This window comes from Scyliorhinus canicula, chromosome 18, assembly GCF_902713615.1.
Source record: "Scyliorhinus canicula chromosome 18, sScyCan1.1, whole genome shotgun sequence".
NCBI classification, from domain to species: Eukaryota; Metazoa; Chordata; class Chondrichthyes; order Carcharhiniformes; family Scyliorhinidae; genus Scyliorhinus; species Scyliorhinus canicula.
The window spans coordinates 113,049,429-113,159,019 of NC_052163.1; the positions used below are offsets into that span (position 1 = coordinate 113,049,429).

A 109,591-nucleotide genomic window follows, 5' to 3' on the forward strand; every position below is an offset into this window, starting at 1 on the left:
CTCCATCAAATACTCCCTGCACAGGTACAGCACAGGGTTAGATACAGGGTAAAGCTCCCTCTACACTGTCCCCATCAAACACTCCCAGGACAGGTATAACACAGGGTTAGATACAGGGTAAAGCTCCCTCTACACTCTCTCCATCAAACACTCCCAGGACAGGTACAGCACGGGGTTAGATACAGAGTAAAGCTCCCTCTACACTGTCCCCATCAAACACTCCCAGGGTAGGTACAGCACGGGGTTAGATACAGGGTAAAGCTCCCTCTACACTGTCCCCATCAAACACTCCCAGGGTAGGTACAGCACGGGGTTAGATACAGGGTAAAGCTCCCTCTACACTGTCCCCTTCAAACACTCCCAGGGCAGGTACAGCACAGGGTTAGATACAGAGTAAAGCTCCCTCTACACTCTCTCCAACAAATACTCCCTGCACAGGTACAGCATGGGTTTAGATACAGAATAAAGCTCCCTCTACACTGTCCCCTTCAAACACTCCCAGGACAGGTACAGCACGGGGTTAGATACAGAGTAAAGCTCCCTCTCCATTGTCTCCATCAAACACTCCCAGGACAGGTAAAGCACGGGGTTAGATACAGAGTAAAGCTCCCTCTACACTGTCGCCATCAACACTCCCAGGACAGGTACAGCATGGGGTTAGATACAGAGTAAAGCTCCCTCTCCAGTGTCCCCATCAAACACTCCCAGGACAGGTACAGCACGGGGTTAGATACAGAGTAAAGCTCCCTCTACACTGTCTCATCAAACACTCCCAGGACAGGTGCAACACGGGGTTAGATCCAGAGTAAAGTTCCCTTTACACTGTCCCATCAAACACTCCCAGGACAGGTACAGCACAGGGTTAGATACAGAATAAAGCTCCCTCTACACTGTCCCCATCAAACACTCCCAGGATATGTACAGCATGGGGTTAGATACAGAGTAAAGCTCCCGCTACACTGTCCCCACTAAACACTCCCAGGATAGGTACAGCACGGGGTTAGATACAGAATAATACTCTCTCTACGCTGTCCCATCAACACTCCCAGGACAGGTACAGCACGGGGTTAGATACAGAGTAAAGCTCCCCCTATGCACAGTCCCTATCAACAATTCTTGAGATAGGTAAAACATGGTTTTAATCCCCGTCTGGGATTTGAAATCTGTAATCTAATAGGACTTGTGGTACCTCTGGTGTTGCTTCCCTGGGTCAGACCATCACACTCTGAACGGGAAGGGGGTGATTCTAATTAGTTCAATCCCACTTTGCAAAGAGGGGCAAAGTTAACCCTCATAGTTCAACTGTTGCAATTGACTTGAGCCTTGCTGTCATACCATGAAGTTATTAACCAGTTGTACCTTTTGACTAACTGTTCTAACTAACCAGCTGAAGACACACACCCCTCACGTCAGAGGATAAAATGAGAGTTCGGGAAATGTACACTGTCAAATCGTTTCCTCTTTAATTAATTGGATGAACCCATAATTCAACAGCAAGTTGTTTTTGATTCCTTTGCATGTTTTGCTCAGCGTGACAGGCGCTAAATGATCTCCTCTGTATTTAACTCTATTAATGAAAGGAAAATTTCCACCTTCGATGAAATGAAGCAGAAGCAGATTCTTACAAAGAAAATAGATCAGAGGTCAAGGCAACCTCTATTGCACACCATCACTGCATAGCTACTGAGAGTTGCAGAGAGGTTAAAATGAGGAAATTCATTCCCTTTCAAAGAAATCCATACCCCCGATCCCAATCTATCCTGAAAAAAGGATGAACTAACACTTCTACCATATTATCTTTCACCAGCTCAGGCCATCACTAAATACTTTACAAAGCTAGAGTACGTTTTGTAGAATAATTTTGAAGAGGGTTAACTATTGGCCAGGGCACTTGGGAGAACTTGCCCAATCTCCACAACAGTGCCAGAAGTTATTTTGAAAGGACAGACAGGGCCTTGATTCAGTATCATATCCAGAAGGTTGGCACCTCCGAAGGTGCAATACTCCCTCGGCACTGACCCACTGAAAGGGCAGCACTCCCTCAGTACTGATACTGACACTCCCTCAGTACTGACACTCCAACACTGCATCACTCCCTCAGCACTGACACTCCGACACTGCACCACTCCCTCAGTACTGACCCTCTGACAGTACAGCACTCCCTCAGTACTGACACTCCGACACTGCAGCAGTCCCTCAGCACTGACACTCCCTCAGCAGATACTCCGACAGTGCAGCAGTCCCTCAGTACTGACACTCCGACACTGCAGCATTCCCTCAGTACTGAGACTCCGACACTGCAGCACTCCCTCAGCACTGACACTCCAACAGTGCAGCACTCCCTCAAACTGACCCTCCGACAGTGCAGCACTCCCGCAGTACTGACCCTCTGACGCTGCAGCCCTCCCTTGGCACTGACCGTCTGACAGTGCAGCACTCCCTCAGTACTGACCCTCTGACAGTACAGCACTCCCTCAGTACTGACCCTCCGACAGTCCAGCACTCCCTCAGTACTGACCCTCTGACAGTGCAGCACTCCCTCAGTACTGACCCTCTGACAGTGCAGCACCCCCTCAGTACTGACCCTCTGACAGTGCAGCGCTCCCTCAGTACTGACCCTCTGACAGTACAGCACTTCCTCAGTACTGACCGTCTGACAGTGCAGCACTCCCTCAGTACTGACACTCTGACACTGCAGCACTCCCTCAGCACTGACACTCCAACAGTGCAGCACTCCCTCAGACTGACACTCCGACACTGCAGCACTCCCTCAGCACTGACACTCCCTCAGCAGATACTCCGACAGTGCAGCACTCCCTCAGTACTGACACTCCGACACTGCAGCACTCCCTCAGCACTGCCCCTCCGACAGTGCAGCACACCCTCAGTACTGACACTCCGACAGTGCAGCACTCCCTCCGTACTGACCCTCTGACAGTGCAGTGCTACCTTAATACTGACCCTCTGACAGTGCAACACTTCCTCAGTACAAATCCTCTGACAGTGCAGCACTCCCTCGGTACTGACCCTCTGACAGTGCAGCACTTTCTCAGTACTGACCCTCTGACAGAGCAGCACTCCCTCAGTACTGACTTTCTGGCACTGCAGCACTCCCTCAGCACTGACACTCCAACAGTGCAGCACTCCCTCAGTACTGACCCTCTGACAATGCAGCACTCCCTCAGTACTGACCCTCTGACAGTGCGGCACTCCCTCAGTACTGACCCTCTGACAGTGCAGCACTCCCTCAGTACTGACCCTCTGACAGTGCAGCACAGCCTCAGTACTGACCTTCTGACAGCACAGCACTCCCTCAGTACTGACCCTCTGACAATGCAGCACTCCCTCAGTACTGACCCTCTGACAGTGCAGCACTGTCTCAGTACTGACCCTCTGAAAGTGCAGCACTGTCTCAGTACTGACCCTCTGACAGTGCAGCACTCCCTCAGTACTGACCTTGTGGCACTGCAGCACAGCCTCAGTACTGCACTGGGAAGTACTGTGCTCATGTCTTCTTTCTCCGAGCCAAGAGTACTGCCCAGTGAGCCAAGCTGGCAGTGTCACCATGTGGTACACAAAATCTCCATCCTTCCACCCACTTGCCCAGAGCCAGCTTTCTGTTTGCAATCAGTGCTCCAACATGCCATCTGACACTTATATTGTACATAAATTCTATCACAGATAACATTAATGGAGTTCAGAGTTACGTATTCACATTTTATTAATTAAAAGCAAACTTCACATAATTAAAAATGAAAACCACAATGAAGAAATGAATTATAGTTAGTGCTTTGAATCTCTACCCCTCTTGTTCTTAAATTTATCTTTAGTTTATTTATTACTATTAACGTTTCCAAAGTGAGGAAAACCATTGCTTTTCTTCAGAGTTCTGCACCAGTGACTACTTTTGCTGTGACATGGAGAGGGTGCATTCTGACAGTGAGAGGTTGGACTGCCTCCTTCGACTTCTGTTCCCTTCAATGTTGTAAACACGGTGCTCCCTGCTCGATATCGTCCTAGCTCGGTTCAGGATGGTGAAAGGAACAGGGCCCCTGTATCAACACGGTATTCGATCAAGCCAGCAACCTCCATTTCGACATCCGTCGTAACGTCAGGATACCCACCCCAGTGCTTCATAGCCAAATAAATATTCCTGAAATGCAGTCACTGTTTCAGCGTGGGAAATACGGCAGCCAATTTACGCAAAACAAGATCCCATAATCGGCAAAGTGGCAATTTACCGGATAATCCATTCGAGTTTATTTTTAATCGTTCGATTGCCCTTGAGCTGAGTGGCTTGTTCAGCCATTGCAAGAGACTGGAGTCACATGTAGGCCAGTCATTCCTTCCCAACAATTGTTTCATCGTCATTATTATACCACCGACAATATTATACTTTTAATGGCAGATTTGATTTTAAAAATTCAAATTTCAGTGTCTGCCATAGTGGGATTCGAACTGGTCCCTTGAGAATTATCCTGGGTCTCTGGGCCACTAGTCCAGTGACGATATCACAAAACCAACGCCTCCCCAGGGTTGAGGGATAAATATTGGTCAACACCACTGCGGACAAGAATGTTACCAACTGAGTCAAGCTAAGAGCTAATGGATTGAAATTGTGCGCCAATGTATTTAATAAATGCTGGGATGAGGTGCAAAGGGCTATCTCACACATTGATCAGCTTGGTGCCTTCTCTGGCCGAGTCTGGAGTCAAGGGTATCGACTCACCACACTGGCCAAGCCCAATTTTCAACCCGAGTGCAAGACTATTTGGCTAAGGGTGGCATCATAGCAGAACCCAATCCTGTCCTCATCCAACACCCCTGCACAAGCACAGCAGGGGTCAGTAGCGAGCGCTCAGGTTCCAGCCGACCTGAGTTGCTATTTTTCCCCTTCCGTACTACAGGGGCACCATTGCCAACTGAGACACCCATATTGTTGCCCAAGCTGAGCTCTTTATCGAGGGAACCCAGCTCATAATCTTCCAGATACCAGAGTGCAAAAGAGCAAGATCCATGTTTCTGGCAACCCCAGGAGGCACAGAGATGAAACCTGCAAAACCGTACCTGTGAATAAGAGTCAGATTTCTATAGTGTCTCTCATGACCGCACAACAAAGCTGTTTACCACCAATGAAGTACTTTTTTTGTAAGCTTGACATTGTTGTAATGAAGGGAATGCAACAGCCAATTTGTGCCGAGCAAGATCCCACAATCAGCAATGCGATAATAATCAGAAAATCTCTTTAGCGAAAGTGGTTGAGGGTCAATACTTGACCCCAGGGAGAACCACTCTGCAATTCGTCCAAACAGCACGCCACTGTAGTTGGTTTAAAGCTAGACAGCAGTTCAGCAAGGCCCATTACTGCCTTCTCAGGCAACCAGAGAAGAGTAATACATTCTGGCCTTATCAGTGAGACACACATCCTGAGAATTAATCTCTCAACTGCAAGTTACGAAGAAGGACAAGGGCAGCACATACATGGGAACACCACCACCTGCAAGTTCATCTCCAAGTCACTCACCACCCTGACTTGGAAGTATATTGCCATTCCTTCACTGTTCCTTCACTGGAAAGACAACAGCAGATGACACAAAGCCACGACGTCTATGGCAGGGTTGACACGAGATCACAGGCTACAAAGCAAGGCCAGGCGGAATCTCTGGGGCTAGAGCATCCTTCCGCGATGAACTGAACAAGTTCTATGCCCGCTTTGAACAGTGAGCCAATACATCGGTGCCGCCTGTCCCAACAGCCCTGGGCACATCCATACCCACTATTAAGCCTCAGAGGTAAGTGCTGCCTTCTTGAAAGTGAACCCATGGAAAGCGACAGCCCCCTACGGAGTCCCTGGGCGAGCACTCAGAGCCTGCGCTGACCGGCTGCTGAATGTATTCGCAGATATCTTCAACACCTCACTTCTCCACTCTGAGGTCCCCACCTGCTTCAAGAGTACCAAAGAAGAACAAGGTAGCGTGCCTCAACGACTAACGACCGGTGACTCTGATGTCTGTTATCTGAAATGCTTCGAGCGGCTAGTCATGAGACGGATCACTGCCAGCCTCCCAGACGGTTTCGATCCACTGGAGTTCCCCGATCGCTGCAACCGGTCCACAGCAGAAGGTATCTCCCAGGCCCTACATTCAACACTCGAACACCACGACAACAAGGACACCTACATCAGACTGCTGTTCATAGACTACAGCTCCGCCCTTCACACCATTATCCCGGCAACAGTAATATTCTGCAATTTTGGACTTGACCCCTCCCTGTGCAGCTGGATCCTCGACTTCCTCACCAACAGCAATCTGTCAGGATAGGCAACAGCACCTCCTCCACAATAGTTCTCAACACCGGGGCCCCGCAAGGAAGTGAGCTCAGTCCTATACTGTACTCCCTATAAACACACAACTGTGTGGCATGATTTAACTCCAATTCGATCTATAAGTTTGGGGACGATACGACTGTGGTGGGTCGTATCTCAAACAATGATGAATCAGACTACAGAAGGGAGAGAGATCACTTGGTTGCATAGTGTACCGAAAACAACGTCTATCTAAATGTTGGAAAGACCAAGGAACTGATCATCGACCTCAGGAAGCGTAGCACGACAACTTTCCTCCCCTTTACATCAATGGCTCCGAAGTGGAGGTGGTCGATAGCTTTAAGTTCCTGGGGGTAACCATCGACAACAGTCTGTCCTGGCCCACTCACGTTGATGCAACAGTCAAGTGAACCCCACAAGGCCTCTACTTCCTATGGAAGCTAAAGAAATTTGGCATGTCTGCATCGACTCTCACAAACTTCTACAGATGTGCCACAGAGAGCATCCTATCCGGTTGCATCACAGCTTGTTATGACAACCAAGATTGCAAGAAACTGCAGAGTGTGGTGAACTCAGCCCAACGCATCACTCAAACCTGCCACCCTCCTATTGATTCTGTCTACACCTCCCACTGCCTGAGGAAGGCAGACAGCATTGTCAGAGACCCCTCACATCCAGGCTTTGTCTTCTCCCAGACCCTTCCATCAGGCAGAAGGTACAGAAGTCTGAAGACCCGCACATCCAGACATAGGAACAGCTTCTTCCCCACAGCTACAAGACTCCTCAACGACTCCCCCTCGGGCTGATCTGTTCCCTGTTAGAACACTATTCACAATGCCCTATGCTACTCTTGCTCATGTATTTGCTTTGCTTGGCCCCTTGTTCCGCACTGTAACCAATCACTGTTATGTCGATGTACCATTTGTCAATGTACACTTCGATTATTCTTTTTGTCTACTGGGTACATACTGTGTACATTCCCTTGGCCGCAGAAAAATACTTTTCACTATACTTCGGTACAATCAATCTGTCGCTGGGTCAAATTCCTGGAACTCCCTCCCTACCAGCAGTGTGGTTGTACCAATACCACATGGACTGCAGCGGTTCAAGGAGACAACTCTCCATCATCTTCTCATGGGCAATTAGGGATGGGGAATAAATGCTGGCCGAGCCAGCGAAGCCCATATCCTAGTAAAAGAATAAGAAAAGTTAGAGCTAAATATCCCTCCTCTCCACCAACCCCAAACAGGTCAGAAGTGTAATGGGATACTCTCCACTTGCCTGAATAAATGAAGCTCCGACAACACTCATGAAGATCGATACCTTCCAGGACAAAGCAGCCCGCTTGATTGCTCCTCCTTCCACAAACATTCAAACCCACCACTGGCGAATAGTAGCAGCCATGTGGACCATCCTCAAGGTGCACTGCAGGAACTCATCAAGGTGGCTGAGAAAGAGCCTTCCAAACCATGACCACTACCATCTAGAAGGACAAGGGCAGCAGATACCTAGGAACCCCACCACCTGGAGGTTCCCCTCCAAGTCACTCACCATCCTGACTTGGAAATATATCGTCGTTCCTTCACTGTCACGAGGGCAACATCCTGGAACTCACTCCCTAGCAGCACAGTGGGTGTACTTACACCTCAAGAGCTGCAGCAGTTCAAGGAGGCAGCTCACCCCCACCTTCTTAAGGGCAATTAGGGATGGGGAATAAATGCTGGCCGAGCCAGCGAAGCCCACATCCCATTTATTCATTTTTAAGAATGGGGAGTGCAGATGTGAACTGGGGCACTTCAGCTGAAACTGGACTTTGCGGCATTTTTCCAATCATTGGGGGAGGTTGTAGTGAAGAGAGAGGATGTCGGCCAAGTATCTCATAGCAGGTCTGTCACTTTGCATTCTGCTTTGATGCTCAGTGGTTCATTTATAACTCACAACGCCCAGTAAATCATGTCACGTTTCATATAATATATATTTATTTATATATAGATATAGTTGAGACCTCAGGCAATGTCCTGACATATATATCCAGGAATGAATGGAGATATTTTCAGCCTCTTTCTTCTTCACCGTCTCATTCACAGCCAGCTCGTTCCAGGCGATAAAACAGGAAAACAGCAACAAGGGCAAAAGGACTCTCACGTGAACCGAATGGCAGCTATTCTGTATTTAGATCAGGAAATCAGTTCCATTACTTCACTGATTAGTTTACAATAATTCCGCAGAACAGTTCCGACATTCTTTCCCACTTTTCTACCCCATACTCTGCAGACTGCAATTTTACTCTGTATCTAACCCCGTGCTGTAGCTGTCCTGGGAGTGTTTGATGGGGAGTGTAGGGGGAACTTTACTCTGGATCTAACCCCATGCTGTACCTGTCCTGGGAGTGTTTGATGGGGACAGTGTAGAGGGAGCTTTACTCTGTATCTAATCCCGTGCTGTACCTGTCCTAGGAGTGTTTGATGGGGACAGTGTAGAGGGAGCTTTACTCTGTATCTAACCCTGTGCTGTACCTGTCCTGGGAGTGTTTTTGGGGACAATGGGTTCCTGAAATAAGGACAGGCTTTCATTCTGCTTCTGCAGCATGCCTCGTTTTGATCATTTACCAGAAAATTCCTGGATTTGAACGGAAGATTGTATTTCAGTTTTGTTTCAGCCCGATTTCAGTGCCTCTTCATTTGGTGTCCACATAATGACATAATCACACACAAAGATCAGTTTGTCCTCTTTCGTATTTAATTTCATTTTGGATCTATACACACCAAACATCCTCCGAGCTCTCCACTTCCACCTCCCCCACCCAGGGAGATGTTCCACAATTTGGACCAAAGCAATCACCTTATCCTTTGCAAACCAGTTGCATTCTGAATTTTGGCAACACTGACGAATTTGTGGCCATGTTTCTGACCACTGCCCACTCCATAGGTGGAATTTTCCGCACCCATCCTGTTTTCCGGTGGCTGAGGCGGCTGACCCCCCCCCCCCCCCCCCCCCCCCTCCCCCCCCGGCCGCCGGTGACCCCGCCACAGGAGGTCACCTTCGGCAGGAGTGGACGGTCCCTCTGGCGGGGAGGGCCAGATGAGCTCGCCCGTCAATGTATCCGTGGTTTTCCATTCGCTGCTCTTCAACCACATTGTTATACATATTCAAATCAAGTGTCAAAAAAGATCCAGCACTCTTCGGGACTAACACAGCAAATTTTTATTTTTTTTAAACACCCAATTTAGAGTCAGTCACCACACAACTGCCCAGGTTTTGGGGGCGGCAGAGCGAGGAGCAGGTCTGAACAACAGTAAATGCTGACAGGGTGCTGGGGGAATTTGCGAGGCGCGGGTGACAGCCCGAAGAGATCTGGGCAGGCGCAGGTTTTATTTTGGACTGGCCTCACCTAGAATCTAGAGGCCCCGGTGCACCGGCGATTTAGGATGCCCAATAGATTCCCAGCAAAGTTCCAATCACAACTCAAAACCTTCCACCCTGACTTGTCATCACCCCCCCACCCCTTCTCAGACACAGCCAATGATAGCAGATCTCCAAAAACGCAGCCACCCCTTGACACACACCCCCCCCCCCCCCCCCCCCAAAATCCAAAATGTCAAAATCTATAATTGCCCCATGCGTTGATTTGCAGAGTCCCGGGGAAATATCTGGGAAGGAATTGCAAAGGAGCTCATTAACCAACTTTATTGAAGCTTGAGGGAGAGGTTTCCCCTCACACATTCATGCTGCAAACAATAGAACAGAAAGTCGATGGTGCATCCTCTCCACAATACCCTTCAAATAAAATCAAACTTCAGCAGCTGTAACCCTGAAAACCCCAACACGAACCAGCAGCTGATGTCGGAACTCCTTCAACTCCCCTGACCTTCCCCAGCACTGACCACCCACTGACCCCTGAACTCTCCATATATTAACCATCCGCTGACCCCTGAACTCCCACACCAGCCACCCACTGACTCCCCCAAACGAACCACCAGCTTACGTCAGAACCTCAATCATCTGCCCAAGTTTATCTTTAAATTGGGAAATAAAACACAAGTTTGGATTGGCAACGCAAACTCCCCAGACACTGGTCAGATCCTTTAACTTGCCACATATGTGTCAGCTGTAAATCAGGGCCAAACCTCCCTCTTTTACCCCTCCCCACCCAGGCTTAAATCCCAATTCCCTCCCCATAATCCCCATGTCAAGTGCAGGCGATCTCCTAGCCGGGGATACATGCTTTACCCAGGGAATCAACACTGATCTTGAAACCAGTGCTGATGTTTATGGCGTGGGGGAATGAGGGTGGGGATGGATGGAGGGTGTTTGCAGTGGGAGGGATGTTTTGGCAGCTACAAATATACCGGTCACAGCTTGGCAGCAAAGGCTATCTGGGCTGTAAACGGATGGTTGATAGGGAAGCTGGACCACTGGGATAGCCAGGCAAGTTTCTTTTATTTGATGCTGTATCTTTTTTGAATGACGATACCCAATTGATAACACGTTCACACTACTGGGTCAAAGTTCACACTTAGGTTAAAGTTCAAAAGAGACGTTTTCTCTTGGGCTTTGCTACTTGGTGCTGTAGGCTCCGTGGAGCTGGTTCATCGGGTTCTCGGGCGATTTCATCCACTCCTTCTTCAGCATCTGCTTAAGCTGAGACAAGCGCATGTTGGGATTCTCCCTTTTCAATCGCGCCATGTTTGCTTCTTCGAAGGTGGCGAAGGCAGCTCGTAATCGTCGTTCAGGGTGATGATCCAGACTCTGACCCGTGCTAGAGACAGAGCGGTGACAATTAATGAGTGCACATTTTGCTCTGAGAACACATGAATACAAGCATTTGTAAGTATGCATGTGTGTACACATGTATGTGAATGCATGTGTAAATGTGATGTGTGTGCATGAATGCATTGTCAGTGTACCAATGTGGTGTGTGTGTGTGTGAATGTGTGCATGGGGTGTAATCATGAGTCTGGGTGCTGGTGCATATGAGTGCAAGTTTGTGCAAGGGTGCAAGTGAGTAAATTTATGACTGCTTGAGCGTATGTTTGCGTGAATGTCTTGTGTATGCCAGTGTGCGAGTAAGTGCAAGATTTCTGCTCTTAATAAGCCACAGAGATATCAGTCAACGTTGTGTTGCTACAGACTGTGTTTGGCTCTTGTTATTCGCTGTTTTTACCACCAGTCATTTAGCGCACTTAAAAATCAGAGACTCGAGAGTGCGGAATCAGGAAACCTGATCTCCAAGTCCACAGTGAAGTCACTAGGATTACAGCAGAATAAAAGTGATAGACTTCGGGGGGGGACGGGGGGGGGGGGGGGGGGACGGACGACAGATTAGTGAAATCAACAGAATTTAACACAGAGGTGTGCTTGAAGGAAGAATGAGGAGCAACATAAATGAAATATAATTTAACAGAGAGTCCCGGGGTGCGTGTAACAAATCTTTTGAGGCTGGCAGGGTCATTTGAGAAAGCTACTTAAAAAGAAATTGGATCTTTGGTTTCATTATTGGAGGAAAAGGGCACTAAACGCAAAACTTTCATAAAAACATTGCCTCGGTCTCAGTTGGAGTATTGTGCTCAGTTCTGGGCACTTCAGGAGGAAGGTCAAGGCCTCAGAGAGAATGCAGTGGAGATTTACCAGAGTGAAGTCCCTCATCCCTGGTACCAGTTATGTAGAGACTGAAGAAGCTGGGATTCTTCTCTTTAGAAAGTGAATACTAAGGGGAGATTTAATTAAGGTTTTTGATAAGAGTAAATAAGCAACTTTTCCACTGGCAGGAGGATCAGTAGCCAGAGAACACATGTAAAATAACTGGCAAAATCTCCATGAGGGGTATCAATCCACACAGTGACTTATTGGGATCTGGAATGTGCTGCCTGATTCAGTAGCTTTCAAATGCTTGAGGGGGAAACATTTGCAGCGCTGTGGGGGAAGAGCGTGGAGTGGAATTAATTGAATCTGTTTCAAAGAGCCAACAAAGGCTTAACCTTCAGAATCCAGGTATCGTTCTGGTAAAGTTACACTGCACTCCCTCCAAGGCCAGAATATCCTTCCTGAGGTGCAGTGCCCAGAACTGTTCACAGTGACTCTGGGTGTGGTCTAACCAGGGTTTTATGTAGCCGAAACAAGACTTCCACAGCCTTGTACTCTAGAACTGGGTAGATGGGGTTGAGAAATATGGGGATGAAAGGTGGTCGAAAGGGTTAATCTGTGAGGGCGAGGCAGGTTGGTTGGGAGGGAATACAGGCCTCTTCCAACCCCAAAACCTCCGAGCTTTTTGTCTGACTGCCAAAACAGTTTGGGGCTACTTCTGACCTGTGCTGCGTCCCTCACTTGCACGACGTATGACGTTTGAAGCCAGGAAGGATATTGCCGATCCTGCTGTAATTCAGCCGACAAAACAGAACTCACCTCAATGCAGCAATGGCATCCTCGATGGTCCTGGCATCTACATCATCTTCGTCGGGTACAATGCGATTAATGTTCTCTTCCAATGGCATCTCTAGGTGGCTCAACGGTTTCACTGCAATTCAAAAATCAGTAACTACCAACAATCAGACCCTGTTTATGACAGGTCACTTTAACGGGAAAACAAAAAGACATAAAATTCCCTTACTCGCTTCACTGTAAGAGTTAATATTGTGCCGATCATAGTGAGGGATGTTAGTGTTGGGAAAATGTTCCCTGGGCAGGTAATGCACGATTTAAGAACAGAATAAAGCTCTCGCTATTCGCCTCACACTGGGTCATCTATCTTATTTTGCCTGATGCTTTCAGAAATATGCTGAGGTGAATCAGCCGAGGAATCCCAGGAACTATGTTCCTGTTGAGTTTCTGCAGACACATGAGTAAATGCATTCTGTCATCAGAAAGTTGAGGCAGCTCGATAAATCATTCAATGTGAAGGAAGCAATGGTCCCTATATCAGGCCAGACAGAGGAGGTGACGCACCCTCTGATGAGTGTCAGGTGGAGTTACTTAGTGCACACTGATGCTTTTCTTTAAATTTACAGTACCCAATTATTTTCTTTTCCAATTAAGGGGCAATTTAGTGTGGCCAATCAACCTAACCTGCATATCTTTGGGTTGTGAGGATGAGACCCACACAGACGCGGGGAGAATGTGCAAACTCCACACAGACAGTGACCCGGAGCCGGGAGGCAGCAGTGCCAACCACTGCACCACCGTGCCGTCCTGGTACACACTGATGCTTCACCTTTGGCATCTGAACTCAAATCCACCCAGACTAAGTCCTGCATTGAGAAACCAGCGCTGAACCCTGCCGCTAAACAACTTGCATGTATTTGGCGCTATTAATTTACTAAAGTTTCCAACGGAGTTTCACAGGTGGCTAGTCTGTTTGACAGCGAGCCGAAGGAGACAGTGCGACAGGTGATTGAAAGCTTGAGGCAGTGAGATTTCCTTCTTAAAAAGGAGGAGACTCCAGGGCTTAGCCCCAGGTAGCTGTAGGCACAACTGCCAATGGTGCGGCAATGGAAATCTGTCTGACACAAGAGGCCAGAGCTCGAGAGGCGCAGAGGTATTGGGGATGTAGAGCTGGAAAAGGACAAAACCACAGCGGGAATTTGAACACACAATAGAGGTGTTTGTGGATCCAAGGCCAGTGGAGGCTTGGGGGGGGGGGGGGGGGGGGGGGGGGGGGGGGGGGGGGTGGGGGGCTTAAATTTTTTCAGGCCATGTCATACCTGTCCCAGAAAGGGACTGCCAAGCTCATTTGAGTGTGCAGCAAGAGATCTATCCCAGGCACTACCACAATACCTTTTACTTCCTCTGTGCTTTGCTCTACATTTTCCTTTTTAATAGTCTCCTCGATCTGGGCCCGTGTTATCTTCACTGGTGTTACTAGTTTGGAGGCCTTTAGGTTCGCGCTGCCTCCCTCCTCTTCCAGGAGTCGTTGGGTCTCTTTCTTGCGCTCCAGCAGGTCCACTCGCTTCTTCTCCTTTTCGACCTGCAAACAGAGGCCAAAGGGGGAAAGGTCAAAATGTCAATCGGCTAACAAGACAAAGGTGCAACAGAGGTCTCGAGGTCAACATGCACCGCAAAGGTCATTGGACATGTGGCTCACTTGACTTTGGGGCTTGGGGGGCGGGGGAATAAGGTAGTCTTAAACTCCAAACAGTACCAAGTGATAAAGGCAGAAATAAAGAATCCAAATGATCAGGACCTGCATCTTGTTTAAGATAAACGTAGAGAAGGTGCTTCCGACTTGTGCGAAAGCCCAGAATATAAAAAGCGACATCAATTAATCCAATCGGGAATTCTGGAGAAACTACTTTACCCAGAGAGTGGTGTGAATGTGGGACTCGCTGCCATAGGGAGTGATTTGGGTGACTAGTATAGATACATTGAAGGGAAAACTGGATAAACACATGAGGGAGAAAGGGTTAGAAGCACATGCTGATGGTGATGCTGAAGTGATGGGCAGGAAGGAAATCATGTGAAAGATAAATACCTGCATAGACCACTTGGGAAGAATGGCCCGTTTCTATGCTGTAAATTTAACTGTTTTTACAAAGTACCTAAGGGCCTCTCCTACATAAAGTTCCTCTGGTCTCCCCTGGTCTTTGGCATCTTCATCATGTTGAGTATAAACAATGCATGGAATGGAAGATCTTCAACCACAAGATATAGAAGCAGAATTGGGCCATTTGGCCCATTGAGTCTGTTCCGCATTCTTCCACCTTCTATCTCAGGCATACAGTCTCCCATCAAACACTCCCAGGACAGGTACAGAATGGGGTTAGATACAGAGTAAAGCTCCCTCTACACTGTCCCCATCAAACACTCCCAGGACAGGTACAAAATGGGGTTAGACACGGAGCTAAGATCCTCTACACTGTCCCCATCGAACACTCCCAGGACAGGTACAGCACGGGGTTAGATACAGAGTAAAGCTCCCTCTGCACTGTCCCCATCAAACACTCCCAGGACAGGTACAGCATGGGGTTAGATACAGAGTAAAGCTCCCTCTACACTGTCCCCATCAAACACTCCCAGGACAGGTACAGCACGGGGTTAGACACAGAGTAAAGCTCCCTCTACACTGTCCCCATCAAACACTCCCAGGGCAGGTACAGCACGGGGTTAGATACAGAGTAAAGCCCCCTCTACACTGTCCCCATCAAACACTCCCAGGACAAGTACAGCACGGGGTTAGATTCAGAGTAAAGCTCCCTCTACACTGTCCCCATCAAACACCCCCAGGACAGGTACAGCACGGGGTTAGATACAGAGTGAAGCTCCCTCCAATTAATCTCAATGTGCCCTCGTGCCTTTCTGGAAGGAGCTGCTCCCACTTGACTCGGAGATATTTTACATACTGCCTCACCTCAGTCCCTCAGGCAAAGTGATGATTTGGTGCTAAATTAATGATTATTCATACGTGGGAACCAATGAAAAAGGTTGAAACTGTTCAAACTTATTTCACGTTCTCCCGCGTCTCCTGGGGCCAATATTTATCCCTCAAAATTGCTGCTGAAAAAGATTAACAGGATATTATTGCTTCATTGTGAGTGGGAGCTAGCTGTGTGCAGGATGACTGCTGTGCTTTCCACATTACAACAGGGACTACACTTCAAAGAAGTACTTCATTGGCTGGAAAGCACTTTCGGACATCCTGAGATCTGTAAGGCGCTATAGAAATTCATGTTGTTCTTTGTATGAAAACAAATTGGGGCTGGAACATTCCTGGGTGAATTTTAACTTGGTGATGAAAGCAACAAGCAGAGACGTAGTGCCGGAGGATGGGTTAGCGATTCTAGAAGGGCAGAGTGCCCAGTCTAGGTTAGATTGCACCTTTTTAATTTGGTGAAGAGGAAATGTGGAGAGGGTTTGTTGGAATCTGCATTGTATATTCATGAAGGGAAGGATCAGTTGCACAAAAGGTTGGACGTAATACGAGACTCCTCTCCAGGATTCACTGCTTCTTAAAACCCAAGACTATGGAGTGATTAAGGAAAAGCACCGGTCAAAGCTCGTTAGTACAACAAGGAGCACAAGGGGCAGCTTCCTGAAAGATTAAAGAGCGACATGGTTAGAGGATCAGTATTAGTTGTTTACTGTAACATGGAGCCAGCTCCTGCTGCACCTTGTGATATCTGAACTTGATGGGACAGCCACTCTACTCTTAGCTTCCAGCCTGAGAGCGGGCAGAATAAGTGGATTGCTCACTCCATTCCAGGGAATGGGTCCACTTTGTGGATCAGAGCTTCATCCACTCTGAACCGGCTAAAGCTAAATGCAATTCTCCAGGTGGGAGTCAGACCAACGAGAGGGGGTAATCTGCAAGGGTTCCTGCTCCCGATCACTATCCTGTGACCTCCCCCCCCCGGGGTTAGAGTGGGAGGGGAAATCAGTGACCAGTCTGTCTTTCACAGTCAATCTCGCCTCCCCCGACTCCGCCACGGTTGCTAAATTATCAGTAAGAAGTCTCACAATACCAGGTTAAAGTCCAACAGGTTTATTTGAAATCACAAGCTTTCGGAGCACTGCTCCTTCATCAGATTTCAAATAAACATGTTGGGACTTTAACCTGGTGTTGTGAGACTTCTTACTGTGCCCACCCCACTCCAGTGCCGGCATCTCCACATCATGGCTAAATTATCAGACTGTACATCCGACATCCAGCACTGGATTAGCAGGAAGTTCTTTCAATCAAAAACTAGGAAGACTGGGGGCGGCATGGTGCTGCAGTGGTTAGCACTGCTACCTTGCTGCGCCGAGGACCCGGGTTTGATCCAGCCCGGGTCACTGTCCGTGTGGAGATTGCACATTCTCCCCGTGTCTGTGTGGGTCTCACCCCCACAACCCAGAGATGTGCAGGGTAGGTGAATTGGCCACACTAAATTGGCCCTGATACTTTAATTTTTTTTTTAAAACTAGGAAGACCAAAGCCATTGGGCGAAATTCTCCGACCCCCACGACGGGTCGGAGAATAGCGGGAGGGCCTTCCCGACATTTTTCCCGCCCTCCCGCTATTCTCCCCCACCCCCCGCCCAACTCCCGACCCGAATCGCTGCCGCCGTTTTTTTACGGCCGGCAGCGATTCACAGCTGTTCGATGGGCCGAAGTCCCAGCCCTTTACGCCGTTTTTACAAACGGCAAACACACCTGGTCTGGCCGTTCGTAAAAACGGCGTTACAAACTCGCTTTTCATAACCATGGCACCGATTGGCACGGCAGTACCACGGCCGTGCCAAGGGTGCCATGGGCCCGCGATCGGTGGGCACCGATCGCGGGCAGCGGGCCCGATGCCCGCGCACTCTTTCTCCTTCCGCCGCCCCGCAGTATCCATTCGCGGGGCGGCTGAGGGGCAACCCGGCCCGCGCATGCGCGGGTTTCGCGCAAATACACGATGACGTCATCCGCGCATGCGCGGGTTGGAGTCTTCCAATCCGCGCGTGCGCGGCTGACGTCATATGACGCGTCAGCCGGCGCTAACTCCGGCAAGCGGGCTTAACGATATTACCACCATTACACGTGGTAACACCACCCACCAGGTACGCGGCACATACTTGTGCGACTCAACCAATGTAGTCTACCTCTTACGCAGGAAAGGATGTCCCGAAGCGTGGTACATTGGCGAGACCATGCAGACACTGCGACAACGAATGAACGGGCATCGTGCAACAATCACCAGGCAGGAATGTTCCCTTCCAGTCGGGGAACACTTCAGCAGTCAAGGGCATTCAGCCTCTGATCTCCGGGTAAGCGTTCTCCAAGGCGGTCTTCAGGACACGCGACAACACAGAATTGCCGAGCAAAATCTTATAGCTAAGTTCCGCACGCATGAGTGCGGCCTCAACCGGGATCTTGGATTCATGTCCCATTACATCCACCCCCCACCATCAGGCTTGGACTTGCAAAATCCTACCAACTGTTCTGGCTTGAGACAATTCCCACCTCTTTAACCTGTGATTATCCCTCTCCCTGGATCTGTAATGATTTGATTACCTGCAAATGCCTGCATTCCAAGCATTGTCCAGCATCTCTGACTTTGTCTATACTGTATAAATGTTTCTGGAACATACCTCGCCATTCACCTGAGGAAGGAGCTGCGCTCCGAAAGCTCGTGTTTGAATCAAACCTGTTGGACTTTAACCTGGTGTTGTAAGACTTCTTACTGTGCTCACCCCAGTCCAACGCCGGCATCTCCACATCCAATAGTTGAAACAGCTCTGCCACCCAGTGGCCATTGCCTACAGCTGCAACTTTGCACAATCTGACATGCAGTTAATGATACTGCAAACCCAATATCTGCAGCAGTGGGTTTTCTTAACCGCCTCTGGTGTTTCAGATGTGCTGCCTCTTGGGTGTTTGTTTGTCATAGGCAGCCTGAGCTAAAAATACTCTGCAGCTGACAAGAACGGGCTTACATTTATATAGAATTGCGCCTTTCATAGCTTCAAAGCAGTTCTGAGACAACAGGTTTTTTAAAGTCCACCAGTTATGCAACGCAATCATGGGAGCCAAACAGTGCACGGTAAGAGCAGCTAAATAATGATGTAGATATTGGAGGAGGATGGTGTGGGTCAACGGTGTCACAGACAGAAAATGAGAGTATTTTAGTGTTCCTGGTTGAGAATAAATAGAACACTGCGTGGGGTTGGGGGGGGGGGGATTTCCCCTTCTCTTCTTTCTTTGAAATAAAGTCTTCTGGTCTTTCACTTCTATCCAAGAGCTCAGATACAGCTTTGGTATAACGTCTCATCCAAAAGAGGGTGCTTCCTGCAGTGCTGCGCCCTCTCTGGATTTCTAACCGTCCTGGGAGTGTTTGATGGGGACAGTGTAGAGGGAGCTTTACTCTGTATCTAACCCCATGCTGTACCTGTCCTGGGAGTGTTTGATGGGGACAGTGAAGAGGGAGCTTAGACTTCCGGTGGCGGCAATGAGCAGTTAAGCCGCACATTCGGCGGCTCCCGCGGAGAACGGACTTTGGGGCTCTTTTCAGGGCCCCCAACGGAGCTACAGCGGCGAATCCCAACGGGGGAAGAGGACGGGAGTCGACCCCAACGGTCCCATGGTCCGGACCAGGAGCGGGGCAGAGAAAAAACCGAGGAAAGCGCCTCTGACAAAACGGGGGCAGGAAGAAAAAATGGTGGCCGGCGAAGGCCTCGAGGAGCTGAGGCAGTGGGCCCAGGAGCAGCAGGCGATTCTGCTGCGCTGATTCCAGGAGCTGAAGTTGGAGCTGCTGGAGTCCCTGAAGGTAACCAACAGGGAACTGATGGAGACCCAGACAGCCCAGGGGGCTGCGATCCGGGAGCTGCAGAAGCAGGCCTCCGAAAGGGAGGATGAGGCCGTGGCCGTCGCGGGGAAGGTGGAGATGCACGAGGCGCTCCATAAAAGATGACAGGAGCGGTTCGAGGAGCTGGACAACCGGTCGAGGAGGAAGAAATTGCGGATCCTGGGCCTCACGGAGGGGTCGGACCTAGCGGCCTATGTGGTGATTATGTTAAACTCGCTGATGGGGGCTGGGTCCTTCCAGGGGCCCCTGGAGTTAGAGGGGGCCCACAGAATTCTGGCTAGGAGGCCCAAGCCGGTGTTGGTGAGGTTTCATCGGTTCGTGGATCGTGAGTGTGTGCTCCGGTGGGCCAAGAAGGAGCGGAGCAGCAAGTGGGAGAACACGGAGGTGCGGATCTTCCAGGACTGGAGTGCGGAGGTGGCGAGGCGGAGGGCCGGGTTTAACCGGACGAAGGCGGTGCTCCACAGACGGAGTGTGAAGTTCAGCATGTTGCAGCCGGCGCGTCTGTGGGTCACCTATAAGGATCGGCACCACTATTTTGAGTTCCCGGAGGAAGCGTGGGCCTTTGTGCAAGCCAAGAAATTGGACTCAAACTGAGGGTCTAGGATGGAGGATGTTGTATAATATTGTATTTGCATTTGCTTGGTTTAGTGTAAGAATGTCGTACTGTTTTTTCTATAGGGGTTTTTAAGCAGGGGTCGGGTGGACGGGTTCGGGCAGAGGGGTAAACGGAGAGTTCGGGGAGCTGGTGGGGGGGACTGACAATGGGAGTGGCCCTGGAGGAGGCGGGGCCCGGCAGGGCGAAAGCGCGGGCTTTCTGCGGGTTTCCCGCGCTGGGAGATGGTGGGGGCGGGGCCGGGGCTGAGAAGCACGGGTCGTTGCTGGCTGTTTTCTTTTCCCGCGCAAGAGCGGGGTGAGGGTGGACCCGTTGACGGGCACAATGCAGGTGGGGCAGTCCCACGTGGGGAGGAGCCAAAGGTAGGGCGGGAGTCGCCGGGGTCAGCAGAGGTTAGCTGGCTCACGGGAGTGCTGTGGAGGGAGGGGCGCGGCTAGGAGGAGGGGGGGGGGGGGGAGCGGTTGCTGCTGAAACGGTCAGGAAGGAGCTGGAGGACGCAGGGGGTGCTGGAGGGGGGGGGGGGGGGAGTTGCCGCCGTGGGAAACTGGCAGAGCGGGGGACGCTGGCCAGAGGTGGGCAAGGGATGGGGTATGGCTAATCGGCAGGGGAGGGGGGCAGGGAGCCCTCGGATCCGGGTGATAACCTGGAATGTGAGGGGGCTGAATGGGCCGGTCAAACGGGCCCGGGTATTTGCGCACCTGAAGGGACTGAAGGCGGATGTGGCCATGCTCTAGGAGACACACCTGAGAGTGGTGGACCAGGTTCGGCTGAGGAAGGGATGGGTGGGCCAAGTATTCCACTCAGGGCTGGATGAGAAGAGTAAGGGGGTGGCGATCCTGGTGGGGAAGAAGGTGTCGTTTGAGGCATTAAATGTGATGGCTGACAGTGGCGGGAGGTATGTGATGGTGAGTGGTAAGCTGCAGGGGGAGCGGGTGGTGTTGGTGAATGTTTATGCCCCAAATTGGGACGATGCGGGGTTTATGCGGCGTATGTTGGGCCGCATTCCGGACCTGGAGGTGGGGGGCCTGATCATTGGGGGGGGGGGGGGGGGGGGGGGACACTTCAACACAGTACTGATCCCCCATTGGATTGATCGAAGTCCCGGACGGATAGGAGCCCGGCGGCGGCTAAGGTGCTGAGGGGATTCATGGACCAGATTGGGGGGGGTGGGGGCGCGGGTGGACCCCTGGAGGTTTGCGAGGCCGAGGGCCAGGGAATACTCGTTTTTCTCCCACGTACATAAGGCCTACTCGAGGATTGATTTTTTTGTCCTGAGCAGGGGGTTGGTGTCGAGGGTGGAGGATGTGGAATACTCCGCCATTGCCGTTTCAGATCATGCCCCGCACTGGATGGACCTTGGGCTAGGGGAAGAGAGGGACCAACGTCCGCTCTGGCGCATGGAGGTGGGGCTGTTGGCAGATGAGGTGGTGGCCGGGAGGGTTCGGGGGTGTATCGAGAGGTACCTTGAGGCCAATGATAACGGGGAGGTCCGAGTGGGGACGGTCTGTGAGGCATTGAAGGCGGTGATGAGGGGGGAATTGATCTCCATCCGAACCCATAGGGAGAGGGGGGAGCAGAGGGAGAGGGAGAGACTGATAGGGGAAATGGTGCAGGTGGATAGGAGATATGCGGAGGCCCCGGAGGAGGGATTGCTGGGGGAGAGGCGTAGCCTTCAGGCCAGATTTGACCTATTGACTACCAGAAAGGCGGAAGCTCAGTGGAGGAAAGCACAGGGGGCGGTGTATGAATACGGGGAGAAGGCGAGCAGGATGCTGGCGCGCCAGCTCCGGAAGAGAGATGAGGCCAGGGAGATTGGGGGAGTGATGGATAGAGCTGGGAAGGTGGTGCGGAGGGGGGTAGATGTTAATGGGGTCTTCAGGGACTTCTATGGGGAACTGTACCGGTCTGAACGCCCGGTGGAGGGGGGTGGAATGGGGCGCTTCTTGGACAAGCTGCGATTCCCAAGGGTGGAGGAGGAGCAGGTGGAGGGACTGGGGGCGCCGATCGAGCTGGAGGAGGTGGTCAAGGGGATAGGGAGCATGCAGTCGGGGAAGGCGCCGGGGCCGGACGGGTTTCCGGCGGAATTTTATAAAAGGTATTTGGACCTGTTGGGCCCCCTGTTGGTCCGGACCTTTAACGAGGCAAGGGAGGGGGGGGGCTTTGCCCCCAACTATGTCACGGGCGCTGATTTCCCTGATCCTGAAGCGGGACAAGGACCCTCTGCAGTGCGGATCATATAGGCCGATTTCGCTGCTGAACACCGACGCTAAGCTGCTGGCAAAGATCCTGGCCACTAGAATAGAGGATTGCGTGCCCGGGGTCATTCATGAGGACCAGACGGGGTTTGTGAAGGGAAGGCAGCTGAATACAAACGTACGAAGGCTCCTCAACGTTATTATGATGCCGGCTATGGAAGGGGAGGCGGAGATAGTGGTGGCATTAGATGCGGAGAAGGCCTTCGATAGGGTTGAGTGGGAGTATTTGTGGGAGGTGTTGGAAAGGTTTGGGTTTGGGGAGGGGTTTATCCGGTGGGTGAGGCTGCTCTACGAGGCCCCGATGGCGAGTGTAGCCACAAATAGGAGGAGGTCGGAGTACTTTCGGCTGTACCGGGGGACGAGACAGGGGTGCCCCCTGTCCCCCTTGCTCTTCGCGTTGGCAATTGAGCCCCTGGCCATGGCACTGAGGGAGTCAGGGAACTGGAGGGGCCTAGTGCGGGGTGGGGAGGAGCATCGAGTGTCGCTGTACGCGGATGACCTGTTGCTGTATGTGGCGGACCAGGTGGGGGGGATGCCGGAGGTGATGAGGATTCTTAGTGAATTCGGGGGTTTCTCGGGGTACAAGTTGAACCTGGGCAAGAGTGAGTTGTTCGTGGTGCATCCGGGGGATCAAGAGGAGGGGATTGGTAGGCTCCCATTGAAGCAGGCAGGGAAGAGCTTCAGGTACCTAGGGGTCCAGGTGGCGGGGAGTTGGGAGGCCCTGCACAAGCTCAGCCTCACAAGGTTGGTGGAGCAGATGGAGGAGGAGTTTAAGAGGTGGGATATGTTACCGCTGTCACTGGCGGGGAGGGTGCAGTCCGTTAAGATGACGGTGCTCCCGAGGTTTTTGTTCCTGTTCCAGTGCCTTCCCATCCTTATCCCGAAGGCCTTTTTTAGGAGGGTCAACAGGAGTATCACAGGATTTGTGTGGGCGCATGGGACTCCAAGGGTTAGAAGAGTGTTCCTGGAACGAGGCAGGGATAGGGGGGGGGGGCTGGCGTTGCCCAACCTCTGTGGGTACTATTGGGCTGCCAACGCAGCGATGGTGCGTAAGTGGGTAATGGACGAGGAGGGGGCAGCATGGAAGAGGATGGAGGCGGCGTCCTGTGTGGGCACGAGCTTGGAGGCGCTAGTAACGGCGCCGTTGCCGCTCCCTCCAACGAGGTATACCACGAGCCCGGTGGTGGCGGCTACCCTCAAAATTTGGGGGCAATGGAGACGGCACAGGGGAGAAATGGGGAGCTCGATGGAGGCCCCGATACGGGGGAACCATCGGTTTGTTCCAGGGAGCATTGCTGGCGGATTTCTGGGCTGGCACAGGGCAGGGGTTAGGAGGTTGAGGGACCTGTTTGTGGAGGGGAGGTTCGCGAGCTTGGGGGAGTTAGAGGGGAAGTTTGGGCTCCCCCGGGGAACATGTTTCGGTACATGCAGGTTAGGGCGTTTGCCAGGCGGCAGATGGAGGGGTTCCCCTTGTTGCCCCCACGTGGGTTACGGGACAGGGTGCTCTCGGGGGTGTGGGTTGGAGGAGGGAGGATTTCGGACATATACCGGGTAATGCAGGAGGTAGACGAGGCCTCGGTGGAGGAACTGAAGGGTAAATGGGAAGAGGAGCTGGGTGAGGAGATTGAGGACGGGACGTGGGCGGATGCCCTGGAGAGAGTAAATTCCTCCTCTTCCTGTGCGAGGCTTAGCCTCATACAGTTCAAGGTGCTGCATAGGGCCCACATGACTGGGACGAGGATGAGTAGGTTTTTCGGGGGCGAGGACAGGTGTGCTAGGTGCTCGGTGAGCCCAGCGAACCACGCCCATATGTTTTGGGCGTGCCCAGCGTTGGGGGAGTTTTGGAAGGGGATAGCAAGGACGGTGTCGAGGGTGGTGGGATCCAGGGTCGAGCCAGGCCGGGGACTTGCAATTTTTGGGGTGGCAGTGGAGCCAGGAGTGCAGGAGGCGATAGAGGCCGGTGTTCTGACCTTTGCGTCCCTAGTAGCCCGGCGGAGGATCTTGCTCCAGTGGAAGGATGCGAAGCCCCCAAGCGTGGAGTCCTGGATCAATGATATGGCAGGGTTCATTAAATTGGAGAGGGTGAAATTTGCCCTGAGGGGATCAGTATAAGGGTTTTTCAGGCGGTGGCAGCCTTTCCTGGACTTCCTGGCGGAACGGTAGGGAAATAGGCCGACAGCAGCAGCAACCCGGAGAGAGAGAGAGGGGGGGGGGTCTGGATTGTGGGGAGGAAGAACTGTGTACATGGGTCTGTGGGATGTGGCGGGTGCTATCTCTTTCCCTTTTGTTGTTTGGGTGCTCTTTTGGTTTTTTTCTTTTTCCTTTTGTTTGAAGTTGGGGAGTATTGTTCTTGGGGTGTTACCGCGGTTGTTGGTTAATAGAGTTAAGATGTTTATATTTTGTAAAAATTTCAATAAAAATTATTTTTTTTTAAAAGTGTAGAGGGAGCTTTACTCTGTATCTAACCCAGTGTTGTACCTGTCCTGGGAGTGTTTGATGGGGACAGTGTAGAGGGAGCTTTACTCTGTATCTAACCCTGTGCTGTGCCTGTGCTGGGAGTGTTTGATGGGGACAGTGTAGAGGGAGCTTTACTCTGTATCTAACCCAGTGTTGTACCTGTCCTGGGAGTGTTTGATGGGACAGTGTAGAGGGAGCTTTGCTCTGTATGTAACCCCGTGCTGTACCTGTCCTGGGAGTGTTTGTTGGGGACAGTGTAGAGGGAGCTTTACTCTGTATCTAACCCCTTGCTGTACCTGCCCTGGGAGTGTTTGATGGGGACAGTGTAGATGGAGTTTACTCTGTATCTAACCCCGTGCTGTACCTGCCCTGGGAGTGTTTGGTGGGACAGTGTAGAGGGAGTTTTGCTCTGTATCTAACCCTGTGCTGCACCTGTCCTGGGAGTGTTTGGTGGGACAATACCACACTGGGTGAGAATAGTTAATTTTACAGAGACTGGAAATTAGTGTGGGGCTCAGCCTGGAACAAAAAGTGTGAGATTGATGGAGATTTGAGACCAGATCAGGCACCTTTCGCTGCTCTTTCCTCGCCACGTGTTTGTCATCATCCTTCCAATAAGCGTCTTCAAGCTCTTGCTGCCGCTTTGCGTCCGCTGCTGCCTTCTGCTCTGCTTTCCGAGCCCGGGCAGCTGCTGATTTACTGTTTTCTCCCTGAAACTTCTTGGGCATCCCTCCGCTGCCACCTGCCAAAAGAAAGGGAACAGGATTCAGACCAGAAATACTGGGGCTGGCAAGATAACAGGGTTATCTTTTGTTGGGTTGGGCACAAAATCAGAGTCATGACCACACAGCATATGCTTAGAAAAGAAAGACCTGCACTTTTATAGCGTTTGTCATAGGGGGCGGCACGGTTGCATTGTTGCTTCACAGTGCCAAGGACTCCGTTCGATTCCCCGCTGGGTCACCCCTCTGTGCGGAGTCTGCACATTCTCCCCGGGTCTGCGTGGGTTTCCTCCGGGTGCTCCAGTTTCCTCCCACAAGTCGCGAAAGATGTGCTTAAGTGAATTGGACGTTCTGTATTCTGCGTCCGTGTACCCAAACAGATGACTAGGGGATTTTCACAGTAACTTTATTGCAGTGTTAATGTAAGCCTACTTGTGACAATAAAGATTATTATTATTTTCCATCAACCACTAAATGTCTCAAAGCGCTCTGCAGCCAATGAATGCTTTTGAAGTGTACTCGCAGTTGTAAGAATCATGGCAGCAAATTTGGAGACTGCAAACCCCCACAGCAACGTGTTAATGACCAGATGATCTGATTGTACAATGTTGATCAAGGGATAAATGTTAGCCTGAACATTGGGGAAGAACCTCCCCTGCTCTTCTTCAACATTGAGAACTTTTACTTTCTGTATCAGTGGACAGACAGGGTCTTGGTTTTAATGTCTAATCTGAAATACCACCTCCAACAGACAGGCTCAAGCCACACAGCAGGATTTGAGCACAGCATTTAAGACTTACACTGCCTCATTACTGCGATGGAATATCAGCCCTGGATTCAGTGCTCAAGTCACGAAATGGAGCCCGGACCTGGAAACTCATGTGTCGAGAGGCAAAAGTGATACCAATTGAACAACAGTCGGTATAAAACAGCCAAAATTAAAGCAACCCCACAGATGGGAAGTCACAAAGAACAGCTCCTCACAGTCACAAATATTGCCCACATTTTCTCAAACCCCTCTGCAGAGCCCCTTAACTCGGACTTTATCTTCACCGCAGGAAGTCGCACAGGTCACCCAACCAAGCCGCTACCCCCGGTGGCGATGTCGATCACCCATCCAGCAAAATTCGCTGCCATGCAATCAGAGAGGCCAAGGCCAAGACATCCGGCTTCTCTGAAACCTCAAATATCGCCAAAGGGTCTGGGTCCACCTCCTCCTCCACTATCCTGGCTAAGACTGCGAACATGCCCGCCCTGAATCTTCTCAATGTGCGTGTGATTCGCTGGCCCCCACCCACACCTCTCACACTCATCTGCTACCCCCTGGAAGAACCCACTCATTCTCGCCAAAGTCATATGCACCCTGTGCACCACCTTAAACTGTATCAGGCTCATCTTTGCACAAGAGGATGCTTACCCTATGCAGTGCCTCACTTCATACTTCCCAATTGATCTCCCCTCCCAACTCCCCTTCTCCTTGATTTTGATCGATTGTAACTTTTATTTTTGGTTTAGCAAGGTTGACGAGTTGCAGGACTGCCGATTAACTTTTAACAAAAGAATAAAACATTTATTAAACAAGAAAAGGTTAACTCGAATGCACTGCTCCTTTGCCCCAGCTATATCTTTATAAGGATAACACTCAATACAAAATATGTCTTATCCTCTAATGTTCTAAGTACACAGTCCACGTGAACCAATAGGTGAAATGTGGTCGGACACACCACCCTCTGAAACCAAGTGACAGACACCAACCAAAAAACTATTTCTCATCAAATTCCAGCCCCCTCCCCATCCGCCGAAATGCTTGTCGCACTGTGATTCAACTGGTCTCACTGGAACTCTGGCATTCGCATGAGGATTTCTAAACTCCACTCTCGAAGAACACACTTTGGAGTTTTTCCCACACAAGGTTCTTCTGTGAGAGTTGATTTCTTCTGGGTTATTTGGTTCCAACTGAACTCAAATGCTTCTGCTTTGCAGTCTCTTTTTTTACCCCCGTGATTGCTTTTATGTCATAAACCCTTAATTACAATGCAGGCAAACTTTAAAGTGAAAGTAAAACCTATGGGTATGCAAGCATTTTTGTTTAAACTGAAGTTAACGGAAGTTTTAACCCTTTCTTAGCACACAAATTAAGCTAAACTTATACCGTATTTCCAATACTCACAATACAAACTACTTAAACCAGCTCTATTTCCAAACATTGTAAACCTTTTTTTAAACCACAAGGTTTGATCCCCGCTGGATTATGTCCAGATCTTGGCTTTAAGAAGGCAAAGGGCTTGGGGAATATGCAGAGGAGATTTACTAAAACAGCACTAGGGATGGGGAACCTCAATTATAGATTTAGATTTGTCACGTGTACCGAGGTACAGTAAAAGGTATAGTTCTGCGTACAGTCCAGGCAGATTGTTCCATTAATGAAAAACATAGGACATAAATACACAATATAAATACATAGACATTGGGTCAAGCATTCCCCCCGCCCACCCCCGAGTTCAAATCTGGAATGCATTACCTGAAACTTTGGCGAAATCAGATTCTATTGGAACTTTGAAAAGGTGCTTTAATATGAAACATTGAAAATAAGAGCAATTTAGCCCTCCCAAGCCTGCGCCACCATTCACTATCATCATGGCTGATACTCTATCTCAACACCGTACCTCCATGCTTTCTCCATAGCCCTTGATGCCTTTGAAGAGGATTAATTTGCAGGATTACGTGGAATGGTTTGGGCTGAGGGACTAAATTTGACATCACAGATGATGTTGTATTTATGTGCTACCGTTAAGATAGTGAAATAATCAATGGCAGACTGATGATGAGTTATTTATTTGAATATAAATTTAGAGTACCCAATTATTTTTTTCCAAATTGAGGGGCAATTTAGCGTGGCTAATACACCTACCCTGTACACCTTTGGGTTCTGGGGGTGAAACCCACGCAGACACGGGGAGAATATGGGAACTCCACACGTAGAGTGACCCAGGGCCGGAATCGAACCCAGGTGCTCAGCGCCGTAGACAGCAGTGCTAACTACTGCGCCACCGTGCCGCCCGACTGATGATTAGTTAGAAGAAATATTGAGAAAAACAGTATAAAAGTGCAAGTCATACCCCTACCTACTGCCGGAGAAGAAACTCCAGGAAACCGAGCACAGCCGGAGGTCAGACAGCACAGAATGAGTTGGCACTATTGACAAATTAGAGACTGAAAGGAGAAAGGGTGGGTCCAGATGAGGAAAACTTTACTGTGCTGTGCAAACAATATAGAGCGAACATTGTGAAAGAAATGGAAAGTATAGAGGAAATGAATACAACAAAGTTTACGGGGCATGAGGCCATTCGGTCCTTTGTGTCTGTGCTGGTCCCATTACTTTATCCCAGTGTTATACAGTGACAGACCCATCCCCACCAGTGCTGTATCCCAGTGTTATACAGTGACAGACCAATCCCCACCAGTCCTGTACCCAGTGTTATACAGTGACAGACCCGTCCCCACCAGTCCTGTACCCAGTGTTATACAGCGACAGACCCGTCCCCACCAGTCCTGTACCCCAGTGTTATACAGCGACAGACCCCTCCCCAGCAGTACTTTACCCAGTGCTAGACCCATCGTTATACAGCGACAGACCCGTCCCCAACAGTACTGCAACCCAATGTTATACAGTGACAGACCCACCCCCACCAGTCCTGTACCCAGTGTTATACAGTGACAGACCCATCCCACCAGTACTGTACCCCAGTGTTATACAGCGACAGACCCGTCCCCAACAGTACTGCAACCCAGTGTTATACAGCGACAGACCCCTCCCCAGCAGTACTGTACCCCAGTTTTATACAGTGAGAACTGTTCCCACCAGTACTGCGCCCCAGTGTTATACAATGACAGACCTATCCCCACCAGTACTGTACCCCAGTGTTATACAGTGACAGACCCCTCCCCACTAGTACTGTACCCGTGTTAAACAGTGACAGACCCATTCCCACCAGTACTGTACCCCAGTGTTATACAGTGACAGCGCCATCCCCACCAGTACTGTACCCCAGTGTTATACAGTGACTGAAGGGCTGCGCTTAAATGAAAGTTTGCTTTTTGTTTGAACGTAAAAAGACTGAACAGGGGAGAGAGCGAGAGAGAGAGAGAGAGAGAGAGATTCTGATCTGAAGCTTAATTGGCCCTCCAATTATCTCCATCTTTGTCTATTTCTGTCTGATTATGTGGAACGCCAGAAAGCGTTTTCTATTTTACAGGCACAAAACAAAGGCTAGCTCTAGTTTTGGAAATTTGCTGCAGAACCTGTTCCTTACAAAACAATGTGCTGTGGAATCCCAGAATTACCCAAGGTCTAAGATACAGCACTGAGAGAGCAGGAAGAAAGATTTGCATTTTTATAATGCCTATTGTAATTTCACAATATCCCAAAGAGTTTTACAGCCTCCCATATGAAGCGTAGACTCTGTTGGAATGTAGGAAACACTGCAGCCAATTTTTACACAGAAAGCTCCCACAAATATCTAGTAATAGATTTTTTTACAGCACAGAAAGCGGCCCTTCAGCCCATCATGTCTATGCCAGCCATCCAGCTGGGGCGTTTTATACAGCTCCATCATAACCTCCCTGTTCTGATATTCAATGCCTCATCTAATAAAGGCAAGAATCCCATATGCCTTCTTAACCACCTTATCTACCTGTTCTGCTGTTTTCAGGAATCTATGGACATGCACCCCAAGGCCGTTCTGGTCCTTTGTACTTCCTAAGGTCCTACCATTATTGTATATTCCCCTGCCTTATTAGTGATCCCAAAATGCATCACCACACACTCTTCAGGGTTAAATTCCATTTGCCACTGTCTGCCCAGCTAAACAGCCCATCTATGTTGTCTGTAATCTCAGACTTTTCTCCTCGATATTTAGCACAACATCAATTTTTGTGTCATCTGTAAACCTACTGATCATACCTTCTACATTCACATCCAGATCGTTAATATGCACTACAATCAGCAAGGGACACAGCACCGATCCCTGCAGAACACCACTGGACATAGGCTTCCAGTCACAAAAACAAAAATTGACCATCAACCTGTCTCCTGTCACTAAACAAAATTTGGATCCAATTTGCCAGGGATCCCATGGGATCTTAACTCCCTGACCAGTCTCCCATGCAAGACCTTGTCAAAAGCCTTACTGAAGTCCATGTAAACCAAATAAACTGCACCAATCTCATCTACACACCTAATCAACTCCTCAAAAACGTCAATCAAATTTTGAGGACATAATTTCCCTTTGGCAAAGCCACGCTGACTATCCTTGATTAATCCGTGCCTCCCAAGTGGAGATTCGGTTGCTCAGAATTTTTTCCAATAGTTTCTCTTTCCCTGAACATAGACTCACTGGCATGTAATTTCATGATGTGGAGGTGCCGGCGTTGGACGAGGGCGAGCACAGTAAGAAATCTTACAACACCAGGTTAAAGTCCAACAGGTTTGTTTCGAATCACTAGCTTTCGCTCCTTTCACCCGAGGATGTAATTTCATGGTTTATCCCTACCACCCTTCTTGAATAATGGTACCACATTAGCTGTCCATCAGTACTCTGGCACCTCTCCTGTGGCCAGGGAAGATTTGAAAATTGTCCGAACCTCTCCAAATCTTCTCCTTTGCAACCCACCACAGCCAAGTTTACATATCATATGGGCCATGGGATTTATCCACTTTTAAGCATACTAAAGCCATTAATAACTCCTCCCTCACAATGTTAATTTGCTCAAGTACATCACAGTCCCCCTCCCCAATTTCTTTACCTCCACCATCTATGCAAAATACTCATTTAAAACCTCCCCCATTTCTTCAGGCTTCACACAGATTGCCACGTTAGTGCCTAATGGGCCCGACTCCTTTCCTTGCATTTGTCTTGCCCTTATGCTTATAAAACACCTTTGGATATTCATTTAATTATTATTTTTTTATTTTTACAATTAAGGGGCAATTTAGAGTGGCCAATCCACCTACCCTGAAAATCTTTGGGTTGTGAGGGCAAATTCCAGTACTGGACCCGAACCCTCGGCACCATTTACCAGCAGCACTAACCACTGCGCACCCTTGCTGCGCTAATATTCTTTTGTTTTACCTGCCAATAATGAAATATGTGTAATCAGTGTTAGTGATGTTGATTGAGGGAGATTGGGGACAACTCCCCTGCACTTTGAAATAGTAACCATGGGATCTTTAACTTTACCCGAGATGGCAGACAGGACCTCAGTTTAACACCTCATCTGAAAAAGGCACTTCCAACAGTGCAGCGTTCCCAACACCGCTTGGGAGTGTCAGCCTGGACTATGAGCTCAAGTCTCCAGAATGGTGCTGCAACCCACAGCCGATTGACTCTTGAGGCGTGGCAGCGACCCGGTGAGTAATGCTGAGCAAGTCTGAGCTGCAAGCTTACTGGTGGGCAGACATGGAGGAAGAGGCAGGAAGACTCCTCGCCTCACTGCACCACCTTTGGCATCTTGTAAAAACGGATGGGGGTCAGACAGGAAGCTCCCATGCCAACCAGTGCCAGGGCAGTGATGAAGCAAAGAGAGATCTGAGCTGAGCCCACCTGATAACCATGGCAACAACTTGCCCTCCAGAGTGAGGAGGAGGAGGAGGGGCATTAGAGCTAAATCTGATGGTACAGCAAATTATCCCAAAAGAGTGAAGTTAAAGGTTAGAATTTGGACGTAATGACAGGTTTGATTACTCACTGACTCAAGGCACCTCAGCATCCGGCACCTGACCTCCTGTCACTGGCGCCTGTTGATGACGACGCGATGCTGTCTATTCTGCTGCCGGCGCGCGCAATAACCATAGCTCAATCAATCAAGGCTTTTGTTCTCAAGCCCGTCTTCAGCTGATCAAAGCAATAAAAAGAGACTGTTTTATACCTGGATGTTTGTTATAAATGTCTGCTTAGTCCTCCTGAAGGTAACGAGGTGGCGCGCAATTTTGGGTCCTCAGGAGGGAATCCGCGGCTTCGCCGGTGTGGTCATCTTTGTGAGGGGCACGGGGCCTGAGGGAAACGGCAGTGTTCAGGTTGGGGGTTGGATCGGCCATCTTTGTAAGGGGCAGGTCTGAAAGAAGCCGCCATGTTGGGGAATAGGCGGCCATCCTTCTGAGAGGCGGGGCCTCCGAGGGAAGTCGTTGTGCCATAGCATATGCAGCCATCTTGGTGGGGGGCATCCCGGGAAGCCGCAATCCTGGGGACTGGCGCCCAGCTTTGTGAGGGGCCAAGTTGTGAGGAAATCGCCATGTTTATGAGGGGCAGTGTATCGTCTCTTACCATATGTTTAAAGTATATCTCTGAATCACTTATTCACAACTTCAAATGAAATATATTGCCCATCAACTGAACCTTTATTAATTCTACGATTTTCTAATTGCTGGTGACATAAGATGAACAACTTCCTATTGTAAAAATTAAATCAAAAGTTTACTTTTTCTGAATAAATGAAAAAAAAATCTCGAGAAGAATGATTAACATGGGTCATATTTTGCTTCCCTCGCAACAAATAGATGTTTCTGTTCCCTTGGAAGTTTTATTTGAGCACTTCCGGTCGTTTCGCCCCGCACAGAGATGGCGCCCATTTCAACAAACTTTATTGACAGCGGCACTGGCCTCGCCCTGGCTGGAAATGGAGAGGACAATGGAGGAAGACATGAGCAAGGGTGACGCACAAGAGGGCTCCAGGCCTCCCAGCAGCAATGACGCCAAGAGACACAAGGAGATGGAAAATGTAGCCCTTCAAACAAGCCTCAACCTGGGCCACAGGAAGGCTGGGGACGAAGAGCAGAGGCCAACCGAAGGAGAGCCAGAGGAGAGCAGACATGGGCCAGAGGGGGAACTGGAGCTCACTCAAACAGACCACCTCAACAAACGCCTGCTCACCTCCTTCCTGGAGAAGATCAACCAGCCCAACTTCAACTTCCCCAATCTGCAGCAGCTCAGTAATCAGCCCGAGGACTCCAACAAGATGCAGGAGGATTGGTGAGCATCAAGAGGGAGATCTGGACATCTGGCTCCCAAATTAAGCTCTTGTGGGTCATTTAAAAAATCTTTATTCCGGGGGGGGGGGGGGGGGCTCCTGATGTTCCTTTGGACTGAGCAAGACAACAACTGCTGCCCATGTCCGAAGTGAACTGCTTAAACTTATCAACTGTTGTGTACAGATGCTCAAGAATCCCACAGCAAAGTGACTAGAGCCAACGGATAACTTTCACCACAGTTCACAGATGGGTATCAGAAGACTTATGGGATTCCTTTTCATCTTGAATGTCTTGCCCCTCGATCTGTTTCCATCCACTTTATAGTTTGGGTCACTGGATCCAATTGTTGAATGCTGTTCCAAGGGGTAGTTTTAAAGTTTTGCCTGTGTTTTTTTAAATATGATTTTAATATTGTATTTTCATAAGCAAAGCTCCTGAAAGTTTGATCATTTTTGCGGAAAGTCACAATAATAAATGTTTTATCTAGTATTTGAAGCTCTCCATTTTATCAAATGAATTATTAGTTTGATCTCATGAACACTTTGTTTTTAAGGTGTTTTGAGAGAGTACGTGGGGGTAAAATGTTTCCGAGGTGTCTGCTGTGGCTCAGTTGATGGTGTACTCATCTTTTGAGTCAGAAGGTTGTGGATTCAAGACCCATTCGAGGCCTTGAACACACAACTCCAGACTGACACTAGTGCAGTACAAGTCCCTAGTATGTTTCGGATGAGATGTTAAATCAAGATCCTGGATGTAACTTATTTTGAAGAAGAACAGGAGAGGTATCTGAGGGCCAGTATCTACCCCTCAATCAAGACCTTAAACAGGTGATTGGTCATTATCACACTATGGTTTGTGGGAGCTTGCTGTGCACAGTTGTACATCACTTCAATGTTCTTGTGATGGTGTTTGAGGAATATATGTTGGTCTGAGGACACCCTGCTCTGCTCTGCCCTGATCTTTAAAATCGTGCAATGCAACTTTTTGCATCCACCCCAGTAGGCAGACTAGGCCTTTGCTAAACATCTCGTTGGAAAGACAGCATCTCTGACAGTGCAGCACTCCCTCAGCACAGTGTCAACCTAGCATTTTAGTTTTGGAAGATTTTGTTTCCCTTATTATTAAATTAAACCTTGGGTTATAAAATTTTTATAATTACAAAAATATAAAAATGGTCCTGGGAGTGAGGATTTAACTGGAACATGTGCCATGGGCTCACGGTTTAGATCGCGAGGTGGTTCTTGATGGAATGTGTGAGTAGGCGGCATGGCAGCACAGTGGTTCGATTCGCGGCTTGCGTCACTGTCTGCGGAGTCTGCATGTTCTCACGTGTCTGCATGAGGTGCTCAGGTTTCCTCCCACAAGTCCTGAAAGATGGCTTGTTAGGTGAATTGGACATTTTAAATTCTCCCCTCCGTGTACCCGAATAGGCGCCGTAGTGTGGCGACACGGGGCTTTTCACTTAACTTCATTGCAGTGTTAACGTAAGTCTACTTGTGACAATAATAAAGATTATTGTTATTATTGGAGAGGAAGCTGCAGCTGAAATCCCTAGAGAGCCCCTCTCCCTCCAAATCACTCAATTATTCTGACCATGAGACAGCTCGCCTAATCCAACACTCAACGCCCCTACAGCACGGCTGCTACCTCACTGGCGCCCAGACCATCTTTCTTTATCAACTTACTCCAATTAACCTAGCGGTAGCTTCGATGTAGAGAGGAGTACGCATCTTTGGATAATTTTCCTTCGAGCAGAGGAGAGATGTTCTAAGTCATCAGGAGAATAAATAAGGAGTAGGTGTTTCCAGTGGCAGCGGGCTCCGGAGCCTGTGGGGAGATGGTATAGCGGTAGTATGATCCAGAGAATGCTGGAATGACACCACAGATCTGGCAGCATCTGTGTAGAGTTTCTCTCTTCCCAGATCCTGCCAGACCTGCTGGGTTTATGATTCCAGCATTCTCTGTTCTAGAACATAGAACAGTACAGCACAGAACAGGCCCTTCGGCCCTCGATGTTGTGCCGAACAATGATCACGTTACCCAAACCCACGCATCCACCCTATACCCGTAACCCAACAACCCTCCCCCCCCCCTAACCTTACTATTAGGACACTACGGGCAATTTAGCATGGCCAATCCACCTAACCCGCACATCTTTGGACTGTGGGAGGAAACCGGAGCACCCGGAGGAAACCCACGCGCACACGGGGAGGACGTACAGACTCCGCACAGACAGTGACCCAGCCGGGAATCGAACCTGGGACCCTGGAGCTGTGAAGCATTTATGCTAACCACCATGCTACCCTGCTGCCCTACCACCCTGCTGCCCTACCACCATGCTACCCTGCTGCCCGAAGGACAGATTTCATTTCAGATTTCCAGCATCCACAGTATTTTGTTTTTGTTTCATTGATCTGGGGACTGGTGGAATTTAAATTCAATTAATAAAATCTGGCACTGAAAGCTAATCTCAGTAATGGTCATCAAAGGGCAGCCACGGCGGCCGAGGTCCCAGGTTCGATCCTGGCTCTGGGTCACTGTCCGTGTGGAGTTTGCACATTGTCCCCGTGTCTGCGTGGGTTTCACCCCCACAACCGAAAGATGTGCAGGGTAGGTGGACTGGCCACGCTAAATTGCCCTTAATTCGAAACAATGTATTGGGTACATCCGGTTCACGAATGTCCTTTTAGGGAAGCAAATCTGCCGTTTTTGCATGGTCTGGCCACCTGTGACATGCAGACCCACGGCAACTGCCCTCTTAAAATGGCGTGGCAAATCACTCGTTTATATTTATTTTTTTAATGAATTTAGAGTAGCCAATTATTATTTTTTTCTAATTAAGGGGCAATCCACCTAACCTGCACATCTTTGGGCTGTGGGGGAGAAACCCACGCAGGCAGGGGGAGAATGTGCAAACTGCACACAGATTGGCCCGGGGCCGGGATCGAACCCGGGTCCTCGGTGCCGTTGGCAGCAGCGCTAACCACTGCGCCACCGTGTCGTCCCCCCCAAATCACTTGTTTCGAGGGCAATTAGGAATGGCATCAAATGCTGGCCTCGCCCAGTGACGCCCACATCTCATGAAGGAAAAAAACAGAGAGGGACACAGATTTAAGATTCATTTCCAAAAGCACCAGAGGGAGGAGGGAATGCGGGTGGGAGGAAAAATGTATCAACCCAGCAGGTTGTGATGTGGAATGTCTGAAAGAGAAGCCGATTCAATAATAACTTCTGAGGATCAATGCTGAAAAAGGGAACATTTATTGGGAGAGTGTGACTAATTCAATAGTTTTTTCCAGAGTTAACACAGACACGATAAGCCGAATGTCGGCCTTCAATTCGATTGTGTAAATACAAAAGAAAATAGAGAAAAGAACTTTGGAGGGAATCCATTATTTTAAAAAATAAATTTAGAGTACCCAATTCATTTTTCTATTCCAATTAAGGGGCAATTTAGCGTGGCCAATCCACCGACCCTGCACATCTTTGGGTTGTGGGGGCGAAACCCACGCAAACACGGGGAGAATGTGCAAACTCCACACTGACAGTGACCCAGAGCCAGGATCAAACCTGGGACCTCGGCGCCGTGAGGCAGCAGGGCTAACCCACTCCGCTGCCGTGCTGCCCTGGGAATCTATTATTTGTTTGTGCACATTCTCCCTCACTGTCCACTGAATCCTCTAACATCACTTTCGTTGTGTACCTGAATTTGGGGTTTTATTTTGCACTTGGATTTACAATGGAAATTTGCACACTCCCAAAAGTTTAAGGATTAACTTTCCTGATAAATTGCGAGCATTTAAATTCTTCCACAGGTTGTGGGATTTGATGCGATGAGATGCCCCCTCTGAAAAGTTACCCAACCACATCATAAACCCCTTGTAATATTTATATAATTTACCTGAATTATACGAAGCCTTAAAAGAGTATCTCATGCCTATGGCGACTGAAGAAGTTCGGTAAAACAGTCGTAGTATAAAATCACTTTCGTGCAAGACTGAAATAGACCGAATAGAGATCTCATTGGAAAGTGAGAACTGGGAAACCGATTTACCCTAGATTCACAATGAGCTTTGGGAAAAGCACTGAATGAAAAGAGACCATTCAGGCCATTAAATCCAATCCTTACCAAGTTAGGATATGCTCTGCCCTGCTGTCATGGATTCTGCTCTGCCATGGATTCCACCCAACCATGTGATCTCCTCCCACAGCCCACGTACACTCTTTTCCCCTAGCGTGGAATCTACCCATCCATTTCACCCCCTCGTGGGTAAGTTCTGTATAAATGCTCTCTCGACGCCAAAGATTTTCATAAACGTTTGTGGAAATGCAGAAGGCCGGGGGATTGTCCTGATTCTGAGATCTCTGTTACAATGGTGTGCCGTTGGCATTGTCCAGCTCCTCTTGAAGCCTCCTCGCTCTCCCCTCCAGAGATTGTATCTGCGCAGCGTGTCGCTCCGACATGGTGCTGACCTGCGACTCTAGTTTGCTCAGCTGGTTCTCGTACTTCCTCTTTGTGTTTCTGTACGCAGTTGACAAGTTGCTGTCCCAAGGAAATGAGAGTTTTAATCAAAGCAATTATTCAATCTGATCATTCAATTCAGAAACTACACAAAATGGTAGGTGGACAGGTACAAAATTATCTTAAAGGCGATCGTTCCATTAGCTTTTATCTGAAGGGGATTGGAATATAACGGGATGATATCATTGTCTAGAGGAACTGTGTTCCGTTCTGGGCAATGCACCTCACAAAGGAGATATTTGCCTTGGCAGGGGGTACAGTACAGATTCACAGTGATACCAGAGCCAAAAGGGTTTAATTATGAGGCCAGGTTCAATAACCTTGTATCCCCTCGGGTTTAGAGGATGAAGGGGCGACCTATCAGAGTTGTTTAGGATGATTATAGTATTTGATAGGGTCAAGAGAAACTATTTCCTCGGGGGAGGGGGGGATCTAACAATGATCTAATTGGTGGGACAGGATAGAGGGGATGAATGTGGCTTCCTCCTGTTCCTGTGTAGATTCAGATCCAGATTACTGGACATAAGAAGGATTGAGAAGATTGGGAAAGGGAATGAAAGATCAAAGGAAGTGAAGTCTGGTTGAACCCCTGCCCCTTGGTCCTCATCAGCTGTTGAGCTTGTTGAACGTGGCAGGAATATAACCACTATCTCCACGCTCAGACCTGCAGACGTTGTGCGGTTCGACCACGGCTAGAACATGATGCGCATGGTTCTGGTGTACATAAAAGATAAGCAGCCGGGGGGGGGGGGGGGGGGGGGGGGGGGGGGGGAAGAGAGACAGCTAAGCCTGAGGAAAGAAAGGCAAACCACAGGGTGGGGGGGGGTGGAGAGGGAAGAGGTAGGGAACAAGAGGAGAACCAGGGAGGTGGGGGGAGGCAGGGTAATGAGAGCCAGAAGGAAGGCACGGGATACAAAAAGAGCATGGCATCTCCAGCAGGGAACGAGGAGAATAGAGACAGAAGACGGGAGGAACGTCAGAAGCGGAGGCGAGCGCAAGACGGCAGCGAGATCCGTCCGGGAGAAGCAAGTGACAACAACACGAAACACAGCCGAGTATCGCCCACTGTAATGCTCTCTCCGGCACACGGACGTATATATGTATATTTGCCTCCCCAATCTCCCCACCCCCTGGCAAACAGCCGCCTACTTACGTGTTGTAAATAATTTTGCCAGGTGTACAGAGTTGCTGCTGTTGAGCTGGTGCACAATACCCCACCAGTTATTCTATTTTGTTTTTTATTGTATTTTTTTTTACTATGTACTATTTTCTTTTCTTTGGTATGTTTGGATGTGCCCTTCTCTTCTATATATGTGTGTGTGTGTGTATACATATATATTTCTTATCCTGTGTACATAACGGTAAATATACCTTGTTCAAAAACCCAATAAAAAAACATTTATTAAAAAAAAGATAAGCAGCCCCCTTTTTCGCCCATTCACCCTGTTTCCCCAGATACCTGTATGTTTTCTTCAGCTCACTGGTTAGTTCCTCGGACTGATCCTTCTCAATATTATTGTTTCTTATCAGTTTTTCCAGTGATGTCACCAGCTCCTCGATATGTTCTCTCAGCTGTTTCTCTCTGTGAAACAATTCACATCAGTTTTACGCATGAAACTTTCACAAACATCATGTTAAACACAACAACTGTACTCAGTGAGTGGGTACCCAAGAGGGGGCCTGTATCTCAATACTGTCCCCATCAAACACTCCCAGGACAGGTACAGCACGGGGTTAGATACAGAGTAAACTCCCTCTGCACTGTCCCCATCAAACACTCCCAGGACAGGCGCAGCATAGGGTTAGATACAGAGTAAAGCTCCCTCTACGCTGTCCCCAACAAACACTCCCAGGACATGTACAGCACAGGGTTAGATACAGAGTAAACTCCCTCTACACTGTCCCCAACAAACACTCCCAGGGCAGGTACAGCTCAGGGTTAGATACAGAGTAAAGCTCCCTCTACACTGTCCACATCAAACACTCCCAGGACTGGTACAGCACGGGGTTAGATACAGAGTAAAGCTCCCTCTACACTGTCCCCCATCAAACACTCCCAGGACAGATACAGCATGGGGTTAGATACAGAGTAAAGCTCCCTCTACACTGTCCCCATCAAACACTCCCAGGGCAGGTACAGCACGGGGTTAGATACAGAGTAAAGCTCCCTCTACACTGTCCCCAACAAACACTCCCAGGACAGGTACAGCACAGGGCTAGATACAGAGCAAAACTCCCTCTACACTGTCTCCATCAAACACTCCAAGGACAGGTACAATTTTTATTCAAAGAGCTATGGGTCTTTATAACACTCCCAGTTCAGAGGATCATCACTACTTTGTATCAGCTTTTTCTTTTTGTTTTATATTGCTCCTCAGCCCTTGGTGAGCAATGACTTCAGCCTTCGCAGTATTTGGTCGTGGAATATTTCTGCTCCGATACTGGATGTCAGACAGGCATTGTGATACATAAGAGGCAATGAAGGGGTGAAGAAAGTGACCTCCTCCTGTTGTTAGGGAACATATTCAGAATGGATCAGATTCAGGAGAGATGATGGAGAAGGTAGGGTTAAGCATCCTGAATAAATTGATGGTAGTTCAGCTGGGAGCTACATATAATGTCACCCAGGGGCAGACTGTGGGGGGAGGGTTAAGCGCAACAAGATGACTTACTGCCTCACTAATAATGGTCACCTTACTCTGTACTTCCTTTACACCGCTGGAGATGGCAGGATAACCCTCAAGGGAATGCAAATAACATTTAAAATTGAGAGATGTTAATAGCCCGGCTGGTCATTCAAATATCCCCTGCACACAATGATGATCACTCTCTCCTCTCTCCTGCCATTTAGCCCCCTTGGGGAGGACACAAAAGACTCAAAAAGCAAAAGCCAGGGCCGAATTGGGAATAATTATTTGTGAAAATTCTCTCTTGGCCCTCTCGGGCAATGGAAACCTGTACATGAGATCACGTGGAGCAAATGTTATCGACCTTCTCTGTGGGGTAATCTCTGCTCCAAGTCAGAAACAGTCTTGCTCCCTATGGAAGGTACAGAGTCAGCAACCAGCAAGGCAATCGGTAAGTAAAAGTCACTCCAACACAAGTGCCAGGTGATGACCATTTCCAACAAGGGAGAGTCTAACCACCTCCTCTTGATTTTCAATGGCATTACAATAATTGAATCTCCTGCCATTATCATCTTGGGGGTCACCATTGACCAGAAACTGAACTGGACTAACAATATAAATACTCTAGTTACAAGAGCAGGTCAAGAAACTGGGTGTTCTGCAGAGAGTAACTCACCTCCTGACTCCCCAAATCTTGTTCACCATCTACAAGTCAGGAATGTGATGGAATACACTTGTCTGGGTGAGTTTTTAAAAAGTATTCATTTAAGGAATGTGGACGCCGCTGGCCAGGCCAGCATTTATGGCTCATCCTTCATTGCTCCGAGAAGGTGGCCTTCTTGAACCGCTACAGTCAGTCCATAGTAAGTCCACCCAAAATGCTATTGGGAGCTCTAGCATTTTGACCCAGCGGCAGTGAAGGAACGGCGATATATTTCCAAGTTGGGATGGTGTGTGGCTTTGAAGGAAACCTGCAGGTGATGATGTTCCCAGGTATCTTGTTCTTCCCGATGATAGCGGAAAGCTTGAAAGGAGCTGTCGAAGGAGTCTTGGTGAGTCCCTGCAACGCGTCTTGTCGATGTGTACACACGGCTGCCACTGTGCATCGATATTGGAGGGAGTGGATGTTTGTGGACTGGGTACCAATTATGCGGGCTGCTTTGTCCTGGATGGTGTCAAGCTTCAAAAGTGTTGTTGGAGCTGTATTTAGGGGAGACGGTGGCATAGTGGTCATGACAGTGGACAAATAATCCACAGGGCCAGTCTCGTGCTCTGGAGACTTGAGAACTACCTCCAGTCTGTTCTGACTCTCAGAGTTTAAACTCCCTCTCTATCAAACTGGGATAATCAATAGGTACACTGTCCATCTCTGTAGTGATTTAATTTGCGGGTCACCTCAATGTCTAGTGTATTCTGTGCTTACCGTGTGGAGGCTGCAGTGAGTTCAGACACTCGCTGGTCACCGCAGATTGCAAGAGCTTCTGATGCTGGTGGAGTTTCCTGAAAATGGAGCAGAGTCAATCAGACCTTGACGAGAAACTCAGCTAAGAGTATACAATTCTGACTGCTCCGTTTTAATTTTGTTGTTTTCACTTTCTTCCTGCCCCTGATATACGATCTCTGACTCGGACCCACTGGGGGGATCCAGCAGTCACCTACGGCAGTGTCGTCACGTGGACAGGTTTCGTTTGCCAGACCAAAGTGAATGTCGGCAGGATGTCTTACCGAGCATCCTGTCAAAGCCACAGACCGAAACGCTCACACTTGCTGGCAGATAGTGGTCAGGAGCAGGAATGCCGCTGCAGCATTAATCGGAATGCTGGACGCCAACTGGTATCTCTGTCCATAGAATTTGCAGTGCAGAAGGAGGCCATTCGGCCCATCGAGTCTGCACAGGCCCTTGGAAAGAGCGCCCTACTTGAGACCACACCTCCGCCCCTTACCCGTAACCCAGCAACCGCACCCAACCCCTTTGGACACTAAGGGGCAATTTATCACGGCCAATCCACCTAACCTGCACATCTTTGGACTGTGGGAGGAAACCGGAGCACCCGGAGGAAACCCACGCACACACGGGGAGAACATGCAGACTCCGCACCCAAGCCGGGAATCGAACCTGGAACCCTGGAGTTGTGCAGCTACAGTGCTAACCACTGTGCTACCGTGCTGCCCGTCTATGGACATACCTCCTTAACGCAGTCCGCGATGGGCTTCCCTTGCAGACACTCCTCACGCTCTGCTTGCCAATGTGCGAGGAGGAGGATTGCGGCCCCCTCTTGAGATTCCTGGGAGCGCAGACTCTGTTCCAGGTCCCTCCTCTCCTTCTTCACCCAGCTCAGTTGACCTTTCAGCCACGACATCTCATCCTGATAATTCATCAAGGAGGAGCAGGTCACAGAGACTATCGATATATACTTAGACATGTGACAACAAGTAACTAGGACAATGAAGTTCAAAGGTCACTCAGACTCGACAATGATCATTGTAAGAAGGGCATTGACCCCCTTTAATGTTTGCCTTAATTTCCACCCCCTCAAACCGCACTACGATCCCCCCGACTGTTCCCCCAATCACCTTGCACTACTTCAGCCATGTGTCACCTTGGCTCAGTTGGTTTCACTCTTGCTTCTGGGCCAGAAGGTCACGGGGCTTTAGCGAGTTAAGCCCCCAATCTAGGCTGCATGATGAGTGCCAGTGCTGACAGGAGTGCTACACTATCGCTATCTTCTGGATGAAATATTCAACTGAGGCCCTGTGTTCCGTCTCAAATAGGCATTTAAGACAGCATGGCACTGTTGGACAAGAATAGGGGGCTTCCCCCTTTTGTCCTAGTGCTAATATTTAACACCCCCCCCCCCCCCAAACTGTATGTTGCTACATTGAAGTATGTTTGGAATAAAATATTTTTTTAAAAAGTCATAAAGGGGTTTTGATAAGTAAATAAGGAGAAAGGAGAGAGTTGGTAAACCAGAGGGAGACAGATTAAAATAATTCCCAGAGTATGATGTGAAGAGAAAGCTTTTACACCAAGTTGTAGTGAGTTGCTAAGACTGGACTGTGCTGCCTGATAGCGCAGCGGAAGCAGATTCAGTAATAACTTTCATAATGCTGGAAAACCACAGCAGCTCTTCCCCGGAGCTGAAGCAGAGTCACGCTGAAATCTGGTTTCTCTCTCCCTCAGACACTGCTGGACCTGCTGGGGTTTTTCCAGCACTTTCTGTTTTTATTTCAGATTTCCAGCATCTGCAGCATTTTGCTTTTTCTTTGAAAAGTGAATTGAATTGCAGCAAGCTGCAGAGCTGCTGGGAACAGGGTGGGGTAGTGGGAGCTGGCATCGGCACGATGAGCCGAATGGCCTCCTTTTCTGCTGTATCGGAACAGGAGGAGGCCATTCAGCCCCTTCATCCTGTACTGCCATTAATTTAGATCATGGCTGATCTGAATCTAAGCTCCTTCCACTCAGCTTGGTTCCGTAACTCTTACCCGATAAAAACCCTATCAATACTGATAAAGTATTGATTTATCATAGTTTTAGGTGCTAATTGATTGGATGATGTAGTAGAGAGGTAAAAAATATTAAAAGTCTCTTGACTGTGGGAATCCAGACATTGTTTCAGTCACTGTTTCACACAATGGCAGATGGTATGCTTGTTGGAGGGGAGGCTGTGTGTATAGTGCTGTTACTGGGGGGGGGGGGGGGGGGGGGGAGCAATAGGGAGATCCTTTGCGGTGGGACAATAGGGAGATCGGGGACGGAGGCTGCTGGAGGGGCGGGCCTGCGGATGCACGGGCTGGAGACTGGCCCAAGAAAGGTGATGGCTGATTGGGGGAGGGGGGGGGGTGCGAGAAGCCCCCCAACCAGGCTGATCACATGGAATGTAAGAGGGCTAAATGGGCCGGTTAAGAGGGCACGCGTGTTCGCGCATTTGAGGGGACTGAAGGCGGACGTGGCAACGTTGCAGGAGACTCACCTTGGAGTAACTGACCAGGTCAGACTAAGGAAGGGATGGGTCGGACAGGTTTTCCACTCGGGGCTGGACTCTGAGACTAGAGGGGTCGCGATCCTGATTAATAAGCGAGTGTCTTTCGAAGCTAGAATTGTGGGGGGTCGGTACATTATGGTCAGTGGAAAGCTGGAGGGGATGCCGGTGGTACTCGTGAATGTGCAGGCCCCGAATTGGGATAATGTGGAGTTCATAAGGAGAATGTTGGGGAAGATCCCGGACCTGGATTCGTATCAGCTGGTTTATGGGGGGGGACTTCAACACAGTTATCGACCCTGGGCTAGACTGATCTAGCTCAATGACAGGCAGGGTGCCAGCAATGGCAAAGGAGCTAAAGAGGTTTATGGAGCAGATGTGGGGGATGGACCCATGGAGATTTGGGCGGCCGAGAGTGAAGTTTTCCTTCTACTCGCACATGCATAAAGTGTACTCCCGGATTGACTTTTTTATCCTGAACAGGGCTTTACTGACGTGGGTAGTGGACACTGAGTATTCAGCGATCACGATTTCGGATCATTCCCCGCACTGGGTTCACCTACAGGTGAGCAAGGAGGGTCGCCAGCACCCGCACTGGAGGCTGGACGAGGGGAGCTGATCTCGATACGGGCCCACAGGGAGAAGGCAGACAGAGCAGAGATGGACCGACTGATAAAGGAAATTCTACAGGTCGACAGGAGGTATGAGGAGATACCAGAGACAGGGCTTCTCAGGGAACGACGGAGGCTACAGGTGGAGTTTCGCTTGTTAACTAGAGGGAAGGCGATGGAGCAGCTGAGGAAGGCAAGGGGGGTGATCTATGAATATGGGGGGAAGGCCAGTAGAATGCTTGCGCAGCAGATTTGAAAGCGGGAGGCAGCCAAGGAGATTGGGAAAGTAAGGGACAGAGATGGGAACCTGGTCGGAGATTCAGCTGGGGTCAATAAGGCATTCCAGGAATTCTACAGCAGGCTGTATGAGTTGGAACCCCCAGCTGGGTCGGAGGGGATGAGGCAATTCTTCGGGGGGCTGATGTTCCCGAAGGTTGATGAAGACTTGGTAGAAGGGTTGGGGGCCCCGATCGGGTTGGAAGAGATAGCAGATGGGTCAAGCCCCAAGACCGATGGGTACCCCGTGGAGTTTTACAAAAATTTCTCTGGGATACTGGGATCACTGCTGATGAGGACATTTAATAAGGCAAGGGAGAGAGGGGGGGGGGGGGGGGGGGTTTCCCCCGATGATGTCACAGGCCACTATCTCATTGATCCTGTAGTAGGATAAGGACCTGGAGTAATGCAGGTCCTGCAGACCGATCTCCCTACTAAATGTAGATGCCAAATTGTTGGCTAAGATCTTGTCCTCAAGGATTGAGGACTGCGTCCTGGATGTTATTGGGGAGGACCAGGCGGGATTTGTTAAGGGGAGGCAGTTGGCAGCCAACAGAAGAAGACTGTTGAATGTTATCATGATGCCCACAGAGGGTAGGGACGTAGAGGTAGTGGTCGCAATGGACTCAGAGAAGGCATTTGACCGGGTGGAATGGGATTATCTGTGGGAGGTACTGGGGTGGTTTGGATTTGGGCGGGGCTTCATTGACTGGGTCAGGCTGCTGTATCAATCAGGCCCCCCGTGGCAAGTGTTCGGACGAACAGGCTGACATCGGGCTATTTTAGGCTGCACCGGGGGACGAGGCAGGGATGCCCCCTCTCCCTGCTGTTGTTCGCACTGGCCATAGAACCGCTGGCAATTGCGCTGAGAGCCTCAAAGGGCTGGAAGGGACTGGTCCGGGGGGAGACCACAGAGTCTCTCTACACGCGGATGATCTACTCATGTGTGTCAGACCCATTGGAAGGGGTGCAAGTAATTCTGGGGGATTTTGGCCGTTTTTCTGGTTATAAATTGAACATCGGGAAAAGCGAGATGTTCGTGATCCAGGCAAGGGGGCAGGAGAGGCGATTGAGGGAGCTGCCGTTTAGAGTGGTAGGGGGATGCTTTCGGTACCTAGGCATCCAGGTGGCGCGGGAATGGGAACGGCTGCACAAGCTTAATCTGGCCTGACTAGTAGACCAAATGAAAGAGGATTTTCGGAGGTGGAATGTGCTCCCGCTGTCAGTGGCTGGGAGGGTGCAGACAGTGAAAATGACGGTTCTCCCGAGATTCCTGTTTGTGGTTCAGTGTCTCCCCATCATTATTCCTCAATCCTTTTTTAAACGGGTCAACAAGGTGATGTCGGGCTTTGTATGGGCGGGTAAGACCCCGCGAGTTAAAAAGGGGATGTTGGAGCGCAGCCGGAGGGAGGGTGGGCTGGCATTCCCAAATTTTAGTAATATTACTGGGCGGCGAATATAGCCATGATTAGGAAGTGCATGGTTGGGGGGGGGGGGGTGGGGTCAGTGTGCGAACGAGTAGAGGCAGCGTCTTGTAAGGGCACTAGTTTGGGGGCATTGGTAACGGCACCCCTGCCGTTCCCGCCGGCACACTACTCCACCAGCCCCGTGGTGGCCGCGGCCCTGAGAGTCTGGGTGCAATGGAGGAGACACGTGAGAACAGAGGGAGCATCAGTCTGGTCTCCAATTTGCAATAATCACCGGTTTCCCCCGGGGAGGTAAGATGGAGGGTTCTGGAGGTGGCAGAGAGCAGGGATCGAGAGGATGGGTGATATGTTTATAGAAGGGAGCTTTCCCAGCTTGAGGAAACTGGAGGTGAAGTTTGAACTGATGGGAGGGAATGACTTTAGGTACCTGCAGGCGCGGGACTTCCTACGCAGTCAGGTCTCAACCTTCCCGCTCCTACCACCAAGGGGGATTCAGGATAGGATAGTTTCCAGAGTGTAGGTGGGAGAAGGGAGGGTTTCGGACATTTATAAGGTGCTTATGGGGTCAGAGGAAACACAGACCAAGGAGCTAAACACAAATGGGAAGAGGAGTTAGGATGTGAATTAGAGGATGGTCTCTGAGCGGATGCATTGAGCAGAGTCAACGCATCTACAACATGTGCCAGGTTCAGCCTGATACAACTTAAGGTTGTTCACCGGGCTCACATGACAGTGGATGAGCAGATTCTTTGAAGTGGAAGACAGGTGCGCAAGGTGTTCGTGAGGACAATGAACCATGTTCACATGTTTTGGACATGCCTGAAGCTTAGGGGATTCTGGCAAGAGTCTGCGGATGTCGTGTCCAAAGCGTTGAAAACAAGAGTGGCGCCGAGTCCAAGGTGCCGATTTTCAGGGTGTCAGAAGATCTGGGATTCCAGGAGGAGAAAGAGGCAGACGTTCTGGCCTTTGCTTCCGTGGTAGCCCAGAGACGGATATTATTAGCTTGGAAGGGCTCAAAGCCCCCGAAGTTGGAGATCTGCCTATCGGACATGGCTAGCTTTCTCTGTCCGGAGAAAATCAAGTTCGCCTGGAGAGGGTCAATGTTAGGGTTCGCCCGGAGGTGGCAACCGTTTGTCGACTTCTTTAGGGAAAATTAACAGTCAGCAGAAGTGGGGGGGGGGGGGGGGGGGGGGTTTAGTTTAGTGTAGAGTAAGTGGTTAGAAAAGGTGGGACCTCTGAGAGAGGAAGACGGCTTTTGCACTATGTTTATAATTGTATGTACACTGCTTCTTCTGTTACTGTTATAAAACCATAAATACCTCAATAAAATGTTTATTAAAAAATGTTTCACACAATGAATTCCAGTGTATTCAGCAATAAAAATGTGTCAACTAATCAGTTACAGCAAGGTCTCTGTACCGGGCTGCGGGGTGAGAAACATATCCAGTAATTTTCCTAAGACTGTGCACGCAGATGCTGAGCTAGTCTTGATAGACACCAGTCAATCTTAAGTAATGTCCAAATGCTTGATTAATAAATCACCCTCTAAGTAACAGACATCCATTTGAACAAACCAGGAGGTCTCGGCTGAGAATTAGAAACCAATGAGAGTAAACGAGGGATTAAACCTGAGACAAGAATTCCCTTAAAAGTAGGACCTCGTGGTCGAGGTCTTGTTCCTGAATTCCTGCATTCTTGAATCATCTATCTGTTTTTTGTGTTCAAAGTGATTTCATTATGTTTTTTGCCATGAGTTCGACCCTTTTATGTATTGTTTGATATTTCATTTCTGAAGTTTTGATTCAGTTCTTAACCAAGTGCAATCAAGTGACTAATTAGCAATAAAATAGTATTTTGATACCTCCAATTAACCGGACTATTGATTCTTATTAGAAGGTAAAATAAGATCCCCAACAAATACCCTCACCAGGGGCACTTACACGGACAGTCACAAGTTCTTGCAGAACTTCCTTCTTCGTCTTCTTACGTTGTTGAACCGCCTTTGGTGACGGCGTGCTGATGCCAGGCACCACCAGACCCCGTGCGGCCGCTCCAATCTCGCTGCTTCGTGACCTCGCCTCACCATCCCAGGGTTTCGGGAGGTAGTGCTTCAGGTGGGGAGGTGTGTCTCCCAGTTCCAGGACGGTCAGCATTACCGCAGCAGAGCTGACTTGGAGACCTGTGATGTCTCTTCTCAGACGAGTTGCAGCGTCATCAACGTCCGGCTCCCCTGCGATACTGAAAGTCCTGCAAGTTAGAACGTAAGAATTAAATCTGGAGTAGGCCATTCAGCCCTTCAATCTTTTTTTTGTTCATTTACAGGATGTGGGTGTGGCTAAACTAGGCCAGCATGTGTTGCCCATCCCTAGTTGCCCCTGAGAAGGTGGTGGGGTGAGCTGTCGCTTTTAACCGCTGCAGTCCATGGGGTGTGTTGTGTAGGTGCACCCACAGTGCAGTTAGGGAGGGAGTTCCAGGATTTGGGCCCAGCGACAATGAAGGAACCACAATATATTTCCAAGTCAGGATGGTGAGTGACAAAGGGTGTAATAATTCCAGCAGGTGCAGAGTGTAAGGCCAAACTGGTTTATTTGAAATGAAAATAAAGCCGCTATCGTGACACACAGCAACCGTCCCAGCCCAGGATTACCCAGAACTGCCGGCCCGGGTCTGGGAGCCATATTTAAACATCCCGCCAATGAACCCCAGCTGGAGAGGCCTCTGCTCGCTCACCATGGGAACTCATATTCTGCAAAGTCCACAGGGAGATCAATCAGTGATCACCCGGGTCCCCGTGTGGGTTAGCACAGAGAGGAACCTGCAGGTGGTGGGGTTCCCAGGTATGTGCCACCCTTGTCCTTCTTGACGGTAATGGTCGTGGATTTGGGGCCTTGGTGAGTTACTGCAGTTGCACCTTGAAGATGGTACACACAGCTGCCACTGTTCCATGGTGGTGATGGGATTGAATGTGGAAGGAGTATCAATCGTGGGGCTTCTTTGTCCTGGGTGGTATCGAGTTTGTTAAGTGTTGTTGGGACTATGCTCACCCATGCAAGTGGAGAGTATTCCATCACACTCCTGACTGGTGTCTTGTGTGTGTATATATATATATATGTGTTTCAATGAGATCACTTCTCATTCTTCTAAACTCCGGGGATATCGGTCTACTCTACCCAATCTCCTTCCTTACCTAAACAACCATACATCACTCTTTTTTAAAATAAATTTAGAGGACCCCAATTCATTTTTTCTAATTAAGGGGCAATATAGCGTGGCCAATCCGCCTACCCTGCACATCTTTGGGTTGTGGGGTGAAACCCACGCAAACACGGGGAGAATGTGTAAACTCCACACGGACAGTGACCCAGAGCCGGGATCGAACCTGGGACCTAGGCGCCGTGAGGCAGCAGGGCTAACCCACTGTGCCACCGTGCTGCCCACCATACTTCACTCTTAAGGGATTTAATTATGAGACAGATTGTACAGACTAGGTTTGCCCCAACCCCTTTGAGTTGATAAGATTACAGGGTGATCTAATCGATGACTATTCTGTAACATCCTTCCCTGCAATCGCCAAAGTTGCTGCCCTCCAAATCCGGCCTGTCACGCATCCTCAATTTTAATCTCTACACCATTGGTGGCTATGCCTTCAGCTGCCTCAGTGCTTGGCTCGAGATTTTCCTTCTTAATCCTCTCCATATATCGCTGCTCCTTTAAGATGCTCCTTAAAACCGATCCTCTTTGGCCAAATTTTTGGCCAATTGTGCTGACATCTCCACGTTTGGCTCCTGTGAAGCACCTCGGGATGTTTTACTGTGTTCAAGGCAATAAGAAAATGTAAATTGTTGTTGGAGACACACAGTATTGAATCTCACCTGCACTGCGTGTGTTCTGGCAGGGCCTGATGTTGAGGATCAGCAACCATTGAATGAATAACATGAACGTTCTCCGCTGGTGTTCCAGCATCAGCTGCTGGCACTCCTTCTGTACCCTGACTGCCAAACCTACCAACTTTGTCCATGCTCCAATGTGCTGAAGAGAAAGTGGAGAAAGACAATTAGTCGTGACAAGAATCCCATCCACACCCCAGAAACAACAATTTATGTTTATCTCAGAGAGAGAGAGAGAGAGAGAGAGAAAACTCGGCGAGAGGTTTCTAGACCCATTGTGTCAATGCCAATTCTTCAAAATAACTAATAAAACATCCAAGGGTATTTCAGAGGAGCAGTATCAAACAAAATCTGAATTCCACTGCTCTTCAACATTGCCTTGGAATATTTGACGTCCCTCAGATTAACATCTCAGTCAAAAGATAACCCCTCTGACAGCGCAGCACTGTCTCAGTACTGATCCTCTGACAGAGAAGCACTCCCTCAGTACTGGCCCTCAGTACTGACCCTCTGACAGTGTAGCACTCCCTCAGTACTGATCCTCTGACAGCGCAGCACTGTCTCAGTGTTTGGGGAGGGGTTCATCAAATGGGTGAGGTTGCTCTACGAGGCCCCGATGGCGAGTGTAGTTACCAATGGAAGGAGATCAGTAGTGACCCTCTGACAGTGCAGCACTCCCTCAGTACTGACCCTCTGACAGTGTAGCACTGTCTCAGAACTGACCATCTGACAGTGCAGCACTCCCTCAGTACTGACCCTCTGACAGTGCAGCGCTCCCTCAGCACTGACCCTCCGACAGTGCAGCATCCCCTCAGTACTGACCCTCTGACAGTGGAGCACTCCCTCAGTACTGACCCTGTGACAGTGCGGCACTCCCTCAGTACTGACCCTCTGACAGTGTAGCACTCCCTCAGTAGTGACCCTCTGACAGTGCCATACTCCCTCAGTACTGACCCTCTGACAGTGCAGCACTGCCTCAGTACTGACTGTCCACAGTGCCGCACTCCCTCAGTACTGACCCTCTGACAGCGCAGCACTGTCTCAGTACTGATCCTCTGACAGCGCAGCACTCCCTCAGTACTGACCCTCTGACAGTGCAGCTCTTCCTCAGTACTGACCCTCTGAGAATGCAGCACTCCCTCAGTACTGACCCTCTCACAGTGCAGCACTCCCTCAGTACTATCCTCTGACAGCGCAGCACTCCCTCAGTACTGACCCTCTGACAGTGCAGCTCTTCCTCAGCACTGACCCTCTGAGAGTGCAGCACCCCCTCAGTACTGACCCTCTGACAGTGCAGCACTCCCTCAGTACTGACCCTCTGACAGTGCAGCACTCCCTCAGTACTGACCCTCTGACAGTGCAGCGCTCCCTCAGCACTGACCCTCCGACAGTGCAGCATCCCCTCAGTACTGACCCTCTGACAGTGGAGCACTCCCTCAGTACTGACCCTGTGACAGTGCGGCACTCCCTCAGTACTGACCCTCACACACACACACGCTGACGCACTGTGGCAGGATGGATCAGGATCTGAGGAAGAGGATGCACAGGTTCACAGCCCTGTGAGGGGGGGGGATTGTCCTGTACCCACAGAAGGGAAGGAGACCCTTCCCTCTCCCAGCTGCCCCTGTCGCCCTCTGCTGCTTCACCTGGACCCACAACCTCCTCCCAGTCTTCCAGCGAGTGGGATATATGTGCAGAAATTGCAGACAATGTTAACAGTGTTTCTCCGGTTTAGACCACAATTCTCAGATGTGTTTCTTTGCTTTGCTTACCCAGCTCCCCCGAGTCCCAGCTTCCTGCCTCTAACTGTCCCCGCATGGAGCTCACTTTAGTTTCAACCTCAGCCAGCAGTAATTCATAGGCATCAACGCACTCCTCACTACAGGAAACAGATTCAAATAGTCATTTCGACAAGAATAACATTGAAAAAACGTTATGGTAAATACGGGCAGCCCAGTAGCACAGTGGTTAGCACAGTTGCTTCACAGCTCCCGGTCCTGTATTCAATTCCCGGCTTGTGTCACTGTGTGTGCGGAGTCTGCACATCCTCCCCGTGTATGCGTGGGTTTCCTCCGGCTGCTCCGGTTTCCTCCCACAGTCCAAAGACGTGCAGGTCAGGTGGAGTGGCCAGGCTAAATTGCCCTTAGTGTCCAAAAATGTTAGGTGGGATTACTGGGTTACGGGGATAGGGTGGAGGCGTGGCCTTAAGTAAGGTGCTCTTTTCAAGGGCCGGTGCAGACTCGATGGCCCGAGTGGCCTCCTTCTGCACTGTAAATTCTATGATTCTATCAGACCATGGAGCGCAGTTTTGGTCTCCACAGTTCTGGGGCGAAATTCTCCCCTACCCGGAGGGGCGGGGGGTCCCGGCGTAGCGGAGTGACGCCAACTACTACGGCGTTGGGCCTCCCCAAAGGTGCGGAATTCTCCGCACCTTTAGGGGCTGGGCCCGAGCCGGAGTGGCTCCCGCTACGCCGACTGGCGCCAAAACTGGTGGCAACGGCCTTTGGCCTTCGCCGGTCCGCGCATGTGCCCGTGCGTCAGCTGGCTGCTGACGTCACCACCTGCGCATGCGCGGTGGAGGGGGTCTCTTCCGCCTCCGCCATGGGGGAGGCTGTGGCAGCGGCGGTAGAAAAAGAGTGCCACCAAGGCACTGGCCCGTCTGCCGATCGGTGGGTCCCGATCGCGGGCCAGGCCACCCCGGGGGCCCGCTCGCGCCGCCAATCCCGCCGGCACAGAGGTGGTTTAAACCATGTCGGCGGAATTGGCCTGTCAGTGGCGGGACTTCGGCCCATTGTGGGCCGGAGAATTGCTGCGGGGGGCACGCCAATCGGTGCGGGGGCACACCGATCGGCGCGGGGGGCACGCTGACCGGCGAGGCGTGATTCCCGCTCCCACCGATTCCTGGGTGGCGGAGAATTCCAGCCAGTGCGGGGGCGGGATTTACGCCTGCCCCGGGCGTTTCCCCGATCCTGCGGAGGGTCAGAGAATTCCGCCCAATGGGCGGGATTCTCCCCTACCCGGCAGGGCGGGGGGTCCCGGCGTAGCGGAGTGGCGCTAACCACTCCGGTGTCAGGCCTCCCCAAAGGTGCGGAATTCTCCGCACCTTTAGGGGCCAAGCCCTCACATTGAGGGGCTAGGCCCGCGCCAGAGCGGTTGGCACCACACCGACTGCCGCCCAAACCGGCTCCAGCGGCCTTTGACGCCCGGCGCCGGGCCTGCCGAAAGGCCTTCGCCGCTGACGTCACCACCGGCGCATGAGCGGTGGGGGGGTCTCTTCCGCCTCCGCCATGGTGGAGGCCGTGGTGGCGGCAGAGGAGAAACAGTGTCCCCACAGCACTGGCACGCACAGTGTCCCCACAGCAGTGGGCCCCGATCGCGGGCCTGGCCACCGTGGGGGCACCCCCTGGGGTCCGATCGCCCCGCGCCCCCCCCAGGACCCTGGGGGGCCCGCTCTCGCCACCGATCCCGCCGCCACCAGAGGTGGTTCAAACCACGGCGGCGGGTGAGGCCTCCCAGCGGCGGGTCTTCGGCCCATTGCGGGTCGGAGAATCGCCGCAGGGGCTCGCTGATCGGCGGGGCGTGTTTCCCGCCCCCGCCAATGCCCGTGTGGCGGAAAATTTCTGCCACGACGGAGGCGGGATTTTCAGCAGCCCCGGGCGATTCTCCGCAGGGTTGGAGAATTTCGCCCCTGGTCTCTATATTAGAAAAACAAACATTTTTAAAATTATAAATTTAGAGTTTTTCTAATTACGGGGCAATTTAACATGGCCAATACATCTACCCTGCACATCTTTGGGTTGTGAGGGCGAAACCCACGCAAACATGGGGAGAATATGCAAACTCCACAGTGACCCAGAGCCGGGATTGAACCTGGGACCTCGGCGCCGTGAGGCCACAGTGCTAACCCACTGCGCCAGCATGCTGCCCAGAAATACGAATATAAGGGCACGTGTGAATGTGCAAAAAGATTTACAAGGACAATATTAAAATTGCGAGGTTATAACATCAGGATTGACTGAACAGGCAGGGGCACTGTTCTCTGGAAAAGAGAAGGCTCAGGAATGATCTGCTGGTGCTCAGAGCAGGTTCGATGGGCCGAACGGCCTTCTTCTGCTCCTCTGTCTTATGGCCTTAAAATCGGGTAAATGTAAAGAAATGTAAAGAAAATGTTTCTACTTGTGCAGGAGTCAGAACGAGCGTCCTAAATATTGGATAGTCACTAATAGAGTTCCACAAAAGTGGGAAACTCCCTCCCACGGCGATTGGTTGAGGAGAATGGTAAAGGGGGTACAGGCTAAACACACGAGGGAGAAAGGAATCAAAGGAAATGCTGATCGGGTGAGATGATAAGGGTATCGGCAGAGGCTCTGATGGAACACAAACACCCAATGTTGGCTGGACTGGGCTGTAGCTCCTTTGAAAACCTGGCACTATGACTCCACACTGCGCAGCCCGGGTTGAATAAATTGATCTGAGAGTGAGGGGTGCAAGTCTCAGATTCTCTGGGTCACCATCACTCTACTGAGTGATTGAGGGACAAGAGCCACGGACTGAGGACCACCGGGGCAGCACGGCAGCACAGTGGTTAGCACTCTTGCTTCACAGGGCCCCCCAGGTTCGATTCCCGGCTTGTGTCACTGTGCGGAGTGTGCACGTTCTCCCTGTGTCTGCGTGGGTTTCCTCCGGGTGCTCCGGTTTCCTTCCACAAGTCCTGAAAGATGTGCTAGGTGAATTGGACATTCTGAATTCTCCCTCTGTGTACCCGAGCAGACGCCGGAATGCGGCAACTAGGGGATTTTCCCAGTAACTTCATTGCAGTGTTAATGTAAGCCTACTTGTGACACGAATAAAGATTATAATTATTATTAAATAGTCACCATCTAAAGTGACACCGCACGTGTGAGCACCTGGGTGAGGAGTCAGACAGAGGTCAGCAACCCAGGAAAATTCAGCGAGAGTCAATGCCATTGAGTGAAAGAGATAATTTGGCCCATCATGCTTGTACCAGCTCTTCAACAAGCTGATCTAATTAGTCCCACTTGCATGCTCCTCCCCATTGTCCTGGAAATGTTTTGTCTTCAAACGTTTATCCTAATCTTTGGTCAAAGTGATGATTGAATCTACTTTACCGTCCTCGAACTAGATTTAAAGGTTCTGCAGTTCACACCACTGCCTGAATAAAGAGAGAAGTTGTATTTCTGGAGCGCCTTTCCCCAATTTAGGAGAAAGTGTTTAACAACTAATTAAGTACTTTTTTGAGGTGTCGTCATTCTTCTATTACAGGAAACTCAACAGCCAATTTTAACACAGCCAGGATCTCGTATTGCGGGAGACTAACAACTGGAGAGTCGGCTTTTCAGTGATGTTGATTGAGGGGAAACATTTGCCAGAACCCTGGGGAAAAGTCCTCAGCTCTTCATTGAAACAGGGACTGTGGGTCCATATAAATCCAACAGAGCAGACAGACGGGGGGGGGGGGATCAGAGTTATCATCTCAACTGTAAGTGAATACCTCCAATAGTACTGCATTCCCTCAGTGCTGACCCTGTGACAGTGCAGCACTCCCTCAGTACTGACCCTGTGACAGTGCAGCACTCCCTCAGTACTGACCCTGTGACAGTGCAGCACTCCCTCAGTACTGACCCTCTGACAGTGCAGCACTCCCTCAGTGCTGACCCTCCGACAGTGCAGCACTCCCTCAGTACTGACCCTCTGACAGTGCAGCACTTCCTCAGTACTGACCCTCTGACAGTGAAGCACTCTCTTCGTACTGACCCTCTGACAGTGCAGCTCTCCCTCACTACTGACCCTCTATAGTGCTGCACCTCCTCATACTGACTCTCTGACATTGCAACTCCCTCAGTACTGACCCTCCGACATTGCAACACTCTCAGTACTGACCCTTTGACAGTGCAGCATTCCCTCAGTCCTGACCCTGTGACAGTGCAGCACTCCCTCAGTCCTGACCCTCTGACAGTGCAGCATTCCCTCAGTACTGACCCTCCGACATTGCAGCAGTCCCTCAGTACTGACCCTCTGACAGCGCAGCACTCCCTCAGTACTGACCCTCTGACAGTGCAGCACTCCCTCAGTACTGACCCTCTGACAGTGCAGCACTCCCTCAGTACTGACCCTCTGACAGTGCAGCACTCCCTCAGTACTGACCCTCTGACAGTGCAGCACTGTCCCAGTACTGACCCTCTGACAGTGCAGCACTGTCCCAGTACTGACCCTCTGACAGTGCAGCACTCCCTCAGTGCAGACCCTCTGACAGTGCAGCACTCCTTCAGTACTGACCCTCTGTCAGTGCAGCACTCCCTCAGTACTGACCCTCTGACAGTGCAGCACTCCCTCAGTACTGACCCTCTGACAGTGAAGCACTCTCTTCGTACTGACCCTCTGACAGAGCAGCTCTCCCTCACTACTGACCCTCTATAGTGCTGCACCTCCTCATACTGACTCTCTGACATTGGAACACTCTCTCAGTACTGACCCTCTGACATTGCAACACTCTCAGTACTGACCCTCTGACAGTGCAGCATTCCCTCAGTACTGACCCTCTGACAGTGCAGCACTCCCTCAGTACTGACCCTTCGATATTGCAGCACTCCCTCAGTACTGACCCTTTGACAGCGCAGCACTCCCTCAGTATTGACCCTTTGACAGCGCAGCACTCCCTCAGTACTGACCCTCTGACAGTGCAGCACTCCTTCAGTACTGACCCTCAGACAGTGCAGCACTCCCTCAGTACTGACCCTCTGACAGTGCGGCACTCCCTCAGTACTGACCCTCTGACAGTGCGGCACTCCCTAAGTACTGACCCTCTGACAGTGCAGCAGTCCCTCAGTACTGACCCTCTGACAATGCGGCACTCCCTCAGCACTGACCCTCTGACAGTGCGGCACTCCCTAAGTACTGACCCTCTGACAGTGCAGCAGTCCCTCAGTACTGACCCTCTGACAATGCGGCACTCCCTCAGCACTGACCCTCTGACAGTGCAGCACTCCCTCAGTACTGACCCTATGACAGTGCAGCACTCCCTCAGTACTGACCCTCTGACAGTGCAGCACTCCCTCAGTACTGACCCTCTGACAGTGCAGACATGGAAGGTATCAGTCACATTCTGTGCTCATGTTTCTGGACTGAGACATAAACTCATATCCTTCTAACTTGGAGACTGACAAGTTGAGATGAATGAGTCGCTGGTCAGGATGAGTTGGGGATGCAGGAGGTCAGCCTTACCTGTACTGTAGGGCGAGTCGCAGTGCGGTGCTGTTGGACTCATGTTTCCCCAGTAGCATGGTCAGTCTCTCGCAGTCGCCCTTGCATTCCTGCAGGACCGCTGACAGCTGCTCATTGTGGCCTTTCCACTGGTCAATGCAGCTGCGGCAAAAGCAAATGTGACAGCAACAAAACACCGATTAAACCTTGCTAACTTCCAAAGCCCCGGTTTGGACACATCTCAGCCATTCCGTCATCATAGTTCTGTAATGGACCTAACAGCACAAAGGGAGCATGTTCACCAGAGACTGCGTGCATTAAAATTGCGGAAAAAATAATTGGGTATTCCAAATTTATTAAAAATAAATAAATAAATAAAAAGAGCCCATTTTAAAAGGCCTATTTGAGTTAAAGAGTGAGTTTATTAGCTACTAAGCACATGGAAAATAATAAAACAAACGCACATACATTCACACTGATTACAAATTAGAAGTGAGTGCAGAAATACGAAAAAAAGATATACAAATCAGTTTTTGACTTGCCCGTGAGGAATAGATGGTGAAACGGTTGTGGCCGTTTAATATTCATGATTCCAATAGCACTAACTTCAGCAGTTGAATAGCTGGTTTAGGGCGGCACGGTAGCACATTGGTTAGCACTGCTGCCTCACAGCACCAGAGACCCAGGTTAAATTCCGGCCTTGGGTGACTCTGTGGAGTTTGTACGTTCTCCCCGTGTCTGCCTGGGTTTCCTCCGGGTGTTCCGGTTTCCTCCCACAGTCCAAAGATATATGGGTTCGGTGGATTGGCTGTGATAAAAATGCCCTAGTTCCCAGGGATGTGCGGTTCGGTTATGGGGTTGAGGCTGCATGCTTGGATGAGTGGGCTTGGGTGGAGTGTTATTTCGAAGGGTCGGTGCAGACTCGATGGGCTGAATGGCTTCCTTCTGCACTGTCGGCTTTGAGAGAGAGTGAGACTTTTATATTTTCCTGCCAGAGCAGGGCTGACTGCTGCTATCTTTCCTTGCACCTGTGTCACACGCTCTGACACACCCAGCACCAGTCCACATGTCAAGTTTTGCACCTGGCTTTTTAATCGCAGACCTCTGATGTGTTATGTACTCTGGGATAACACAGGCTGCAACTGGATGCAGCTTTAACCAAAAGATGCTCCAGACCTTGAAGTTAGTTCAATCTGATTTATTGAACCAGTAGCACAGTTAGCACAGTTCTCTATGACTTTGACTCTCTGCTAACCTAAGTGCGGTCACTCTGCCTGACTGAACCAGACTAGGCTCTTAGCCACGTGCTGGAGGTGTGATACTGTACATATACCCTGACTCACTCTGTAGATGTTCATCAGTAGAAAGAGGTGGAGTGTGAGTACCGCGAGCCTTTTATAGTGAGATACCACCCCTGAGTGTCCTGTCATGTCATGTCCTGTTCTCTGTGTATCATTATCTGCCTGTATGCATATCATGTCAACTCCTGTGTATTCCTGGGAGGGGAAAACCCACAAAATAGGTCTGGGGCATAATTTCCAGGATCTAATTTCTGCTGAGATGAGAATCAGCTTCCATTGTCTCCACAGGAAATGGCAGTTCACATTTGCATGGCTTCTTCCTTTGGAATATCTGTTTGAGATAGGGCGTGACATTCCATTGTCTCTCTCTCTCTCTTTCTCTTTATATTATTCGCATAGGAGCCTCTCAGACAATCTCAAACATACTCAGAATTTACATCCTCAGCCATTTTAGCTCACCTGGTTTAGCTCACCAGGCTAAATCGCTGGCTTTTAAAGCAGACCAAGCAGGCCAGCAGCACGGTTCGATTCCCGTACCAGCCTCCCTGAACAGGCGCCGGAATGTGGCGACTAGGGGCTTTTCACAGTAACTTCATTGAAGCCTACTCGTGACAATAAGCGATTTTCATTTTCATTTAATTTCATTTTTTTTTATAAATTTAGAGTACCCAATAATTTTTTCCAATTAAGGGTCAATTTAGCGTGGCCAATTCACCTAACCTGCACATCTTTGGGTTGTGGGGGCGAAACCCACGCAGACATGGGGAGAATGTGCAAACTCCACACGGACAGTGACCCAGGGCCGGGATTCGAACCCGGGTCCTCAGCGCCGTAGGCAGCAATGCTAACCACTGTGCCACCGTGCTGCCCCTTTCATTTCATTTTTGACTTGTATGTCCGTTTTAAAAACAACGTGACTTATTTAAAAGTCTTAATGCGTCCGGACATAATTCATAGCTTTGCTCCACCATCGTGACATACAAAACCTGGAGATATAATAAAGAATTGAGGAGAATGGTGAAATGGGCAGAATAACGGCAGATAAAATTTTATGTGGAGGAATGTGAAGTATACGTTTAGGTTGAAGAAGGGGAAGAGGCAATATAAACTAAATGGTTGAATTTAAAAATGGGAGCAGGAACGGAGAGATTCCGGCGGTGTATTCACTCAAATCTCTGAGGGGCGACAGCACAAGTTAAGAAAGCTGTTTAAAAAAGCATTTGGGATTCTTGGCATGAATAGAGGCATAGAATAAAAAGGCAAGAGAGTTAGATTAAACCTAACTGGTTAGGCCTTGTCTGGAGTATTGTATTCAATTCCAAACACCACACTTTTAGCACAGTGGGCTAAATAGCTGGCTTGCAATGCAGAACAATGCCAGCAGCGCGGGTTCAATTCCCGTACCGGCCTCCCCGAACAGGCGCTCGGGGCTTTTCACAGTAACTTCATTGAAGCCTACTTGTGACAATAAGCGATTATTATTATAATATTATTATTATTATTATAAGGTGCAGAATGGTTCCAGACATGAGCAACTCAAACTGAAGTAGCTGGAATTGTCCTCCTCGGAGGTGGGATGGTTACGAGGAGATTTAATAGAGATGTAGAAAAGTATGAGACTTTTCAATAGAGTAAATAAGGAGAAACTGTTCCCAGTGGCAAGAGGTTCTGTAACCAAAGGACCAGAGGGGGAGATGAGAAACCATGTATTATGCCCCAGTAGTTCTGGGATCTGGGAATGCGCTGCATGAAAGTGCAGTGGAAGTAAATTGAATAACAAATCTCAAAAGAGAATTGGATAAATACATGAAGGGATAAATATTACAGGGTTATGGGTGAAAAGGGGGCGGGGAAAGGAGAGTAGTAAAGCAGCAGCTTGATGTGGTCAGACTCACAGAATCATACCTTAATGCCAATGTCCCAGGCATTGCCATCACCATCCCTGGGTATGTCCTGTCCCACTGGCAGGATAGATCCAGCAGAGGTGAGGGCACAGTGGTATACAGTCAGGAGGCAGCTGCCCTGGGAGTCCTCAACATCGACTCTGGACCCCATGAGGCTTCATGGCACCAGGACAAACATGGGCAAGGAGACCTCCTGCTGATTACAGTGCATTGTTCCCTCCTCAGCTGATGAGTCAGTACTGCTCCATGTTGAACACCACTTGGAGGAAGCACTGAGGGTGACAAGGGCACAGAATGTACTCTGATGGGGGACTTCAATGTCCATCACCAAGAGTAATGGGAAGCACCAGTACAGACCAAAGTGGCCAAGTCCTAAACTACTAGATTGAGTCTGCAGCAGGTGGTGATGGAACCAACAAGAGGGAAAAACATACGAGACCTCATCCTCACCAACCTGCCTGCTGCAGATACATCTGTCCATGCCAATATCGGTAGGAGTGACCACCACATAGTCCTTGTGGAGACAAAGTTATGTCTTCACATTGAGGATGCCCTGTGTTGTGTGGCACTAACATTGTGCAAATTGGGATCGATTTCAAACAGATTTAGTAACTCAAGACTTGCCATCCGTGAGACGTTGTGGACCATCAGCAGTAGCATAATTCTACTCAACCACACACTGCAACCTCATGGCCTGGCATATCCCCCACTCTACCATTACAAACAAGATAGGGGATCAACCCTGGTTCAATGAAGAGTGCAAGACAGCATGCCAGGAGCAACATCAGGCAGATCGAAAAATTAGATGTCAAGCTACAACACATGACTACTTGTGTGCAAAACAATGTAAGCGGCAATTATTGGACAGAGCTAAGCGATTCCACAACCAACGGATCAGATCTCAGCTTTGCAGTCCTGCCACATCTAATCATGAATGGTGGTGGACAATTAGACAACTCACTGGAGATGGAGACTCCATAAATATCCCCAACCTCAATGATGGAGGAGCCCAGAGCATCTGTGCAATGGATAAGGCTGAAAAATTAGCAACAATCTTCAGCCAGAAGTGCCAAATGGATGATCCAACTCTATCTCCTCCAGATGTTCCCAGCATCACTGATGTCTTCAGCCAATTTGTTTCACTCCACATGATATCAAGAAACGGCTGAAGGCACTGATTATTGAAAGGCTATGGGTCTTGACAACAGTACTGAATATTTGTGCTCCAGAGGTTGCTGCGCCCCTAGCAATGCTGACCAAGAGCAGCTATAACACTGACAGCTACCCAGCTAGTGGAAGGTTCCCCAGGTGTGTCCTGTGCACATGAAAACAGGGCAAATCCAAACCAGCCAAGTATCGCTCCATCAGTCTATTCTTGATCATTGGTAAAGTAATGGAAGGGGTCATCAAAAGTGCAATCAAGCGGCACTTGCTTAGCAATAAATTGCTCACTGATGCTCAGTTTAGGTTCTGCTAGGGTCACTCAGCTCCTGACCTCACAACAGCCTTGGTTCAAACATGGACAAAAGAACTGAACTCCAGGAGTGAGGTGAGAGTGACTGCCCTTGACATCAAGGAAGCATTTGACCGAGTATGGCTTCAATGGGAATCAGAGGGAAAACTCTCCATTGGTTCAAGTCATACCTGGCACAAAGGAAGTTGGTTGTGATTGTTGGAGGTCACTCATCTCAATCCCAGGACATCATTGCATGGGTTCCTCAGGGTAGTGTCCGAGGTCCAACCATTTTCAGCTGCTTCATCAATGACCTTCCTCCTATCATAAGGTTAGAAGTGTTCACTGATGACTGCACAATGTTCAGCACCATTCATGACTCCTCAGACACTGAAACAGTCCATGTCCATCTGCAAAAAGACTGGATAATATCTAGGCTTGGGCTGATAAGTGGCAAGTTACATTTATGCCACAGAGATGCCACACAATGACAATTACATTCAGTGGCATTACCATTGCTAAATCCACCACTCTCAATATCCAGGGGGTTACCATTGACCAAAAACTGAACTGCACTAGCCATATTAATACTGTGGCTACTGGGGGGGGCACAGAGAACATACAGTGCAGAAGGAGGCCATTCGGCCCATCGAGTCTGCACCAACCCACTTAAGCCCTCACTTCCATCCCAACCCGTAACCCAAAACCCCGCCTAACCTTTTTGGTCACTAAGGGCAATTTATCATGGCCAATCCACCTAATCTGCACGTCTTTGGACTGTGGGAGGAAGCCGGAGCACCCGGAGGAAATCCATGCAGACACGGAGAGAACGTGCAGACTCCGCACAGACAGTGACCCAGCGGGGAATCAAACCTGGGATCCTGGCGCTGTGAAGCCACAGTGCAATTCACTTGTGCTACCGTGCTGCCCTTAACATGGCACAGTGGTTACCACTGCTGCCTACAGCTCTGAGGACCTGGGTTTGAATCCCAGCCCTGGGTCACTGTCCGTGTGGAGTTTGCACATTCTCCCCGTGTCTGTGTGGCTTTCATCCCCACAACCCAAAGATGTGCAGGTTAGGTGGACTGACCACACTAAATTGCCCCTTAATTGGAAAAAAAATAATTGGGTACTCTAAATTTATTTTTAAAATAATTTTTTTAAAATATTGTGGCTACAAGAACTGGACAGAGGTTGGGAATTCTGTGGTGTCATGCGAGACTACCTATAAGAAATGGATGTTTCTAAATGGGTGTGTATATAAATATCTGTAGTGAGAGTACCTTTAAGAAATGAGTGTTTATTACTGCAGTGATGTCAGAGAGTGGGTGGAGCTGGGCTGTCTGTCAGTTTTTTACTTTCATTTTAGGCTGTTTGCTGTAGGGTGCGTTTTAGTTTTGTTTTCAGAGCTGGATAGCTGCAGTCACAGCCAGAAAAGATATTAGTCTCTCTCTCTCTCTGCAATCTAAAAACTGCAAATCGATCCTTTGGTGATTTAAAACTAATAACTGCTCTCAGTAGTGACTTTAACCTGATGTGCTTCTGTTAAAAGTTCTTTTTTTAAGTCTTATGGGTGTTAAAAGTACAGCTCAAGGATTACTTAGTGTTGTATTCTTTGAAATGAAAATCGCTTATTGTCACGAGTAGGTTTCAATGAAGTTACTGTGAAAAGCCCCTAGTCGCCTATTCCGGCGCCTGTCCGGGGAGGCTGGGGGGGTTGTAATTGAATTAATGTTTGCTAAGGTGTTCACTGTTTGTTTTAAAAAGGTTAACTTGAGTTCATAGAATAAACATGGTTTTGCTTTAAAAAATACGTTCCATTTCTGCTGTGCCACACCTGTAGAGTGGGCCGTGTGCTCCCCATACCACAATCTATTAAAAGTTGTGGGTCAGGTGAACTCCATGATACACTTCGGGGTTCTCTAAACCCTGGCCCATAACAGCAGCAAAAAACTCACTTCCTGACTCCCTGTAAAGCCTGTTCCCTTTCTACAATGCACAAGCGTTGGAATACTCTCTACCTGTCTGGTTGAGTGCAGCTCCAAAAACACTCAAGGAGTTCGACACCATCCATGTCAAAGAAGTCCACCTGAATGGCACCCCATCCAGCACCTTCAAAATTCACTCCATCCACCACCGACGCACAGCGGCAGCCATGTTAACTATCTACAAGATGCACTGCAGCAACGCACCAACAGGTGCTTCGAAAGCACCTTCCAAACCCATGATCTCTACCATCTAGAAGAACAAGGACAGCAGGTACATAGGAACACCACCACCTGGATGTTCCCCTCCAAGTCACTCACCATCACGACTTGGAATTACATCGCCGTTCCTTCACTTCCGCTGAGTTAAAATCCTGGACTCCCTCCCTAACTGCACCATAGGTGGCCCTACAACTTGTTCTGCAGTGGTTCAAAAAGGCAGCTCACCATCTTTTCCAGGGCAATTAGGAATGGGTAATAAATGTTGGCCTATTCATTGTTGCCCATATTCCGTGAAAAAAATCATTTAAAAAAACTTGGCCATAAAATATTTGAACAGGAAAATGCGAGAGGCACAGTCATCCCAGTGTTCAGGAATCTAGCTTACTTCCTGAGTTGGTCCTCATCGATTTCTGAATCCCGGATCCTTCCTCTGGTCACATTGGGTCCATGCGCATGAACGAATCGGAAAAGATCTTGGATGCTGGAGCAACCCTGGAATGACCGGGTTAATTGCTCGATCACAAACCTTGGATCCTGCAACAGAGACAAGGACAAGGAATGAAGGAATTCATTCCGGGAATGAATGACTCTGGTTTCTTAAAGACCGACTCATGGCCCATTCCCCTAGGCTGCTGTACAAAACCACAGCCAGTATCTTCAAAGTCACTGAAACTTTGATTATTCAGAAATGAACATTTCTCAAAACCCTTGTTCCCTTGATATTCCAGAGACTCACAGTGTTTACAGTCGTCTCCAAATTGGGGTCGACAGTGCTGCATCCAGCTGTCATTGCGCCCGTGATACTGGGAAATGGACTGGGAGGTGGAAAGACCGTCACGTTTTGCTGCAGACTCTGGAGACATGTGAGCAAATCACCAGCCTAACATAGGAACCAGAAACAGTGATTTAGCATCATATCACACACGTGCACACATGTACACAGGAGCACTCATCCGCCAGAAAAAACACAGCAACATGCAAACTCACATAAACACGCAAAGCATTGAAAATATTATTAAACAAAAACCTGTGAGCGCACTGATTTGGATTCACAAACTGATCAGATACTACCGGTCAAATCTTGATAGGGTAATGTAGAGGGAGCTTTACTCTGTATCTAACCCCAGGCTGTACCTGCCATGGGAGTGTTTGATGGGGACAGTGTCGAGGGAGCTTTACTCTGTATCTAACCTTGTGCTGTACCTGTCCTGGCGTGTTTGATGGGGACAGTGAAGAGGGAGCTTTACTCTGTATCTAACCCCGTGCTGTACCTGTCCTGGGAGTGTTTGATGGGGACAGTGTAGAGGGAGCTTTACTCTGTATCTAACCCTGTGATGTACCTGTCCTGGGAGTGTTTGATGGGGACAGTGAAGAGGGAGATTTACTCTGTATCTAACCCCGTGCTGTACCTGTCCTGGGAGTGTTTGATGGGGACAGTGTAGAGGGAGCTTTACTCTGTATCTAACCCTGTGATGTACCTGTCCTGTGAATGTTTGATGGAGACAGTTTCGAGGGAGATTTACTCTGTATCTAATGCCATGCTGTACCTGTCCTGGGAGTGTTTGATGGGGACAGTGTAGAGGGAGCTTTACTCTGTATCTAACCCCATGCTGTACCTGTTCTGGAGTGTTAGATGGGGACAGTGAAGAGGGAGCTTTACTCTATATCTAACCCTATGCTGTACCTGCCCTGGAGTGTTTGATGGGGATAGTGTAGAGGGAGCTTTACTCTCTACCTAACCCCGTGCTGTACCTGCCCTGGGAGTGTTTGATGGGGACAGTGTCGACGGAGCTTTACTCTGTATCTAACCTTGTGCTGTACCTGCCCTAGGAGTGTTTGATGTGGACAGTGTAGAGGGAGCTTTACTCTGTATGTAACCCCGTGCTGTACCTGTCCTGGGAGTGTTTGATGCAGACAGTGTGTGGTAAACCACTGTTGCACCTATATTAGGTGATGTATGGTAGGACCTGTACTACAGGTACGACGGTAGTCCGTGCCTGCTGGCTCTGCCCAATAGGCGGAGTATAAATAGGTGTGTCCTCTGTGCAGCAGCCAACTCGTCAGCTGCTGTAGGAGGCCACACATCTTAGAGCAATAAAGCCTCAGTTGTATTCAACTCTCGTCTTTGTGCAATTGATCATGCATCAATTTATTGCTCTGAGATTTTCAGAAGATGGACCTCCATATCAAGCCGGATCGCCTGCAGCTGGATCCGCAATCAAGCGACGCCAAAAAGGACTTTCAGCACTGGCTAGCTTGTTTCGAGGCATACATCAACTCGGCGCCAAGCCCTGTCTCGGAGGCTCAGAAAATACAGATACTGTACTCGAGGTTGAGCTCCTACGTCTTTCTGCTGATCGAGGACGCGCCAAACTACGCTGAAGCCATGGCACTGCTTAAAGAATATTACGCCCAGAAGACGAACACACTCTTCGCCAGGCACGTACTTGCTACTCGCTCTCAACTTCCTCGTGAGTCCATAGAAGACTTCTGGCGGGCCCTAATCCCACTAGTCCGGGACTGTGACTATCAGGCCATTACGGCCACTGAACATTCTAACCTCCTTATGCGGGACGCTTTTGTTACGGGGATTGGGTCGGACCTCATACGCCAGCGACTTTTAGAAGGGGCCACGCTCGATCTCGCAGAGACAAAGAAGCTAGCGCTCTCTATCACGGTCGCCTCGCGCAATGTTCAGGCCGACACCCCCAGCCGCGCGGCTCACCCCTCCTACACATCGTGGACCCCCCAGACGGCCGCCCCAGCGGGGGCCTTACCCAGCCAATACGCCTGCGCCACGCGCCAGCCAGCAAACCCCGGGGGTCCCCGATATTACGTTTGCGACCAGCAGAAACACCCCTGCCAACGCTGCCCGGCCCGCGCTGCCCTTTGTAAAGCTTGCGGTAAGAAGGGACACTTCGCTGCGGTGTGCCAGGCCCGCGCAGTCGCCGCTATTGCCCCCACCCCTCTCGTTTACAGACAATGGGCGCCGCCATCTTCACCTCCCCAGACCACACGCGGCCAGTGGGCGCCGCCATCTTCTCCCCTTCAGACTATGCGCGGCCAGTGGGCGCCGCTATCTTCCCCTCCGTGCAACACGTGCAGCCCATGGGCGCCGCCATCTTTTTCAACACCGGCCACTTGCGGCCCATGGGCGCTGCCATTTTGGCCTCCCCAAGATCTTCAGGCGCCGCCATCTTGTCTCCCCCACGGCACATGGGCACACCAGCGTTCCTGGACCCATGCCGCCCGGGCACCCCATCATCCGACACCAGCGACGACCAACCACAACTCGCCTCAGTGACCATCGACCAGTCTCGTCCGCACAACCTGGCCACAGCATTGACCAGCGTGAAGATTGACGGACACGTGACCTCTTGCCTGCTGGACTCCGGGAGCACCGAAAGCTTCATCCACCTGGATAATGTGAGGTGCTGTTCCCTCGTGGTACACCCCTCCAATCAAAGAATCTCCCTGGCCTCCGGATCCCAGTCCGTGGCGATCTGGGGGTACTGTACGGTCACACTCACGGTCCAGGGCATAGAATCCAGCGGCTTCCGCCTCTATGTCCTCCCTAATCTCTGCGCTGCCCTACTACTCGGCCTGGACTTCCAGTGTAGCCTCCAGAGCCTAACCCTGAAATTCGGCGGGCCCCTACCACCCCTTACTGTGTGCAGCCTCGCGACCCTAGAGGTCAATCCACCTTCCCTCTTCACAAATCTAACCCCGGAGTGCAAACCCGTCACCACCAGGAGCAGACGGTACAGCACCCAGGACAGGACCTTCATCAGGTCCGAGGTCCAGCGGCTGCTTCGGGAAGGCATCATCGAGGCCAGCAACAGCCCCTGGAAAGCCCAAGTGGTAGTAGTTAAAACTGGGGAGAAACACAGAATGGTCGTGGACTACAGTCAGACTGTCAATTGGTACACGCAGCTCGACGCGTACCCCCTCCCACGCATATCTGATATGGTCAATCAGATTGCGCAGCACCAGGTCTTCTCAACGGTAGACCTCATATCCGCCTACCACCAGCTCCCCATCCGTTAAGCGGACCGTCCATACATGGCCTTCGAGGCAGACGGTCGCCTCTATCACTTCCTCAGGGTTCCCTTCGGCATTACCAACGGGGTCTCGGTCTTCCAAAGGGAGGTGGACCGAATGGTCAACCAGTACAGTTTGCGGGCCGCCTTTCCGTACCTCGACAATGTCACCATCTGCGGCCATGATCAGCAGGACCACGATGTCAACCGTGCCAAATTTCTCCACACCGCCACTCTCCTAAACCTCACCTACAACAAGGAGAAGTGCGTGTTCAGCATGAACCGCTTAGCCATCCTCGGCTATGTGGTCCAGAACGGAGTTCTAAGGCCCGATCCCGACCGCATGCGCCCCCTCATGGAGCTCCCCCTCCCCCACTGCCCCAAGGCCCTAAAACGCTGCCTGGGATTCTTTTCATACTACGCCCAGTGGGTCCCAAACTATGCGGACAAGGCCCGCCCACTCATACAGTCCACCCATATTCCCCTGACGGCCAAGGCTCAACAGGTCTTCGCCCATATCAGAGCCGATATTGGCAAGGCCGGGACGCACGTAGTAGACAAGACACTGCCCTTTCAAGTGGAAAACGAGGCATCAGACGTCGCCCTAGCCGCCACCCTCAATCAGGCAGGCAGGCCCGTGGCATCCTTTGCCGCACCCTTCATGCCTCAGAAATTCGGCACTCATCCGTCAAAAAAGAGACCCAAGCTATCGCTGAAGCTGTGCGGCATTGGAGGCATTACCTGGCCGGCAGGAGATTTACTGTCCTCACTGATCAACGGCCGGTAGCCTTCATGTTCAATAACACACAGCGGGGCAAGATCAAGAATGATAAGATCTTGAGGTGGAGGATCGAGCTCTCCACCTACAATTACGAGATTTTGTATCGCCCCGGCAGCCCGCAGACGTCCTATCCCGAGGTACATGTGCCAGCGCACAAATAGACCGACTCCGGGCCCTGCACGACAACCTTTGTCATCTGGGAGTCACACAGTTGTACCATTTTATAAAGGCCCGCATTCTGCCCTACTCCGTCGAGGAAGTATGGACAGTCAGCAGTGACTGCCAGGTCTATGCGGAGTGCAAGCCGCACTTCTACCAGCCAGACCGTGCATGCCTGGTGGAGGCCTCCCGTCCCCTTTGAGCGCCTCAGCGTGGAATTCAAAGGGCCCCTCCCCTCCACCGACCGTAACACGTATTTTCTCAGTGTGGTCGATGAGTACTCCAGTTTCCCTTTCGCCAGCCCATGCCCCGACATGACATCTGCCACCATCATCAAAGCCCTCACACAATCTTCGCTCTGTTCAGTTTCCCCGCCTACATCCACAGTGACAGGGGATCCTCATTCATGAGTGATGAGCTGCGTCAGTTCCTGCTCAGCAGGGGTATCACCTCCAGCAGGACGACAAGCTATAACCCCCGGGGAAACGGAGAGGTGGAGAGGGAGAACGGGATGGTTTGGAGGGCCGTCCAACTGGCCCTATGGCCCAAGAACCTCCCAGCCTCTCGCTGGCAGGAGGTCCTCCCTGATGCACTGCTCTCCATCCGGTCACTACTGTGCACCGCTACGAATAACACACCCCATGAACGTCGCTTTGCCTTCCCCAGGAAGTCCACATCCGGGGTGTCGCTCCCGACTTGGCTCGCAGCTCCAGGACCCGTCCTTCTCCGTAGGCACGTCCGACTCCACAAGGTGGACCCTTTGGTGGAGAGGGTGCATTTGCTCCTTGCCAACCCCCAGTATGCCTACGTGGCGTACCCCGACGGCCGCCAAGATACTGTCTCCCTCAGGGACCTGGCACCAGCAGGTTCCCCACACACACACCCCTCCGGCCAGGGGCCACCCTCCCCTCCCCTGCGCTCCTAGCAGCAACCCCACCAGGCCCATCCGTCCTCCCCCTGCCCACGCCCAAGGATGAAGAGAATTTTGGCACGCTCCCTGAGTCACCGAAGACCAGACCAGCATCAGCATCGCTGCCACCACTGCGTCGCTCCCAGCGGCACATCAAGGCCCCGGACCGGTTAAATCTCTAACTGGTCCACTGGACTTCAAAAGACAATTTTATTCTCACAAAAATTGTATATGTAAAATTCAATTGTTGTCTATAATTCTCCACCACCCCCGCCGGACTCAATTTTAACAGGGGGTGAATGTGGTAAACCACTGTTGCACCTATATTTGGTGATGTATGGCAGGACCTGTACTACGGCTACGATGATAGTCCCTGGCCGCAGGCTCCGCTCAGTAGACGGAGTATAAATAGGTGTGTCCTCCATGCAGCAGCCATTTCACCAGCTGCTGTAGAAGGTCACGCATCTTAGAGCAATAAAGCCTCAGTTGTATTCAACTCTCGTCTTTGTGCAATTGATCGTGCATCACAGTGTAGAGGGAGCTTTACTCTGTATCTAACCCCGGGCTGTACCTGCCCTGGGAGTGATTGATGGGGACAGTGTCGAGGGAGCTTTACTCTGTATCTAACCTTGTGCTGTACCTGCCCTGGGAGTGTTTGATGGGGACAGTGTAGAGAGAGCTTTACTCTGTATCTAACCCCATGCTGTACTGTCCTGGGAGTGTTTGATGGGGACAGTGTAGAGAGAGCTTTACTCTATATCTAACCCCGTGCTGTATCTGCCCTGGGAGTGTTTGATGGGAGACAGTGTAGAGGGAGTTTTACTCTGTATCTAACCTTGTGCTGTACCTGTCCTGGGAGTGTTTGTTGGGTGGCAGTGTAGTGGGAGCTTTACTCTGTATCTAACCCCATGCTGTACCTGTCCTGGGAGTGTTTGATGGGGACAGTGTAGAGGGAGGTTTACTCTGTATCTAACCCCGTGCTGTACCTGCCCTGGGAGTGTTTGATTGGGACAGTGTAGAGGGAGCTTTACTCTGTATCTAACCTTGTGCTGTACCTGCCCTGGGAGTGTTTGATGGGGAGTGTAGAGGGAGCTTTACTCTGTATCTAACCTTGTGCTGTACCTGCAAGTATTTATCCAGTTCCATTTTGAAAATTCCTATTAAATCTGCTTCTACTGCCCTTTAAGGCAGCGCCTTCCCGATCGCAGCAACCCGCTGTGAATTAATTTTCATTGATTCTGTACAGTTTGTCATTGTGTGCCTGTGATACAGCACAGAAACAGGCCATTCGGCCCATCATACTTGCACTGGGTGACGGTGCCAGTGGGCAGATGGGAAACATGACAGCAATGAACTTGCCTTTAGTTGGAGCTTGTCTCTGTCTTGCTGAATCCCACCGAGAGCAGCTGTGACTCGCCACAGTTCCTGATCCTTCTCGAGGAGTTGGTCTGCAAGGTGCTGATTTTTCTCTCTCAGACAATCCAGTTCAGCTTCCCACTGACTCCTCTCCTCCTGCAGCTCTGGGCTCAGGTCAACACCCAACTCCTGTTCCACCTCCTCGATCTTCTGATGGGGAGCGGGGTTGAGGATTAGCATAGTCATAGAATACCTACAGTGCGGAAGGAGGCCATTTGGCCCATCAAGTCAGCACTGATCCTTTGAAACAGCACCCTATCTAGGTCCAATCTCCACCCTATCCCCGTAACCCCAGCCAACCATCGATCAAGGCCACCTATTCACCTATCCTGCACATCTTTGGACTGTGGGAGGAAACCAGAGCACCCGGAGGAATCGGAGACATGGGGAGAATGTACAAACTCCACTCAGACAGTCACCCGAGGCTGGAATTGAACCCGGATCCCTGGAGCTGTGAGGTAGCAGTGCTAACGCACTGTGCCACCGCGCCATGGGTAATCTGAGCTCATGCTTTTTACTGCATATCCCAGCTCTCCAGGGCCGGTAAGGGGGAAGGGGCTGCTCACAAACTTCAGTCGAAGCTACTGATGAACAAAGAACAAAGAAAATTACAGCGCAGGAACAGGCCCTTCGGCCCTCCCAGCCTGCGCCGATCCAGATCCTTTATCTAAACCTGTTGCATATTTTCCAAGGTCTAAAAGAAATGAGTGGAAGCAGATTTAATGAGCTTGGAGCAGGGCCACAGTGAGAAGGGGGCAACTGCTCCAAGGAAAACCAAAACAGCCCCCCCCCCCCCCCCCCCCCTCTCCCCAATCCCCAACCCTCCTGGGTGCTGGGAGACTGGGTATGAGAATCTAAAGATCTATTTGCAGAAATCTTCCATCAGAATAAGATGAGGCCATTCAGCCCCTCGAGAATATTCCTCCATTCAATGAGATCATGGCTGATCTGTGACCTATCTTTGTATACCCACCGTTGCTCCACATTCCCATTTTGGTTAACAAACATCCATCAATTTTAAAATTAACAATTGATCTGGCACACATTGTTATTTTTGGACGGCAGTTCCAAACTTCGACCACCCTTTGTCTGTAAAACCCTTTCCTAATTTCACTCCTCGATTAAGCTGTATTTTCCAGACTCTGCTCCCAGCCCCAAACTCCCCGACCAGCTGAAATAGTTTCTCTCCATCTACCCTATCTGTTCGCTTTAATATGTGGACAACCTCAGGACGGCACGGCTGCGCAGTGGTTAGCACCGCTGCCTCACGGCGCTGAGGTCCCAGGTTCGACCCCGGCCCCGTGTCACTGTCTATGTGGAATTTGCACATTCTCCCCGTGTCTGCCTGGGTCACACCCCCACAACCCATAGATGCGCAGGTTAGGTGAATTGGCCATGTCCCTTAATTGGAAAAAAATAATTGGGTACTCTAAATTTATTTTTTGAAACATTTCAGAGAACCCTAACCCTAGAATCGATAGCAGAGGAACTGGCTATTCGCTCCAATTGCTTTGTGTTCCACCACAGGCTCCTGCCACGTGAATGACCTCCTCCAATCCTGCTGCCTCAAATCCCCCCCATTCCCTTCTCCATCTTCTACTTCAAGTGGTCCCTTAATTACACAATCTTCTCTCCCTCAACCATGCCATGTGTCAGTGAGCTCCACATTCTCACCACATTCTGTGTAATCACATCTCCTAAATTCTTCATTAGATCTATTACTGACCATACTTTATTGTCACTCCCTTGTACTGGCCTCAAGAGGAGACAGCTTCTACAAATCTTCTCTGGTGAATAAATTCATCATTGCAAAGGCCTCGAACCGAACTCCTCTTAATTATCTCTTTTACAGCCATTCTGAGTGACTTTGGAGCAGTAATGCTTCAAACAGTATACCGACTCCTGACCCAGTCTCCAGACTCCTGACCCAGTCTCCAGACTCCTGACCCAGTCTCCAGACTCCTGACCCAGTCTCCAGACTCCTGACCCAGTCTCCAGACTCCTGACCCAGTCTCCAGACTCCTGACCCAGTCTCCAGACTCCTGACCCAGTCTCCAGACTCCTGACCCAGTCTCCAGACTCCTGACCCAGTGTTCAGATCCCTAGCCCACTGCTTAAACCCCTGACCCACTGTCCGGACCCCTGACTCACTGTCCAGAGCCCTGACCCACAGTCCGGACCCCTGACCCGCTGTCCAAAATGCTGACCCACTGTCCAGACCCCTGACCCAGTGTCCAGCCCCTGACCCACTGTCCAAACCTCTGACCCACTGTCCAGACCCCTGACCCACTGTCCATACTGTTGACCCAGTGTCCAGAGCCCTGACCCACTGTCCAGCCCCTGACCCACTGTCCAAAATGCTGACCCACTGTCCAGCCCCTGACCCACTGTTCAGCCCCTGACCCACTGTCCGGACCCCTGACCCACTGTCCTGACCCCTGACCCACTGTCCAGACCCCTGACCCACTGTCCAGACCCCTGACCCAGTGTCCAGACCCCTGACAACCTGTCCAGACCCCTGACCCACTGTCCCGACCCCTGACCCAGTGTCCAGACCCCTGACCCACTGTCCCGACCCCTGACCCAGTGTCCAGACCCCTGACCCACTGTCCAGACCCCTGACCCAGTGTCCAGACCCCTGACCCACTGTCCTGACCCCTGACCCAGTGTCCAGACCCCTGACCCAGTGTCCAGCCCCTGACCCAGTGTCCAGACCCCTGACCCAGTGTCCAGACCCCTGACCCACTGTCCAGACCCCTGACCCAGTGTCCAGACCCCTGACCCACTGTCCAGACCCCTGACCCACTGTCCAGACCCCTGACCCAGTGCCCAGCACCTGACCCAGTGTCCAGACCCCTGACCCAGTGTCCAGACCCCTGACCCAGTGCCCAGACCCTGACCCACTGTCCCGACCCCTGACCCACTGTCCAGCCCCTGACCCACTGTCCAGACCCCTGACCCAGTGTCCAGACCCCTGACCCACTGTCCCGACCCCTGACCCACTGTCCAGACCCCTGACCCACTGTCCCGACCCCTGACTCACTGTCCAGACCCCTGACTCAGTGTCCAGACCCCTGACCCACTGTCCTGACCCCTGACCCACTGTCCAGACCCCTGACCCACTGTCCCGACCCCTGACTCACTGTCCCGACCCCTGACTCACTGTCCCGACCCCTGACTCACTGTCCCGACCCCTGACTCAGTGTCCAGACCCCTGACCCAGTGTCCAGACCCCTGACCCACTGTCCAGACCCCTGACCCACTGTCCAGACCCCTGACCCAGTGTCCAGCCTCTGACCCACTGTCCAGACCCCTGACCCAGTGTCCAGACCCCTGACCCAGTGTCCAGACCCCTGACCCAGTGTCCAGACCCCTGACCCAGTGCCCAGACCCCTGACCCACTGTCCCGACCCCTGACCCACTGTCCAGCCCCTGACCCACTGTCCAGACCCCTGACCCACTGTCCAGACCCCTGACCCAGTGCCCAGACCCTGACCCTGTGTCCAAACCCCTGACCCACTGTCCCGACCCCTGACCCACTGTCCCGACCCCTGACCCACTGTCCAGACCCCTGACCCACTGTCCAGACCCCTGACCCACTGTCCAGACCCCTGACCCACTGTCCAGACCCCTGACCCACTGTCCCGACCCCTGACCCACTGTCCAGACCCCTGACCCACTGTCCCGACCCCTGACTCACTGTCCAGACCCCTGACTCAGTGTCCAGACCCCTGACCCACTGTCCTGACCCCTGACCCACTGTCCAGACCCCTGACCCACTGTCCCGACCCCTGACTCACTGTCCCGACCCCTGACTCACTGTCCCGACCCCTGACTCAGTGTCCAGACCCCTGACCCACTGTCCCGACCCCTGACTCACTGTCCCGACCCCTGACCCAGTGTCCAGACCCCTGACCCAGTGTCCAGCCTCTGACCCAGTGTCCAGCCCCTGACCCAGTGTCCAGACCCTGACCCACTGTCCCGACCCCTGACCCACTGTCCAGACCCCTGACCCAGTGTCCAGACCCCTGACCCAGTGTCCAGACCCCTGACCCAGTGTCCAGACCCCTGACCCAGTGTCCAGCCCCTGACCCACTGTCCAGCCCCGACCCACTGTCCAGACCCTGACCCACTGTCCAGACCCCTGACCCAGTGCCCAGACCCTGACCCTGTGTCCAAACCCCTGACCCACTGTCCCGACCCCTGACCCACTGTCCCGACCCCTGACCCACTGTCCAGACCCCTGACCCAGTGTCCATCCCCTGACCCACAGTCCAGACCCCTGACCCACTGTCCAGACCCCTGACCCACTGTCCAGACCCCTGACCCACTGTCCCGACCCCTGACCCACTGTCCCGACCCCTGACCCACTGTCCAGACCCCTGACCCACTGTCCCGACCCCTGACTCACTGTCCAGACCCCTGACTCAGTGTCCAGACCCCTGACCCACTGTCCTGACCCCTGACCCACTGTCCAGACCCCTGACCCACTGTCCCGACCCCTGACTCACTGTCCCGACCCCTGACTCACTGTCCCGACCCCTGACTCAGTGTCCAGACCCCTGACCCAGTGTCCAGACCCCTGACCCACTGTCCAGACCCCTGACCCACTGTCCAGACCCCTGACCCACTGTCCCGACCCCTGACTCACTGTCCCGACCCCTGACTCAGTGTCCAGACCCCTGACCCAGTGTCCAGACCCCTGACCCAGTGTCCAGCCCCTGACCCAGTGTCCAGACCCCTGACCCAGTGTCCAGACCCCTGACCCAGTGTCCAGACCCCTGACCCAGTGTCCAGACCCCTTACCCAGTGTCCAGACCCCTGACCCAGTGTCCAGCCCCTGACCCAGTGTCCAGCCCCTGACCCAGTGTCCGGAATCCTGACCCAGTGTCCAGACCCCTGACCCAGCATCCAGACCCCTGACCCAGGTTCCAGACCCCTGACCCAGCATCCAGACCCCTGACCCAGCATCCAGACCCCTGACCCAGCATCCTAACCCCTAACCCAGCATCCAGACCCCTGACCCAGCATTCAGACCTCTAACCCAGCATCCTGACCCCTAACCCAGCATCCAGACCCCTGACCCAGCATCCAGACCCCTGACCCAGCATCCAGACCGCTGACCCAGCATCCAGACCCCTGACCCAGCATCCTGACCCCTGACCCAGCATCCTGACCCCTAACCCAGCATCCAGACCCCTGACCCAGCATCCTGACCCCTGACCCAGCATCCTGACCCCTAACCCAGCATCCAGACCCCTGACCCAGCATCCTGACCCCTGACCCAGCATCCTGACCCCTAACCCAGCATCCAGACCCCTGACCCAGCATCCAGACCCCTGACCCAGCATCCAGACCCCTGACCCAGCATCCAGACCCCTGACCCAGCATCAAGACCGCTGACCCAGCATCCAGACCCCTGACCCAGCATCCAGACCCCTGACCCAGCATCCAGACCCCTGACCCAGCATCCAGACCTCTAACCCAGCATCCTGACCCCTAACCCAGCATCCAGACCCCTGACCCAGGTTCCAGACCTCTAACCCAGCATCCAGACCCCTGACCCAGCATCCTGACCCCTAACCCAGCATCCTGACCCCTGACCCAGCATCCAGGCCCCTGGCCCAGCATCCAGACCCCTGACCCAGCATCCAGACCCCTGACCCAGCATCCCGACCACTGACCCAGCATCCAGACCCCTGACCCAGCATCCTGACCCCTAACCCAGCATCCAGACCCCTGACCCAGCATCCAGACCCCTGACCCAGCATCCTGACCCCTAACCCAGCATCCTGACCCCTGACCCAGCATCCAGACCCCTAACCCAGCATCCAGACCCCTGACCCAGCATCCAGACCCCTGACCCAGCATCCTGACCCCTAACCCAGCATCCTGACCCCTGACCCAGCATCCAGACCTCTAACCCAGCATCCTGACCCCTAACCCAGCATCCAGACCCCTGACCCAGCATCCAGACCTCTAACCCAGCATCCTGACCCCTAACCCAGCATCCAGACCCCTGACCCAGCATCCAGACCTCTAACCCAGCATCCAGACCTCTAACCCAGCATCCTGACCCCTGACCCAGCATCCTGACCCCTGACCCAGCATCCAGACCCCTGACCCAGCATCCAGACCCCTGACCCAGCATCCAGACCCCTGACCCAGCATCCTGACCCCTGACCCAGCATCCTGACCCCTGACCCAGCATCCAGACCCCTGACCCCGGTTCCAGACCACGGACCCAGCATTGTGACCCCTGACCCAGCATCCCGACCCCTGACCCAGGTTCCAGACCATGGACCCAGCATTGTGACCCCTGACCCAGCATCCCGACCACTGACCCAGGTTCCAGACCACGGACCCAGCATTGTGACCCCTGACCCAGCATCCAGACCCCTGACCCAGGTTCCAGACCACGGACCAAGCATTGTGACCCCTGACCCAGCATCCAGACCTCTGACCCAGCATCCTGACCCCTGACCTAGTGTCCAGATCCCTGACCCAGCATCCTGACCCCTGACCTAGTGTCCAGATCCCTGACCCAGCACCAAGACCACGGACCCAGCATCCAGACCACGGACCCAGCATCCAGACCCCTGACCCACTGTTCAAACCCCTGACCAGTATCGTGACCATTGACCTAGTGTCCAGACTCCTGACCCAGTGTGCAGAACACTGTCCCAGAGTGCAGAGTCCTGACCCTGCACCCAGACCCCTGACCCAGCATCCAGACCCCTGATCCAGCATCCTGACCCCTGACCCTGCACCCAGACCCCTGACCCAGCATCCAGACCCCTGATCCAGCATCCTGACCCCTGACCCAGCATCCAGACCCCTGACCCAGCACCCAGACCCCTGATCCAGCGTCCAGCCCCGCACCCAGTGTCCAGTCAGTGACCCAGTGCTGGGTCAGGAGTTTAAACACCAGTTTAGATGCCTGATCCAGTATCCAGACCACTGACCCAGCATCCAGACCACTAACCAGCATCCAGACCCCTGACCCAGCATCCCGACCCCTGACCCAGACTCCTGACCCCTGACCCAGACTCCTGACCCAGCATTCAGACCCCTGCCCCAGCATCCAGACCCCTGCCCCAGCATCCAGACCCCTGACCCAGACTCCTGACCCAGCATCCAGACCCCTGACCCAGCATCCAGACCCCTGACCCAGACTCCTGACCCTGACCCAGACTCCTGACCCAGCATCCAGACCCCTGACCCAGCATCCAGACCCCTGACCAGCATCCAGACCCCTGACCCAGACTCCTGACCCAGCACCCAGACCCCTGATCCAACATCCAGCCATCGCACCCAGCGTCCAGTCAGTGACCCAGTGTCCAAATGCCTGATCCAGTGTCCAGACCCTTTGACTCTTACTTGAGTGACCAACTCCCAGTGGGCGAGCGCTGCGCCCTCTTCCTCGGCAGGGTCAGTGCAGGGATGTGGAATTTCTGTCCTCCGGGTGCGCACTCTGTCCTCGAGTTCCGTCAGCACCTGGTGCAGTTTCTGTGACAGCTCACATGGTTCACCTGCGGCAGGAATCGGTGGAGGGGTGACAGCGGTGAGTGAGGACTGTGAGGCTGGACATCAGGAGCACAAAACCCAACCTCATGGTGGGAGTACACACCACGCCTCAACCCTCAACAACTTACATTCATATAGCGCCCATAACATGGTAAAATGTTGTAAGATGCTTCACACAGTGTTATCAAACATACTGAGCCACATAAGGAGATACTTGAGACAGATGACAAAACATCTGGTGAAAGCGGGAGGCATTAAGGAGTATTGTAAAGGATGAACGATAGGTAAAGAGCAGGAAAGGTTTGAGGAGGGAATTCCGGAGCTCCAGGCAACTGAAAGCTTGGCAGCCAATGATGGAACAATGGAAACCGGGTTTCTTGTAAGATTGTGGGGTTGGAGGCGATTACAGAGATTGAAAGGGACAGATCCTGATCGGTTGTAATAAAGGCCGAAACAGTAAACTAACTTCACTCTCAGAAAAATCAAAAAACATTTCAGAAATTCTCAACACTTTTTCAGTCCTCCTGTCAAGGGGAAATCACTGGAGTGAGTGCAGACGGCTTAGAGTTGATTTTTTCCAATTGCAGTGTCAGATCATGCTCCGCATTGGGTGGATATGGTACTGGAGAAGGGGGTAGCGCAGAGGCCGGGGTGGAAACTGGATGTGGAGCTTTTGGGGAACCAATTGTTCTGTGAGAAAACTGAAAAGGTAATCAAGGAATATGTAGGTTTCAACTGTACGGGTGAGGTGTCCAAGGCAGTTGTCTGGGAGGCTGTAAAGGTGGTGGTGAGGGGTGAGGTGATCTTGTTTAAGGCCAGGGTAGACAAAGAGGAGAGATTGGAGTGGCAGAGGGTAATAGATAGGATGTTGGAGGCAGATAGGAGTTACGCAGAAGATGGGGACCCAGCGAAGCTGGAAAAGAGGAAGGGACTACAGGCGAGCTTCGACCGACTGTCCACCAGGAAGGCGGTGCGCCAACTGAGACGAGCAAGGGGTGCAGTTTATGAACATGGAGATAAGGCAGGGCGTATGTTAGCAGGTCAGCTCCGGAGGGAGGCAGCAGCAAGGGAAATTCTTCAGGTGAGGGATAGGGCAGGGAAGTTGGTGGTGGCTCCGGAGCTGATTAACAAGGTTTTTGAGGAATTCTATGAGAGGTTGTACAGGTCAGAGCCACCCGGGGGAGACCATGAGATGCAGGAATTTCTAGATGGGTTGGGGTACCCGAGGCTAGGGGAGGGGGACAGGGCTACATTAGAAGAAGCAATAGTGGAGGAGGAGATAAAAGATGTGATTGGGAGGATGCAGTTGGGGAAGATGGCAGGGCCGGATGGGTTTCCGGTGGAATATTATTAAAAATTTAAGGATAAGCTGGCACCCCTGATGGTGGGGATGTTTGAAGAGGCGATAGGGAAGGGGGTATTGCCACAAACCTTGGGGCAGGCATCGATTTCACTGTTGCTAAAAAAAGATAAGGATCCGACGGAGTGTGTCCCTGCCCTATGGAATGGCAGCCCACCCATTCACTTCTGAATGTGGACGCAAAAGTATTGGCGAAGGTACTGGCGGATAGGCTGGAAGAGTGCCTCCTGAAGATGATAGGGGAGGATCAGACGAGGTTTGTGAGAGGGAGGCAGCTTTTTTCGAACATTTGGAGGGTTTTGAACGTCGTTATGGCACCGGCGGAAGGGAAGGAAACAGAGGTGGTTGTGGCATTGGACGCCGAGAAGACGTTTGATCGGATGAAATGGGGGTACCTGATGGCAGTGCTGGAGCGGTTTGGGATTGGACCAAGATTTGTTAACTGGGTAAAGCTATTATATAAGGAGCCGAAGGCGAGTGTCCGCACAAACAACATCAGCTCGAGATACTTTTCTCTCCACCGTGGGACGAGGCAGGGATGTCCTATGTCCCCCCTGCTGTTTGCGCTTGCGATTGAGCCGTTGGCCATCGCATTAAGAAGTTTGGGAACATGGAAAGGAATAGTGAGGGGGGGGGGGGCAGATAGAGCACAGGGTGTCCTTGTGTGCTGACGACTTGCTGCTGTATGTGTCGGAGCCGAGTGTGTCGATAGAGGGAATATTGGAGCGACTGCAAGTATTTGGGTCTTTCTCGGGGTACAAGCTGAACCTGGACAAGAGTGAGTATTTTGTGATGTCTCGGCTGGGGGTGGGGGCAGGGGTGGGTGGGCTGCCATTCCGTAGGGCAGGGACTCACTTTAGGTATCTGGGGGTGCAGGTTGCCCGGGAGTGGGGAAGGCTTCGCAGATACAACATCACTAGTTTGGTGGGGAGAGTGAAAGCCGACCTGGCGAGGTGGGATGGTCTCCCTCTGTCACTGGCGGGTCGGGTACAGGCGGTTAAAATGAATGCGTGCCGTGATTTCTGTTTATTTTTCAATGCCTACCGATTTTCCTGCCAAAGGCTTTTTTCAGAGAGATTGAGGGAAGGATTACCTCGTTCATATGGGGAGGGAAGGTGGCCAGAGTGAGAAAGGTGCTGCTACAGAGGGGAAGGCAGGCAGGGGGTTTGGGTCTCCCGAGCCTGATGTACTACTGGGCGGCGAATGTGGAGAAGGTGCGGGGCTGGATCAGAGGGATTGATTCCCAGTGGGTCAGAATGGAGGAGAGTGTGTGCAGAGGGTCGGGATTGAAAGCACTAGCAATAGCGCCACTCCCGATAGCCCCGGGGAAATACTTGGGGAGTCCGGTAATAATAGCTTCATCGAAAATCTGGAGGCAGTTTCGCCAATACTTCGGGTTGGGGGCAGGGTCAAGGGAAATGCCAATTCAGGGGAACCACAGATTTGAGCCAGGGAAGTGGGATGGAAGTTTTCGGAAATGGGAAGGGAAGGGGATTAAGACTCTAAAAGATTTGTTTCATGGGGGCAGTTTGCAGGATTGAGGGAGCTGGAAGTGAAGTATGGGCTGGAGCAGGGGGAAATGTTTAGATACATCCAGGTTCAAGATTTTGCCAGAAAGGAGATACAGAACTTCCCGGAGGAACCGGCCTCCACATTGCTGGAGGAGGTGCTGACGACAGGGGGTAATGTCAGCGGTGTACAGAGCTATTCTGGAGGAGGATAAGGTACCACTGGAAGGGATCAAAGCAAAGTGGGAGGAAGAGTTGGGAGAGGTTATAGAGGAGAAGATCTGGTGTGAGGTGCTCCGGAGTGAATGCCTCCACCTCATGTGGGAGGTTGGGGCTGATACAGCTGAAGGTGGTATACAGAGCACACCTCACGAGGGTGAGGATGAGCCAATTCTTTGAAGGAGTACAAGATGTGCGTGAACGTTGCCGGGGGGGGGGGGGCTAATCACATTCATATGTTGTGGTCCTGTCCAAAGCTTGGGGAGTACTGGAAGGAGGTTTTTAGGGTAATTTCCAAGGTGGTGCATGTGAAACTAAACCCGGGTGTAGCCATCTGGAATGGCCACTTCCAGAATACAAAATGGACGCTCGCAAAGAATGTAGGGAACTGTGGACAATGTTAGGAAAACAAGCAGGCATAGAGCTTGCATGCATATTGGAGAGACAGCCCCTGGACGGAATTGAAACTATAGGTCAATTAGCATATTGATGGCCCATCCCCGGGAACAAAGGAATGACACTCAAGTAACCAATACTATTGCAGACATCCCAGCGCCAGAAAGAGACAAACAAAGCCAGGCCAACGGCCACCTAGGACACGCCCAGCCATCAGGGCACCCACCCCTTTATTGGTCAAGATCAATAACAGTGTTTGAGAAGCGACCCAATTAATTAGAGCCAAGTTTAAGGCCCGCCTAAAAGCGCGCAGAGCCCCTCCAGGTGTAAGAAGGAACCCCCACTAGAGAATCGCTCTCTTGGACTTGGCTCTCAAAGCGGAGAGACCTGTCCACCAACAACACCAGAAGCAAGTAAGTTCAAGGTCAACGCTCGCTACCAGACGGACGACCTTAGCTGTTCTCCTGTTACCTGTTCGAACCCAACAGCCTCAGATCCGAACAACGGCCATTGTTCCTCTGACTAAGTGGGCACCCGAAGTTAAGTATAGACGTTAGCGTTAGAGATAGATTAGTTTGTAGTACTTTGTGCATGTGTAGATCCTACTGTGTGTGTAAATAAATAGTATTGACTTTGAACTAACTGGTGTATTGGCTCTTTGATCAGTATTCAGGTTTGAACCTTGTGGCGATATCGAGAGATACCTGGCGACTCTAAAGCAAACATAATTAGGACTACAGAAGGCGAGCATATTGATTGTTATATTTATAGCAAGTAAACAAAGCAACTCGGGTCCCCGGGAGGCCATATTCGGGGTGCCGGATCAGCCAGGGTTGGAAACGGGTGCCTCGTTGATCGTCCGAAGGCGGATCCTGTTGGGATGGACAGCAGCCTGTGCCCTGGCGGGACGGGGGGACCTGTTGGAATACTTGACCCTTGAGAAGGTTAAGTTTAAACTGAGGGGAAGGACGGAGGGGTTCTACAAGTCATGGGCATTATTCATTATGCACGTCCAAGAACTGGATAACATCGAACATTAGTTGGGGGGGGATGGGTGGGAGGGTTGGGGGGGAAGGGGGGCTGTGTGTATTAAGGGTGACTATGGGTAATCCCTGATTCCTTTTTGTCATTTGTTTATGTAAACATGCGGGCTAATGTTTGGGGGTTGGTGGGAGGATGGGGTTGTTATTCTTATGGGGATTGACATATTTGTTGCTGATTATTATTTATTGTTGGGTGTAAATTCGGGAGAAAACGTGAAAAAGGAGGAGAATAAAAACATTTTTAAAAAGAGTTGATTTGTTCCCTGTGGGGGATAGATACCAAATAGGCATTCGCTATTCCAGTAACTGATCGTTGCGTCTAGCCATCTCCAATTCTGTTTAGAATCATTCTCACTGGTTTACCATGTGGCGCTTGGTCATTTGACATCTGACACGGTCAAGGGGTTTAAATACGCAGGTGTTTTCCAGCCAGTGTTTTAATATAGGATAAGCAATTTACACACAGTGTTACAATCCCCATAGAGGGTTTAAAAAAAAAATCCTCACAATGTCAACGGAAAAAAAAAACACTTGGAAAAAACAAAAAACACTTTTTAAGCCCTTTTCTGTAACAAATCATCTAAAACCAACAGGGTTCAAACATTATTTAATGAATGAACGATATTTCAAAGAAAGAGGTAAATTTTACTTTAAGTAGTGGATTACACAAAAAGAAAATACAGGCTTTTCCCAAATGGCACTGGTCATCACAATAGCAAACTCCCACAAAAGCAACGTGATAATGACCATACAATCTGGTGTTGTGATATTGGTTGAGCAATAAAAATTAGGACACTAGGGAGAACTCTCCCACTCTTCTTTGAATTCGTGTCATGGGATCTTTTAAATCCATCCAAATATGCAAATGATGTCACAATATGCACCCATGCACATCATGAGGTAAAAGCAGGCAGTGACAGACACCCAGGTGAGCCAATCAACATACAGAACAGAACACGGCCAATCACCAGACAGAACACCAGAGGGGGGCTTCCAACTATAAAACACACGAGGCATCAGCACTCTGCCTCTTTCCACTGGTGACAACTGCACTGACAGTCAGGGTGTACAAATCATTCAACACCTTCTACACGTGGATCAGAGCTAGCCTGGTCTAGATAGTTAATGTTAGTTTGCTTAGAGTAGTAGAGAGTCAACCCACAGGCAGCTGTGTGATTCGTTACTGAAGTTCAATAAATCTTATTGAACCAATGCCTACGTTTGATGTATGCTTGATCATTTAACTGCATCGAGTTGCAGTCCGTGTTATCCCAGGGTGAACAACACGACAGATGAGGTCTTGATTTTAGGTCTCATTCAAAAGTTAGCACCTCTGACGGTGCGGCCCTCCCTGATGCTCATGGAGGAGCTTGCTGACTGACCTGTGATCCTCGATATTTGACAAGGTTGTCCTTGGCAGTCAGAGTCCATGGGTTGATCTTGGTCTGAACACAGGCACGTGCTGGTCTCCAGGTAGTGACTGTCACTGAGGTCTGAGCAAGTGTCCAGATATTCATCTTCCTCCCTGCAAAGAAAATAAAGGGGTTGGTTTAGCACAGTGAGCTAAACCGCTGGCTTGTAATGCAGAGCAAGACCAGCAGCGCGGGTTCAATTCCCGTACCGGCCTCCCCGAACAGGTGGCGACTAGGGGCTTTTCACAGTAACTTCACTGAAGCCTACTTGTGACAATAAGTGATTGTTATTATTATCAGTATCATTAAAGAAGTGATAAGAAGTCAGGAGAGTGACAATGAGCAAAGTGCAGGGGTTCCGGGGTTCCTTCGAGATTGGTAACCAGCCAGACTGAGTCCATTGGGATTCCGACCAAAATAACAAGGTGCTCAGAGTGGTTGGAGCTGGGGATCGAATGGACACAGCACAACCTGCAGTAAGCAGCTTCCACCACAGGCACTGCTGTTTCTTGTGATCTTTGCATTGACCCGGCCGATGGACTGGGTGGATCTTTGTGAATGCAGTTATCATTCTGAGCTTGTCACTACTGGTCAGTCAATCTCAGTCAGCTACTCTGTATTGGTCACTGCAAAAGAGAATGACAGTAAAAGTAGTGGAGTATATTAGGGGGGGTTAGCAGTTATGGGGTGGTCTTACTTAATGGAGGTGGGATGGCTTATAATTTGCAAGAGCGAGGAGTGGAGCTCCTGGTCAGACTCTTGCTGTCTTTCCTTTCTGTTGGACTCACCAAGGAGAGCACTGAACAGCAACTCTACAATTTCCTGTTGAATTTACCTGACTCCCCAATGCTTGTCTACAAGAGCAGGTCAGAGGCTGGGAATTCTGGAGCAAATTCCTCATGTCCTGACCCCCTAAAGCCTGTCCACCATCTACAAGGCACAAGTCAGGAGTGCGATGGAATATTCTCCTGGATGAATGCAGCTCCAAAAACATTCAAGAAGCTCAACACCATCAGGACAAAACAGCCTGCTTGATTGGTACCCATAGAACATAGAACAGTACAGCACAGAACAGGCCCTTCGGCCCTCGATGTTGTGCCGAACAATGATCACCCTACTTAAACCCACGTAACCCGTATACCCGTAACCCAACAACCCCCCCATTAACCTTACACTACGGGCAATTTAGCATGGCCAATCCACCTAACCCGCACATCTTTGGATTGTGGGAGAAAACCGGAGCACCCGGAGGAAACCCACGCACACACGGGGAGGACGTGCAGACTCCACACAGACAGTGACCCAGCCGGGAATCGAACCTGGGACCCTGGAGCTGTGAAGCATTGATGCTAACCACCATGCTACCGTGAGAGTGAATGTCTACAAACATTCACTCTCCCCACCACCGATGCACAGTGACAGCCGTGTGTACCATCTACAAGATGCACTGCAGGAACTCACTTCAACAGCACCTTCCAACTCTACCATCCAGAAGGACAAGGGCAGCAGACACATGGGAACACCATCACTTGCGAGATCCCCTCCCCCCCACCTCTGCCCTCAAGTCATTCATTATCCTGACATGGAAATATGTTGAAATATATCGGCCGTTCCTTCACTATCGCTGGGTCAAAATCCTGGAACTCCCTCCCTAACAGCACTGTGGGTGTACCTACACCTCAGGGGCTGCAGCAGTTCAAGAAGGCAGCTCACCACCACCTTCTCAAGGGCAATTAGGGATGGACAATAAATGGTGGGTGAGCCAGCGACATCCACATCCATTGAATGATTTTTAAAACCTGTCCAGTAGAGATTACTGCTTCCCCAGTGTGATTATTCCACAGTAAATTCTCAAATAGTCACTTGGTAGCACTTAATACATTAATGATCTGGAAGGAGGAACTGAAGGCACTGCTTCTATGTTTGCAGATGATACAAAGATCTGTAGAGGGACAAGTAGTATTGAGGAAGCAGGAGGGCTGCAGAAGGAATTGGACAGGTTAGGAGAGTGGGCACTTTGGAAGGAGGAATGGATGCATGGACTATTTTCTCAATGGGGAGATGCTTAGGAAATCAGAAGCACAAAGGGCATGGGGAGTCCTTGTTCACGATTCTCTTAAGATTAAGAGCAGGTTCAGTCAGCTGTTAGGAAGGCAAATGCAATGTTAGCATTCATGTTGAGAGGGTTAGAACACAACACCAGGGATGTACTTCTGATGCTGCATTAAGGCTCTCGTCAGACCCCGTTTGGAGTATTGTGAGCAGTTTTGGGCCCCATATCTAAGGAAGGAAGAACTAGCCTTGGAAAGGGTCCAGAGGAGGTTCACAAGAATGGTCCCTGGAATGAAGAGTTTGTCGTATGAGGAACGGTTGAGGACTCTGGGTCTGTACTCGTTGGAGTTTAGAAGGGTGAGGGGGATCTTTTTGAAACTTATTGGTTACTGCAAAGCCTGGATAGAGTGGACATGGAGACGACGTTTCCACTTGAAGGAAAACTAGAACCAGAGGACACAACCTCAGACTAAAGGGACGATCCTTTAAAACCGAGATGAGGAGGAATTTCTTCAGCCAGACGGTGGTGTATCTGTGGAACTCTTTGCTGCAGAAGGCTGTGGAGGCCAAATCACTGAGTGTCTTTAAGACAGAGATAGATAGGTTCTTAATTAATAACGGGATCAGGGGTTATGGGGAGAAGGCACGAGAATGGGGATGATAAAAATATCAGCCATGATTGATTGAGCAGACTGGATGGGCCGAGTGGCCTAATTCTGCTCCTATGTCTTATGGTCTTAGAACTTGAGTATTTCTGAAAAAAGAGACAAGTTGTTGAAGCTTTTCATCTGGCACTCATCAGGACAGGTGCCGGAATCCTAAATTTCAAAGGGAACGATAAATTATGCTGCACGAGAAAAGGATGCTGGTTGGTTGGCAAGCCAACTCTGATTGGTTGAGGTGTTTCAGTGGAGATCGGATCAGGGAGCCTCGGATATTACCCCACAGGATAATGGCTACCCCATTACACCAGTGCTTGCTATGTATCGTACATATTCACAAATGACCCTAAGGCCACCACTTTCAGACCAGCAAAGTGTCCAGTTTATCTCAACTTACCCTGGCAGGGTGTTTGAGCTGCAGGTGAAGCTAGCTATTTCACACTTCTACAAAGCAGTGGAAACACAAGCTGTGCTGTGCAGTCGATAAAATATCCTGATGTAGTGAAAGGTGCTATAGGAATGTGCATCTTTCTTACAGGTCTGACATTAAGATTTGACTTGCTATGCAGCTGAATCAGGCATGCGGGATTAAATTGGTGGAACTTGGGTCATTGAGTTGAGAAAGGAGGGGGAGTGAGCTTTGAGGTTTCATTGCCAACTTGACCCCTTCCTAGCCATGGGACTCGACTCTCATTAGCCTCGTCCAGGTGGAGCGACCATGAGGAAAGGTGAGGGACAGAAATCAGGAAGAATCATTTTCTGTGCACACCTGATGGTTGTCTCTGTCAGTCTGTCGATCTTCCTGTTCAGCTCAGCAATAACAACAAGTAACTCTGTAATCTGTTCTTCATAATGTAGCACAGCTAATGCTTCCTCTTCCTCCTCTGGCACCTCCACTTTCAGCTCTGTATATTCACTGGTCAACAGAGGGTCCCGACACTGTACAAATGGGGAAAAAAACAACATTCACACCACTGCACAACGTTATGTAATGATGCCATGTGACAGAGGTGTGTGGTGGATCCATGTTGACTGGTACCTGGGACTGATCCACATGTGAGAAGTCAATATGGTGTGTCAGTGTGTAACAAGTATGTGTCTGATGAGTTTATGCGTGATAGATCTGTGTGTGACAGATGCATATGTGAGACAGGTCTGTGTGTGACAGGTCCATGTGTGACAGGTCTGTGTGTGACACGTCCATGTATGACGGATCCATGTGGGACAGGTCTGTGTATGACAGGTTCATGTGTGACCGATCTGTGTGTGACAGATCCATGTGTGACGGATCTGTGTGTGACGGATCTTTGTATGGTGGGTCCATATATTTTATTTTAGAACATACAGTGCAGAAGGAGGCCATTCGGCCCATCGAGTATGCACTGACCCACTTAAGTCCTCACTTCCACCCTATCCCCGTAACCCAATAACCCCTCCTAACCTTATTTTGGTCACTAAGGGCAATTTATCATGGCCAATCCACCTAACCTGCACATCTTTGGACTGTGGGAGGAAACCAGAGCACCGGGAGGAAACCCACGAAAACATGAGGAGAACATGCAGACTCTGCAAAGACAGTGACCCAGCAGGGAATCGAACCTGGGACCCTGGCGCAGTGAAGCCATAGTGCTAATCACTTGTGCTACCGTGCTGCCCTCTATGACGGATCTGTGTGCGATGGATGTGTGTGATGGGTCTGTGTATGATGGGTCCACATGTGACGGTTCTGTGTGTAACATCACACTGACTGCCTGTAATACAAATACTGCTATTAAAATATAAGTTGTTATTGTCCATTGTGACTGGTTGTTGTTAGGGGGCAGTGGCTGCATTAAACAAAACAGGAAGCTCTTTAAAGTCACTTCCCTTTGAACAAGTCGCTTCATGATTGGCAGGTGCTGACTTTGGGTTTGTTTTGGAACCTGATCCACAATAAGATCGGATATGTTTCATATCAAAGCTCTCTCCACTGCTCCTCCCCGCAAGAGGAAAGATTCTCTCTGTCATCACTCTCAAACTTCAATCATTTTAAAGTCCTTGCAGCCATTTTTTTCAAGAAAATAAGACTCAGCTTGAATTAAATAGCCCGATAAATGTTTCTCCTTCAATTATTCAATTCTCTTTGGAAAGTTCCTATTGAATCAACTTCCTCCACCCTTTCAGGCAGTGCTTTCTAGATCACAATAACTCGCTGCGTAAAAAATTCTCATTTTCCCCCTCTGATTAAACATCTAATCTGTGTCCTCTGGTGTATTTACTCTATCAAAAACATTCATGTTTAAAACATCTCCATTAAACCTGCCCGAAACCCCCTCCCCATCTAAATAGAAGACCTCAAATTTAAAATATTATTAAAAAACAGATTATCTGGTCATAATAAACACATTATGGGATCTTGCTCTGTGAAAATTGGCTGGCATGTGTCCTACATCACAACACTTTTAAAAGTAGCTGTAAAACCCTTTGGGACTTCCTGAGGTCATAACGATGCTCTGGAAATGCAAGTCTTTCCTTTTGCTAGATTCTTCATGTGACAGAAACCACTGTCTGCACAAACGCCAAGAAAGTCCACCAGACCCAGACACATTTCAAAAAGCAGCCACAGGACATAAAGGTTTGATCAGTCCTAGGTGAACATTCTCCTTCAGAACTAACAGGTCTTCACATTGCATCTGAATGTGCTCAGTGTCACAGCTTAGGGAGCGAATGGTTCATTTATTGAACAGATCAATGAATTTGAAGGCGGGATTCAGCATTTATCGGTAAGACTGTACCTCCATTCCGGAACAGCAATTCCACCTCCAAAAGTTCTGACTCTTCCTTCCTTTCTTTACAGAGGTAGCTATGCGATGGATGGTGAAGGGTAACGGCTGGGTGGGAACTTGCTAGTCTCTCACCATTCCTATTCCTTGGCTTCGCTGACTTTAGGGTTGTGTAATCAAACTTGGGATTTTAAAAAAAACTTGGTATGTAAGATCCTGGGAGTTAGCAGTCTCCGAGATTTCCTGCCGGTATCGCCCTTCCTCTCTGGTGCTGCTGCAAGTCAACATCCTTTGGATTTTAATTTCCTCTTTCAGGTTAACCCTCAAATGCTGACAGTCACCACATGAGAAGCACGTCAATGTAGCATTTACACTGCAGAACCCGACCATTTCACCCATCCGCTCTGTTGCCAGTGTTTAGGCTCCACATGAGATTTCAGCCACCCCATCCCCATCTCACTCGATCAATATCTCCCTTTATTCCTTTCTCATCCATATCCAGTTTCCCCTTAAATGTATATCTGCTAGGGCAGCATGGTGGCGCAGTGGGTTAGCCCTGCTGCCTCACGGCGCCGAGGTCCCAGGTTCGATCCCGGCTCTGGGTCACTGTCCATGTGGAGTTTGCACTTTCTCCCCGTGTCTGCGTGGGTTTTGCCCCCACAACCCAAAAGATGTGCAGAGTAGGTGGATTGGCCACGCTAAATTGCCCCTTAATTGGAAAAAATTAATTGGGTGCTCTAAAATTTTATTAAAAATATATATCTGCTATTCACCTTACTCTTGTGGTTGTGATTTCCATATCCTCAACACTCTCTGCATAAAGACATTTCACCTGAATTCCCTGTTGAATTTACAGTGACTATCTTGTATTCATGGCCCCTTGTTCTCATCTTCCACATGAATGGAAATATTTTATCTGTATCTAACCTATCGAACCCAACTATGAATGTGAAAACCTTCATCAGCTCTTTATTATAAATTTCCCACAATGCAGAAGGAGGCCATTCAGCCCATCGGGTCTGCACCGACCCCCTGAAAATGCACCCCACTTAGGTCCTCTCCCCCACCCTATCCCTGTAACCCCACTTCACCTGCAAATCCCTGGATACTAAAGCACAATTTTTTTGATCATGGCCAATTCACCTAACCTTTGGACTTGTGGGAGGAAAACAGAGCACCCGGAGGAAACCCACACAGACAGTCACCTAAGGCCGGAATTGAACCTAGATCCCTGGTGCTGTTAGGCAGCGGTGCTAATCACTGTGCCAACGTGCCGCTCGGAGAGAAAGTGGGCACAATCCATTCAGTCTATCCAGACGGAACCTTTCAGTTCTGCTATCATGCTTGTGAATCTTTTTTGCACCTTCTGCAGTTCCTCTGTATCCCTTTTCTAATTTTGAGACCAGATGTGTGCACAATATTCCAGGTGTGGAAATATCCAAAATGTGACCTTATACACCCACGAACAGCCACTTAGTTCTGTTCATCCTTCAACCAACATAAAAATGTTTTATTGGACAACATTTATTTCATTGCTCTATATGGCGAACAGGGTGACGACAGCCTGTTTTGATTCCCCTAGATGGCAACCGTGCCTACACTTCAGAAGTTACTTATCAGTCATGATGTGCTTTAGGATGGCCTGACATTGTTGAAGATGCTATATAAATGCAGGTTCTCTCTGTGTAGAAAGGAAGATGAAAGCTGAATTTGATTATGCGACATGACTGACATGCAATGTTTCGTTGAAGCATGTAAGGCTACCGACCAAGTACTGGAATATGAAATGAAAATGTTAGGTGCTTGATGGCTGGCGCAGATATAATGGCGGAAGGGCCTCTTTCTGTAAAACTCTATGACGTTGACTTATTTATTGATGAACTGCATCATCACAAACAGCAAAAACGTAATTAAAATCCCTTCAGTAGAGACGGTGAGATGTTTCTTCTCCATCATTGCCTCAGGCCAGAGTGGGGAAAGAGTCCAGTGGGCCCATCATGTTGTTGAAAGAGCTGCCCAACCTGCTCTGTCCATATATCCCTGCTAATGTATATCTTCAACTCTGTCACCAAGCAAACGTAGACAGGCAGAGTATGATGGCGTAAAATAATAGGTGGTTGAGATGCAGGCGTAAGATGGTGAATAGAAATAGAAACAGTGAAAACTGAGAAAAATAACTTACCCTACCCATCCCTTATTGACAACAGTATAGTCTGGGAAACAATAAATCAACCTTCCTGATCTATTCGAATGGAAATAACACAGTAATTCCTTCTTTGCCAAAACGTATTGATAGTTTATGCTGCAATTAATAAAGTGCATTTTAAAGAAATTGAGTTTGGAAGGATTTAGAATCATTTGGACAGATATACATTGATGCCAGGGAATTGGGCATGGGCAGCAAGGTACCGTAGTGTCTTCTGGGAACTGTAGTTTATTTGCTAGGCTGCAATGGACGGAAGCGGATTAGGGACTACATTACCCATAGCGCCTGGCGGGCGGAGCTCCGCTGCACTCTGGGGTTGTAGTCCTTCCTGTGCAATCGCCGCCGGAAATGGACGCGCAGAAAACTACATCCCCCAGAGAGTCATACGCGTCCGGCTGCGCTATCTCGTTTCCGGGTTGTGGTCCCGTACCAAAGATGGCGGCGGCCGCTGAGGATGGGAGGGAGGCCCCGGCCGGCTCCGAACCCGAGCCCGAGGCTTCTGGCCCGATGGAGCAGAGACCCAGCACCCGCTCCAACCCCGAGGGGGCAGAGGACAGGCAGGACCCGCCCGGGCAGGGGGCGCAGGCCGGTAGTAGGGAGGGAGATGGCGAGGCCGGGACTGAGAGCCCAGGAGTCGGGGGGAGGACCAGGAGCAGCCGGAGGAGGCACCAGGAGCAGGAGGCCCACACCCAGGCTCAAGCCCAGTCCCACACTCCGGCCCAGTCCCTGCCCCCATTCCAACCTCAACCTCAACCACAGCCCCAGTCACAAAATCAACCCCAGTCCTTACCCCAGTCTCAAAGTCAACCCCAGTTTCAAAACCAGTCTGCGCCCTCAGGCCAATCTTCATTCCTGCCCCAGTCACAAAGTCAACCCCAGTTTCAATCCCAACTCCAGCTGCCGACACACTTCCAAAGCCCACCCCAGCCTGAGACTCAGATCAGGACTCCGAAGGTTAACTGCCCGGAGAAAGTGGTGAGTTCTGTTGAGGTTCTGCTGCACTGATTCACCAAAAAACACTGAAAACATAAACGGTCACAGAGGATTTGTGGATTTTACAGATTTAAAAAATACAATGTTCTCTGAAACATACCAGTTGCCGATGTGAGACTATTTGAAGATTGTACGGAGGAAGTTAAACTGCCAGAGATTTGTCGTGTAGGAACACTTCTCGTGAAGTGCTTCTTTATTTATTTGGGAAGTGTGGCAGTTCTCTGTATGAATGATTTATGTAGACCATTTGGAATTTGAATATTTGATTTGATTTATTGTTACATGTACCGAAGTACAGTGAAAATTATTTTTCTGTGGCCGAGGAACTTACACAGTATGTACATAGTTGACACAAGAATAATCAATAGAGAACATTGAGAAATGATACATCGACAAAACAGTGAGTGGTTACAGTGCGGAACAAGGGGTCAAACAAAGCAAATACATGAGCAAGAGCAGCATAGGACGTCATGAATAGTGTTCTTACAAGGAACAGATCAGTCCGAGGGGGAGTCGTTGAGTAATCTTGTAGCTGTGGGGAAGAAGCTGTTCCTAAGTCTGGATGTGCGAGTCTTCAGACTTCTGTACCTTCTGCCTGATGGAAGGGTCTGGAAGAAGGCAATGCCTGGGTGGGAGGGGTCTCTGATAACGCTGTCTGCCTTCCTGAGGCAGCGAGAGATGTATGCAGAATCACTGTGGGGGTGGCAAGTTTGTGCGATGCATTGGGCTGAATTCACCTCTGTGGAAGACCATGGCTTGTTGACTTGAATGGCGTCCTTTCAATCTATTTGTATGAGAGATAAGAGAATAAATTGGCGAGGGACCGGGCGGCATAGTGGTTAGCACTGCTGCCTACAGCGCTGAGGACCTAGGTTCGCTCCCGGCCCTGAGTCACTGTGTGGAGTTTGCACGTTGTCCCCTTGTCTGCGTGGGCCTCACATCCACAACACAGACGTGCAGGTGGATTGACCACGTTAAAAAAAATCAATGGCGAGGGAGAAAGGCAAGGGTAACTCTGGCAATCAAGGCGGCAGAGTCACAATGACAGCTCTGTCTTGGGGAATTGGAACTCGTGAGCCAAATCCTTTTAACATCACCCACTTCTTGAGCTAGAGTCACTCACAAATGGTACCTGAGCCATAAATTACAGTGTACTTCAAAACTTCTGTCTTTCAAAATGGCAATTATGTATGGAGAGGGTAAGTTGAGATGTTTAAGAGCATAAGAAAAAGGAGCAAGTATAAACTATTCAGTTCTTTGTGCCTTCTCCATTTATTGAGAACATCGCTGCTTTCCTACCTCAATCCCACCATCCCACACTGTCACATAGCTTCTCTTAGTATCCAAAAATCTATTAAACTCTATTTTGAAATTGCTGCGCATCCACTGCTTCTGGATTATCATAGAATTTACAGTACAGAAGGAGGCCATTGTCAGGACATATCTGATGAAAGATTGTAGACCTGAAACATTTAGCTCTTTTTTTTTCTTTTGTCTCCTTAAAACTTTTATGTTTCATTGAGATCACCTGCCGTTCTTCCTGAACGCCAAGGAATATAAGTAAAGGTTTGCACAAACTCTCCTCATAAAGTAATCTCCTTGACCCTGAAGAAGGGCTTGACCACTAATTGACTGATGAATTCCTGGGTGGGCAATTTGTTTTGGTTATTCTGGTCGGTCTGTGTGTGTCTGTTTATCATGCAGGTGGGAGGATTGTAGAGAGACAGATCTCAAGGTTTTCTTCATTCTCTTTACAGATCATCTGTTTGGATCTTTCAGAGGAGATGTCGCTGCAGAAGCTGGATTCCATGAATGGGTTAGATTGCTTTATGCTAATGTTTCAAACTCCCCTTCTATCATCGACTACTGAACAAGCTGGAGTTCTTTTCTCTAGAAAGAGAAGGCTGAGGGGGTGACCGAATAGAGGTCTTTAAAATTAGAGAAGTGTTTGACAGGAAAAATGCAGAGAGCAAAACCAGGGCTCATAAATAAAAGACAGTCAATAATGAATCCACTTGGGAGAAATATCTTTTCCCGGGGAATGAGAATGTGAAACTCACTAGCACCGGGACTGGTTGAGCCAAGTAGCATGGGGATGTATAACGCAAAGCTGGATAAACACACAAGGGAAAAAGGGATGGAAGGCTATATTGGTGACGTCAGGAGGAGGTTCATTTGAAGCATAAAAATGGCAGACCCCTGCCCTGTAAATGTTATCTAATTATCGTGGCAGATGTGATTTGGGCGATAATGTTTAATATTTGATCAGTCTGTGCCATGTGATTTGGGGATTGCTTTTAGGATTACATTGGAGATACGGCACAGAAACAGGCCATTGGTCCAACCAGCCCATGATGTGTTTCTGCTGAACTCGAGCCTCCTCTCGTCTTTCCTTATCCAAATTTGTCATCGCAACCTCCTTCAAATATTAGTCCAGTCTCTCTTAAACCAGGGACCGGTTTAGCACAGTGGGTTAAACAGCTGGCTTGTAATGCAGAACAATGCCAGCAGCGCGGGTTCAATTCCCCTACCAGTCTCCCCGAACAGGCGCCGGAATGTGGCGACTAGGGGCTTTTCACAGTAACTTCATTGAAGCCTACTTGTGACAATAAGCGATTATTATTATTAAATGCATCAAGTTGCTTCAACCACTTCCTTTAGTAGGGAGTTCCACATTCTCATCACTTTCTGGGCAGCTTGTTGATGTGTGGCTATATGAATTACAAGCAGGAGAAGGTCACTCGGCCCCTCGAGCCTGCTCCACTATTCTATAAAATCATGGCTGATCTGTTAGTGACTTCAACCCCACATTCCTGCCCGACCCCCGATAACCTTTCACCCCTTTGTTAATCAAGAATGTATTCAGCTCTGGCTTAAAAAATATTCACAGACTCTGCTTCCACTGCGTTTTGAGGGAGAGTTTCAGAGACTCACGACCCTCAGAGAGAGAAAAACTCTCCTAATCTTAAATGAGCAACCAGTTATTTTCAAACAGTGGCCTCTCGTTCTGGATTCTCCGACAATAATAAACATCCTCTTCAAATCCACTCTGTCAAAACCCCTCAGGATCTCAAAGGTTATAGACTTTAGGTTGGGCTTTGGGGGTGTGGCAGAAGCATGCTGCTGGTGGGGAGGGTAGGTGCTATTGTGTTTAACTACAGAGAGGTTATTGTATTGCTGTTTTAAAAAAATAAATTTAGAGTAGGAACTTCTAATACTCAATTGGATGAATACTTGAAGGGGAACATTTTCAGGGCTATCAGGAAAGAGCAGCAGAGAGGGAGTAATTGGATAGCTCAGAGAGCCGACATGATGAGCTGAATGATGTCCTTCTATGTGGAAGATTGTAAAGTAATGACTAGTTATTGGGTTTACAGTGCCTTTGGCATAGTGAGGTTATTGGATGAGGAGTGTTATTGAGCTGACTTTGACCAAGCATTGGGAATTGTTGAATTTCATTTTAGTTATTTTTCTCTGTTCAGTTCAAAAACGAATGCGCTAAACATCGCTCAGAAAATGATTGAAATGTTTGTCCGGACGAAGCACAAGATTGACAAGCGACACGAGTTTGCTCTTGTGGTGGTGAACGATGAGGTCACTTGGGTAAGAGCAATGTGCCAGTCTAAGATAGGGAAGGGGAGCAGAGGGAGCCTGCACAATAGGCCCCCACATATCTGCGATGTAATCACCCCAGTGCTCTACATTGGAATGAACCTTACCAGATCATAGTTGACCAACAAACAAATAATTTGCTGACTGTTCTTGATTTTCTGTATGTCTGTCTTTCAACTTTGCATTCAGGTTTACAATGTCAACAGTCACGGTGTATTAACAAGCTCAGGCCACTAGAAGGCATTAGAATGCAGTTTTACTTGCATATCGGCTAGAGATCAAGTGTCATTGAAGCAAGTTGTCCTCTTTGTGTAGTACTGATTTGCGCTGTTGACAATTACATGTCCCTTTTCTCTCCTTCCAGCTGTCAGGATTCACCTCTGACCCCCGGGAGGTTTGCAGCTGCCTGTATGACCTGGATACGAATGTCTGTGAGTCCTTCGGTATCCTTTTGTAATGGATGTTGTTAAGTCATCCTGGGCAAGTGCGCGGTCAGTTCCAGCCCCACATGTCCCCGAGTCTCAACACAAGTGAATTAACCAATAATTCTTATAAAAATACCCCAAATCTTTGGCCCTTGGCTGCCCTATAATTACAGTCACAAGATTTGTAACTTTCAACACAATTTCAAATATGCAATATGCAGTAAATACAACTGCTTAACGACAAGCTAATACCCAACTCCCCCTTAAACTGACACAAACGACAGACAGACACAGAGGGGTAGAAAAGGTGAAAATAATAAGGATATATATAGGTCAAAAGTCTTTATTCAAATGGTGGTTCGCAGCATGCTTTCTTCACAGTAAGCTTGTGGTTAAAGTCTCTGATGTACAGCCTGCAACGATCTTCCTTGCAGTTTAGCTATGTTACCCACGGCTTCTCCGAGAGTGGTCCCTTGGCTTCGCATTAAGCTTTGCTTCCAGGCCTCTGCCTTTTCTGGAGAAAGAATTGGTCGGCTCACATCAGCCTTTTCTGCAGAGTTATCAGATTCTGAACCTTTCCTTCACAGCCTGTAATGGTTCTCCTGCACACTAATTCATTCAGGCTTTCAAGTCAGTTCTGAAGCACTGTCTTTCTGGAGGAAAACGGAGTGGAAAGAAAGTGGTCTTCCCTCTAAGCTACGAACACGAAACTGAAAGCTGCTCGGCTCTCTGAACTATTTCAGTGGGATCAGATCCAAACACCACCTATCACCTGGCAGAGCACAGCCTTTAGGGTCAATTCATTGATCATCAGCCACATCAATCAAACAGAGTCATCACTGATCTCCCCTGCAATCCTCTGTTTGAATTAAAGGTGTAGGCCACTTGCAGGCAGCTTTGCCGTGAAGTCACAGGTTCATTAATTCATCCATGGATCAAAGATGTAACAGCAAAATAAAAGAAAGGGGAAATAAGGGAAACAGGAGGGATCCTTACAATGTGAAAAATTCATTCAATAGAGTACAGTGTTGCAGCAGGTGCTTCCTGAAAGGGTTAGTTGGGGCGGTGGGGCAGAGATCCTAATAACTTGTAAGAAGTACTTTGATGTGCACTTGTGAAGCCAGAGCGCACAAGGCTATGGGCCAAGTGATGGAAAATGGGATTAGATTAGATTAGGTGGTTGTTTTTGACTGGCGCAGATCTGATGGGCTGAAGACCATTATTGTGCCTGGTATTGGAGAGTGCACTGACTTTGAGGTGTAGAAGCCCCGGCACTGGAATGCAATGTGCAGTTGTTTTTCAGAGGGGAATGAACTGCCAATACATGTCAAAGCGAAAACAATAAAAACAATCTCCAGTAATGTAATGATAGATTCTGAATCTGTCTTGGATCTGAAGCAGGAAATTTCAATTTTTTACTGTATAACACTGGGGTACAGTGCCAGGGGACAGGCCTTTCACTTTATAACAAAGGGGTACAGTACAGCCGGACAGGTCTATCACTGTATAATAAAGGGGTACAGTACAGGGGGACAGGTCAGTCACTGTATAATACATGGGTACAGTAAAGAGGGACAGGTCTGTCACTGTATAACACTGGGTACAGTACTGGTGGGGACAGGTCTGTCACTGTATAACACTGGGGTACAGTACTGGTGGGAATGGGTCTGTCACTGTATAACACTGGGGTACAGTACTGGTGGGAATGGGTCTGTCACTGTATAACACTGGGATACAGTACTGGTGGGGATGGGTCTGTCACTGTATAACACTGGGGTACAGTACTGGTGGGAATGGGTCTGTCACTGTATAACACTGGGATACAGTACTGGTGGGGATGGGTCTGTCACTGTATAACACTGGGGTACAGTACTGGTGGGGACAGGTCTCACTGTATAATACTGGGGTACAGTACTGGTGGGGACGGGTCTGTCACTGTATAACACTGGGATACAGTACTGGTGGGAATGGGTCTGTCATTGTCTAACACGGGCACAGTACTGGGTGGGACGGGTCTGTCACTGTATAACACTGGGGTACAGTACTGGTGGGGATGGGTCTGTCACTATAACACTGGGATACAGTACTGGTGGGGATGGGTCTGTCACTGTATAACACTGGGGTACAGTACTGGTGGGGACGGGTCTGTCACTGTATAACACTGGGGTACTGTACTGGTGGGAATGGGTCTGTCACTGTATAACATTGGGGTACAGTACTGGTGGGGACAGGTCTCACTGTATAATACTGGGATACAGTACTGGTGGGGATGGGTCTGTCACTGTATAACACTGGGGCACAGTACTGGTGGGGACGGGTCTGTCACTATAACGCTGGGGTACAGTACTGGTGGGGACAGGTCTCACTGTATAATACTGGGGTCCAGTACTGGTGGGGATGGGTCTGTCACTGTATAACACTGGGGCACAGTACTGGTGGGGACAGGTCTGTCACTGTATAACACTGGGGTACAGTACTGATGGGGACGGGTCTGTCACTGTATAACACTGGGGTACAGTACTGATGGGGACGGGTCTGTCACTGTATAACACTGGGGCACAGTACTGGTGGGGGCAGGTCTATAACAGTGGGGTTCAGTATAGGTGGAGTCAGGTCTGTCACTGGGGAACAGTACTGGTGAGGATGGATCTGTCACTATATCCCTGGGGTACAGTGCTGGTGGAGACAAGTTTGTCACTGTATAACAGTGGGGTACAGTACTGGTGGGGATGGGTCTGTCACTGTATAACACTGGAGTACAGTACTGGTGGGGATGGGTCTGTCGCTGTATAATGCTCGGGTACAGTACAGGTGGGGACAGGTTTGTCACTATAACACTGGGGTACAGTACTGGCGGAGACGGGTCTGTCACTATAACACTAGGGTACAGCACTGGTGGGGGACGGGTCTGTCACTGTATCACATTGGGATACAGTACTGGTGGGGTTGGGTCTGTCACTATAACACTGGGGTACAGTACTGGTGTGGACGGGTCTGTCACTATAACACTGGGGTACAGTACTGGTGGAGACGGGTCTGTCACTATAACACTGGGGTACAGTACTGGTGGGGGACGGGTCTGTCACTGTACCACATTGGGATACAGTACTGGTGGGGATGGGTCTGTCACTGTATAACACTGGGATACAGTACTGGTGGGGAAGGGTCTGTCACTGTATAACACTGGGGTACAGTATTGGTGGGGACGGGTCTGTCACTGTATAACACTGGGGTACAGTACTGGTGGGGAGGGGTCTGTCACTGTATAACACTGGGGTACAGTACTGGTGGGGATGGGTCTCTCACTGTCTAACACTGGGGTACAGTACTGGTGGGGGCAGGTCTGTGGCTGTTCATTCTTTTCCTTAAAGTCTTTTTTCAGATCTGGATGGACTGTTCAATCTCATGTGAGTGTTCTTGATTATTTAATGGAATTTTGCCTGAATCTGGGTTTTGTCTGATGACATTTCATATTTAAAAACATAATTGTTGAACTAATCTCTGGGTCTGTTGATCAGAGTGGAATTTGATGTGCAATTAATAACTGCCTCGGAATAGAATATTCCCTGTTGGATGTGGTGACAGGTTATTCTGCAGAGGCTGCAAGGAAGACTGGATTGCATTTCTGTAGCACTTTGTAGAACCTCACGACGATTCAAAGTGCTTTACCGCCAATGGGATACAGTTAGTGCTGTAATGGATGAAACACAGCAGCCAAGTAGTGCTTTGTAAACAGTGATAAAAATAAATGAAATAATGAGCAGATAGTCTGTGAAGTGATGTTGGTTAAGGGATGAATATTGGGAGAACTCCCCTGTTCTTCGAAATAGAGGTGCCTGATCTATTCCATCCATCTGGGAGGGCAGACTGGTCATCTGTTTAAAATTTCATCCGAGCGACAGCATCTCGGACGAGACAACACTCCCTTATTACTGCGCGGGAGTGTCGCCGTGGCTTTTGTGCTCAAGTTGTATTCAAATCCGCAACTTGGAAGGGAGAGAGTGCTTTGCACTCAGCCATGGCTGATGTGACTGTGAATTGGATGAAAGAAATTGCAGAATCAAGTATTAATATTGGACCGGCCCAACCACAAGTATATAATTCAGCAGTATCATTCATGCCTAGGGTGAGGTTTTTAGCGACAGTTGTCTGGCTTTGCAGCAAATCTTGGACACACTCGTCACACCTGGATGATAAATTGTGCAAGTTATTTGACATTAGGGGAGCAGGAATCCGAGCCTTAACAGCTCAGTGTCCCACCACACTCTTTGGTTTTAGGGAGGTCAATAAATGTAGCTTTGAGATTAGCTCTCTCAACAGTCAATTTTCCTCTGCGAGCTTATTGCTCTGATCAATTTGTTTTTAATGTAATCCCACAGACAACAGAAGATTGAACTGCCAGTAACGGAAAATGTTCAGACTATCCCACCGCCATACATTGTACGGACGATCCTGGTCTACATTCGAACACCCTGCCACCCACAGTCCACCTCCATTGAGCGACTCAATGTGAGTAGGGAATGAGATTTCTCCTCCTGCGTGAACCTTGTGTTAATCACCATCTCTGTCTCCCCACCTGCTTCAGCCAAAACCTGGCTTAATGATGCTGGGACAGGGGCACTGTCTGCTCTCTGCTGCTTCACTCAAGTGGCCAATCTTCATGCATGAGTATAGAGGGGGAGAAAATTACCTTATCATTTATCACACAACTGTTTTTGTCAGAGCTTCCCTTTTGCAAATGGCTGTCTTCCTTATATTATTCCATTTCAGAAGTGAAGCTTGGGAATTCCGGGCCAGTCATTTATCACAGTGGAGAGAAAAAAAATTCTTCCCTCGGTGGTTTGTGAATCTGGGGAATTCTCTGCCCCAGAGAGTTCTGGATGCTCCATCCTTGAGTATATTCAGGTCAGAAATCAGTGGAATTTTGGGCACTTAAGGGAATGGTGAGATTTGGAAAGTGGGTAGGAAGGTGAAGTCGATGTAGAAGATCAACCACGATTGTATCGAATGGTGGAGCAGATTCAAAGGGACAAATTGATGATCCAACTGTTTATGTTCTTAAGAAAGGGATTGTAGAAATGTAAAGTCCATTCAGGGAGGGTTATAACCGGTCCCCAATTTGTTACCCTCTGTCCCCTCCACCGGAGCTGTCTTGGAATGAGCCCCAATTTGTAAAATTCCGGACGGGATACCCCTAAAGTTTTATACTCCCAGGTGAGGAGTGATGAACTGGCTCCCGTTCGTTATTTAACCCCCTCATTCGGTCACAAGATGACGTAAGAAATTACCCCTATCCTTGTGGATCCCTTCTCCCAGTCCAAATGTTTTTATGTTTTAAAAGGAGCAAATTTAACCAGGCTGTCTTGAGTTAAAGAAAGAGTGACTTTATTTGATACTAAACACAAGGAAAACAATAAACAAACACACATACATTCACACTGATTACAAATTAGAAGTGAATCAAAAATAAGTTTTTTTTAAAAAATCCATGAGTAGACGATGAAACGTTGCGGCCATTTGAGATTTGTGATTCCAGTAGCGCTGAATCAGGAGTTGAGTAGTTGGTTTTGAGATTTCAGGGTGTTGCAGTTTAGCGGAGAAGTTGTTCTTCCTTTTCTGCTATGACTTTGCTGATTTGGCTTGCTTACAGTAATAAGAGAGAGAGAGTAACTTGTATTTTTACTTACCATCGCAAGGGAGGGGGGGGGACCTCTGCTGTCTATTTGTTTCTGTGTCACACGCGCGGATGCACCCAGTACTTGTTCACATTGACCAAGTTTTGCAGCTGGATTTTATCCCAGCCTCTTGTATATTCCCAGAAGGTGAAAATCCACAAACTGGCCTAGGACATAACTTATAGGGTATCATTGCTGCTGAGATTTTTTTAATGTAGAGTACTCAATTCATTTTTTCCAATTAAGGGGCAATTTAGCATGGCCAACCAACCTACACTGCATATTGTTGGGTTGTGGGGGTGAAACCCATGCAAACACCGGGAGAATGTGCAAACTCCACACGGATAGTGACCCAGAGCCACGATCGAACCTGGGACCTTGGCGCCATGAGGCAGCGGTGCTAACCACTGTGCCGCAATGCTGCCCCATTGCTGCTGAGATGATAATCAACTTCCATTATCTCCACAGGAGATGGCAGTTGACGTTTGCATGACTGCTTCCTTTCAAATATCTCTCTCTGAGACAGGGTGTGACATTCCATCGTATCTCTCAGTATCGCCTGCCCCGGAGAAATTCAGACCACGTTCTCAGTCAGCTTTGGCTTGTATGCCCATTTTTAAAAACACATGCCTTATTTCAAGCTTCAATATGTCAGTATGCAATTTGGGATTTTTCTCCATCATGATGAGAGTAATTACCTGGGGTTGGACCTCCAGGCAGGTCTGCGCTCAGCCACTGCTCACAGAAATACTTCCCAGCAACAAGGCACTGGGTAGTGAGCACAATCAACCTGATGATTTCCCCTCTTTGACCCGGGGTACTGAGGTCAGAATTACCCCTGTATTGCCACCCCAGCTGGTATCGGCCAACCCAGCAAAGATAGAGAATCGCATCAATCGATTCAGGGGAGTGTATTTGCTATTGGTTGTGCCCCTGTTTGAAAATTTTATCTACACTGATAATGGGTTCAAATCCTGGAGATACAGTTAGAAAAATGGAAATAAAGATTACAATTCTTAATCAGTCTGGGGAATGTTACCAGGGAATGTGGTTGAAGTGAGTGTTTTGGGATGAACAGGCAATTGTGTGTTTCTGGAGAAAAACGAGATGGGGAAATTAAGGGATATGGTTGTGGGGTAGGATTGGGATGTGGGATTGGGGGTAGCACAATGGTTAGCACTGTTGCTTTACAGTGCCAGAGTCCCAGGTTCAATTCCCAGCTTGGGTCACTGTCTGTGGCAGAGTCTGCACATTCTCCCCGTGTCTGCGTGGGTTTCCTCCGGGCGCTCCGGTTTCCTCCCACAAGCCCTGAAAGAGGTGCTTGTTTGGTGAATTGGACATTCTGAATTCTCCCTCTGTGTACCTGAACAGGAGCCAGAGAGTGGCGACTGGGGGATTTTCACAGTAACCTTGTTGCAGTGTTAATGTAAGCCTACTTGTGACAATAATAAAGATTAATTAAAATTAGATTGTGACATGTGATTGGGATGTGGGATTGGGGAATATGATTGGGATATGGGATTGGGGTGTGTGGTGAAAGGTGGGTTAGTTAGGCAATTGGACCTTTTTTGTTGCTGAAATTTCTTGTGTGCAATGATAAATCTCCAGCTGCCCTGACCACAAACACAGCACTGACAAAACCCATCACTCCAGATCTCTTTGTTTTACTCAGCGACAAAGCTGTCTGGGGTAGGGAAATTAAAATACTCACAACCCTTTGAGCCAATACATTGCTTCTCATCTCAGTTCCGAGTAGCTGGCCCCTTATCCTGACACTGTGGCCCCCAATTCTACACTTTAAGCTCTCCAGCTGCGGGAAACAGCCTCCCAGCATTTACTCTATCAAAGCCCTTAAGAATTTTAGATACTTCGGTGAGATCCCTTCCCATTTTAAACTCTAGGGAATATTGACCTTGTTTACTCAATCCCTCAGAAGACAATCCATGCTCTACATTAAATTTGAAGAGGTAAACCCTTGTTTATAATCTCTGCATGAACCACCACAGCTCTGTGATCTCCTGCAACCCTGTATCACTTTAGAACCCCTCTCCTGTTCTTAAGATTTGAACTTTACATCAGCCCACATTTCCAACAGCAGCAATAGAGCCTTTATCCCTGTGATCTACCCTTTCCTTCTTAAATCATTCATTTTACACAAGACAAAATGGTAAAATGTTTTGCTAACACATCAGTTAAAGGATGACAAACAATAGAGAGATGGCAGAAATATTAAATAATTATTTCACTTTGGTATTTGCCAGGGAGTTTGAACAGGAATGCATGACATTGAATGATGAAGGAGATGACACAATGGTTAAAACTGCTGCCTCAGCACCAGGGACCCTGGATCAATTCCGACCTCTGGTGACTCTGGGTGGAGTCTGCACGTTCTCCCCGTGTCTGCGTGGTTTTCCTCCGGGTGCTCCGGTTTCCTCCCACAGTCTAAAGATGTGTAGGTTAGGTGCACAATTACCCCATGCTAAATTATCCCTTCCCTTGAGTGAAGCACTCCCGGGATGTTTCACTGGGTTGAAGATGTGACAAGCGTAGTTTCTGCTCTTTTTTTAAAAAAAAAAACAGCGCTTGTAGTAGGAGCCCGGAAGTTACTCAATGTGACGCGCTGCCCCACTTTATGCCTGCTGTAAACTCTGCGTTTTCTCCACTTCTCTCCTCAGAAAATTCTGCAATCTCCTTACTTTTTCTTTGATGTGATTTACATTCACAATGGGACAGAAGAGATGGAAGAGGACACTGGCTGCAAGGTAGGGTGTGTTTGGTATTTCTCTGTCACACATGCACTTTTGTTTTCTCTCGTGCTCTGGTCCTTGGCCTGTTTATATTGCAGCTTTTTAACCTAGTTAATGCAGGTTCTCCCGAGGGACAGTAAAGAATGAACCCTAAGTTATACAACACCTCAGGAGGTCCTAAGGCACTTCACCAATGAGGTACTTTCCACTGTTGTCCCAATTGTAGCAAAATGCAGTGGCCAAATTGCAGCCAGCAAGATCTCTCAAACTATAATGGGATAAATAACCTATTTATCTCTTTTTGGCGTTTTTGGATAAGGAATAAATATTGGTCAGGTATACCTGGGAAAATGTAACTTTTCTGCAGATAATGCCATGGTATGACAGAGCCTTGGTTTAATGATCTTTCCGATAGACAGCACCTCTGACAGTTCAGCACTCCCTCAGTGCCAGCCTAGACTTTGTCTTGTGTCTCTGGAATGGTGCATGAACACATGATCATGTGACTTGGAGGCCCAGATGATAAAGGGGTCCAGCCAATCTAATTCTAGACAGTTTAATTAGTGTAATTTTGTTTTCCAGATTTTGGAATGTATGTTTAAGTTTTGGTTTGTTTTTTTACAGGAAGTGTATTCATTCTTCAGTAACTTGGATACAAAGGGGACCAGCTACAAGTATGATGTGTCACTCACCGGGCAAGCTGTGGAGCTGCATAACTGCATGGCCAAGTTACTTGCACACCCACTGCAGAGGCCGATCCAATCCCACGCAGTTTATAGTCTGCTTGAGGACGAGGAAGGAGTGGAAGTGGAAGCGACTGTTTGATGGAAGAACATTGGCGAAAGAAGTGAATTAAAACCCTTGCTCTATCTCCCTATATATTGGGGAAGTCCCCATGTGGGTCTGTGTGTGTGTAGAGGGTGTTGGTTACAATTAATCTGCAAGCATTCTGCTCCAGAGCAACTTAGCTCCTTAATAAATCTGAGTGGTCCTTGAGTTGAATTCCAGATAACACATGTTCAGCTTTATTAGTAAGCTGTCTGTACCCTCGAGCTCCAAGTGGACTATTTCACCTGTTGTCATGGGTTGAATTCTACCTGCTCAACCTGTGACAACTAATGGCACTTTTTCTGTGAAATTGGAGAACAGCACAATTCAAACAAGGATGCTACCGGGAATTCATTCCTCAGTCAGCATCACTAAACAAACCTCGCTTCTCTACGTTACAACATTGACTCTGTTTCAATGGCTGTGAAGTGCTTTTGTATAGATGCCTCACCCTGCAACTCCAGCCCATTCTGGCCTTTTGGCTTCAGGGCCCACTGCAACAGAGACTTGAGCACATAGCCCAGTCTCACATTTTGTGCAGTACTAAAGGAGTGCTGTGTCACTTTAGGACATGATGTTCAAGCAGGATCTCGCTTGTCTATTCCAGTCGATGTTGAAGATTTCATGACACTTATTGGAAGCAGAGCATGGGGATTCTGGCCACCGACTCATCCCCCAAACTGATGATTCATTCCGATATGTTTGTGATGTTACTGTGCATATTGACTGCTGTGCTTAGCAAAGTCTTCGCACTTCAGAGTAATTCATTAGCTGTGAAGATTTTCAAGAGGTTTAAAACATAACTGGCAATGTAAATACAACTGTGTTGAAGGAAAACAATTATTGTCAATTTCTATTTGCTTTTAACAAGAAAATAAAGCTACTGAAAGGATCTTTTGTATCTTTACTGTTACATAGAAATGTTCAACACAATGATAATGTTAAGCCTCTTCATCTCACCCTATCTTTCTATTCCCTTGTCCTGTGTGTTTATCTAGCTTGCGCCTCTTTGACTTATCTTGCTGATTGTTTACAACCACTTTGATATTTGGTCTGCAAGTGTGACCCAGGTATTGGGGCGAAAGGGATTAAGGGATATGAGGGGAAGGAGGGATCAGGGTATTGAACTCGCTCGTCCATGATCATGGTAAATGGCGGAGCAGGCTCCATGGGCCAAATGACCATCTCCTATTTTCAATGTTTGTTTCTATGTATTTATCCTGCTGGGTTCTGTCAGCGAGGGTGGTGGTGCCAGAAGTAAAGGAACTGAAAGGTTTTTTTTCTTTATTCTTTCATGAGATGTGGGGACCATTTCTGTTGCAAGGCCAATATTTGTTGCTTATCCTTAATTGCCCTTGAACTGAGTGGCTTGTTTGGCTGTTTCGAAGGGCAGCTGAGAGTCAACCACAGAACTGTGGGTCTGGAGTCACGTGCAGCTCAGACTGGGTGCACACATCATCAGTGATCCAGATGGTTATTTTAACAATTGATAGTTTCATAGCTAGCCTTGTATTAATTGAATTTAAATGGTGGGGTTTGAACCCATACCCCAGAGCATTAGCCTGGTTCTCTGGGTTATTTTGACAAACTCAACGTTAGCTCCGTTCTTTCTCCACAGAAGCTCTCAGATCTGAGATTGTCCGGTATTTCCTATTTTGGACCTAGATTCCTAGTCCAGTGACATGACCACTAAACCTCCCCCCGCTTGTGGGTGGGGGATTATAATGTTGGAGGAGGTTGCGGAGAACAAGGTGGGGTGAGGGGGTTTGGGGTGATTTGTAGAGTGCCC

At 49.7% G+C, this 109,591-nt stretch overlaps 3 protein-coding genes across 5 annotated transcripts; 1 reads left to right on the forward strand and 2 right to left on the reverse strand.

The window, feature by feature from the left end:
• Positions 1–9,997: 9,997 nt before the first annotated feature.
• Positions 9,998–32,573, reverse strand: ccdc124 (coiled-coil domain containing 124). 2 transcript variants are annotated; one of them, XM_038777154.1, is made up of 5 exons: positions 32,555–32,573; positions 25,475–25,647; positions 14,096–14,285; positions 12,728–12,839; positions 9,998–11,084 (listed from the first exon to the last, which is right to left on the reverse strand). In XM_038777154.1, the coding sequence occupies exons 2-5, from the start codon at positions 25,631–25,633 to the stop codon at positions 10,883–10,885; spliced, it is 663 nt and encodes a 220-aa protein (XP_038633082.1). In that variant the 5' UTR covers positions 25,634–25,647; positions 32,555–32,573; the 3' UTR covers positions 9,998–10,882. The 2 variants fall into 2 exon arrangements, with proteins under 2 accessions (XP_038633082.1, XP_038633081.1); XM_038777153.1 differs by lacking the exon at positions 32,555–32,573 and adding an exon at positions 32,375–32,506.
• A 4,318-nt stretch (positions 32,574–36,891) lies between these two features.
• On the reverse strand, positions 36,892–94,671 carry LOC119953110 (colorectal mutant cancer protein-like). Of its 2 annotated transcripts, none has more exons than XM_038776962.1 (15): positions 94,616–94,671; positions 89,324–89,493; positions 85,811–85,953; positions 79,756–79,907; positions 72,319–72,525; positions 65,806–65,949; positions 65,455–65,603; positions 58,226–58,366; positions 52,756–52,862; positions 50,969–51,125; positions 49,037–49,343; positions 42,989–43,168; positions 42,226–42,302; positions 39,635–39,757; positions 36,892–38,196 (listed from the first exon to the last, which is right to left on the reverse strand). In XM_038776962.1, exons 3-15 carry the CDS (start codon positions 85,857–85,859, stop codon positions 38,022–38,024), a joined length of 1,968 nt encoding a protein of 655 aa, XP_038632890.1. In that variant the 5' UTR covers positions 85,860–85,953; positions 89,324–89,493; positions 94,616–94,671; the 3' UTR covers positions 36,892–38,021. The 2 variants fall into 2 exon arrangements, with proteins under 2 accessions (XP_038632890.1, XP_038632888.1); XM_038776960.1 differs by lacking the exon at positions 94,616–94,671 and adding an exon at positions 91,329–91,498.
• On the forward strand, positions 93,933–108,694 carry babam1 (BRISC and BRCA1 A complex member 1). Its single transcript, XM_038776963.1, has 8 exons — positions 93,933–94,497; positions 96,273–96,331; positions 97,998–98,118; positions 98,492–98,570; positions 101,935–101,959; positions 102,932–103,061; positions 106,903–106,989; positions 107,599–108,694. Exons 1-8 carry the CDS (start codon positions 93,958–93,960, stop codon positions 107,797–107,799), a joined length of 1,242 nt encoding a protein of 413 aa, XP_038632891.1. The 5' UTR covers positions 93,933–93,957; the 3' UTR covers positions 107,800–108,694.
• Positions 108,695–109,591: the final 897 nt, after the last annotated feature.

Coding starts and splice junctions, on each gene's coding strand:
- ccdc124 (XM_038777154.1), bottom strand. CDS start 25,633: ATGCCCAAGAAGTTTCAGGGAGAAAACAGTAAATCAGCAGCTGCCCGG. Junction 14,286..25,474: donor CGAGGAAAGAGCAGCGAAAG/GTGCCTGATCTG, acceptor CTCTGTTTGCAG/GTCGAAAAGGAGAAGAAGCG. Junction 12,840..14,095: donor AAGCACAGAGGAAGTAAAAG/GTATTGTGGTAG, acceptor TTTGAATTGCAG/TGAAACCGTTGAGCCACCTA.
- LOC119953110 (XM_038776960.1), bottom strand. Junction 72,526..79,755: donor ACTGGGAGTTGGTCACTCAA/GTAAGAGTCAAA, acceptor GCTCCCCATCAG/AAGATCGAGGAGGTGGAACA. Junction 65,604..65,805: donor TGGAGACGACTGTAAACACT/GTGAGTCTCTGG, acceptor TCTCTGTTGCAG/GATCCAAGGTTTGTGATCGA.
- babam1 (XM_038776963.1), top strand. CDS start 93,958: ATGGCGGCGGCCGCTGAGGATGGGAGGGAGGCCCCGGCCGGCTCCGAA. Junction 101,960..102,931: donor GATGGACTGTTCAATCTCAT/GTGAGTGTTCTT, acceptor GTAATCCCACAG/ACAACAGAAGATTGAACTGC. Junction 103,062..106,902: donor CCTCCATTGAGCGACTCAAT/GTGAGTAGGGAA, acceptor TTCTCTCCTCAG/AAAATTCTGCAATCTCCTTA.